The sequence below is a fragment of the Abramis brama genome, assembly GCF_963993115.1.
Source record: "Abramis brama genome assembly, chromosome: 7".
NCBI classification, from domain to species: Eukaryota; Metazoa; Chordata; class Actinopteri; order Cypriniformes; family Leuciscidae; genus Abramis; species Abramis brama.
Genome location: NC_139969.1, coordinates 6,223,435 through 6,367,613, shown reverse-complemented (window position 1 = coordinate 6,367,613; position 144,179 = coordinate 6,223,435). Strand labels below are relative to the sequence as shown.

The 144,179-nt window shown below is 37.7% G+C and overlaps 7 protein-coding genes across 11 annotated transcripts in view; 5 read left to right on the top strand and 2 right to left on the bottom strand.

The window, feature by feature from the left end:
• Nucleotides 1-38,529, top strand: part of sema6ba (sema domain, transmembrane domain (TM), and cytoplasmic domain, (semaphorin) 6Ba) — a 143,442-nt gene extending 104,913 nt beyond the window's left edge. The window contains exons 7-17 of the mRNA XM_084119738.1: nt 898-988; nt 1,307-1,426; nt 3,922-4,010; nt 11,265-11,482; nt 19,882-20,013; nt 21,549-21,698; nt 23,537-23,716; nt 27,294-27,434; nt 28,500-28,577; nt 29,152-29,210; nt 32,596-38,529. Of these exons, the coding sequence (XP_083975864.1) occupies nt 898-988; nt 1,307-1,426; nt 3,922-4,010; nt 11,265-11,482; nt 19,882-20,013; nt 21,549-21,698; nt 23,537-23,716; nt 27,294-27,434; nt 28,500-28,577; nt 29,152-29,210; nt 32,596-33,512 (2,175 nt within the window). The 3' untranslated portion in view covers nt 33,513-38,529. The remainder of the gene's footprint in view (nt 1-897; nt 989-1,306; nt 1,427-3,921; nt 4,011-11,264; nt 11,483-19,881; nt 20,014-21,548; nt 21,699-23,536; nt 23,717-27,293; nt 27,435-28,499; nt 28,578-29,151; nt 29,211-32,595) is intronic.
• A 2,485-nt stretch (nt 38,530-41,014) lies between these two features.
• On the bottom strand, nt 41,015-47,718 carry LOC311086726 (G-protein coupled receptor 55). The gene is made up of 2 exons (XM_084119739.1): nt 47,595-47,718; nt 41,015-46,226 (listed from the first exon to the last, which is right to left on the bottom strand). The coding sequence occupies exons 1-2, from the start codon at nt 47,595-47,597 to the stop codon at nt 45,345-45,347; spliced, it is 885 nt and encodes a 294-aa protein (XP_083975865.1). The 5' UTR covers nt 47,598-47,718; the 3' UTR covers nt 41,015-45,344.
• A 14,827-nt stretch (nt 47,719-62,545) lies between these two features.
• rorcb (RAR-related orphan receptor C b) lies at nt 62,546-81,004 on the top strand. 2 transcript variants are annotated; one of them, XM_084119633.1, is made up of 10 exons: nt 62,546-62,813; nt 69,215-69,300; nt 69,525-69,666; nt 70,210-70,677; nt 71,797-71,918; nt 72,009-72,141; nt 73,223-73,330; nt 74,633-74,743; nt 74,932-75,044; nt 77,848-81,004. In XM_084119633.1, the coding sequence occupies exons 1-10, from the start codon at nt 62,807-62,809 to the stop codon at nt 78,007-78,009; spliced, it is 1,452 nt and encodes a 483-aa protein (XP_083975759.1). In that variant the 5' UTR covers nt 62,546-62,806; the 3' UTR covers nt 78,010-81,004. The 2 variants fall into 2 exon arrangements, with proteins under 2 accessions (XP_083975759.1, XP_083975760.1); XM_084119634.1 differs by lacking the exon at nt 73,223-73,330 and having other exon boundaries at nt 77,848-78,910.
• A 973-nt stretch (nt 81,005-81,977) lies between these two features.
• Nucleotides 81,978-103,458, top strand: sh3gl1a (SH3-domain GRB2-like 1a). 2 transcript variants are annotated; one of them, XM_084119732.1, is made up of 10 exons: nt 81,978-82,179; nt 88,065-88,133; nt 89,756-89,828; nt 91,457-91,600; nt 91,900-92,033; nt 92,555-92,713; nt 94,822-94,925; nt 95,129-95,265; nt 98,359-98,403; nt 100,167-103,458. In XM_084119732.1, the coding sequence occupies exons 1-10, from the start codon at nt 82,135-82,137 to the stop codon at nt 100,358-100,360; spliced, it is 1,104 nt and encodes a 367-aa protein (XP_083975858.1). In that variant the 5' UTR covers nt 81,978-82,134; the 3' UTR covers nt 100,361-103,458. The 2 variants fall into 2 exon arrangements, with proteins under 2 accessions (XP_083975858.1, XP_083975859.1); XM_084119733.1 differs by lacking the exon at nt 98,359-98,403 and having other exon boundaries at nt 81,979-82,179.
• Nucleotides 103,459-104,520: 1,062 nt separating this feature from the next.
• stap2a (signal transducing adaptor family member 2a) lies at nt 104,521-117,293 on the top strand. Its single transcript, XM_084119734.1, has 11 exons — nt 104,521-105,025; nt 106,599-106,670; nt 107,819-107,938; nt 110,321-110,377; nt 111,701-111,852; nt 112,496-112,627; nt 113,789-113,858; nt 113,954-114,056; nt 114,149-114,244; nt 114,658-114,789; nt 115,725-117,293. The coding sequence occupies exons 1-11, from the start codon at nt 104,924-104,926 to the stop codon at nt 115,778-115,780; spliced, it is 1,092 nt and encodes a 363-aa protein (XP_083975860.1). The 5' UTR covers nt 104,521-104,923; the 3' UTR covers nt 115,781-117,293.
• A 1,521-nt stretch (nt 117,294-118,814) lies between these two features.
• On the top strand, nt 118,815-133,868 carry sema4e (semaphorin 4e). Of its 3 annotated transcripts, XM_084119722.1 has the most exons (16): nt 118,815-119,405; nt 119,721-119,942; nt 123,620-123,942; nt 125,961-126,106; nt 126,242-126,304; nt 126,913-127,011; nt 127,121-127,220; nt 127,374-127,484; nt 128,751-128,902; nt 129,019-129,191; nt 129,313-129,469; nt 129,562-129,784; nt 130,139-130,254; nt 131,105-131,262; nt 131,474-131,526; nt 131,605-133,868. In XM_084119722.1, exons 3-16 carry the CDS (start codon nt 123,828-123,830, stop codon nt 132,234-132,236), a joined length of 2,298 nt encoding a protein of 765 aa, XP_083975848.1. In that variant the 5' UTR covers nt 118,815-119,405; nt 119,721-119,942; nt 123,620-123,827; the 3' UTR covers nt 132,237-133,868. The 3 variants fall into 3 exon arrangements, with proteins under 3 accessions (XP_083975848.1, XP_083975847.1, XP_083975849.1); XM_084119721.1 differs by having other exon boundaries at nt 118,815-119,942; XM_084119723.1 differs by lacking the exons at nt 118,815-119,405; nt 119,721-119,942 and adding an exon at nt 123,335-123,495.
• A 662-nt stretch (nt 133,869-134,530) lies between these two features.
• cactin lies at nt 134,531-143,979 on the bottom strand. The gene is made up of 10 exons (XM_084119720.1): nt 143,674-143,979; nt 142,301-142,805; nt 140,957-141,052; nt 140,027-140,172; nt 139,787-139,949; nt 139,530-139,644; nt 137,779-137,971; nt 137,565-137,687; nt 136,174-136,532; nt 134,531-135,346 (listed from the first exon to the last, which is right to left on the bottom strand). Exons 1-10 carry the CDS (start codon nt 143,952-143,954, stop codon nt 134,856-134,858), a joined length of 2,472 nt encoding a protein of 823 aa, XP_083975846.1. The 5' UTR covers nt 143,955-143,979; the 3' UTR covers nt 134,531-134,855.
• Nucleotides 143,980-144,179: the final 200 nt, after the last annotated feature.

Sequence of the window (144,179 nt, the reverse complement as noted above, 5' to 3'; positions counted from 1 at the left end):
ATTAAAAATAATCAGTTCATTAGGACCCATGGATTAACACTAATGAAAGAGGATCAACATTGATGGAAGTGCAATTGACTTAATTATTAAAACTCAATAAATGGATGCACAAAATTACAGTGAAGAGTTTAGAGGAGATTATGTTCATTTTAAGCGTTGAATGGAAAGTGTGAGTGGTTTTGTGGCTGAATCTGTCAGGAACATGTCTGAATTATATGTCAAAATCGAATGTTAAAAAATAAGAAAATGAAACATTAATGACCAAATAATTTATTTTCTTTAGAGAGATAATGACTTTGGTCACCACTTTTGGTAACATTAATGTTATTTAAGATTATTAATATTATTTAATGAACCTCAGCTAACATTGAACTTTTTGAACTATTGAATTGTTAATTGTTAGTTAATGTTTTAACCAAAATTAACTAATAGGACCTTATTGTAAAGTGTTACCAAATATTCAGTTAGTCATTTGGTAATTAATGCAATATATTTTCTTTTCTTTTTTCTTTGGTTTTTGGGTTGAAATTTTCAGGCCACATCTCACATTTTATAGTTAAACCTTAAAGTCTTTGTTTTTACAGAATATTTCGAATGAAATGAAAGCCATACTGATTTATTGTTAAATATAAAATTGAGAAAACTCTTCTGGAGACAGTTTTTTGGGTTTGTTTTAGTTGTGAGATAAATGGACACACACTACAGTTGCGTTTGAAGGGTCCATCTCTCTCACACACGCACACGCTCACTCACACTCTCCGCTGTTGCTGGAAGCGTGTTGAAATGATAGCAGCACTTGTGAATGTGTTTGGAGATATGTGTGGTTTATAACAGCTATCATCCTCTCAGAGAGTGTCATACCCCGTCCTCACAAAGAGTGTGTGTGTGTTTGTTCAGAGAGACACTCTGGAATTGGTCGGCGAGCCCATCAGCGGAATGGCCCGATGTCCGTATGATCCCAAACACGCTAATGTGGCTCTGTTTGCAGGTAACAGCACACATTTCTGGCCATGTAACGACTCAAACCTATAACCTCACATTATTCACATAATGCACTGATTTTTTTTATCACCCTTTAATCTGTGATAATGACAGCCGTACACCCAGTAGATACACAACCTAATAATATATAATATCGCCTCATTTATATCTGTTTTAATTTGCCTCCATAAATGTGTTTAACCACCTTTTCCTAACATCGTAATGCTCAAGGACTTTTCGAACGCTTTGCCGCATATATCATCATGGCACAATGTCGATGCTCACTTCTGGTTATTGACCACTGACCTTTGCCCTTTGACCCCAGAGGGCAGCTTGTTCACAGGGACAGTTACTGACTTCCTGGCCATCGATGCTGTCATTTACCGCAGTCTTGGAGAGAGTCCGGCCCTGCGCACGATCAAACATGATTCCAAATGGTTCAGAGGTAAGGTTTCATATATATATATGTGTGTATATATATATAAAAAAAATCTTAGTTAAAAGATGACAACCCTCTGAATAGTTTTAGCATGTTATTGAATATGGCTGGTATTGCTGCTGCTGCAGAGCAATTATGGATATGCTACTGTCAATAGATACACAGACACGCTGCTGTGAGCATGTAAGATTTCCTACTGCTGCATAAATGAACATCCATAAATCCCAGAGCAGATCTAGGCAGGTGGAGCTGGAGGGTTACTCTGATACGCTACAGGACTAGCTTACAGCAAACAATGAACCAGACTATTTAAATGCAAGGAATCTCATTGGCTGCAGGATCAGCAGTGGCCAATCAGCTCGTGCCATGTGGTAGTGATGTGATTGCTTGCAGATTGTCAGCCTGCGCCCCTCTGGAGTTTTTTGACTGAACTATATATATATTCACCCCTCAGTTTTTTAAAAAAGAACAGAAATTATGTTTTATCATGCTTAATGCACTAACTTTTCAGTGCTTTTATCTGCCACAATAAAGAACACTCCCATTCAAAAGTTTTGGGGTCAGTAATATTTTTCTTTTAAAGTAATTAATACTTTTTATTCAACCTGAACTCACTGATCAAAAGTGACAGTAAGGACATGTTTAATGTTTGAAAGAAAAAATCTGTATAAAATAAATGCTGTTCTGAAATTTCTATTAATCAAAGAGCCTTGAAAAAATGTATCACGGCTTTCACACACAGAACAACTGCTTTCATCATTGATAATTATAAGAATTATAAAAATAAAAAAAAGGATCATGTGACACTGAAGACTGTAATAATGCTGAAAATTCAGTTTAAGTACATTTTAAAATATATTAAAATAGAAAATAGTTATTTTTCCATAATTGTAATAATATATATTTTTTAAATGAAATAAAACCAGTCTTGGTGAACATAAGATTAAAAATGTACTATAAATGATAGTGTAATTTTTCAAATGATCTTTATTTGGGGCCTTTTCTCAGCAAATATTGATGTATGCAATTAATTATAATTTTATTTTTTATATTTATTATTATTATTTTTTTAATAAAACTTTCTAAAATAATTCAAATAATTTGAGAAGAACCGGTAATTTTATTAAAATATTTTATTGGATGTCCCTTGGACTAATTGGACTAAATTGTCCCTTTTTAAGTTGCATGGACTTAAGTACTGTACAATTCCTGTTGGTTGAGATATAAAAGCTCAGCTCCATTTCAACAATGTTTTGTGGATGTGCAATACTACATATTTTCAAAATCACTAGTCTGTTTTAAAGAAACTCTGTATAATTAGGCTGTTTCATGTCTACCAACTAGACACGATGCATTTTAACATTGTGATATATGGACATTAAATATGGCCTTTCAATAGGACAACTGACAGATAATCAGCAAAGAAATAAGCTAAATAACTTTTTATTACAAAAAACTATCTACAAAAACCAGACACCTGTTATGCATTATAATAGGAACATTGGCATCTAGATGACTAGTTGACCATCTTGACCCATTCTTAGTTATATCACGTCCCACATGTCCCCTCCTGGTACCTTCACACGAATAAAGAGCTGCTTGGTAACTGGGTTGACTTGTTTAGTTGGTCATGACAGTGTTAACACTATATTTTTTTTAAAAATGTTAGTGATACAGCAAGTCAAACTGTTTTTCTGTTCAAATGCTCACATAAACTGTCAATGGAGCAGAAGCTGCACTTAACCTGGATTATTCCTTTGAAGTTGTTTCAGAAATTGTTTAATAAAAAGGATTGCTTCTTTGTCGCTCTGCAATACCTGTCGGTTTGAAGTGGGGTTTTGTTTTGTGGGTTTTAAAATAGTTTCTGGAAGCAGTTCACAACACTGAATTTTGAGTGTGATTTCACACCAGACACACAGAGAGTGCTAACAAAACCAAATGGGAATTATTTTTTATTTATTTATTTTTTTTACCTGGCTTGTTTTTCACAAATATGCGAGACCTTGTAAAAACAGGAAACTGCACGGTGCTTTCTCATTCAGGCGAGAATAGGTGGATGCGTGTATAATTTTGAGCTCTCTGTTTGAACTTTGAATGTTGGAGAGCTATGAGATGAATATATCTATAAAAGAATCATTCAGGGAGTGAGACCGACATCCCGTTTTGAGCCATAAAGACCTGCGTCTGCTTTATAAAACGCATTCTGCTCAAGGAGAGAGAGAGAGAGAGGAGAGGCCAAGACCTCCGAATGTCCTCTCTTCACTCTCTTTGCTTTATTTAAGAGGACATGCATGTTTTATGAAGACTATCTCTGCCTCATTCACTCTCTCGCTGTATATCTCTTTCTCTCCCTGCCTCCCTCTGGGACTGTGCATATGTTGTTTGTTCAGATTAAATGTCTTTATAATGACTGATGAGTGTTTACTTATTTGAGCTTCAATTTCTCCATAGGACACCCTCAGACTGTTAAATGAAAGCCTGCGTTTGTGTGTGTCTTGCAGAGCCTTATTTTGTGAGTGCCGTGGAATGGGGACCTCATATCTACTTCTTCTTCAGGGAGATGGCCATGGAGTTCAACTACCTGGAGAAGGTGAGAAAGAAATATACAGTTGGACATTTACGCATGTTGTTCAAAAGTTTGGGGTCGGTGAGATTTTTTTAATGATTTTGAAAGAAGTTAGCTTACTTTGATCAAAAAATACAGTATTAATACAGTATAATATTGTCAAATATTTTGAATATATATTAAATTTTCAGCATCATTACTCCAGTCTTCAGTGTCACATGATCCTTCAGAAATCATTCTAATATGCTGATTTGCTGCTCAAGAAAAATGTCTTATAATTATCAATGTTGAAAGCTGTTGTGCTGCTTAATTTTTAAACCATGATTTTTTTTCAGGATTCTTTGATTAATCATTTATTTAAAATGGAAATCTTTCGTAACAATGTAAATAGGGTTGTCAAATGTCCCGGTGCTACCGGTACCGGTCGGCACTAAAACGGTAGTATGTGTGTACAGTACCGGTAGTACAGAGTATTGGGCATATTCAGTGCCTGCTGATAGACGCTGATTTTAAACACCCTCGTTCGTGTTTGTTTGAGCACTCTCTGAGCATCAAAGGTTTATATTTACAGCGTGTTTTTACAAGCGTTGATCATTGTAGGAAAATCATGGCCTATCAGAGGTGCTAGTGAGTAAGTTAGTCAGAATCCACATAACACCCCTGAAAACACACAAGGTTTTGTTTGGTTCAATGCGAATCCTTTCATTATAACCAACAAAGTGTAAACACGATGTAAATAAGAGATTCATTGTACAATTAAGACAGGTTTTCCTTATTATAACGGGAGTGCAGAATTCAGTGAGCTTACACTTTCCAATAAGGTCCCATTAGTTAAGGTTAGTTAATGCATTTACTACTATGAACTAGTAATGAACAAACAATTACAGTGAGGAAAATAAGTATTTGAACACCCTGCTATTTTGCAAGTTCTCCCACTTAGAAATCATGGAGGGGTCTGAAATTGTCACCGTAGGTGCATGTCCACTGTGAGAGACATAATCTAAAAAAAAAATCCAGAAATCACAATGTATGATTTTTTAACTATTTATTTGTATGATACAGCTGCAAATAAGTATTTGAACACCTGAGAAAATCAATGTTAATATTTGGTACAGTAGCCTTTGTTTGCAATTACAGAGGTCAAACGTTTCCTGTAGTTTTTCACAAGGTTTGCACACACTGCAGGAGGGATTTTGGCCCACTCCTCCACACAGATCTTCTCTAGATCAGTCAGGTTTCTGGGCTGTCGCTGAGAAACACGGAGTTTGAGCTCCCTCCAAAGATTCTCTATTGGGTTTAGGTCTGGAGACTGGCTAGGCCACGCCAGAACCTTGATATGCTTCTTACAGAGCCACTCCTTGGTTATCCTGGCTGTGTGCTTCGGGTCATTGTCATGTTGGAAGACCCAGCCTCGACCCATCTTCAATGCAATTCTAATGATTGCTCCAACAGTGGACCTTTTTTCACCAAGCTGCTTGGCAATTTCCCCGTAGCCCTTTCCAGCCTTGTGGAGGTGTACAATTTTGTCTCTAGTGTCTTTGGACAGCTCTTTGGTCTTGGCCATGTTAGTAGTTGGATTCTTACTGATTGTATGGGGTGGACAGGTGTCTTTATGCAGCTAACGACCTCAAACAGGTGCATCTAATTTAGGATAATAAATGGAGTGGAGGTGGACATTTTAAAGGCAGACTAACAGGTCTTTGAGGGTCAGAATTCTAGCTGATAGACAGGTGTTCAAATACTTATTTGCAGCTGTATCATACAAATAGTTAACAAATCATATATTGTGATTTCTGGATTTTTTTTTTTTAGATTATGTCTCTCACAGTGGACATGCACCTACGATGACAATTTCAAACCCCTCCATGATTTCCAAGTGGGAGAACTTGCAAAATAGCAGGGTGTTCAAATACTTATTTTCCTCACTGTATTTACAATCTTTGTTAACATTAGCTAATAAAAATATTAATTAATATTAATAGTTTTTAATAGTTAAAAACTATTAATTGTTAGTTCATGTTAGCTCAGGTTCATTGAACAATATTACCAGATACAAATTCTGATTTTAATAATGTATTAGTAAATGTTGAAATTAACATTAACTAACCCCCCCTCAATCCCCAGTCCACCCTTACCATTTATTGAAACTAAGCTGATTAATTATTAATAATGCTTAATTAATCAAGGTTATAAGGTCATAACATGCAAATTAACATATGACTGCCCATGAAAAGCCAATGCTGTCAGGTTTGGCATAGACGAAGCAGACAGAATGGTAAGTTAAATGCTTTAATTTGCAGAATGGATCGGTACAGCGAAACAGGTGAGTAAACAGTAAGTTGAATTTCAGATGATAGCTTAACTGAAGTGTAACCAAGTCTCCCTCTCTTTCTCTTGCAGATGATGATGGAGTTCCTTAGAAGACGGAATGGTGACTGGCTGAGAAGATCGGGATCGAAGGTAGGTATACAGGTAAGTATGGCAGAGAGTCTGTGTCATGTATAGACGAGATCAGACAATGACTGAATGTTTGTAGCAGGTATATATGGGTGAACTGATGATGAGGTCCAGGTGACGGTGATTAGTAATCAGGTGACAATGAGCGTGTGAATGACTGAGTGGGCGGAGTGAGGGAATGAGTGGAAGGAGATGGTGATGGAATCCTGACAGTACCCCCCCCCTCCTGAGGCGGCTCTTGACGGCTGGGAAGAAGAGAGATGTTGCCGGCGGCGAGGTCGACCACGACCCCTGGGAGCTGGGCGGTCAGGATGGTCAGAATGGAACTGGGAGAGTAAGGCTGGATCTAGGATATCATCACGGAGCACCCAGGAACGCTCCTCTGGACCGTAGTCCTCCCAGTCCACCAGATACTCCAGACGGGGACCTCGCCGCCAGGAGTCCATGATGGATCGAACTCTGTAGATGGCCTCTTCTTCCACAGGAACGGGAGGAGGAGGCACGTCATCCGAGGTGGAATCTGAGGGAACAGAAGAGACTGGGTCAGTGAAGGGTTTGAGGAGAGAGACATGGAAGGAAGGAGAGATCTTGTACTGAGGTGGAAGGTTGAGTCTGTAGGTTACTTCGTTCAACTGGATAGTGAAAGGTCCAATGAATCGAGGACTCAGCTTACGGCAAGGCAGGCGGAGGCGAATGTCCCTCGTCGATAACCACACCTTCTGACCAGGTTGGTATTGGGGTGTATCGGCTCGTAGACGATCCACTTGATCCTTGTGCCTCCGCACTGCCTGTTGTAGATCCACATGAGCTGAGTCCCATACCCCCTCGCTCTGATGGAATCAAAAGTCGACAGCTGGAACCTCCGAGGGCTCACCCGACCAAGGGAAGAGAGGTGGCTGATATCCGAGGAAGCACTGAAAGGGGGTGAGCCCGGTGGTACGCTGAGTGAGGGAATTCTGAGCGTATTCCGCCCAGGGGAGGTATCGGTTCCAGCTGTCTTGGTACTGGTGGCAATAAGTTCACAGATAACGTCCTATCTCCTGAATCTTCCGCTCAGTCTGGCCGTTGGTCTGCGGATAATATCCTGAAGAGAGGCTGACAGTGACCCCGAGGAGCTTGAAGGCGTGCCACACCCGGGAGATGAATTGGGGTCCCCTGTCCGAAACGATGTCTTCTGGAATGCCGAAATTTCTGAATACATGATGAAACAATGCTTCAGCTGTTTCTAAAGCCGTGGGTAAACCAGGTAAAGGTATCAGCTTGCAGCCTTTGGAAAATCTATCCACAACGACGAGCACACAGGTAAATCCACCGGATCTAGGAAGGTCAGTCATGAAGTCCACTCCGATGTGTGACCAAGGGCGTCTGGGTATAGGTAGTGGCACAAGTTTACCCTCAGGTAGTTTCCTGGGAGTGTTGGTGATGGCGCAGACTGAGCAGCCACGGACGAACCTGGAGACATCTTCAGAGATGGACGGCCACCAGTACCGCTGACTGAGGAGCGAGAGGGTACGCTTGCTACCTGGATGTCCAGAGCCCAGAACTGTGTGAGCAGAGTCCAGAAGGGGAGTACGAAGATGTTGAGGTACGAAAGTACGCCCTTCTGGACCTCCCGGCGGAGCAGGATGGCGAGAATTTTCCTGAGAGATTTGCTGGTCGATGTCCCAGAGAATGGGACTGAGGATTAAGGCTGGAGGGAGGATGGTTTCAGTACTGAGGTCCTCTGAAGATGAATGATGGAGTCTGGAAAGAGCGTCTGCCTTGCAATTCTTACTTCCTGGACGGTAACAACAAAGTTGAATCGAGTGAAGAAGAGTGCCCAGCGGCCCTGGCGAGGATTCAATCTTCTTGCCTCACGAAGATATTCCAAGTTGCGATGGTCTGTAATTACTTCGAACTGGTGATTTGCTCCCTCCAGCCAATGTCTCCATTCTTCTAAAGCCAGTTTTATGGCTAGCAGTTCCCGGTTGCCGATGTCGTAGTTTTGCTCCGCCGGGGACAGCTTTTTGGAGAAGGCACATGGATGGAGTCTGGGAGGCTCACCCTGCCGCTGTGACAGCACCGCTCCAACCCCAGTGGAAGATGCATCGACCTCAACGATGAAAGGAAGTTCTGGATTGGGATGGATGAGGATTGGTGCTGTCGTGAAGACTTCTTTGAGGTGATGGAAGGCTTGGATAGCTGTGGGATTCAAGGACAGAGACTTGGGTCGATTCTTTAATGAAGATGTGAGAGGAGCACTGATGAGACTGTAGTTCTTGATGAATCTTCTGTAGAAGTTTGCAAAACCGAAGAATCTTTGAAGTTCTTTGACAGATGTGGGTAATGGCCAGTTGGGGTGACGAACGCTGTCTTCCACTCATCTCCATGCCGTATACGGATCAAGTTGTATGCACTCCGAAGGTCCAGTTTCGAAAATATGCGAGCCCCACACACCTGCTCCAAGGCAGCTGGGACCAGAGGAAGGGGATAACTGTATTTGACGGTTTGAGAGTTGAGATGACGATAATCGATGCAGGGCCTCAAGCCTCCGTCCTTCTTACCCACAAAGAAGAAACTTGAAGCGGCAGGGGAGGTCGATGTGCGGATGAACTGTTGTTGTAAAGCCTCCTCCACATACTCCTCCATGGCCTTCTGCTCCGGGATGGACAGTGGATAGATAAGACCTTTAGGTAGAGTGGCTCCAGGTAGCAAGTCGATTGCGCAGTCCCATGGCCGATGAGGTGGTAGTTTAGTAGCCAGTTTCTTGCTGAACACATCCTGGTACGCCTGGTACTCCACTGGAATCTCTACTTGATGCTCTACTTCAGGGCTCTCAACCGAGGTGGAACAAACAGGAACTTTGGACCTCTTCTGAGGCGTCGATGATGAAGGGATTTTCTTGATGGATGATAGACAGGACAAATGGCAGGACTCACCCCAACGTAATACTTCACCAGATTTCCAGTGGAGCGTCGGCTGATGTTGAACTAACCAGGGGCATCCCAGGATGAGCTCAGCGGTGGACTCCTCCAGCACCATAAAAGAAATCTCCTCTGAATGAAGACAACCAACACGCAGCGTCAGAGTAGGTGAACAGTGACGAATTCGACCTCGCAGTGGTGCGATTTAAAGCTTCAATTTTAGGTGAGACTTGAATTGTGCTTACCGCTGGGCATGGAGGTCGAACAGGGCAAGAGCTGAGAAGATGATTATCAGATGCACAAGAGAGACAGAGTTTATGAAGAATTCGTCGTTGACACTCTGAAGCTGGAAGATGGGCGGAGCCGAGATCCATAGGCTCTGGTGCTGGAGGAGTGACTGATGGAACCGTGGGCGGAGGACATACAGTGGGAGTCGAAGAATCACAGGCTGATAGTCTTTGCGAAACTCGAATGAATTTTTGAATTAATTTCTCAATTCCCAGACTGTCGTCGTAAACCACCATCAACTGACGAATGTTAGGGTTCAAACCATGACGAAAAGCTGTGATCAATGCTGCCTCATTCCAACCACTGGATGCCGCTAAAGTGCGGAATCGTAAAGAGAAAGTACTCACAGAAGATTGGCCTTGACGAAGATTGTAGAGTTGATCATGTACTGATAGATCGGCAGCTGTTTGACCGAAAACTTCTTTGAAGTGTTGTATGAAAGCGGAGAGGGATTTGACGACTTCCAAATTCCACAGAGACTGTGCCCACTGAAGTGCTTGCCCAGACAGAAGTGAAATGATGAAAGCAACACGAGCTGAATCGTTGATGAATTGATGTTCTTGCATGGAGAAATACAAAGATACCTGAAGTAGAAACCCACTGCAGTCCTCCGCCTCACCGCAGAATGTCGCTGGTCGGGCCATGGGACACGCTGAGGCAGTGAACGAAGCAATGGGCGCTTGAGGAAGTGAAGCTGAAGAGGTGTGTTGATGAATGGCGATCGGATTGACAGGTGAATTCGCTGTGGATTCCGAAGGATTCTGCATGGTGGTCTGATCTTCTGTCAGGTTTGGCATAGACGAAGCAGACAGAATGGTAAGTTAAATGCTTTAATTTGCAGAATGGATCGGTACAGCGAAACAGGTGAGTAAACAGTAAGTTGAATTTCAGATGATAGCTTAACTGAAGTGTAACCAAGTCTCTCTCTCTCTTTCTCTTGCAGATGATGATGAAGGAGTTCCTTAGAAGACGGAATGGTGACTGGCTGAGAAGATCGGGATCGAAGGTAGGTATACAGGTAAGTATGGCAGATAGTCTGTGTCATGTATAGACGAGATCAGACAATGACTGAATGTTTGTAGCAGGTATATATGGGTGAACTGATGATGAGGTACAGGTGACGGTGATTAGTAATCAGGTGACAATGAGCGTGTGAATGACTGAGTGGGCGGAGTGAGGGAATGAGTGGAAGGAGATGGTGATGGAATCCTGACAAATGCAGTATTCAGGAACTTGATAGTGCCCCGCCCTGTACTCAGAGCTCAGCCAATCATAACCTAGGTTATTTACATATTAAAGGTACAGTGTAGTTAAAGGTCCAGTTGCAAAGTGTCAGAGAGAGCTTGGAAAATGATTGAGTAAAACTAAATTTTGACTGCTTTTGGCACAAGACGCCTTTACTGACATATGAGTGGAATTCTGGGGGAGAAGAAAAATGCTACAATAGTGCAGAAAATGGCCCCTTTAAAGTTTTTACACTATTGTCAAAAGACTAAATTCTCAAGATTGAAGTGTTAGGTTGAAAAGCAGTTCTCCAGTGAATAGTCACTTTGATTCTGGCACTGAATCGAGGTTGTGTGGAGTAAAAACTGATCTGTTTTATTTTTGAATGTGTTTGTGTATGCGTTAGGTGATGGTGTCTCGCGTGGCACGTGTGTGTAAAGGTGATTTGGGCGGCTCTCAGCGTGTGTTAGAGCGCCAGTGGACGTCGTTTCTGAAAGCGCGTCTGAACTGCTCAATCCCTGGAGACTCGCACTTCTACTTCAACCTGCTGCAGTCCACCAGCCCCATCATACGCATGCAGGGCAGAGACGTCATACTGGGGGTCTTTTCAACACCCTCAAACAGGTACACACACTCATCATACAGGATGAATATTAAAGGGTATGGTGGGATCATTTGCAGTATAGTGGAACGATCTGTGTGTGTGAATGATGAATGCAGATGAGACAGTAATGTGATTCAACAGCCCTGATGCAAATAAGGACAAAAACCTTTGAGAAGGTTATTTCCTCAAATCATATTGGCACCATTTATTGTCTTATCAGTTTCCTTTCCAAGATGTTTCCGGTTATTTGTAAAGCACTGTAAAGGTGAATTTCTCAAGAACATGCCTGGGCCATACATTTTTTATTTCTTAATTATTATTATTTATTTGTATTTTTGTTTTTATTTATTTATTATTCATTCATTTGCATTTATTTATTTTTGTTTATTGTACTTTATTTTATTATTTTATTTGACATGACATTTAAGCACAAAAAAATTCCACCAAAATTCTCAGTAATTATACGGTTATGAGAATGAGATTTTTTCATTATGGTAACGAGGGTGAAAGTTCTTAACTGTAATTAAAAGAATGTCCTAAAATAGGCTTGTTTTCCTTTAAGCAAAATGTTATTTCTTTTGGTGGTGGTGAAATATGATCTGGACATGTTTTTGTGACATTCGCACCGTAAATGTGTAAAGATTAGGAAACAAAACTAAATTGAAGGGAAATGGAAAACGGTTCTACACGCGCACGTACGCTCGTTCCTCTGTGATTTAGCTTCTTATTAGTCTGTTTTGAACCCGAGCAGCACGAATGAATCCAATTTCAAGGCAATTTGGGTTTTGTTCTTTTGATAGTCTGCCTAAAAGGGCTTTTTTTTCTGCAGAAGAAAGACAAAGCGAAGAGTTGTGAGAGTTTGATTGTCTCAGGAAAAAGGCTGTCAAAAATTCAGTTAGCAGGGATGTTAATAATCGCCATAAACACATTTTAACAATGGGCAAAACACTGATCTGCTTTCCAGGGGGTTGGAAATGGCCAGATTACATTGTGCTGTAGAATACAGTAGCAGTTGTGACATCTGTCAAAATGTGCAAAGAGAGCGCGAGTCAGAGAAATTGAAGTGCTAGAAACAACCTTTTTGTGTGTCTGTATACATCTAGAGAAATGTGCACTTTCTCCCATTCAACCAAGTAATATGAGTGTACCGTCTTTCTATGTATAAAGTCTTGGTAGCACTTTATTTTACAGCCCTGTTCCTTGTGTACATACTATGTACGTATTATAGTAATTACAATAACTAGGTGCTAACCCTGAACCTACCTCTAAACCTAACCTTAACCCATGTAGTTAGCTTATATTACCAAGTACAGGTAAGTACACTGTAGGGAAGGACACATACAGTAAGTGTGCATACTGTAATATATAGAGCAACCAAAGTCTTTGTTCTAACTCTCATTTGCTGACAGGCAGGTTAATGACCACCAGAATTTGTTTATGATAATTATCTCACAAAGTACCATGGTATTACCATCTGATACCATGACCACGACCACAGGCTGAATTGCAAGAGAGGTGAGAGATGAAACACTCTCACTAGAGGTGTGTACACTTTGTGTGATATTTTATATCTCTGTGGAAACTGAAAGCCCTCCGAGCAAATGGTGGCATATCAATTCAAAAATCTAAAATGAGTATCTAATACTTTAAGAACTCCACGTGTGATTGAAACATACAGTAGATGTAAAATGTATCCTTGTCGTATCACAGAGCGGTTATACAGTTCCACAGCATGCCTGGAAATACCTCTGAATAAATGATCACTGGAACAAGCGAAAAACAAAAGATTTGACGTTGAATTCCACATTGACTTGAACACGCTGCTTTGGCACTGCATGCCTACTGAAACAACACAATTTTTCCCCCGCTTAAAATAACTCCCAATAGAGAATAGATATTTGCTGTACTGTAGACCCAAAATAAAGGGATAGAGAGAGACAAAGAGACAGAGAGATATGGCAGAAGATACTGTACAACAACCAGCCGATAATCTGAGTTTGTGGGTTTATGAAAGGGAATGAATTGGTCTGTTCTGAGCTAAATGGATAAACAGTCAAGTACATCATAAAACCAGCCCAAATGTTGTTCTATCAGCTCTTTGTGTCGCTCCCGAGAGCTCGCAACACACTGTAAGAGCTCTCACTAGTCTTCCAGGCTCCACGGGTAAGTGTGCGTTCAGTATGATATACTGCAGTCCATCAGGCAGATGATGAGGGCCGTTTTCAGTAGATTACCTCTCATTGTGTTCGTATGATTAGAATAAAAATGAGCTTCGTCATCAACTTCCAGTGGAATGTTGTTGGTGTTATATCTGCTCTGCTAGATGTGGTCATTTTTTAAAATAGGAAAGAGCAAATTCCAGGACAGCCGTTGAGAAAGGAAAGTGGTCAAGATTGAGAAGTTGGATGTTTGAGGAGAAAATGTCTTGAAATGGAAACGTTTTCATTCTTTTGTGCCTACATTTTCTGAAATATACAATTATTAATTTGTGTATTGTGGCTTGTGGCTGCTATTGTTTTTATTTGTTTTATTCCCTCCATGAGAATAAATAATTACACAATAAGCCACGAGAGGCTGTCCATTACAGTGTTTTTTTTACCTCAGGTAAATAATGGTACAAATCACTGTAACGCACAGCCTTGCCAACTTAAACTCCGCCTCTTACAGTAGTGGCCATTTTGAAAAGTACAGTATTTCATATTTTTCCTACTCCTCCTTCAAATTTTGCCCAATTCTTACGGAAATTGGCTCAGATGAACTTTGGACCGAGCTGCACAGAAATAGCTAAACCGATTTGGTCACACTTTAGTTTAGGATCCAATTCTCACTATTAACTAACTATTAACTACGACCATTGCCTCAATAAACTCTTAAATACTGCTTATTAATAGTTAATAAGGTAGTTGTTAAGTTTAGGTATTGGGTAGGAATAAGGGATGTAGAATAAGGTCATGTAGAATAAGGCATTAATATGTGCTTTATAAGTACTAATAAACAGCCAATATCCTAGTAATATGCATGCTAATAAGCAACTAGTTCGAAGTGAGAATTGGACCCTAAACTAAAGTGTTAACACCAATCTTTGTTCAAAAGTTGCGATGCCCTAAACGAGGTTGGTGCAAAATTGGTTCAGAGGCTGTGTCTTGGACAAACTTTGATCAATCGAAATGTAAATTTGTATGCTTTATCGGAACCATGATCTGAGGGTCCATGCCAAATTTGTGAACAGCGCCACCTATAGGTCATGAGATCTGAAAAATGGCTATTTTTGCTTAATAACTATTGAACAGTTTGTCAGAAAATCATGGTCCGTCATTTTGAAATTTGTTATAAACTGCAATATACTGTATTTTAAACGATCTGACATATTGGCACAAAATTTGGTATGGTTCATCAACATTATGTCCTGAAGGTACCTGAGAAGTTTGAACACAGCGCCACTTAGTTTTCCAGAGATATATGTTTTTTTGTGTTTTTTTTCAGTATGTTCCTTGGTTTATGCCAATCTTATTTGTCATTTTCCATCATTTTGTTTGCCCGCCATATTGAAGTAAAGGAAAAAACTTTTTTTCAAATTAAAATTTTGTCCAAAATCAGCTCAGATGATCATTGGACCGAGCCTCACAGAAATTACTAAACAGATTTTTGATATTTGCTACCTTTCCCGAGAAATAACTTTCTGAAGTCGACTTCCACTGCACTGCATCTGTTGTCCTACGTTAAATACTTATTAAACTTATTAAATATAACATGCAGTGCAATTATATAAAAAAATGTGAATAGTATTTTGTCCTCTTGTGATTCACATTGTAGAGCATTTGACTGTTCAGTGTGATGAGCTTTGATGTGCTTGCTGTGATTGTCATGCTTGCTGTGCATGCTGAATTTATTGTGCTTACAATGCTTGCTCTGCTTGGGTGCTTGCCCCCACATTGCTGCTTACGGCTATATTTATGATTATTATAATACACATAATAATAATCACAATACATAAATACTATTGTACAAAAAAAATGTCTTAATAAAATGGCACAATTCTAACTGTATTTTTTTAATACCTTAAATAAAATTTTCATTTCATTTTCATATTTTTTCACAGTAGTTTTGCATCATCTGAAAGGAGAGCTATTATGTACTCACTCTAGAGTTATGGCTGAGCTTCTATGCCAAAGTACAAACAGCATGAAGTCCCTACTGCTTTCTTCCGTGTCCATTTTTCTCATTTAGTCCTCATTTCTCAGACCCCCGTCGCGTCCTTTCTCGAATGAACGCGAGAGGCTTTGCTGCAGAGCTTTGTGTGATGAGGTGATCTTGGCCCGTTCACCTCAATCCCACTGGGCTGGTCAGTTACACAGGCACAGCGCCAGAAAGCTTTTAAAGTAGTGGACGATAGGCGACCAGGGCCGTAAGCCAGAGAGAACAGGGTGAAAGTAGAGCTCGTTTGTCTAGCTTGAGGTTTACAAGGCTGTAGTTCACTACATCTGACAGCTCATTGGCTGGATTAGAGTTGGAGGCCACAAACTTCTAACAGCTTATTGGCTTAAGTGGTGTACTCAAAATGGCTTCCACTCGGACCCCGTCTGCCTGTGTCAGGCAATAGCCGACGACGCATTTTTATACAAAAAAAGTTTGATTTTTATCAATTCACCACAGCTACATTTATTTGATGAAAAATACAGTAAAAAAAAAAAAAAGTGGAATATTATTACAATTTAAAGAAAGGTTTTTTTATTTGAAAAATGTCATTTATTCTTGTGATGCAAAGCTGAATTTTCAGCATCATTACTCCAGTCACATGATCCTTCAGAAATCATTCTAATATGCTGATTTGCTGCTCAATAAGCATTTTGTATTCAAAATATCTTAATATGCACTTTAATTTTGTGTTCTACAAAAGAAAGAAAGTCATACAGGTTTGGAACAACATGAGGGGTGAGTAAATGATGACAGAATTTTCATTTTTGGGTGAACTATACTTTTATTTATGAGAACTAATAATAGTGATGTTTGTCTTAGCAAGCACTACTAAAAAGTCACAGTGTGCCATCATTGTGTTATTCTTTAAATCACTTTAATTTTTACAGTGACCTTCTGAGATAAAATGAGTGAGCTGTCAGTGCACTAATGGCTCTTGCAGAACAGTGCTGTTTGTCCCTTTATTCTTTTAAATAGTTGAGGTAATTATAAGGTTGCGCCACTCAGGGAAGCACAGGAGAGGTGGTAAAGGAGACGGAGAGAAAGATGACATCCAGTGACATCTCTGTTAATTTGGTATAATCTTTGGCACAGATGTCCTCCATAAGGGTGGCAGGCGGCGGGCTCAGGCCGATCTCCAAATCAGTCCATTAACACCATGCCCACTGCGCCGTTTCTGTCCATCAATCTGCCTGCATTTTCCAAATTTTCCAAATGAGACCCTTCATTCCCAAAGCCCTTCAATTACCAGTAGCCCTAATTTAACAGATCAGACTCCATATTTTCCGTGTATCTATTAGTGGGGAATATTAGAGTGGAATTGAGCAGAAATGGAATGATTAGAACTGAATGAGAAGACCTCATCATATCCGAATGCGATGATTGCTCTGCAACTGTCTTATCTACTTCATTTTTATTTAGTCACTATGTGGAAGGTGGAAGGACTCTGTTCTGTCATTTGCGCTCTCATTGTGATCAGGATAATGTAGCTATTGTGTTAAACTCAAGCTTGTATCAAAATTATATTCCCTGAATGATTCTATTGGTTTTCTTTTCTGTGTATGATAATGATTATAAAAATGCAGCTTGGTAATCTATGTAATCATAAGCTCTAAACCTAGTAGGCTGCCATTGTCCACCCAAATATCATCATTTACTCAACCTCGTGTAGTTCCAAACCTGAATGACTTTCTTTCTTTCTTTTTATGCGGAACACAAAATAATTTATTTTTAAGAATGGTGGTAACCAAACAGTTTCTGTTCCCCTTTGACTTCCATCTATCATCTGTCTGTGTACAGTGCCATCTATCTGTCTATCTATCTATCTATCTATCTATCTATCTATCTATCTATCTATCTATCTATCTATCTATCTATCTATCTATCTATCTATCTATCTATCTATATTGATTTACTGTGTGTATGTAAACTTCCACAAGTCATGGGTCACAGGTTTTGAGGATGAATTATTTAATGGATTTACCAAAGTTTTCAGGGTTTGTATTATCAAGTCTATGTAAGACAGTTTGCTTTGTTTGAGGCACTCTTTGAGTTTTGTTGGAGGTGCAGGGAATTGGATTTGCCATGCACTACACTGTCATTTAAGATAAAGGACACTGAGGTTTAGATCATTTTCAGTCCAGCATTGGCCAAATGCTGTCCAGCGTTGGCTCAGCAGGTCTGGTGTCAGGTGAGTGGTGCAGACAAGCCCTCTCACTCCCGTTCCAGCGGGACACCAGACAGAACTCGCCAAATCTTTCACCGCGGTCCAAACACACACGTTCTCAGAGCAGCTGACGGGACCATGTGTGACCTCAAACCCAGCCCAACATCCTGTGATTTACAGTCTCATTCTGTTGCTTTTCCCCTTTTTCTTTTAACATGTTGTTATTATCACACTGATTTCTGTAATTAATCCCTTGTTGATTTGCACATGTTTGGGCTGTTGTTCTCCCTCCAAAAAATTCCTGGAAGAGAATGTCACTATGGATGTTTTCTTAGTTTTTGCAAAAGAAAAGTGAAATTGAGGACAAGTAAAAACCTATCCATTTATTAGTCAGACGAGTCAGAACAGTCTGAAGGCCTGGCCCAATTAGTGGTTGTAGCTTGAAAGCTCTAGGAAGAGTAATAGTCAGAAATTTGAGTAATAATATAATTAAAACAATACTCCCACATTATAATCTAATTATTGCCTTTTAGAAGGTAGCTGCACCAGAGGACACGGTTAAAATAGTAGCATCTGCTCAAAACAAAACAAAAAAAACAAATATGATTTCCATCTTTTAAAATGTATAAATCTAATATATTAAGAAATTTAAATCATTTAATTATTTTTTTTTAATTATTTTACAAGAGTTTGTTTAGATCATTTTACCTGTATAAAATACAATTGAAAATTGTTTTACATTACTATTCAAAAGTTCGGTAAGATCTTTAAAAAATAAAAAATAAACTGTTTTCTATTTTAATATATTTTAAAAAGTAATTTATTCCTGTGATGCAAAGCTGAATTTTCAGCATCATTACTCCAGTCTTCAGTGTCACATGATCCTTCAGAAATCATTCTAATATGATTTGCTGCTCAAGAAACATTTCTTAGTAATATCAATGCTTCTTTGATGAATAGAAAGCTGAAAAGCATTTATCACAATAGAAATCTTTTGTAAAATTATGAATGTCTTTATTGTCATATTCAATATATATACAATGTATATATACAATATAACAATTATTTAATGCATTTTAATGCAATTTAATGCATCCTTACTCAATAAACCTTATTAATTTCTTTCAAAATACTGATCCCAAACTTTTAAATGGCATAGTGTATAATTCTAAGTATTAATTTTACTAGAATTGATTATTTCATATTTTGTATAAAGTTGAATGCCATTCAGTTCACTACTAGCCTTTTGATAAGATTTGTTGTTTTGCCTGAAAGCTGAAATCTGGACAGATAAGAGGATCCAAGTTTCCTCAACAGTCCATCTGAACTCCCACTGTTTGGAGAAAGAGACAAGCTGCCCTGGAACACATGGTGAACACCTGCAGACCAGAACACACACACACACACACACACACACACACACCCACCATTAGGCTGTTCAGCCAGTGAGAACACTTGCCCATCCTGGCAGGTCATTTTACAGTTTTCTTCTGTGTTTGACTGATCTACGATTTCCTTTGTTTTTTTAATGCGCATCAAGCTATAATATTTTGCTGATATATGTTTTCTCTCAGTTTTTAGCTTTTAAAAGGAAGAATTCACCCCCCAAAAAAATACAACTGTCATCTTTTATTCACCCTCATGTCTTTCCCAAGATACGTATTTTTTCTTTCATAAAACTGAAAATATTCTGAAGAATATTTTGAAGAATCAAGCTCCAGTAGACTACAAAGCACCATGAAAGTGCCATAACGCAGTCCATGTGTGTATTGTTATATTTATACTATAGCCTGTGTGCTTTAAAATAGCTTGAATTTGCACTTGAGCTTTTATTAATCTGATGTGAGTGGCTGTCGAGACACTATAATGAGATGCTGTAGAGGCAGATTGGTCGATTAGTCTGTCAGCTGCAGTAAATCGAATAGTCCTGTTGTGACATGTCACTTTGACTTAGGGTAACAGCGTGTGTGTGCTTCTGTGGGACTGTATGTGTGTGTTTGAAGTGTGGTTTGGATCAGTGATGTGTCTTGACCCTCTTGGAACGCTGTGTCTACCCAGTATCCCCGGCTCGGCGGTGTGTGCGTTTGACATGCAGCAGCTGGCACGTGTGTTTGAGGGCAGATTCAAAGAGCAGAAATCTCCAGAATCCATATGGACACCTGTACCTGATGAACTGGTGCCGAAACCCAGGTATCAATCTTTCTATCTTTCTAGTATCTATCATGCTCTATTCATGTTCTGTCTGTCGGTCGTTCTGCCTGTCTGTTTATCTGTCTGTCTGTTGTTCTATCATTTATCTATCTATCTATAGTCTGTCGTTCTGTCTATCTCTCTCTCGTTCTTATTCTATCTGTCTGTCGTTCTGTCTGTCAGTCTATATATCTGTCGTTCTGTCAGTCGTTCTGTCCTGTTCTGTCTGGCTGTCGTTCTGTCTGTCAGTCTATGGGCCCTATCTTGCACCCAGCGCAATTGACTTTGTACAGCGACGCATGTATCATTCCTATTTTGCACCCGCGCAAAGCGCGTTTTTCCCTCCACAGAAGCACGTCGCTAAACTAGGGAATGAACTTGCGCTCATTGGGCGGTTCAGCGCAAAAAAGGAGGTGTGTTCCGGCGCAAACGTTCCTTCATGCTATTTTGTAGGTTTAGAAAACAATTGCGCCACTAACCAGGAAAAAATTGTTTAAAGTCAGTGGCGCGTTGCGCATGTTATTCATATGCTATTTTAAGGGCGCATGCTTGGCCATAATCAATGAAGCGTGTGCACAACGCGCATACACTTTGATTCTCTCATCTACACAGAAGCAGCAGTTTTCATTTTTGCAAATCATACATTATTACGATAGATAGATAGATAGATAGATAGATAGATAGATAGATAGATAGATAGATAGATAGATAGATAGATAGATAGATAGATAGACAGACAATTTATTATAAAAGCATACATCTAGCTTACACATTTACCCAAATTATCATACGCCTTTTTAACCAAAGTTAATTTGGGTGGGTTTCTCCATCCCCAACGTCCCTGACGAGAGCGTTGCTCTCCTCGGCTGTGAACCGCTCCTGGCGCGCGCCTGGCAAATCCGCCGTTTTGATAGGAATCCGCTTTAGAACAAACGCGCCTGCTCTTAAAGGGAATGTGAGATGACGCTCTGATTGGTTTATTTCACGTTACGCCCAAACCACACCTATGAATAATGAAGCTGCTTCAGACCAACCCATTTTAGATTTGCGCCTGGCGCAAGAGTCATTTATCCCGCCGGGAAACTAGCAACAGCGCCAAGACCCGCCCACAAAGTCACTTGCGCTTTGCGCTTTGACACTTGCGTTTCAGATCGTTAAAATAGGGCCCATTATGTCATTCTATCTATCTATCTATCTATCTATCTATCTGTCTGTCTGTCTGTCTGTCTGTCTGTCTGTCTATCTATCTCGTTCTGTCTGTCGTTCTGTCTGTCTATCTGTCTGTCGATCTATATATCTGATGTTCTGTCTGTCTGTCACTCTGTCTATCTATCTGTTCTGTCTGTCGTTCTGACTGTCGGTCTATATATACGTCGTTCTGTCTATCTATTTCTCTCGTTCTGTCTGTCGTTCTGTCTGTCTGTCGTTTTGTCTATCTATCTATCTATCTCGTTCTGTCTCTCTGTCTGTCTATCAAATAGTGAATGTTTGGTTTGGACATTTGAATCGTGAATGTGGTTCTTTTACTTTTCTAGGCCTGGAGGATGTGCTGTCCAGGGTTCGAGATTCAGCTCCTCCAACGCCCTCCCCGATGAAGTGCTGAACTTCATCAAAACTCATCCTCTGATGGACGAAGCAGTTCCTTTGCTCGGACACAGACCCTGGATAGTCAAGACCATGGTTCGGTACGATGCATAGACCTACAGAACACAGAAAAAACGATCAATAAACCCCAGGATGCTTGTTATATGAAGTGTGTTGCTGAGATTTGAAAAGGTGAAGCGAAATTCTCAAGGCCTCCTAAAAGCTGTGCTGCTTTAACTGAAATTGGTTGAAATCTCAGGAATCAAAGCCCAAGCTCTGCTGTAGTATGGCTAATGTTAGCAGCACTGATACTCAAAGGACATCATTCTGTCAACAATCCTGTTAAGAGCGCTGCTACAGTGTCTCAAGGTTAGTGGGGGAAAAACATTAGTTAAACTATAACTCCAGTAGTGCTTCTGCAAAGGGTAAATTGCCTGAGGCCTTCAAACTCAGTACTTGTGAGTAACCGAAGAAAAACTTCTCTGCAAGGAGAAAAAATCAAGCAATAAATTGTTTTTTGTATTGAAATGGCCACTGGGTCCTTTCACGATAACTAGAGGTAAATTGTCACAAAGGAGAGTGGTACTCTGGTGAGTGGAAAAAAGGTGGATATTTGATTGATATTCAATAACAGACCATTTTGACTTAAAGTGCCCGTATTATGCTATTTCAAAGGTTCCTAATTTTGCTTTGAAGGTCTTCTACAGGTTTAAGGTCTTTGTTTTGAAGTTTTACATGCATCCAGGGTCAAAAACCTTCATTTTCTCATAATATAGATTGCAGCGTCAATTTTCTCACAGAGTCTGAAACAGATAAAGGAATCTGTCTCTCTAAATCAGTCTCTGCTCTGATTGGTCATATGGCCCAGTCTGTTGTGACCGGTCTACCGGTTACAGCGCATGTCGGATGTACAGCGCTCATTACCAAATCTGAATTTCAGCTCCAGATCATTCTCAGCAGTAACACAAACAGTAACAATGGCGTCGGTTTTCCCATATTAATTCCAGTGCAAGTCCTCATCCTTTAAAAAAGTGCATGGATTTGCTTTCACAGCATGTCGAAAACACGAACTAAACTTTTCCAGGCCTGCATCTCAACTACAGTGTTAAAGGGCAGGTCATCAATGAACACCATAGGCTGTAATTATGCAAATTAGATTTGAATGGCATGAAGAAAAATAGTCAGCTCAGGTTTTTCAAGCTTACAACAAAGTAGTAAAAGTGCACATAAAGGAAAAGTTGGTGTGAGCTGTCATAAACTCCTCTGTGTTTGCTCTTTTTAATCCAAATTAAAGTCTCAACAGAGAGAGTATTTACAACTCTAATCTCTCATAACCCTTTTTAATTATTTCCTAAGCTGTATTAAGAATTATACACCAAGAATTGTTTAAAACAGATAGCATCAGTGCTAAAATCTGATTTGTTTGAAGCTATTGTACAATAAATGACAAACATATCTGTGACCATCAGCTAAGTTAAACACAAAATCAAAATAAGGGTTTATTTACTTTCTTAATACATGTTCACAATTCATGAATGTTATTGAAAAGAAAAAAAATGTCTTTGCAAGCTTTATTCAAAATGTAATAACTTGATTTTACCTCTGAAAGGACTCTCTTATTCCTCAGACTCGAAACTAGGCCATGTGGGTTGGGAAAATAATACAGGGTTAAATTATTTTTCTTATTCAATATTATGTTTCTCTTGGAAATATATCACTTTTTGGTTGCAAAATGGGTTGCAAATGCAATTTCATGTTGATTTTAATGCACTATTTTATTTGGCTACTGTAAACAGCTTACTGTTAGGATAATTAACTATATTATTGGCTGAAAATGTGTATTTTATTGTCTTTCATCATACTGATGTTGCAACTGTTTTATAAAAGCAATAAGCTTCTATAATGCTGTGCGTATTGCTTTATTTTCCTCACTTTTAAGGTACCAGTTGAACACTATGGTGGTGGACACTGAGGCAGGCCCCTACCGCAATCGAACTGTGGTGTTCCTTGGATCCACCAGGGGAACCGTTCTCAAGTTCCTTATCACACCCAGCCCAGAGAACCAGTACTCCAACACCAACACCTTTCTGGAAGAGCTGGAGGGCTACAACCCTGAAAGGTGATGAGATTTCTTTGCTTCAAAAACTATTGTTTTTTCAGGCACTGTTCAGTTTTGGTCTATTTTGCTTGCTATTGCTTGCATGCATTACTTTTCTTCTGTCAGACTAGCGGTAAGAAAACATCCAAAATACACATTTATACGGTGGCCGAGAGAACTCAACGCACTGCAACTGCAAATAGAAGAAACACAGGCAAATTAAGACAACGTTCTCATTAGTCTGACAACACATGCTGCAAATACTCACAACACAACCAAATACAGAAGCGCGCTGCAAATAGCACACCATAACACAAATGTTTCAAGGGCACCCCTACAAGTCACAAACCTGGCTGGCACATGCTTATTGTTCAGTGTCTACTCGTCAGTGGGGTTGTCGATGACCTGAAAGGTGAGTTTGTTGTTTAATTTAACGTCCTGATTGTATGTGCGTGGTGAGTATTTGCAGCATGTATTGTCAGACTAATGAGAACATTTTCTTAATTTGCTGGTGTTTTTTTCTATTTGCATGTGTCTTCATCAGTTACAGCACATTGAGCTCTCTCAGCCGCCATACAATTAAAGGGCTAGTTCACCCAAAAATGAAAATTCTGTCATTAATTACTCACCCTCATGTCATTTCAAACCCGTGAGACTTTCGTTCATCTTCGGATCAGAATGAAGATCTTTTTGATGAATTCTGAGAGATTTCTGTCCCTCCACTGACAGCTATACAACTACCACTTTTACGCTTCAAAAAGTTCATAACGAGATCGTAAAACTAATCCATATGAATTGAGCGGTTTAGTCCAAATTTTCAAAAAGAGACACGATCACTTTGAATTTAGGCTTTTATTCACCACACATCAGTTGTGGTAAACAGAAGCTCAAGCATATTCGCTTGACGTGTTACGCAGCACGTTTGAGCTTCAGCAAGAACCAATGAGGTTCATTCTCGTGTTACGCAGCATGTTTGAGCTTCAGCAAGGACCAATGAGGTTCATTCTCGTGTTACGCACACATTTGAGCTTCAGCAAGGACCAATGAGGTTCATTCTCGTGTTACGCAGCATGTTTGAGCTTCAGCAAGAGGTTTGTTCTCACGCGCCAAGCAGGTTTGGTTGAGCTTCAGTTTATGTTTGCTGATCAATGTTTATATGTGAATAAAAGACTAAATTCAATCTGTTCATCACATAAAGCGATTGAGTCTCTTCAGAAAATTTGGACTAAACCGCTCAATTTTAATGGATTAGTTTTGCGTTTTACTCTTTATGAACTTTTTGAAGCGTCAAAGTGGTAGTTGTATTGCTGTCAAAGGAGGGACAGAAAGCTCTCAGATTTTTATCAAAAAGATCTTCATTCTGATCCGAAGATAAATGAAAGTCTTTTGGGTTTGGAACAACATGAGGGTGAGTAATTAATGACAGAATTTTCATTTTTGGGTGGTCTATCCCTTTAGATGTTTCTTTTATTACACTTTATCTATGCCCACATGTAGATTTCAATTAAAATATATATTAAAGGCCGTTTTCTCGAAATGAGTTTTTCTCGTACACTGAGCCAGAAATCTCCACTTCAGCTGCACAAACTTTCCCGTTTTATTCCTGTCTAGGTTTTTACAGAGAGGTTTGTTAATATATAATTGCCTGATATTTATTTAACATTTAATAAAAAAATTAAAAAATTGTGAAAATTATGTGAACCTGGCTTTATGTTCTGATTTCTATTCTGGAAATGTATGCATATTTAATTAGATAATGCCTCATTTACATATTTAAACAGACAATTTTACAACAAAACTGCAGCACGCTCTTAGAATAACAGAACGATATCGTCCGCTGGTGCGGACGTTATTATAGTTATCGTTATAGGTATGAACGAAGAATACGACATCTATAGATGCATCTATACATCTCCTGCCTTCCTGATAAGACAAACTTGTTTCAGTTTTTGGACACGGACTTTAAAAAGTAAGGAAGGGAGATCAAGTTGTTTTTGTCCTTAGCGTCCTTTAATCTGCTTCCAGACTGAATTTATTTAGAAAAATCCATTTTTATCAAGCAGTTTCCCACAGTTGTTTACTGTTGTTGACGTTTAGCCCTGGATTAAAAACTTCCGCACAGTCAAAGAGAAAAAGATATTCAGTATCAAATGCAATGGAAGGAAGAAATCCATGATTTTTATCCACAAACAAACACACAGCACCTCTAAAAAATGTCCTCAAAAGCAAACGGAGGTAAAACGATTCAACAGGATTTCTGATTATTTTAGTGCGTGTGTGTGTGTGTGTGTGTGTTTGCGAGCGTGTGGCACTCTGATGGATGAAAACATAGCTGGGGTTTTGAAGATGAAAGGCAATACCTGTCTGGAGGAAGAACAGAGAGATGCATGCTGGGACATGAAGGCGAGTTGTGTGGCGGTTGAGATAAGGTTCTCAGTAGGATGCAGCGCTCGCTGAGAAACACACACACACACACACACACATACCTGAAACAAAGAGATCACTGTGTCTGCTTGACCTTCTGTCTTGCCTCAGGTGTTCTCTGGATGACATCCAAAACTCTCACACAACTTCCTGTAATGCGTCTCATTTGTCTTCGTGCTATTTATCAGTGTTTAGATTACATGCCTGATATCTGTGGACCAACTGTTGAGGAGTTTCTCTGAGATGCCGGTGTCCTAATTTAATCAAAGATGTTGCAGTAATTTAATGCTTTATTAGCAGACAGTTAATGTGTGTTGGAAACAAACCAACTTTGACTTAATCTCTTTTAGTGTGTATTTTTGGGCTGTTTGCCACTTTTTACAGTAAGTCACAGACAGTAGAAAAGAGGACAGGAGATTATTGAAGAGAAATGGGGAATTTGATCTGGAAAGTTGAACAAAAGTTGGACAGAACTCACAATTTAAGAATTTGCCCAATTTCAGTTCAGGAGTTGGAATTTGAATTGAAGTCATTCCTGTCTGGGTAGGTACCACATTTATGTTGTATATAGTATGAATATGGGCAGTATGAATGAAATTCGGACGTACTACATCCGCCATGTTGTTTCTAGGGGTGTGAATTATCACTGGTTTCATGATTAAATTCGATTCCGATTATCATGTCAACGATTCGATTCAATATCGCCAATGCGTTGCATCCTCACTTTTCAATATTACTGCACATGCCTACATTTTCGTCAAAGAATATAAGCAGTCAGATATGTGAACTCCCTTTTTATTTTATCTGCTCCAAGAAAGTATACTTCCTGAATGTAGCAAACATCAAACGCAAAAATACAGTACAAACAGTAATATTGTGAAATATTGCTGCTATTTTAAATAACTGTTTTCATATACAACATGTAAGTTCTATATGTAAATGACCTCTGTAATGATTGGCTAACCTCTTTGCGTGTGAAACGAGTTTGAACGTCTCCGCCAAGCTGCTGAGTACGGGTGGTCATACTGTTAATGACCTCGTGACTCATGGAGACGCTGATGTGAAGATGTTGGGTTTTAATGAGTGTGTGCATCCGTGTTCTAGGATGTGTTTAGTTGTAAAAGTACAGGAGTGGTTGTATTGATGGTTTTCTTGTGTGTGTGTGTGTGTGTAGGTGCGGCGATGACTCTGTACAGGCACGGCAGCCTCTCTCTCTGACCCTGGACAAACCCAGTCACACACTCCTGCTGGCCTTCCACTCCTGTGTGGTGAGAGTGCCTGTCGCACGCTGCCAACTGCACTCCAGATGCATGAAGTAAGAACACAGACACACACACACTCAATCTGTACACTGATCAAACACACTCACATTCACACACGCGCTGTCGTTTTCCATCTTAAAGTAAACTGTGCCACCCAAACGCACACTGCTTCATCAGCGGCTTTGAAATTACCGTGACCCAGCTTTTACAATTTCCTTCAGACAACACACACAGTTCTCCTGGCCCGTCTCCCGTACGGCACATTTGGAACGGTTTCTTCCTGTGTAGCAGTAAAGCTCTGGTGTAATTCAGCCGTGATTAATGGTAGAGGCTTTGATTGAGTCTGCTGATGCTCTCTCATCTTGCGGGACGTGGTACAGTGAGTGCACCCGTACCATCTGCACCAACTCAAGTCTTTCCAAACCACTTTGTACTTCTGCAGCACCATGTGCTCGTTTAAATGACTCCTGCACAAGCACATAATTTTACCATGGGTGGCACAAACCTCATTTCCCTCCATGCACAGACTCGCATAAATAAATGCATTGCGTTAAGAATGCATTGCGTTGTTTATTATAAAGTATCAAATCATAATTGTGAAATGAAAATTATGTGTATGTTTCTGTCGTTAAGTTTTTATTTCAATATTCATATGAAAAATTCATATTTTAGTAACAAGAATATTGAAGTAATAACTAAGAGTTGTCAAGGGTAAAACATCCACATGCATATGAGATTTTTTCATTACAGTAATGAGGGAGAAGTAATAGTTTTAATTTAATTTAAATTAAATTAAATAATTAAATAATAATTAATATAAATTAATTTAAAAAAAAATACAAACTAAAAGTCCTTGAACTGAATAAAACTCAACATAATGGTGATGACAATATAATTGCATATATATTTAGAGAAGTGAAACTGGAGAGCTGGAGAGACAGATATGACAATCAGAAAATGAGAATGCAGTCTTGTCTGTCTCTGTTCATTCAGTCTTTGTATGTCTCTATAAATCACGATTTATGTTTTCTGGTTTTGTTTTCTGTATTCATTATAGAGGAGGTCGGTATAGTCCTCTGTAATAACACTGACATAACATTGTGTGTGTGTTTGTGTAGAAACTGCATTGCGTCCAGAGACCCATACTGCGGCTGGACCAGAGGAAGTACGTGCTCACTCCTGCGGCCAGGCACCAGGTCAGATCCATGAACCATGAACATCCTCTACACAAATATAAATGCTTGGCAAAAGCGTCGCAAGCATGCTGGCTCATTGTACATACCTAACATGCATTCAAACCTCAACTCAAGGGGGCGATAGAGTTTCCCTCAAATTTCAGTACCACTCCCGTCAACAAACGCAAATGATTTTACACAGGTTTCTTGAACACTCATATAGCCAGTGCTGATGTGTTAATGTTTTGGTAGCGCCACAGTGTTTGCATGTTATATTGGGGTAGGAAGAAGTACTTTAATATAAAAAATACACTTTAAACCAGATGTGTTATTATTTAGGTAGCTATCTAATCATGACAAGTTTAGCTAACTTGCTCAGTAAAAAAGTCTGCCATGACAGTTGTTGACCTGAAAAAGAAAGCTGACAGTCAAATGTGTTTTGGATTGTGTTCGGACACATTTCTGAATGCAATGATGCATCAAATTGAGTTTGCATAATTAGAAGCGTTTACATTCACTTGCATAGAATGCATGTCATGTATCTAATCTGTGAATTTGCGGTTTATGTTCAAATCCGTTTTCTCCTGTTTTGCAGATTACCTTTCGTGCAGGACGTTGAATACGGAAACACCTCACATCTCGGAGACTGCGACGGTGAGTTTGTGAACCTGTTTAGGATGTGCCCTTTAGCTTCCCCGAGAGAATTCTCTAGAAACTCTTCAACAATACAGAGAAGATCCAGTCTGGTCTGGTTCGAAAGGTTTGCTTAAGCAGTCAAAGTCACAACAAAGTCACAGTTTGGAGATGGAGGGAAGATAATGAGAGAGAAAACCAGCCTTGAGTCTTTTCTTTTTAGAAATTAATTAATTCCTTTAAAGTGAGTTAGTGGCAGTGTATACATTGTTAAAAAGACAAAAGATGGTTTATATTTTCTAAACATTCAGAAGCTTAGATTCGCTGTAAATCCGCTCTAAATGGCATTTTGCAAGGCTGGCAGCATATGAAACACTCACTGTCATTATCTGATATATTCATGGCTCAGACCGCTTAAATATGTTCCAAAGTTCAGATTTAGCAGAACGTGGAACAGCAGTGAAGTTCTCAAGTCTCTTCCTCAAGAGCACTTGAACATAACAGACTGCTCAGACAGAAGAAGTTATATATTGCTGCAGCCGTATAGGTTCAGCTGAGTCATATACGAGAGCGAGAGAGAACAGAATAAAGTTCACTGGCTTAGTACGCTAGTGCTTTCAAGGAATCTGTCTCTGTGAGATAGTCCCAAGATAAAAATGGAGAACAGCAGCAGAATATGAGTGTCTTGTTTGGATTGCTAATGTCTACACACAGTTTAGTTAAGGAAAAGAATGACAGCCGTATTCTGTGACTTTTTGAAGTAACTTCCTGAAGATTTTAGGAGACACAACTGGATTTTGAGAGTGATTTCGGGTTGATATGTGATATGACCTCCTGTATGAGAACCAATGGCATAGAATCAATAGCGGGGCTACTGGGGCATGTTGTCACACTATATGTGGTAAGTTGTCACAATAGGAATCTGCCATTAAGAATCTATTTTAAGCTGTTTGGCTCATTTTTAACAGTTAAGAATTTAAACAAAACAACTTACAGTATGAATCAGTATCAGTATGGTTTGTATTACTATTATTTGAAATTGTAATTAGTAAATTACAGCATATAAATGTGACAACTTGACTAAAATTTAACAGGTATGAACAAGGTCTTTAAAATGTTTTGCGACTGGACTTTTGACTCAAACCCCTGAGATAACACGAGTTATGTGTTTGTGAAAAACGGAAAGGGAATGAACAGAATTAAATCAACCCTAGCATCAAGAGGCAAAAAAGGGAGCTAATTGAATTGATCATTGAAGAGAAATTTAGGCACGTTCATAATATAACTGAAAATCAACCCATAGTGTGAAATGATTTGGTTTTCAGATGTGACTCTGAGTCACAGGCTCATTAAACCCAGCACTCCTGTTAAAACAGCTCCAGTCTGCCGGTCATCTACATCAAACGGCTGTCTTCTTCTGTCCTCACTCTCTCCATCCATCGCATAGAAGTTCAGTCTTATTTTAAACATTCTGAGATGAGTGAGACACTGAATGCCTAAACAGATCAGAACAGAGATAAAGAACTGAGTTTGTTCAGAGCGTGTTTGAAATCACTGTTTGATGCTGCATGCTGTAGTTTGACAGAAGCCATATAGCCATATAGTTTATCCAACCATGAACAGTGAGTTATTTTCTCTTTGTTTTGTCAATATTGCTGAAATATACTTATTTGGTGTATATACGGTATCCAACTTTTTAAGTTTTTTAGTTCGAAAATACAAGGTCCAATCCAGCCCTTGACCTAAAAATGAGTTTGATACCCTTGGACGAAGACAATTATGATATACTATAAATTCAAAGAAGAGAAAGGTATTAGAGAAAATGGTCTATGGTCAGGAGATTTCTGTCTCTCTCTTTGAAATGATTGCTACACTCCTGAGAACACACACATTACAAGCAATCTTGTAGAAGTATTTTAGTCTTTAAGAATGTTCAAAGGAATGTTCAAGGAAACAAGATATTGAGAAAAGGGTTCAATTGTTGAGTGTGATGTGTGCAACAGACTCCTGCTGTTACAATGAACAAATGCGATGAGAGCTGAGATTCCCAGCTGAGAACATTCATAATGGCAGAAAACATAAAGGTAATGGGAGAGCGAGAGTACAAGAAGAGATCAGAAAATTGGGGTTTGTGTATGTATACATGTGTGTTTATATGCCTTTGTGTAAGTGTCATTATGCATGTGGGTGAATAGACATAGAAGAAATGTGCTCTGTCAAAGAGTGTATGTTGTGTATACTGTTGTGTATTTGTGGTAATGCCATGTTTTGGTGGCGGTACCATAGTATTCATAGAAGGGTTGCACACAATATTTGTTAATAAACTGAATGAGTGAGCCACCAACAATGAAAGGTTCCAGTACTCCCCTTCATGTCATTCCAAACATGTCCATCTTCTTTTGTCGCTTACAATAGAAAGGAAATCTTTTGGACTGATATGAGGGTGAGTAAATGATTACAGGATTTTCCTATTTGGGTGAACTTTTCTTTTAAAATTCCTATTACTGTCAAGCCATTTACTAGTTTGGATACTGAGGTATAGACGCAGATTCTGACAGCTTTTCATTTCTGAGACAGCTAACAGCCCACACATAAACGGCACTGCTAGAAGAGAGATAGTCAGCGAGAAGAAAGCCAAGAAAGGAGATAATAGAGGAAGAGAGGTAGACTGAGAAAATAGAGGTTAAAACCAAGGACATCTTACAGGGAACAGCAGAATAAAGAGTACAAGAAATGCTGTTAAAAGAGAGGAGAAAGGCCAGTGCTGTGCAAACGCCAATTCAAAGAGGAGCGATTAGATAGTAGGGTATTTAAAGCATGAGTCATCAACTCCAAAAATCGCTGTGTTCTTTGAATTTGTTGAACAATCTCTCTAGACCTATCTTGTTATATTTCTTACATCTACTCACGCTTTCAGAATAAAGGTGAAGTGCACTGGTTAGTTATGGCCGGTGTTTGACATGCAGTGTTTACATGTTCACTATTCTGACTTTTAAGTGTAAGGTTCATAAGGTCGTATTCCATCTCTTGTACAGAGCGACCCTGTCTGTCGGTGTCTACCTAAAACACACACTATATCTAGTCTACCGAAATAGGAGAGACTGTAGGCAACAGTCTCTTGTTTTTTGATCGATTGTTGGGGCTGTAATGTACAGAAACTCAATAGATCAATAGCACACAGCTTCATAAGTCAAGAGGAGCTACTTTGATGTTTTTGTAAGCCATTCAAGTGACAATTTTTAAATGGTTGACCCTCCAGAGCTTAATCATATCAATAGTTGTAGATGTTACTGTGGTTTTTTGAAGTCCTAAAGCTGATTCAGTCGCTAAAACGCATACAACTTGTGCAAATAAATTGGAAGTTAATATTTTTGAATTGCACTGTATTTTTCTGTCTTTCATGCAGGTCTGTTACGTGAGAGTTTTATGGATGAGCCTGAAAGTCTTGTTACTTTGAACCTGCTGGTTGTTGCTGCAGTCTCTGCATTCTCCACCGGGGCGGCACTCTCGGGTCTGGCAGTGTGCTGGATTATGGGTCAGAAACACCGTCACCGTTCGCATAGCAACACTCCGTCGTCCAGTAGTCAGCGGAAGAGCGAGAAAGAGCGTTGCATGATGGGACAAAGCAGGAGCGGCTCCGTGATGAGTGTATCCCGGCACAGCGGCGCAGACCGGCCGCGCTCACAAGGTGAGACTCTCTTCGTCATGCCCAATGGTTGGGTCAAAGCGGGCGACTTGGACCCAGGTCTACTTCCCACACCCGAGCAAACTCCCCTGCAGCAGAAACGTGGGCTACGCCTGTCTGATTCTGGATCCAGCTGGGACCAAAGTCAGACCTTCTTGAGCTCGGTTGGTACCCAGTGCCCACCTCCACCATCCACCTTGTTTCTCAGCTCTAAACTCCTGCAAGGAAATGGCCGACGCCACGAGGAAGCCATCGAAACCGGTATCGACCGCCAACGCTACGTCTCCCTCTCAAAGTATCGGGATCAGGGAATACGCCCAGGCACTCTTCTTCGCAAGTCAGCAGGTGAATATAACTACCCCATGACTCCCCAAGACTCCCCCGACCGGCGGAGAGTGGTGTCGGCCCCCAGCAACCAGATAGAATACAGCGGAGAGCCTCTTCGCTGGACCCACGAAGGCTACATCTTCAGCAGTCACGGCATACCTCCAACGGGCCACCACTACACCACGTCCTCGCAGCATCCCGCGGGACTGACGCGCTCCGTGCTTCATGGGTCCCGGGGGCTCATCGACCTGGCGGACTTCAGCCACCTGCTCGGGAAGGGAGGGAGCGATCGGACGCCGACAGGCCAGTGAATGAAGAGAAGCAAGGATGCGAGTAGCAGGAAATTGTAGAAACGTAAGCGGCTGAAACCTCACGTGGACTGCAGAGCGCAACCTGGCCAACCACAGTAGCTCACTGTAACTCTCTCTCTCTCTCTCTCTCTGTCTTTCTTTCTTTTCTCACCTGCTTGTCATCCTTTTCCTCATTTGTCTGGAACGGCTTGCATGAGGACGAGCCAAAACGGACCTCACTGACTACAAGAAGAGTGGCCATTTCAACTGGAAAGACCTCTTTCTCTTCTTCTCTCTCTTTATCACTCACAATTACACAAATATGTTGGCAGAGACATGCTTTTCCCAGTAGCTCTCATTCTTGCTGACTGACTGTGAGTGTGACTTACCAAACCTTATTCCCCCTTTATCAGATGGAGGAAAGAACCATAGCCATCTTGAAGACTATCTATCTCTGAATATGTTCACACCTAGACTCTCTTTAACAGGTTACCCTTTCAGCAAATTTGTAAGTTTGATATAACGGCAGCATTTCATTTGGGAATTGGGATAATTGTTCAATACAAATACAACCAAGAACCCAATATTTCTTTGGAGTAATGACTCGGTAAACAGTGGTCAGTCTCATCTGATTCTGGTCGATACCAAACTGAGGACATCTTATTTACATTAGTGTAAATTCTGTAGGAGCAGATTTGGACAGATCAACTGGTCAGAAGGAAATATTTGGAACAGCTCTTTCGCTTTGGAATCGCTTCTCTCCATTTTATGTTACTGATTTATTAAAAAATATAACTTGTTGTAGCCCATCAAATTTACACTTTATAAATAACATAAATAGCAGTGTTGTAGTACTCGAGTCTGGACAAGAGCAGACTCAGACTGAAGTCTGACTCAAGTCCGAGCCCAAGACCATATATTTATGACTAGTCAAGACCAGTTCATTTGAGGCGGAGTCCAAATGCTCCTGAAAATATGGGCTTGGACTTGGATATGGTGATGGTCTTGAAAATATTTTTTGCATATTAAATGGGAAAGTAAGGAGAAGCAGATTATATAGAGGGCCACATTGCCCAAAATAACATCAACTGTCTGTCTCCATCTGCAATACTTTTTCCATTACAAACGCTTGTGTGTGACATCACTTCTTGTGGGCGGGGCCCCGTTCGCTTTGCAAGATTTGCGTTACGCCATTTGCTCTGATGCATCACTTTGACCAAAATGTATGGATGTATGGATAGAAAAGATTTTTCTTTTTGTATGCTTGGAAATTGTGTTCCTTTGTTGAGTGAGGGATTTACCTCAGTATTACCTCAGCCCTGAATTCAGACTTTACAAGAGAGAGAGACGGAAAGAGAGAAAGCTTTGGTCGGATGAGTTTCATGGCCTCAACCACATGAATTTCTGTGTAGCTCTGTGAGTTTCATCAGAGGACCGTCTGAGAATTTATGAAGACGCTGGATTCCAAGTTTTTTGTCTTTTTGTTTGGTTTCTTCCTTTTTGTACAGTGAATTTTTTACACAATATGTAACACGTAACATGGAACACAGAACTGAGGTAAATACACCCGCTGTTTTCTAGAAAGACACGATTAGAGACAGAGAAAGAAAGACTCTGTCCTGAGGACTCTTGGACTTCATCTTGAAGATGCTGTTTCACCTTTTATTTCTCCTGAAGTCTGAAGGAGAGCAAGCGAAAATGCCAGAGAAGAGGAATCACATTACGTGAACTAAACGGTCTACAAAGTCAAGAAATGTCATGTGATTTGAAGCCAGTTATGTTATTGGGTGTGTGTCTGTGAAATAACCAATCATTTTGTTTATCATATCCATCATAATATATTTCCCTTCCTTTTTGTATTTATTTGTTTTGTTTTTTAGTCATGGAAGTCCTTTCACAAGTTCTAGATCATCAACACGGATAATGGATTACGGGTTTTAGTCATGTACCTGGTAACTGTCAGAGTGAAATCCCTATGTCCTTAAGTCATTGTGTCCCTATGTGAGAATACTAAAAGGGTAGCATAATCAAATCTACACCGAAAGACTCGCTGGCTCTGTTCCAAACCCTAGAGCTGCCTACCTAGACAGCATTGAAGGTTGTTAAAACAGTAGGCTGAAAAACTATTCTGCCTTGCCAAATTCAGACAAAAAAACAGTTTCATCCAAGATGACAGACAGAGTACATTGATGCATCTTGTAGAGATTTTTACCTGAAGCGACTCAAGCCCTATTCGGACGGGATTAGTTTTACATGGAGAGGTGTGGTAAAGTAATTATTACCAGAGCTTCTCAGTGATTTTAGTCCCGTCCAAATGTGCCATCTCAGTTATAATTTCGGACAATGTAAAGATTATTGCAACTTTTACCTTCTGTAAAATGGTCTGGAAAAAATTACCTCAGGTAATGCTAATCCCGTGCGAATAGACCAGCTATAAATATGAGCATAAATATTCCGTAATTTCTTGTTTAAATGTAGTTTTCCGTGGTTTTTCAAGTATGGAGGCGCTTGAAGAAGCATTCAGTTTCGTTTTAGGTGGTTTAGTCTGTGGCAAACTTCAAGTGTTTTCCGCATACCACTCAGATCAAACAGAAGGACGAAAGCACTTGTTAGAAAAACTTATTTTAGCTTTAGGTAAGTGCCTATTACCAACAGAATCCAATCAGTTAATTAATGAATCGTTTGACTGGACCAAACTGTTATATCAGGAAGCAACGTAATATGCACATCACTACAGGGAGGTGAAGACAATGCGTAAATTACATTACTCCATCTACCCTTGTAAAACTAATCCCGTCCGAATAGGGCTTTATATTTCATATATACATTTATCAGTTCATGCATTCTGTGGGAATCAAACCCATGACCTTGGTATTGCTGGCTCCATGTTCTGCTGTTTGAGCCAGAAGAATGCTTTACATCAGTCCTAAATTCAGACTTTATAAGACAGATGTATGCATCTGGCAGATGCTTTTATCCGAAGCAACTTACATTGCATGTATGGACTACATTTTATCAGTTCATGCATTCCCTGGGAATCTCTTAATGGCCCAATTAATGGAGTTTCTGTCCAAGAAGATTGTTTCAAAAACAGTAATTTTGGTTAAGATTCTGCCTTTAAAAGACAGTAGGAGGCTCACTAGGGTTTGGAAAAGAGCCTCTTCCTCACCAACTTCATCTTTCTGCATGACCCACGCACCCAAGTGTCCGTCTCCACATAGGCTAGCTTTGTTATTAAATGTCTAATAGCATCAGTCTGCGAGATATTGAAAGCAGATGTCTGATTAGATGAGTTGCCACACACACTTGAGTTCACTGGAATGCATTTAATAATGGTGCTCATGCACCTGCAAGATGTCTCTTATTAAAAGCACGTGCTACACGCATCACTTAAGCATACTCCCCATCCTTGAAACCATACGCGTTTGCTGATGCTCTCAGAAAACACACTCCTGCAGTTGTGTGTTACGGTCGGTTGAACATTGATTAGCTCATAAATCCAGCTGAAAGGAGAGTCATGGTTGATTGCGCTGTCTCTCTGTGTGTGTATATGTGTGTTTATGTGTTTAAATTACCGTGTGTATGTATTTCTGTCTCCTCTCTTCAGCACTAAAGATACACCCGGCAGGAAATAGGATCCAGAACACAGGAAATGTATCCCGGTAGGCAGGAAATGCAAGGATATAGCCGCTTACCTGTAGGTCAAGGACACAAAAGCAAGTAATCAAATGCAGGAAGTAGCAAATGCCGCTAATATTCTAATGTGAAAACCACATGTGGGGAAAGAAAGAAGATACTTTTAGCTAACATTTTCAACTAAGTTTCAACTAATTCTCAATCTTCAAAGAAATTGTGCCATATCCATCTTCAAAAGTGTTTGCCAACAGAAAATGAAATCGCTAAGTTTGCTAATAAGCTACAAAGATGCCAAAACAAGTGTTTCTTCAGAGTGTGACTTGTCACACGCCGTTCGTGCTACTAAATGAATTGATACCTCAAAATTTGCAGCTTATTGAGGTGTGCTTTTCCTTTTCTAAGTGCTCAAAGTTTAGTTTCTCGCCGTGTGGATATACAGTATAGCAACATGAAACCACATAGCTATCACATATTTTCTTTAAAAAAAAAAAAATATATATATATATATATATATAATTCCTAATTATCCTTTTTTCACACACAAACTGCCTTCAATTAAAATATACAAGTGTCCACACATTAACTTCAGTTCAGTGCCTAAAGCTTATTTCCTTTGTAGCAGGAATTCCCTCGGTGTAAATTAAAATGGTTTTCAATTTCCATGACTTTGTCCCTCACAATATTTTTCTTTTTGTTCGGATGCTTTCTGGTGTTTTTATGCCTTTATTGCTCTAAGTGATATTGAGTGACATTGACTTTTTCACACAGTGCCATTTGTGTTAATTCTGGTCTATTCTTCTCAAGGAAAGTGTTGAATGTGCTGTGAATGTATTCAAACGATTTTCCCCCGTACGCCTTCCTTTCATAATCTTTGATCATGCTGCAACAAGCACAATATTGTACAATAACCAAGGCCAATAATGTATGTTTGACTTTTTCCACAATGTTTAATTCACTTTTGTGTTCCACAAATGATCACATTTATTGGTTCTCACAGACTTTGCAAAGGATGAGGAAGGATCTGAAGGAACAGCATTTTGTAAGACAGTGTAAATGGCGATGCAGATTTGCCTTCGCCGTGAAGGGCTGTGTGTAAGACTGAATCAGTGTTACGTTGAGTTGTTTATTTGACTCAGCTGCTCTGTACATAGCTCAAATCCTGAGTTTCACCCCTCCGCTGGCGATGATGTAATGTCCCTGTGTATAGAAGTCGAGGGGCGGTATACAGTGATAATTGTTTTGTTCGTTGGTTGGTTTTTAAATAACCTCACCTGTATAGAAGTACACACTTATACATCCAGTTTCACACGAACACACACGACTCAGTACTGGAGCACACACTTATTTTCAAACGTCAATCAACATGGAGATTTTATCATTCTAATAAACACATTTGATTGTTTGACCTTTGTCTCTGTGAAATGTATCATGATTCCTGTGTCTCATTTTGCAGTGAGGCTTAAAGCTACACTGTGTAATTTTTTAAGTTGATTATTAGCAAAAAACACTTTGTTCTTTCAAAATGATATGTGCTTATTAATGTGTAATTACTTCTACCAACTAATCAAGTAGGCCTATTCCCGTAAGCGTAGAATCTGCCATTTAGAATACATACACAGGTGCCAGGAGCCATGTTGCGCCTCCATCTTGAAAATACATTAGCCAAAGAGGGACATACCTGGAAATTCAAGCTTCGCCTTTCACGTTTTTACACTCAGTGGCACCGTGACGAATGCGAGGGGGAGATTACTCGCGACTGCCGGCAGATTTGAAATAATACGGCCACCGTAGGAGTTAAAACGCCCTCGGAATGGGAGGGGCTAGAAAGTAATATTCAGTTCATAAACAATTTCACCGCTAGATGGGAGAAAATCCTACACAGTGTAGCTTTAAAGGAATAGTTCACTTAAAAATGAAAATGACAGAATTTTAATTTTTAAGTGAACTATTCCTTTAAGTGGTTGCCAGTTGCCTAAGATACTATGTTGTCAATTATGACAGACTTTTACAAGCTACTGTATATCAGTATTAAACACCCATAGAGGCCAATTAGAGACTATTTATTCCAGCAGAAGGTTGGCATGCAAATAAATATATATATATATATATACTTTTTAAAATATTTAATGTTTTATAAAAGCAATAGGCTCACATCACTTTGCAAAATGAAATATTTTTTTCATTGTCCTCATCATGTATGTCTTAATTAAAAATATATATATTAAATTCACAATTTTAAAAGATAGAAATCATATTAGTTTTAATCCACAATAATTCATAGAACATTGAATAATTTCACTGTTTGGTTTGAGCGGATGTTGCCATTTTTGTCATGTCTCAAGGTTCTAAATAAACACAGGCAATTTATTAAGCAATATTCAATTGTTTTCCAACAAAACATTTTTTAATTGGTAATAAATGTATTGGATTCTTGGAATTATTCTATAGGATATTCCATATTTTCACTTTCCATCCTGTTAGTCTTTTGTACAATCTCTTCAACAAAAGCAAGTTCCTCAGTGACATCATCCTTCAGGAAGTGGCATAATTTTGGAGGGAAAACAGCACAAACACTAGTAAGCATTAGCCATGGATTTGATTGCATTCAGTGATGCTTTGTGGTTTTAGTTGGTTTGTCTTATTCCATTCATTTGATAATATTATAGAAGTTGGTATCAACATTTAAAAAGATGATTCAATAGATATCAAAATGAATGTACCACTGTAAGCTAACTCTCAGTCCCTCACTGGTAATGGCTAACTTTAGCTGTTTATTATGCATCCTGTTAGTTTTAGTGTTTGTGCATAGTTCTGACTAATATATTCTGAGTAATGTTTACACATGACCATCAAGTGGAAAGGTTGTTGTTGCCTTCACTTGCACGGTACCGCCCAGAAGATGGCGTTTCACAGAATGCACATTGAAATTTCACAGAGCATCTCTCTGTTGCTATGGAGAACCATGTCACCATAGCAACATCTGTGCATCTGAAAGACTAGAGTGATGTTGTTTTGAAGGATCATTACTTGGAAGTTAATTAGACGCATCAACATATCAATTACATCAGGCATTTAGCATCAATGCAGTTTAATTTGACTTATTCATGTTCTTTGCCTCATAATGGATAGGCCAATTAATAATAAAAATAAGTCAAATGTGTAATATATGCCTACTATTTGATGTGCAGTAGCCTTTTTTTATTTAAAAAAATCAAATTCATCATCCCCTAAAATCCCCTTGCAATTTAAAATAAATAAATAAAAGGGGTAAAACAACAAATTGACAGGACAGACTGGTCTAAAAAGATGTCTCAAAACCTGCCTAAAATACTGTGGTGGTACCATGGTACAGTGATGCTATCAGATGGTAAAACCAAAATACTTTGATAGGCCTGATATACTATGATATACTATGATATACTATGGTTTTACTATGTTAGCCTACATGTTCAAAAACATTGTATTACCATGATAATATGTCCAAAACTTCAGTCCATGGTTGTACTAATGATATGAATTGTTTAGGTACTCTCTAGGGATGATGTGGCATTTAACACGGGGCTCTTTTCAGTTCAGATGATAATATAGAGTCGCTGGCTGTACACACTGCCACGTCCAGTAATACTGCATGTGTACGAGACTGCAGAGGCAACGCATGTGAAATACACTAGATGACCACTAGAGTGCAGTTTAACCTCACATAACATCTCGTGCAAACCGCCTGCTCAGAGTCGGAGCTTAAGGCCTGTTGAATGAAGGACCAACCCTACGAAAATTACAGAAGGGATGTTTTTTTATTTTTATTTTTTTATTTACAAACAACTAACATTAACATCAACATCAATGAGCAATATATTTTTTTACAGTATTTATTAAGCTTTGGTAACATTAGATTCTAGTAACAATACGATACCCTCATGTCACATTTCAATACTAACACATCACTGAGCTCACGATATGATATTATTGATATGATACTCCAAGACATGTGGTAAAAGGTAAACAAAAATGTACTGTTTTAAAATGCTAAATTTGGTACATTGTGGGTGTAAATGAATAGGCTTGGACTTGGTGAAACCCAAAGTACAGGACAATGGTGACACCAGAATAAAAATATTCATGATTCTGAAGCTGAAAATACAGAATTATTTAATATGCTTGCACTCTATCACTGATTATATATGTTTAAAATAATGTAGGCCACTTTTTATTGGTAACACATAGCCTAAGACATGGCATTATCAGGAGGACCCACAAATATTCCCCCATTGCATTATTATAGACATTATATTCAACATTATAAATAGTAGTTTAATGTAGGCTACTAATGACACTAAAACTCTGTAAACTTAAGTTTATTCTAACACAGTAAACTTTATTTTGGGTGAACTATACACAATACAGATTGTTACTATCCACGACACACATTTTTGCATTGCGATATATTGTGACATGATATGTTACACTGCATCTGCAATACTGAGTCAGACTGTTATGATTGATAATGTCATAATTGCATAGGAAACAGTGGCTGCATCTGAAAAAAGTTGAAATGCATCTGTGAAAAAGCTGACTTATTGCCTGGCAGGCTGCCTTGATGCAATGATGCAGGCAGCGTTTGTGCACGAAAGTACCTCAACTAATTTCTAAGGCAGCCTAATGGTTAAAACAGAGATAGCTTTGGTGACAACTAAGTGAATATTTAATTAGCAACAACAGTAATTTCTCATAAGAAAGGACATCAAAAGTGGAAAACGTTGGTCAAAAATGTACATTTTTACACAGAAACTGACCACCAACCGCGATGACATTTTTATTTTTCTTGCTCAACTATCAGAGAATAGTACGGAAAGCACAGGATTGTGGGATATCAGAGGCAGCGAAGAATAGCCTACATCTGTGGGCGAATTCCAAATGGCGTTTTTGCACCCTTGAAGGGCATTTCGGGACGGGGACGCTATTTGTAGGGGCCTTCCAAACGAAAATGAACAAGTGAACAACTTACACAAGTCTGTTAGCGAAAGGAACATGCGATTGTCACTTCAAGGAAGTAATTTATTCGTTTATGGTCATGTGACCCAAGGTGGCAAATCCTCACATAAAAAATATGGCGGGAGAGTTGGAGATAACGTATAAACAAAATAATATATTTATATACACATTTTCGTCATGCATTTCATATTTAGTTTAAGAAAGTTTCATAGGTAAGATATGTGTTTAACTTACGAAGTTAGAGCAGACCGGGAACACACACACACACACACACACACACACACAAAGCACTTTAAAAAGCTCATTATAGCCTAAATGTAGCCACATTTATTTATCATATTAATAGCGTTGTTTATGCTGCCTTCAAAAATCGCTCTGATAAAGGTATCCCAGGAGACAGGAAGTGAAGCTAACATTGGATTCGGATTTCAGACATATTGATGCCTTCCTACCTTGGAATGCATCCTCCGAAGGCAGCATTTATTGTACGAGAGTAAGTGCTTTGAAAACATTATCCATATATTAGGCTTAGCGTCCTTTACAAAGTAAAGTATTATTAAATCATTTACTTGTGATTTGTGATGCAGCTGCTGTCTAATCCAACTACAGTTGGCTGATTCATCTTTCAACAAAAATTTATTTGCAAAATCTCCATTACACTGTGTCTCGTTTAAAGGGGACCTATTATGCAAAATTCACTTTTACATGATGTTTGGACATAAATGTGTTTTTAAGCAGTGTCTCAGAACAAGGCCCCGCCCACGACTGCTGACGGACTCTGCCCTATTAGCATAGACCCGCCCTGAGTGAGCTGTACATAGTCTGCCATGTTTATCTCCTCGCCAGAGCATTTAACAGCAGCGTTCAAGTAAGAAATGTATTCTTATTAAAGCTACTAAGCTATTCAATCAAGAGCAGTGAGTGATTTTCTATTTTTCTTTTCTAGTTTGATTCATAATAATAGGTACTGTATTTTAAGCTGCTTTGTTACACACAGATTTAATATACACATGCGATTTCTTTACTTGCTGTTTACATTCACAGACATAACCGACTGTGTTTATGTGAACTTTGTGTGTTTTTGACATAACCGACTGTGTATCTGACAGTTTAAGCGCAATAAGACCTGAAATATAACTTAGTTTAATACTCACGGGACGCGCTGTCTGACAGAGTATCTGAGAAACTCGTGTTTCATTGTGATTCATCACTCCACACAACTTTCCATATTCTACCAAAAACTTAATTCTGCCTTTTCTGAGGCAGAAATTGCTTTTTAAGTAGCGCATTTGCTTTAATTCAGCCAATTTCCTGACCAATAATTTGTGGTTAAGACTGTTAAAAGCTTAGCCTAGTGTTTAGCCATTTTGGGCTTGGCCCATTTTTATTGAAATAACTATTTTAATTATTTTTGTCCAGGAGTTTAGACAGCATCAGTGATTAAGATTAATAAATACTTTAGATGTACTTTTCATCGATAGCTCATGTTAACTAATGTTAGCAAATGGAACACATTTCCTTTATTACTTTCCACTTCATCATGTTAGAACAAATAAAGCTAGAACAAGTGCAGAGGATAATCATTTAGACATTTTATTTAGCATTCATTTCATATTTTCACAAGAATGTAGGCTACTGTGGCTGTGCGAATATCTTCTAATTGCACCATATTAGGAAATGTGAGGTAGTTCCACTGATATAGTGGTAAATCGGTAACACTTTACAATAAGGTCAATTAGTTAACATTAGTTAACTACCTTAGTTAACATGAACTATGAACAATACTTCTTCAGCATTTATTAATCTTAGTTAATATTAATTTCAAAATGTACTAATACAATATTAAAATCAAAGGTTGTATTTGTTAACATTAGTTAATGCACTGTGAACTAACATGAACAAACAATAATAATATAATAATAATTCATTACATTTAAATAGCGCTTTTCTCTGCACTCAAAGCGCTATACATGGAAGGGGGGAAACTCCTCAACCACCACCAATGTGCAGCATCGCCCCGGATGATGCGACGGCAGCCATATTGTGCCAGAACGCCCACCACACACCAGCTTATTGGTGGAGAGGAGACAAACAGTATATATGGGGATTATTAGGAGGCCATGATGGACAGAGGCCAATGGGTAAATTTGGCCAGGATGCCGGGGTTACACCCCTACTCTTTCGAAGAACATCCTGGGATTTAACATCTCATCCGAAAGACGGTGTTTAGACAATATAGAGTCCCCATCGCTATACTGGGGCGTTGGGTCTCACACAAGATCACAGGGTGAGCGCCCCCTACTGGCCTCACTAACACCTCTTCCTGCAGAAACCTAGGCTGCATTTACACTGCAAGTCTAATGCACAGATCCGATCTTTTGGCCTGATCCGATTTTTGGGATTTTTTAATTACAGCGAAGTTATCACCTCATTGCTGAGAAATATAATGTAGCTTTCAGTAGTGAAGCTGTTTTATTTACAAAAGTCATGGGCAGAGGTTGAAAACCAGCTCTTGAATGTTTCTGTGTTCGCGCAATTTCTTTTCTTTACAAAGATAGTTCCCACCTCAATAAAAAAGCTGTGATCGAGCGCACACAGGCACGTCATAATACAACATTAAAAAGCTATCTTTGTGAATAAACGTGTCGTCCTCGCCTTGTGGTGGCTTGGAATTCAAAGGGGAATCGGATATGCGTGTTTAGACGTGGGTCGGATGTCCAGATATCGGATATGTATCTGATTTAAAACCACATTTGCAAGTGGCTCAGATGAGATCTGATGCGAAAAAATCAGATTTTATGCTTTATTTTTATGTTCACACGTGAGCAACCAATTCCAATCTGTGTCAGATGTGAGTAAAAGATCGGATTTGTTGTGCCAGTGTCAGGAGGTCTCCAATCCAGGTACTGACCAGGCTCAACCCTGCTTAGCTTCAGTGGGCAACCAGTCATAGGCTACAGGGTGATATGGCTGCTGACAAAAAATGAACAGGTGTATTTTTATTAACTAAAATACTGGAACAAATGTATTGCTCATTGTTAGTTCATGTTAGTTAATACAATAACTAATTTTAACTGATGAACCTAATTGTAAAGTTTTACCGGTAAATATTTTATCCGTTGTAGATAAACCTTTATTTTATTGGGTTTCTCACATAGGCCTGTGACGGACCTGCTTCAATCTATCCATAGATAAAGCAGACTTTACTTTGCTGACTTTTAAAAATCAGTATGAACTGTGCTCTCTTTTCTGAACTCTTTTTAGAAGAAAGTAATACCCAATAGAATCCAGACCGCAGTTGGTAGTAGCAATCCACTCTGCCACATCAAGAAACACATGCACAAATTCTTTGCCGTGTTCATCAGGAGTTAAATATTGCAGCAAAAGACCAATGTGGACAGGTGTGAAGCAAACTATGAATGTGAACATGTTTGCGGTGATAATAGCAGCTATTTTTTTCCTTTCCACTCTATCTCTTCTCTCAACATGCCGAAGCGATCTGACCAGGATGTAGATGGTTTGTGTGGAGCAAAATATGACGATGACTACTGGTATAAGATACCCTAAAATCTCCAAGAGCAAGAAAAAACTTGTTTTGAGCTTTTCATCCAGCTTTCGGTCATAACAGCTCTCTAATTTTTCTGGGACAAGGTCTTCATAGTTACAAGTGCAGATCACCGCTATGGTCATCCAGATGATAATGCACACTGTGGTGGCGATAATCCTACTTTTGGGGGCCAGTGCCTTGGTCAGAAACGGAAACCTGATGGCTATGAACCGGTGGATGCTGATAGCTGTAATGATGAAGATACTGCAGTACATGTTGGAGAATTGAGTGCACAGCAGGAACGAACACAATACACTCGGCTCTATTGGACAGAAGGCCTCCAGTATCCTGAAGGGAAGAAAAATAATGGCCAGGAAATCGGCAGCCAGCAGGTTGATCATGTAGATGTGCGTGTCTGTCCAGCACTTGATGTGACAGAACATGTATAGAGCCGTGATGTTGAAGGACAAGGCCACTATGAAGACAGGTATGTAGGCCACACGTTCAAAGAGATGGAGCGATGCTTCGTGGCTCATCGGTAAACTGCAGTTAAAGTCAATCTAGAAGACAACCAGTAATATTGTATGAAGGGTTCGTAGTTATTTCAGTGGGGAAACAGCTTGCAGAGGTTACACAAGTTTGTAGATGAGAAATCAAACCCCACATAAAATGTGAATGTCATTGCATTACACACCAAATATTTAAATACATAGAGCTCAAAGGATGCTGATACTTCACTTTTCTTCATAATTCCTGCTTGTTCTTGAGAACATGTCAAACTTTCTCTGAGAAAACCTTCTCTGTTTCTGTGGTTTTCACTGAAAGTGTGAAATAAGTTCTTCTCAAGTTCACATTGCTGTAGTGGAATAGTTTACTATTAAAGGGATAGTTCACCTAAAAAAATGTAATTCTGTCGACATTTATGGAAGTCAATGTGGCCCATCAATTAAGTTTGATTACCCATATTCTTTAAAATATCTTCTTTTCTGTTCAGCAGAAGAAAGAAATTCATACAGGTTTAAAAACTTGAGGGTGAGTCAACTATCCCTTTGAACATGTTCCACTAACATTTCACAACCAGAAAGTGTCCAAATACATGTTGATGAACACTTAATCTATTGTTTTATCATTTAAAGCCTAACGAACTTGTTTTTTGTGTAATAATATCTAACCTGAGAATGTGCTTTCTGCTAAATAAATACCACATGGTTTGATATTGATCTAATGCAATGCTTTTCACAAATTTGGCTTAAGCATCTAAATATTTTTAGGGTCCCTGTACTTCAGAGTATAGAGAGCAAAGTGCAGATAAGCATGGTAAAACGTTGAGCTTGCTGTAACAAACACTGTGGTTTGAAATCAGTCACGTAGGCCTATCTTTTTTACGTAGACGAGGACAGGAAGTGAAGAACAATGTGGTTAGACAAAACTTTAAAACAGCTAGCTCTAGGTTTGTAATTAATAATAAGTTGATTCACAAAAAAGTGCTTCAATTGTTTATGATATGATGTTCAAAATCATAGCATGTACAAAGTTTTTAATGATCTCACATTTATAATAATATGTTTTGCTAGTATATTTCTGTTACAGCGTGTATGATTACATTCATAGAGAATTGTTTTAAAATTTGATATATGATTTTAGTGTTTATTGTTATTTTTTATAGCTCTTTATTTTTATTGTTGTTGCTATATAAATATTAAAGGAATAACTATATTTATTTATATTTATATATAAGTATATAAATAAATTTGACATTGACATTGAAGTTATCATAATCAAAATAATTCTGTAAACTACTCTTGATCACTTAAACTCTTTCAAATAAAAATCTTCAGTTGTCATGTTAATGAAACAATTTCTTTTTTTCTTTTTTTTTACTTCCAATTATTCCTTCATTTCCATGATTAACAACAAGATCAACTTACCATGGTTTACTGCTTGTTCTTCTCTCAGCACCGCTGCTCTCAATGGTGTGATAAGTGCTGTGTTTTAAAGAACTGAAATGCGAAAGTCGGCCGTGTGCTGCGTGACCTGTTGCGTATCCTCTGCTGATGCTGAATGATATGGTGAGTTCTGATTGAACTTAAATGAACTGTAAGATGTCAGACAGATCACCTCACTGCTCTCACTGCTTGTTACAGTTTTCCATCGGAAGTTTTGGTTACATGCAATTCTTATATGGTTTGCCACATGGTGTTATGATGTTTATTGGAAGAAAAAAAAATTCCATTGTGAAATGCATATGCATGGAAAAAATGTGTGATGTTTTCTTTTTCAACACTCCACCATGACGCTTAAAGGCAGGGTAGGCGATTTGTTTCAGAATTTATTTTTGTTAGTCTGGTTGAAAGTCTACTTCAGCTTCTCACCACATCTTCAGTCCAATCAAAAGCTTTCTAGAATCTAAAGCATCCGCACCCTGTGCTATAAATACCACCTGGCCAAAGCGACCGTTGACTCGTCATGGAGCAATATGGGTTTGAGATGCTCAAATGATCGAGTTTTATTCTTTTTTCCAACTGTACTTTGGTTAAGAATGAAATGGCTAAAATTAATTCACACCTCTATTATTGAATCTAACGTATCATCAGTGCTCGGATTCGCTTAAATGGAGCTGTCAAGTAGGACTTGCAGTCTGTGAGGTAAACTAAATGCTGTTGGCTATTTGAAAAAGGGGAGGGGCCATTCAATATGTCCCGCCTTTCAGTGAAAATTACGTCATATAAATATGTTTTGTTGTTGTTGCTGTTTTATTTGCAAACCGCCCTAAAACCTTGTAGATTGTTAATAAAATGAGTTTATTTAGTGTCTAGTGAGTAAGTAATAGAGCCAGGAATACAATTATTTCTTAAAGTCGGCATGAAACTGAAGTTGCGATAGTCTTTTCTTCCTTATTGCGACGTATATCCGGGTGAAACGGCTTCTCGAACAAGAAAAAAAAAATGTAGGGTGGGACTTGACTTTGTTCATGGGGAATTGATTGGTTATTTGTGGTTTGCTTTTGGTCGGTCTCATGTGAGTGACAGGTTGCCTCGCCCTCATGCCAGTAAACACATCATCAGAGAAGAGATGTTGCTGCACAGATAAATCATTTATAATAAATACTGCAATATTGAATATTCAAAACAGTAACAAGAAACAAAAACAATTGTCCAATTTGATTTTATGGTGACTTTAAAGATATTGTGAGAATCAGGACACTGGCGCCAGCCGGCATGACAATCTGGTTTATTCATGTCAACCTCGTACACATGATTCAACATAATTTCTTTCTTTTCTCATTCTCTCTCTCTCTCTCTCTCTCTCTCTCTCTCTCTCTCTCTCTCTCTCTCTGTTTTCTTTCTTTATTTGTTTGTGTACCATATTGTAGTTTGAATGTAGTGAATCAGAACAGTTTTTTTCCAGACCACTCTTTTTATTCTTTCTCAAAATTGCTTTTCTTCGCATCTTTAGAAATCTCCAGAAATCTCCAGGGGACGAAAAATAGATAGATTGATGTGTATCTAAATACACATTCCAGGGTCAGAGTCTGGGGTCTCTGTGATTGAAAAAGGGTAAAAATGAATGACCGGTGTCTCTCTTGCTGGAATGGTCTGGACGGCATGTTTTTTCCTTGATGGAACATCTAAAGTAGGTCAGCTGGACACTTCTGTTGGAGACCCAGGTACATAAACCTGCTTGTATCAAATCAATCAAAACTTTCAATGAAGCTTTACCAATTTTTGCAGACAAATTTATTATATTAACTTGAATTAATGTATGAATTAGAAATGTGAAAAAATCTGAACCTGTTATAAAATAGGCGATATACACAAATTTGACCAACTTTGACTGCATTTGTCAGAAAAGGGTTGAGTGAAAGACAGAAATAAAAGGCTGAATCTATTTGCAAGCATACAGTAGCAACATCTCATACTTCCTGCACTGTTCTGTTTACAACATCCTCTTGTCTCACTATTTTATTATTTATAATAGCATTTGTTTCTCTCTGTTGCTGATGTTCTTGTGTTGACAACTGAATCAAATTCTTCTGTATCTCTACAGTGGTTCTTGGTTCCTTAGGGGAAGATCTATCTTGTATTCTTTTACTTTAATAAACACCGGAGCTCAATAGCGAAGGATTTTAGACATATAAAAAGGGTTGGTTAAAAGCGTGCCTATTCTGTGAGATAAGCATTTATAGTAAGTTCTGTTCAGCAAACTTTTTTCAGACCCTCTCTTGCTCTAGAGTTCCCTTTTTACATGTGTGTGTCATCTAGTCTGTTTTTGTGTTTCTTTCTTTGCATCTGATCTGCTGGTGTGTCCTTGATGTTATCTTTGAGGAACTTGCACATGTATTTTTAGCTGCTTTAGTTCTCTTGTGGCATTCTCATAGCGCTCTCACATAACGTCCTAATGTAGCTGTGAATATTAACTACTGTTTCATCAATGTTTACTCATCACCAAAAACAGACAAATTACTAGTTTTTGAAAATGAAAATGTGTGTGTGTGTGTGTGTGTGTGTGTGTGTCTGTCTGTCTGTCTGTCTGTCCATCCATTCTTTCACTCTCATATGTATGTGGGTTAATTTCCCGCTAATATGCTATAAATGTTTCTCTCTCTCTCTCTCTCTCTCTCTCTCTAGTGTGAAGTGCAGTGTGCTCACTGTCAGAAAGTTAGGAGATTACCATATATGATGTGGCTGTTGGTGTGTCCCTGCTGCATGCGCTGCTCGTTGTGAATACTGATTCTGAGTCTTACATCAGCTCAAGTGCTGTGTGAAAATGCTAAGCAAGCACTAACGCCGCAGAGTTGTTATGTAGCCCTGACCATCGAGACTCATTTAATCTCTCTGTTTCTCACCAATGATTAAATCTCTCTGTTTCTCACCAATGATTAAATCTCTCTCTCTCTCTCTCTCTCTCTCTCTCTCTCTCTAGAGAGAGAGAGAGAGAGAGAGAGAGAGAGAGAGAGAGAGAGAGAGGAACTGAACTGAACTGAACTTGTTTAACTGAAAGTGAGAATGATGGTATTAGAAGTAGAATAGCTGTAACCATGGACACCAGCTAAATGGAAAGATGATGTTTTTCTTTTCTTTTTTGAATGATGGGTTGGTATTGTGTGAACGAAGGACAGGAGTGAACAAACGTTGAGAGAGAGAGAAAGAGAGAGAGAGCAGCAAAATTATAGAAAATATAGTGTTTTAGAGTGTCAGTAACTAGATGTTTAATTGAGTTAAACAGGAAGAGAATGTGAGGTGAATTAGAACCCATTGTGGTCTTTGTAGAGGGTGAGACTGGGCCTGTGTGGGGTTACAGTAAAATTAGGTCACCAAACAGAGAGTTCTGTCATCTTTCTAGTTCATCTGTACATTGGTGTTGTTTTGTTGTGATTTCAAAGTATGTGGATGATATTAGATCCAGCTGCTTTCCTTCTTTCTTTCTTTCCTTCTTTACAGAGACTCCAAGGGGACATGGTAATAAAAACTAGGGTGTCCCACAGAAGGGTGCTCATGAGCGCCCCCTTTGCGGTTCATATGCACCCTCGATGCACACTTCAGCAGACTTCTTCTCGACAGTCAAAGTGGCGTTATGACTCGTAGGACGAACGTGAGTGTTTAGGGTGCCACTTGGGACAGGGCCAAATTGGACACCCTACGGTCTTATGGACTTAACTGACAACCATTGTAAGTCCACATGTAGTGTGCCATTTGGGACAGGGCCATGCTGGGTTTTGAGTAGGTCAGAGAAACATAAACAGCGAAACTGTAGGTTTATCTGCTTCAAGAACAGTGGCGTTATTACCTCGCTAGTGAGAAATGTCCTGTAGTTTTTAGGTTGCTAAACTATTTTACTGACAAAACCATCAGAGCAGCGCTCTGTGTCCGTACTGTATGTGTGTGCGTTTGAGTGGGAGAAAGAGAGTATGTGCTTTTCCATAATAAATAATACATGCATAATACATAATAAAACTTAATTTTGTGGCAAAAAACATGGAAATTATTTGTCGTTTTTATCCTATTGCTTACTATATTTATTTGCTTGGTCAGTGTCGGTGTGGGTTTTGATTGTTCTGCTGTTGTAATCTATAAAGACCTTTGAAATTACTGAAATCATTTGGCAAAGTGATATGGAACTGTAATGCGGTCAAGGCCTGCCTGGAATTACTTAGCTGTGCGTTTAATAATTGCACACCTAGGAACGTTCGTCAACCAATCAGATTCAAGCATTCAACAGCCCCTAGAATAAAGAGAAAAACAAAACAAAAAGAAAAGAAAGTAAATCATAACAAAATATGAGGATTAATATACAGCTGTAATTTTTCTTCAGTGGGGTTTAGGTGTTAGTCAACTCTATCTGTCTCTTTGAGCTCTTTAGTGTGCACTAACATGAAGGTGACATGTTGCTGCTAATCAGCCAATCCCTGCCGTTATATGGGTCAGTCTCACATGGCAAGGCATGCTGGCTGACTCAACGGCAGTAAACAGGCTCACTCGCTCACCCGTTTCCACAGCAACACCGTCCCTGCCCTTTCTACGTGTTCTCAATGGCTCCGCAAGCATCTGCTTCCTCACCAGCCGGAACATTTGCAGGGAAATTTGCCTCACAAATCAGAGACACATCACTCATGCGTGCTTTTGTCCATCTTGTTGGTGACGTGTGATTATGTTCTTTGCCAAATGGGTCAAAATTATATGATTGTACTTGTTTTTCTCTTTCAGATTCTCTAGATGGGTGTGACACATGCCCTAAATGTAGTATTTATAAAGCAGGCGTATTGTTCACTTTGAAAGGTACAGGTAGAAGGAATGTTTTTGTTGACCAAAGCCACACATGCCAGTCATACCACAGATATCCTACAACAACACAATCTCATTTAAATACTCCTTCTATTTGTATTATAACAATTTCTGTTGAAGGTTGCAATAGCCAGGTGGTGATAGAAATGTGTTTTCCCCTCTCATATCACTTTAAAATGGAAGGTCTTGGTGTTTTCTCACTTTTATGTTCATGTGGTGAAGGACAGATCATTCTAGGACAGTCAAACTAACTGTTGTGAGATGGGTTTGGCTATAGCTGGCAAATTGGTGCATGCCCGCAAATAACAATTACATAATGTTTCTGATATTGAACAAGAGTGAAGTAGGTGTAGTATTGTTTAAAGAGCTTTTCCCCAAAGGTGTGTCAAAGCTACTGTAAGAATTTAGAAATGCCGGGCAGTCTGGTTGAGGAACGACCACTCCCGAGAAGACAAAGGACCTTCCTGGAAATTAACATTTGACTCTTTCTTGAGAAACTAGCATCCCCGAGTCAGTCACCACCTCATGTTGTCTCTCTCTCACACTGAGATCACCAGATATACACCCAAAATGGTTTAGTGTGAATAATTATCATACAGTATTATACATGTTTGGTATCATTTGAAATGTCTCAGTGCGACTGGTACAGATGTCTCATTCCCAAAGAAGTAAAATGAAAAATGAAAAAAATGAAAATTCCCATTGTTAGCAAATGTTTCCATGTGAAAGAAGTTTCTGTCTATATAAGAAATGCAACAAGAGGCTCAGGGCGATTTGAAACTCAAATTAGCCTGTAATGCTGAGTGTATGCAAAACATCATCAACTTCAGCATCAGGTATTTTTGAATGTCAGGTTCGCATCTTCTCTCTTTATTCCAGAGCATTTGATGTTTTGTATTTATTATCTTTGAACTGATTATGAAATTGGCATGATACATTTACCTGACATAATAAATTGTTACATTTGATTTTATTACGACTGACTCTGAAATTGTTTTCCCAAGTAGATTAAACGGATTCGTATGTTACCGCAAGTTTTGTGTCAGATTATTGACGACTAATATTTGGCACTAATTCAAGTGCACTAGTTTTGCAAAGACAAGAAGTGAATTTCCGTTTAGGGCAGCAAAAGTTCTGCTTGCCAACCTACATCTGGGTGTGTCTTACCTCTGTTTTAATTTAATGTTACTTTAGATCAGTGTACGTGGGAAACTACGACATGGCCAATCCAAAGCTATTATAAGACAAGTAAAGTTGGTCAACTTATATCTGTAGTAGTGGCCATACCTCTACTGAAGTAAACGTTACTTTAATTTCAAGTGCAATTACGGGGGCTATACCAAAGTATCTTTGATTGTGTAAGTGTGAATGCGACCAATCTCAGGTATATAGCAATTAACTCTGTTTAGTGACCGAAGCTGGCGAGATTGTGATCATGAGACCTATGTTAAACAAGGTGTGAGGACCTCTGAGCGACATAGCTTCCTAATATGAATGGATAAAATATAAGTAAAGAGTTAAATAGAACAATCAAATGTATTGCTAAACTATTATATAATTGACTAATAACCAATTGGCAATCTAACTTAAATATGAGGTTGTGATAAAATGGAGTCAGATAGAAAATGGAGTCAGATAAAAGCTTAAATGGAATTAAATTACTTTGCCATGCAGAAAGACAGTAACACGCAAAGACCTTCACCCGTTCTGGCGGAAACCCCCATTTGGACTGATAAACGGGCTTACACTACATTGCTATGGCTTTGTGTATGGACCAGTCTTGTTATTGTTGACTAAAACTAAAACTATTAAAATGGTTTTCATTGAATAAATATAAATATTAGATAGCCCTTAAATATTAAAAGCCCTTAAACTTATAAAAACTTAAATGAAAATTAGAAATGTTGCTTTTGCAACAAAATGTAATAAATAAGTTTAAGTTTAATAGAAATATTTAAAGGGATGGTTGATTATGATTTCACTTTTCTAACTTTAGTTAGTGTGTAATGTTGCTGCAACATCTGCAAAGTTACAATGCCCAAAGTTAAACTAAAACACTAAAATAACACTGGTATTGCCACAATCCTCAGTGACCAGAGCAGTCACCTCAGCACACTATGTTTCCCATAGTCCCATAATCCTACCACCATTGCACACTCAACAATCACCACACCTGTCTGCCATCAGCCTCATCAGTTCTTCCATAAAGGCCAGCACCAAACACACATACTTGTCTGGTCTCGTCATTCAACCCTCAACGATACCTTCCAGTTACTCACCTGTTTACATCCCATATTTACATGTGTCTCAGATAAACTTTGTTTGGGATTTTACCGTTGTCTGCATTCTTCTGTTCCATGACAGAAGACCAGACCTAAGATGGATAATGCAACTTGATTTGCTGTTGTGCCTCGTGAGAGCCTGGAAATTCTGCCTTCTTGCCGTTACCAGCCCCTTTGACGATGAGACCCTGAAGTCACTGTTCTGGATCGCTAAATTACCATCACCCCATAGACCTCCCAGACATCTATGGTCGTTCCACCACCATCGACCACAGAGGAAACATGTGAGCCCCCACAGACAGAGAGCTACCACCCGCTGCGACACGGCAGCCAGTGCCCGAAGATAAGAGGTCAGCGCGGACCCTCGTCCTGGAAGAGGAGCCCCCCAGTGAGTCTGACCAGGGGTGTGAGCTCACGACATCAGTGGCCGAGGGTATTTTGATGGATTCTGATTGGGAGTATCATCTCTTACCCCATTTATGTTTTTTCATCGCTGTTCCTAGACAGAACCATGGACTGTATGAACTTTTTTCCTGTTTCCTCTGAACCTTCCTCACTGGTTCCTCACACAGTGTGTTGTTACCTTCAACCCTGTCTAGCCTTCATCTGCCTCCGTCACTGCCCTGCTCAGCCAGTCCTCCTGCCTCTGCTGGAGGTTGTCAGCCCTTTGCCATCTTCTGCAATGCCAAGAACTCACGTGAAGCCTCAGATCCTGCAACCACCATCAGTGCCTGAGCGGATAGATCCAGTGGCTCCGCCTCTGGCCTGAGATTGCTCCATCTCGGCCCGTCGACCTGTCGGCGCCAACAGACACCCTCGGCCTTTCGACTCTCCCGCGTTCCCTCATCCCACCGGCTCCCCCTTGGTCAGATCTCACACCACCTCTGCCGCGGACTTGCGGATCTTCCGCTACGCTCCGTTCCTCCAACCCAACGGCTGCAGTGGGCTCCTCTTTCCCTTCGGATACGCGTCAGTCCTCCGTCACACCGGCATCGCCTCAGTCCTCGGGCAGTCTGGCTCCTCCTCAGACGATCACCGCTGCGGCATTGCCTAGACCTCCTGTGTCACGCCTTCTTGGAGGGGGGAGTATTGTCACAATCCTTAGTCACCAGACCAGTCACCTCAGCACACTACATTTCCCATAATCCTCTCTGGCTACCACCTGTGCACACTCAACAATCACCACACCTGTCTGCCATCAGCCTCATCAGTTCCTCCATAAAGGCCAGCACCAAACACACGTTTGACTGGTCTCGTCGTTCAACCCTGAACGCTAACCTGACGACCAACTTGTGGATACTTACCTGTGTGCTTTCGTCTCAAACTGTCAAGTCTTCTGACTTCCTCAGGCTTCAGTGATCATCTCGTCTTCAAGCCAGCCTTCCAGTCACCTGTTATCTCTGCCTGCATACAGATAAGAACAGTCATTACCAAGCCAGTATCATCTCAACGATCTACCTTCCAGTTACTCACCTGTTTACATCATGTGTGTCTCAAACTCTCTTTATCTGCGCTCTTCTGTTCCATAACAGATATGGACAGAGATAGCCATTTTTGCTAGCAAATTAAAATTTCTTATGCCATTTTTCCTTTGCCATCTATAATAATAATAATAATAATAAGTAGTATTGTGGTTATTATAATTAATGTATTATTTTTTATTGGCCGGGATAGATACATTTTGGTTGGTTTTAACATCGCTCAGGTGCTAAAACATTATAACGTTTTTAAAGATAAATTAGAAGAATTAAATGGGGAAATATACGGGTCAAGACGCCATTTGTGGGCAGCCAATGAAGATCATAGGTTAGCATATGCAAATGTGTTATATTGTTATATGTAACAGGAAGTGAGACTTGAATTGCTGCCGACTCTTTTCAGTGGTTCAGAATCGTTTCTTTCTTTGAGACAATAAATTTACTGGTCAATCACTTTGATCTTTAAAACTTTGCAGACATTTCACATTCACAAACAAGCTATATTACACAATGCATGAAAGGTAATATTTGAAAAAGCATAATAGGGTCACTTTAAAGGGGTGGTTGAATATGATTTCACTTTTCTAACTTTAGTTAGTGTGTAATGTTGCTGTTTGAGCATAAACATTCACCCTCTGGGGACATCAGAGATTTATTTTACATCTTGTGAAAAGGGCATTATACCACCCCTTTAAATTAAAGAACAGATTCTGATAGTGATATCTAAAGGTGGCCCAAGAGACAAAGAGGGGGAGGGAAACAGGAATTATGGTGAGAGAGAGAATGGAAGGAGAGAACATAAGGTGAGAGAGTGTGTTTTCACTGACACACTGACCTGATAGTGTGTTGCCTGGAGTCACATCAGATAACCAGGCTCAAGCCAGTGGAGATTAGAAAGCTTTTGAAATGGTGGAAAAGCAAAGGATTAGAGTGAGCGATGGAGGGAGCGGGATTAGAGCACCATGCGAACACAGGATCAAACATAATCCCTGTGAATGCTGAAACCTCCATCTTGGTTAGGGAGAGCGAGAGTGAGGATTTTTGACCCATTGGACATCTCATCAGTCCATCATTCCCCAGTACAATGAGTTTATGATCCATCCGTTCACTCTATTCATCAACGCCTCTGTTGCAATGTGTGTGTGTGTGTGTGTTTTAATGCATTTATATTATTTGTTTTAGAATTACATTAATAAACTATAGATTTAAATGTGAGTGGTTGTAAAACTCGATAGCAGCGCATGTTGCTATATGGTTGCAATGGTTTTCTGGGTCATGGTTAGGTCATTGCTATGGTTTTCTGGATGGTTACTAGGTGATTGTTTACAGGCCCAAATCAAAAAAGCCCACCTCCGTGGTATTCTGGTTCCTAAATGTTGGGTCCCTCTTTCAATGCAAGTCCAGTGTTATCTTCCATCAGGCAGAAATTGTAAGTATGAATGCCTCGAAAAGTAATGACACACATAAGCTACATGATTTAATGTATCATTCATGTCCACAGCACAAATGGTTCTTCTGGAACAAACAGATCATTCCCTTTACATTTCTCCTTCCATCAAGCAGAACTGAAAGAGGTAGCATTTTCTTTAGAAAGAAAACAGCATGACTTTAATCAAAGAAGACAAATTGTTTTACAAGTCAAATAAGTATCAAACTTGTTTTAACAGATTATTTTAGGGGATCATTTTAATTTTAAATACTTTGTTGTGTGGGGATGATGTTGTGGTTGGTATAGATGTATTTTTAAAGTGATTTTTAAAATATTTTTATATTTATTCATCAATTTTGCATTGAAATTCTGTCTGATGTATTTACCTTGCCCTCGGATTGCAAGGCATAAAAAAAAAAAAATACTTAGAGTAAGGGGTTTGTTTAAATCAAAGCGTTAGCAAATAACTATTTATTATACACACAGTACAGTATATCTGTAAGGTGCCTAACTGTTCAAGAACAACCTGCTTTATTGACCTTTTGTAACCAAAATAGATTTTAATACATTGTTTGTTTGCAGCGTCACATCCTGATTCATGTTTTAGCCTACTAAATGTTTTTTTTTTTTTAAATGTGTCATCCCCTAAACATTTTATTATTCTTAATATCCATCTGTCATGATGAATCATAACTGCATTCTCTCTCACTGTTTATACAGATAAAACCTGATTCGCTCAGCCCTGCCCCCCAACGCTTTCGATAACTCTGCGTTTACGTAGGTTTAGGGTCAGAATGTCACGGCTGTTGCTATTAGTAACCGAACACGCATGAGGGAACACAGGAAAGGTTTCTATGTAGAGAATCGAACAAGCTCAACAACCAAACAAAAGATGTAACAGTGGCGTACACCTTTTAATCAGGAACAAAACTCTTGGATTTGTACTGAGAGTTTTCTGTTATGATATGGCTGGATTATCTTCTGCAACCATGATGTTTATTGAATGAAAGAGACAGACAGATGAGCAGATGAGTGGAGAGATGAAAGACAGAGAGTAGCAGGGGGCGCACCAGGCCAGTCTGGTGAACGAATAGAAATAAACAGATTGAATCAGAAAAAAGGCATCAAAAAGAAAAGGAGAAGAGCAGGTCCTCCAGGGCAGCAAGCCTTGAGATGGACGGGAGAAGCGGACATGGATGAAACAGTCATAGAGCGACAACAGCGACGGATGGGGGAGGAGGAGGACAAACAGAGAGCCGCTTTGAGCGGTTGTTCTACTAACCTACTTACTGTAATCTTTCTGTGTTTCATAAGAGCCCCTGCCAGAGAATTGCATCATCAAGCTTTAACACTTGCACTCGCTGCTCGTCATTGTCATTTAGGATTTTGAAAGGTGCATAAATCATATGCACATGGCACATGCATTTTTTTGTCTTGCATATTGGCTCATAATTTGGTGCCCAGACGCTTGAATTGTGTAGATGGAGCAAGGAACACAAAAACATGTTTGTTTGTTTTCCTGTCAGGAATGAGTCTGTGGTTGTCTGAAATGTTCAAATGATTAATATATTTTCTTTTGCAAGTATATAAGTGATTGATTTTATTTCTTAAACTATAGAGTTAATGCCCCCTCCCCTCCTCTAAATAAATAAATTAATAATTAATAATTAGCCTGTTCAAGCCTCCGGCAGGCCTTCAAGGATTACATAATAACCATCTGTCATAACTATGGGACCAGCTTGTATTTATTCCTTATGACTGAGGGATTTATTTTGCCTGGTTTGATTAATAAAAGAGCCATTTTGCAGAACAATCCTTCAAATGTCTCTGTTTAGTTTGTCTTCATTGGACTTATCCACCTGTCATCACATCAGGTGTCGTCTTCACTGTCTTAATCAGTTCATCCGTATCACCTGTGTTTAGTTTATCATCATTCTCATCTGTATCACCTGTGTTCTATTAATCAGTGTCATCTGTGTCTGTATTTAAGTTCCTTCTGTTCAGTCTGTCTTGATCTTCACGTCATGCCTGACAAACCTGTTCTTCACATCATGCCCGAGCCCTCGTCTTCAGCCAAGATGGCCGCCGCCTCACCGCTTGAGCCCTCAGCCAAGATGGCCGCCGCCTCGCCACCTGAGCCCTCAGCCAAGATGGCCGAAAGGCCAAGACCTGTTCCTGTTCCCCGTTCTGTGCATCGACCTGTTCCTGCCCCAAGGACTATCCAAATTCTGCCAAAGACCGCCCGTCCAGAGTCTCGTCTCGTTTTAAAGGGATGGTTCACCCAAAACTGAAAATTATGTCGTTAAGTTCCAAACATGTCAGACTTTTGTTCAACCAAAGAGGTTTGTTCTCACAGGTTCGGCAGAGCTTCTGTTTATGTTCACTGATCAATGTTTAAATGTGAATAAAAGTAAATTAAATAAATTAAATTAAATCTGTTCATCATATAAAGCGATCGAGTATCTTCAGAAAATTTGGACTAAACCGCTCGATTCATATGGATCGGTTTTATAATTTCTTTATAAACTTTTTGAAGCATCAAAATGGTAGTTTTGTCTATGGAGAGAACAGAAAACTCTCAGATTTCATTCTTCTCAATGACAAGCTCAAAAGATTTTCATTTGTGTTTCGAAGATGAACGAAAGTCTTACAGGTTTGGAACGCCATGAGGGTGAGTAGCTAATTGATGACAGAATTTTTTTTTCTGTCAGATCAAATAGTTAGATCAAACTATCCCTTTAACTGGATTAAATAAATAAAAACTTACAGTCCAGATGCCATTTGTCCTCCGGGACCTTCTTTACTTTAAATGAATGCAATTAATTAGTATGTAGTTCCGAATTCAATGTGAATTCTAGTCCTAACTTAAGAGCTGACTGGATGCGCGTCCCCTTGAGTAGTGTGCGCTGCTAGTGAGATCATGTGAGAGTCCACGCTTCTGAACATCTCAGTTATGTATGTAACCCTAGTTCCCTGAAGAGGGAACGAGACGCTGCGTCGAAACGCTGCGGGAAGCATATGGAATCAGTCCAATGGCGAGACGGAATGTCATAGGCGGGTGACGTCATCAACCAGGAAACTATAAAGCACCCCTGAATCACAACAGCGCTAGCTTCTGATAGGCTGAAGCAAGTCGATCACGGGCATGCCGGGAGTGTGGCAGGGTGACGCAGCATGTCGTTCCCTCTTCAGGGAACTAGGGTTACATATGTAACCCATTCCCTTTCAAGGGAACTCAAGCTGCGTTGAAATGCTGCGGGAACGCTAATACCCACGTCGCCATAAGAGCAAATGTCCGTCCGTGTGAAGTCAAAGCGCACATTTGGACAAAAGCGCCTGCGCCCCTGAAGTGGAGCTGAAGTCAAGATCATAGAACCTAACGAATGTGTGCGGTGAGGACCACCCTGCCACATCACAAACATCATGTATGGAAACTCCTGACAATAAAGCTTTAAAAGCAGCCATACTCCTAGTTGAGTGAGCTCGTACAGCCAAAGGTGAAGGTTGACCAGCCGACTCGTAAGCAAGTGAGATAGTCTCAACCACCCACTTGCACGTCCTCTGCTTAGATGCAGACCCCTTCTGGGTGACCCAAAACAAACAAACAGCTGTTCAGATTTCCTCCACAGGGCAGCTCTGTGGACATAAAAATCTAGGGCCCTCACAATAACGGTCCTCGGATCCGTCTTGCCCTTAGAAGACTTCGCCTGAGAGTGCCACGCCGCGTCCCATTCTTTTTGTGGGGGAGCGTGAGATGCGACACTCTGCTTTTGTCACGCCCGCTGTGAGGAGCTAGTGGACGGCCGGGGCTGCTCCCGCCCAGCAGCCCCTGAGACATGAGTGCGGAGTGGCAGGAATTTCTGGAAAGCCACTGCCTGCTTTTTTTCTTCTTGGAACCTCTCGATGACAGTGTTTACGGAGCGGGGCGTCCAGAAGGAACGTTTTTTCTCTCTCCTTCATTCCTGAGAGGTTCAGCCATAGGTGTCTCTCCGTGGCCACCAGGGCTGCCATAGAACGGCCCACTGACTTGGCCGTCTCCTTGGTGGCACGGAGAGACAAACCTACTTACTCTCATATCTTTTAGTAGGTCAGCCTGATATGCCTGCAGAATGGAAATTGTGAGCACCTCCACAAGCTCCTCACATGCAGAAGACTGAAATGACGAGTCTTCAGTATCTCATGTTCTGATACGAACAACATCCAGTTCCTCAGAATTGGATAGTTGCAGTACCGGGGCCTCAGCCTGGGCGGAAGTAAGCGCAGAGTGTGCTTCCAAACCAGGCACTGGATCTGACATGTGAAGGCTGGGCCCGTCTCAAACCCCTCTGTCAGATCCATTTGCGAACCCCACGTCTGAAGTCGACACTCTGCCTCGGCAGAAGCAGGACCCAAGCCGCGGGGAGTGCAAACCGAACCACCTTCCTCGAAGAGCAATCGGCGGGAGTGCAGCGTAATGGAACGCTGGTCGAGTGGTCGAGATGGTCGAGAGCTGACTGGGTGTGCTGCACTCCCAAACAAACAACACATAGTTGGTGTGTATCCCCACCCGTGAGATATTGAGTGCAGGGATGTATACACTTCCTATAATGTTGTTCGCTCGCCATGTTATAGTTTGTACACACACACACACACACACACACACACACACACACATATATATATATATATATGATATGTGATAAAACTCCTGCCTAGTTTTAACTAAGACAGACAAAAACACTTTTTCAGACAACGATTCAAACATAGCGCTTGCTGAAGGCACACAAGCTGTTGTGATTCAGGGATGCTTTATAGTTTCCTGGTCGATGAGGTCACCCGCCCATGCCGTTCCGTCTTGCCATTGGACTGATTCCATACGTGCTTTTCATGTCGCAATCACGCAGCTCGAGCTCCCTTGAAAGGGAAAGTAGGTTAGCAGGGTAGAGTGAGAGGAGAGGGAGGACGACGTTTCATACCGCGCCATAACACACGTCGAATGCGACTTGAATTTGTTGCTGAAAGTGAAGACCTTTAGACACGCGCATTTACTTCTATTTTCTTTTCTTAATAATGCTCACAGTCGGAGTTGAAAAGTTTAATTCGGGTAGCTGTCTCAAGTTAGCTAAGTTACTTAGTTCGAAAATATTTCTTCGCCAGTGAACTTTGGAGAATCAAGAAACTGCGATCAAAATGAGAGGTAAGATGTTTGTAGCACTGCATGGCATATAATTATTACATTGACAATTGCATATTACTTTTAAATGCTCTCTAAACATTTAGCCATATAATAATGCAGGAATGTTTTCATGCACAGATTTGTGTGTTGCTTCCCTGTGACATTTGCCACGCGGACACTTGTTACTTTGTAACGCGTTTAAATGTTCGTTGGCATTCCATTCTATGTCAAATGTTACAATGAATCATAGACAGATGTCAAACATTTGTTTGGAATTCTGACGCAGATGGATGAAGCTTTCAGCAGCAGGTCGTGATGCTGGCTTGTGTGACAGGTTTTATTACGTAATGAGTGTAAAATTATTATTTTTTTCTCCTGTATGAAGATAAGCTGTAATATATCCTCTAAAAAATATTGATACAACTTGCATTCGGTGAATAAAATGTCTCACACTATCGTGACGCATACAGTCTCTTAAAACAAAATATTTCTGCTGAACACTCTTTGTTTTTGTAATGTCAGTTAAATCCTCGCCTTTATTTGGTTCTCGTGATACTGTTGAGTGTAAATGTTGAGTTGCGTGTTGTTGTTTTCGCAGGGCAGCATGGCCGGCTGCCGGCTGTGTGAGCAGCGCTCAAACCTGCTGTTCCACTGACCTAGTTATGTCACTGAACATTACACAGCATTCACAGGAGGGAAAGAGGGAAAGAGGGAATGAGGGAGAGATAGAGCGCGAGAGAGGGGGAGGGGCTTTGCTGGAGTCGTGTAGACCCATGTGGTCTGTTAAGTGATATATGGCCACTGCGTCTTCATGAACTTGAGTTTGAACTTGAACTCCGTTCTTGATACAGACAATAACCATTTATTAGAGTAATCTCACCTATTCAGGATGAAATGCTGTTATTACTTATAGATCAACATCATTTTTATATAATAAAATTGTACAATTGTTTGGCAACAATGAAAACAACATGAAAAAATATACAAAAATTGTAATTGCTTTATTTATTATTATATGGAAATATGGGTACACTTTATTTTAAGGTGTCTGTGTTACAGTGTAATTATACATTTACGTACCTAGTAATAATAATTAACTACATGTACTTACTATAAGGTTTGGGTTAGGGTGAGGGTTTGGTTTAGTATACTATAAGTTTTAGTTTTAATATTATTCATAGTTATTACTAGAGTAACTACATGTAACACGTGTAACAAGGACACTGTAAAATAAAGAGTTACCGGAAAATATTTACATTATTATATATATTGTTTTGTAATGCAAAAATGATGGTTAGTGAGTGTCAAAACTGGCTAAATATCCCTATTTTATTTAGTTATTTAGTTATAATTAAGTGAAATATATTATAATATTAAATTATTATAAGCACTATTACATTCATTTACAATGACAAAGTTTCCAGCTTAATATCATTAAATTAATTAACGTTACTACTCTCATCTAAATTAGATGAGTAAATAGTCAAAATTCTCTTGATTTGTGCTTATAGATGAAAGTGCAAAAATTCGGATGAAATGTAAAAATAAATTTCTCAAATGACAACAATCATGAGTGGTAATCAAGATTACAGCAATTTGTTATTTCCTTCAAACAGTGTTTTTCACTGACTTTGAAAAAGTCTGAACAAAAAGAGTGGGTAACACTTTATTTTGACTGTGTCTTTGTTACATATGTTACATGTACTTACTAATAACAGCAAATTATGCATAATTACATGCAACTAACTGTCAACCAAATCCTAATCCTACCCTAACCCAATAGTTAGTACATGTAGTTAATTTTTATTACTCAGTAAATAATTACACTGTAACACAGACACCTTAAAATAAAGTGTAACCAAAGAGTGTTCTTTAGCTTGGCTTCTTAAAAAGAACGGTTTACCTTTTACCTGGAGTTGAGTAAATATTAAATCATTTCATTTACCTAGTGCCCCAACCTCCTTGTCTGTACGTACAAAGTGAGGATTTTGTCTCAACCATTTTGTTTGCTCTCTGGACAAATGTTAAAGCCAGTTGCAGGCGTACATGTCCGGACATACTGTCGTGAGGTGGGGCTGTGTTTAAATATACACACCGTGGCTCATGTTCAGAGGGTAGCGGAGGACAGGAGAGCCGTAGCGGATGATAGATACTGAAAAAGAGCAGATCTGCACTCTGTCAGGAATATTTTTTTAATGGAAATCCTGGAAGTTTTGTGTGGTCTGTCTTGTGTCATCGGTCTTAACGTACCTCTGATCCCCTCTGTTCTGATTCAAGTCTTTCACTAAAATTATGATAATTGATTCACATCAAAGAAAACGCACACAAACGAATGCATGCATAAATGAAGCTGTTTTCCCATTGAGAGCCATTTGAAAACCCATTGAGTGGGTTTAAATTTTAAGAGCGTGGCCATTTGCCAATGGCCTCTCCTACTGTTTGGTTTGGCATAAGTGCAGTCTTTAAAGGGACCTTTGCATGTATGACCTTTATTTTATGATGACCAGACAGCAGGAACATTTGGCAGGAGTCTCAAGAAAAGTGACTCACTGACACACTGACCGTTTCACACACTCATCAGTCTTATCAGAAACTACTGTGTAATTATGTTCTGTTTGCGTGAAGCCGTCTGGATTTCACATCGCTTGGGTGAAACTCAGAATTTATTATGTAAAATAGGTGGGGTGTTAAATCATTGTTCTTTACTCTGGCCTACATATGCCAACCATGACGGGAGACACACCATTGCGGAAACATTGTGATTAAAAACATGGCTACACCTCATGCGTTTGTCAAAATAAAAAATTACACGTTTGACTAAATTTTAAATTTTACCTTTTACTTTTTCCAAGGGTCAGTGGCTTGCATTATCCTTAACGCTTACGGTAAAAATCGGTTACGCACTCCTGCCTTATCTAATCTGCCTTCTTGTGTTATGTCACCACAATAGACTTTACTGCTTAACACAATGTTCTGTACTCAAACATGATTGCATTATGGCACCTGTCCGCAAACACAGATAACAGAGGCTGCTGCTCAAAGTAGATTTGAACCATTTTCCTTAATTGCTCTGCACGTAAATAATTAAATCTTCGTCTGTCTTTATTTTTTTATTTTTTGTCTATGCTATCACACACATTTAGAATATAAGGGACTGTGGAAAATTAAAGCATTATGATCCCTCAGTGATGCTAATATGAAACAGATGAGTAGGCCTATATTAGGTATTTTGGGGTCATATTATACTTCTGCAAATTTTCGGTACACAGGACTTGCTCTTGCTTTTGAAAACTGCTAAAAGAAGTGCAGAAGATCAGAATGGAAAAAATGCAGGTCTCTTGAGAAATTATGCTATTTTAAAGGTTCCTCATTTTGTTTAGGAGGTCTCCTACAACAGATTTACATGCATCAAAGCTCAAAAAACAAAATATACATTGCACATCACCTCATTTTTCTAAAGAGTCTGAAAACAGTTTGTCAGAAGTTTCAGTTTCTCTAAAACCCTCCTTTCCGAGAGCCTGCTCTGCTCTGATTGGTCAGTGGCCTAGTTTGTTGTGATTGACGCTTACAGTGCATGTCGGAAATGAAACGTCCATTACCATATCTGAATTTCAGCTTCAGAGGCTTCCTTGGCACTTGATACAATACGAACAGTAACGATGGCGTCGGTTTTACCGTATCAATTCTAGCGCAAGTCCTCGTCCTTTTGAAGAGCTGCAAAGTGGATTCAAAGCGACAACATGAACCAATCTCTTCCAGGCCTCAGCTACAACTACAGTGTAGTCCCTCCCTCCATTGACAGGCTACGCAACTAACACTTTGTCACTTCAAAAAGTTCATAAAGAGCGTAAATCTTATCCATATGAATAGAGCGATTTAGTCCAAATTTTCAGAAGCGACACAATAGCTTTATATGATGAACAGATTTAGGTTAGGCATTTATTCACATATAAACATTGTCAGCAAACATACACCGAAGCTCATTTACCTTATGGAAATGAAAACAGCTTCTGTTGATCTCAGTCTTCTTCCCTGAAGCACTTCTTCACCACTAGAGCTTCTTGGACAATCAGAGTAAACATGACAACAATACAAGTGACAACTTAAGACTAGTAAAATGATGGAAGGGAATTATTATTACATTGACAACAAGTTAATCATGAAGAAAAACACAGATTTTGCCTTATCAGCATCTATGCTAAATCTGGCACTCACCCTTTCTGATTGATTTTGCACTGCTCTCTCTGTCTCTTTATGGTCAGTTGAAGAGAGTTAAAGAGTTTCAGTGTGTGTCTGCTTGGGGTTGAAATCTTGTGGGAGACTCTAAGAGAGAAAAGCAAAACATTATTTTCATGTTGTCTTGTTTGTAAAGGCATTAAAGGCTACAGAGAAACATTTACACTACCATATTAAGGAGGCCTTGAAAGAATGTCTGAAGTGTTATATGTTTTTCCCTTAAGCATGCCAGCAGAAATAATTTCTTCCGGACATCTTACAGTTAAGCATAAATGTGTTCTGGAAAATGTTCTCTTCCACATTGGTGTCTGTGCCAAAGGCTTGAAGAGCTGCAGTTCTTGCAAACCTGAATTTGCTTTTAACAGAAAAGTCATTTAACAATAGCATGAATATAGACATCAGTTTTTTTTCATATTCAAGTAGAACCTAAATGACTATTTGCAAACAGCAAAGCCTTGAAAACTGAAAACATCCCCATTACTCACCCTCAAGACCTTCGTTCATCTTCAGAACACAAATACAAATATTTTCGGTGAAATCCTAGAGCTTTCTGACCCCACAATGGCTGCAACGTAACCACCACTTTCAAGCCCCAGAAAGGCATTGTGAAAAATAGTCCATGTGACTACAGTGGTTCAACCTTAATGTTATGAAGCGACGAAAATACTTTTTCTGAGGAATGAATCTTAAAAGCAAGGAAAGTGAAGCAAAAGAATAGCGGTACTAGTGGGTTAATTTTAATGTAAACAAACAAGTGCAGATGAAGCGTACATGTCAGACACGTCTCATGATGAGTGAACATGAACTGTTCTTTCCAATATCCAATATATAGCATATTATATAATATATATACCTTGTCTCTATGTAAAAAAAAAAAATCATTAATATCAAGATTTTAATTTAAACATTTATTATTAAATATATAAATAAAATAATCAAAAAAAATAGTAATGATAATGTAAATATTGATACAAAATTGTATTCATTACACAGAGTATTATCTGCCAAAAAAAATTTAAATTTAGTTTGTGCCTAAGTGTCAATTCTTATGTGTTCCTGTTGAGACCACCTTAACAGAGAGAAGGGAAAGGCCTATTCAAATGACATGCACAGGAGATCCGCCCACAGCCGCCCTCCCCTTTTCACTGAGAAAGTATGTCAGTAGGACAGCGAGTCCACATGGGCTTACAGCCAAGCCGAATTGAGCGACATTTAGAGCCGGCCAGTCGCAGACACATCTGCCCGAGCATCAACCAATAGGCAGTCAGAAGTACCAGGGAGGCGGAGCATCTGCATTATTAGACTGAGCAGCCCTGAATGGCGTGTTTGTGGAATGTTTGCAGACGAAGGTTATATAACACCACACAGAGAGCGGTGCGGGAGGGGCACCCGAGGGCTTACAGATTTTTCCATTGCATGCCACAGTGTATCTTGGTCATTGCTTTCAGCTGACAGAGCTAGAAAGACAAAATGGAGGATGTTTTTTTTCCTGCTGAGCATGTCGTTGCAAGCTTAGTTTTTTCCATGCCACCACTACATGCAACATTATGCTAGAAAATATAATTTTTTATTGCATAATTATTGTGTAACTGTACCACAAAGCATATTTATTCATTCATTTATTCATTATGCCCTTCATTTGTTATTTATTTATTTAATTAATGTAATTCAATGGATATATATGGGTAGTTGTCTATAATAAGATTTTAGGTTAAACCACTATTATTAAAAATGTACATTAATATAATACATTTTATTGCATAATAATTGTGCAACTGTTATCACACATTTATTTATTTGGTTTATTCTTTATTTCATTTATTAATGAATTCCCTTTTTAATTTAGTTTTTGTCAATAATTCAATATTTGTTTACATACTGTTCACTTTTAATTAGGAGGGATCTAGTTTCTAAAAGTCCCTACACTGTGTTCCACTGATCATATGAGTTGCATCAGAACCTCTTGTAAAAGCCGAGACACAATACACCCTTCAGTCGGAAAATCAATCCTCTGGCTATTTCTGTCCTTCATGCCATGCAGAGTGAGAGAGATCACTCTATCTGACTGTATTGGTTGATATTATTTGTGGTGTATTTCAAAAATGTATTTGTGCATATGTACTTTTCTATGTGTTCAGGTCACGTTTTTGCTTTTAATTCTTAAAATCATGTTGTTTTTATTCCAGCTCAAATTGAGGTTATACCGTGCAAGATCTGTGGCGACAAATCCTCCGGGATTCACTATGGCGTTATTACGTGTGAAGGGTGCAAGGTGAGAATTCAACTATAATTCCCTAATGATTTCTAAGTCATATTGTCTTCTTTTCTTACCGTAGATGTGCAATTTCCTGTTATTAAACTCACAGTAACAAAATGATCCTTTTGTGCTCTATCCCTCCTTTATGTTCGTCATTCGATGCCAGGTCACACCCATTCAAAGCCACATCTGATATTATCTGTCCTGTACACCGAGGTAACGACGTTTCTTTTTTGCAGGGTTTTTTCCGCCGCAGCCAGCAGAACAATGCCATGTACTCATGTTCACGGCAGAGGAACTGCCTGATCGACCGAACCAACCGGAACCGCTGCCAACACTGTCGTCTGCAGAAGTGCCTGGCGCTTGGCATGAGCCGTGATGGTGAGCGCGAGTCTTAACGTCAAACTACCCCACCAGCTGAATTTTAGGGATAGGGACTCAAATATAAGTACTGGACAAGGAGGGCAGGGTCAAAGGGCAGATGTTCTTATTTTTGTGACTACGACTATTTTTTGTACCAGATATAAACTCGCAATTGAGAAAAATAAAGTCAGAATGACGAGATATAAACTCGCAATTCTGACTTTATAACTCTAAACTGCAAATTTATATCTCGCCATTCTGACTTTATTTTTCTCAATTGCGAGTTTGTATCAGGCATTTCTGACTTTATAACACACAATTGTGAGTTTATATCACTCAATTCTGAAAAGAAAAGTCAGAATTGCAAGATGTAAACTGTAAAAAGTCACAATTATATTTTAAAATGTTTTATTCTGTGGCGGAAACAACCTTCCATGTCTTGCTGAATGAGTAAAAACAAAACAAATTTGGACCCCAAAATTTTGTATATAAATATAAATAAATCATATAAATGCTATTTAAATAATTAGTAAAAGTAAGTCTCACTTTGGCTTTCTGTAGCGGTGAAGTTTGGCCGAATGTCAAAGAAACAGCGGGACAGCCTGTATGCAGAGGTGCAGCGGCACCAGCAGCTGTCTCGAGACTGCCTGGCGGGTTTAGGTGGCGGTCTGGCATCACATGACTGTGAGGATACGGGCGAAGACAGCGCACACAGCCGACCGTACAGCAGTGGAGGATCCAGCTCCAACCTCAGCGACCTGGACGACATCGCCACGCTGCCCGACGGCTTGCTATTCGACCTGCCGCTCACCCCAGAGGAGGCGGGCGAGTACTGCGCTCTGGAGATGCTTGGCGGGTCTGGGAGCGCAGGAAGTGGAAGTTCATCCAATCAGAGCTCTCCGGGACCCAGCTCTGTAGATTTTGCAGAATCTGTGAGAGTCAAGCATGAGTACATCCTGCCTGAAAACAGCCTATTTACACACTCTCTCCTGAGCTCTTTACCAGACAACTGCTCTCTACACGACATAGGTGAGCTGCCATTATAGATTCACATTTTATGATCATAATTTTAATCAGTTTAGATTGATATTCTGAAATTATTTTAATAACAATTTTACCTTAAATTCTCATTACTGAAAATCCTCCTGTTCGGACAAAATAAAAAAATTTATTGCAATAAAATGAGCATAAATCACACTTTAGTTTAGGGTCCAATTCTCACTATTAACTTATTATTAACTATGACTTTTGCCCTAAAAAAATCCTAATTACTGTTTATTAATAGTTAGTAAGGTGGTTGTTACGTTTATGTATTGGGTTGGAATTGGATTAAGGGATGTAGAATATGGTCATGCAGAATAAGGCTTTAATATGTGCTTTATAAGTGCTAATAAACAGCCAAAATCCTAGTAATATGCATGCAAATAGGCAATTTTATTGGTTTGGACCCTAAACTAGTGTTACCATTAGATTTAATAAAAAATAAATTAAAATTTACTTTACAGCTCATGATATTTATTATTTTTGCATGAATTTATCGCACATCATATATCAGTGTATATAGCCTACCTATTTATTTATAACATTTTGTATTTTATAATATATATATATATATATATATCAATAAATAGATAACACTTTACACTAAAGTCTTATTTGTTAACCTTAATTAATGCATTAACTAACAATAAGCAATACAATTATTACAGTATTTATTCATCTTTGCTAATGTTCGTAATACACATTTTTGATTTTAAGTAAGTATTAGTAAATGTTGAAATTAACATTAACTAAGAATAAAAATGCTTTAGAAGTAATGCTATGTTTAACAAAGTAAACATTATTGTAGTGTTACTGATATATCTATATAATATATGGTTTGGTTCTACAAAAATGCTTACATTTTAAATACATTTTATTTATGTAGGTTATTTTTATAGATTATATAATCTGTCTGTATTTATGTCTATAGATGATTAATTATAATATATATTTTATAATCTATATTTGCATCTATAGATGGATATATCTATATAATATGTTCCTTATTTAGATATGTACATTATTTCTGATTCTGCTTATGTCTGTTTATATCTAGATAGACAGATACTAAAGGAAAATGTGCTAATGTGTTGAAATTATGTTCAGAGCGGATCACTCAAAACGTGGTGAAGTCTCACCTGGAGACGTGTCAGTACAGCCCAGAAGAGCTGAAGAAACTCACCTGGAACCTCTACACACCTGAAGAAACCTGCAGCTTTCAGCTCAAGGTACAGCATCATCATACTACATCTCTTTTGATTGTGCTTGCTGATTTGTCTCCTTGTTAACGGCTGTATTATCAATCTCTGTGCTTTCAGTCTGCAGAATGGATGTGGCAGCAGTGCGCCCTGCATATTACAAACGCCATCCAGTACGTTGTGGAGTTCGCCAAGCGCATCTCTGGATTCATGGACCTCTGCCAGAATGACCAGATCATCCTGCTCAAAGCAGGTCAGTGCTGCCTTAGTCCCACACGGATTACAGATTGCTAATCCCTGATTATACAACAGATTTCTCATCTGCAGCACTTTATCCATTTACTGCCATGATGTGGCATTTCTGATGTGGCCCTAAGCGGCCGTTCAATCTCATTATTAGTTCCATCACTATTACTATTGTTATGATAACACCATTAGATAATTCCAGAAAACTCTCAGTTTCTTGAGCATTGTCTTTCATACTACATTTAGAATACTCTGAGGCCAGGTATTGACATGTGGTAATGCTAAACGCTCAGTAAATTAGTCGCATTTCCACAGCACAGTTTTCAGTCTAGCAGAGTGCTTGGATGTGGATGATGCATTGTGATCCAAACACCTGAAATGACTCTTTAAAATGCGCAATTTGTGCTTGACTGCATTGTGTTTGGATATATGCCTGGATAAAATGCCATTCTGCATTATTATACTGTCAATTGGTAATTTTCTGCTGCCGATAAAAAAAAATACAGACACAGTACAAGAAGAACTATTTCAGTGCATTTAGTGGCTGGTTAAACTGGATTGTGGGTGGGGCACTTTTGTTTTCTTGGAATAACGACGTGGGGCAACTGTTTTGTGAATTCGCCCCACTGGATTCTGTTCTGTCCACGTTCTGCTTAAACTTGAAACTTGCATTAACGTTTGTCTCCTCTTGTGTTTGTTTCTCCAACATTCTATCTACTCTTTTACTCCTACCGTATGGAAAAAACCCTTCAATAAACAAAACTCTAAATGTCATTTTTAACAATCACAAACACAATGACATTTCATTTTGATGGTGTTTATTGTTCCCATATTTGGTAAAAAAAAAAAAAAAAAATCTGTGTGTATTTTTGCACGGAGGAGCATATTCCCGCTTTTCCTTCCCTCTCTCTTGCACTTTTTTATTTGTTTTCTCTCTATCTTTCTCTTTCTGTCTGTCTATCTTTTTGTCTCTGTCTCCGTCTCTCTCTCCCTCTCTCTCTCTCTTTCTCTCTCTCTCTGTTCCTTTTCTGCTTTTTTCCCCATCCCATTTTTTTTTGCCGCCCTCTTTCTCTCTATTACTATTCCAGGATGTCTGGAAGTCTTGCTGATCCGAATGTGTCGTGCTTACAACTCTTCCAACAACACAATGTTTTTTGATGGCAAGTTTGCCAGCCCTCAGCTCTTCAAAGCTCTCGGTGAGTGTCTGGAAATGTTCAGAATAGCATGCTACCATCTTAAGCATACTATTTCAGAGTACTGACCTGATATATATGAGAAAATGTGGAATAAACAACACATTCATACTGGGTTCTGCATCCTACAATGTAATGGACTAAATTTGAATTTCCATTTCCTATTTGATGAATAAACTAGATGCAATCACTGAATTCAGAATAGCATGTTAGGATACTACATACTATTTAATCTATATAGTAGTATGTTTTTCCATGTTCAGCCAATGTCAGCAACAGTTATTAACATATGTTTCTTGACTCTTTATTTAATCAGACTGTCAAGACGATCTTAGACTAATTGGATTGCAAATGCAAAATACAATTTTCAGTAGAATAACTGGATACCCTTGCAGAATTAAACATGCATATAAGATTGAGTTGAGAATCTGAGATTGTGACAAATGTAATCAGGTCATGTGATTACAATGTAGCAGAAAACTGCTGTTTGAAATGTGTATCTTTTCATAATGCAAAACTATATAAACAATATTCAGTGTATACTATGCAGTAAGCAGAACACAATTATTCAAAGTCAATTCAAACGCATCCTCTTTTACTTTATAATGCACAACACCAGCAGCCTTTTAAGAGCAAGAATGGAGGCGTCATGAATCAATAAGGCACAAGAGCTAATGGGTTTTTAACCCAGTTAGTAAATACAAGTGATGCTTGGGTGAGTAATAGCTCATCAACGTTAAAGGGAAGCATTGCAGAAAGCACTCACTGCAAAACATATTACATAAAGACTTTTATTCTTGAAATAAGTTATTCGAATGATTTGTAGATAATACCATTTCTTTTTTTTATTAGCTTTTTTCAAATTGGGTCAGCAATATAACAGCAATATTCAGCAAGTCAGCCTATTTATTTTTTAAATGCATGTTATAGATCTTCTCTTGATTAACTGGTGCATAGAGCCAAGTCAATGAGGAAGAACATTTCTGTCACTACTCTACTTCCGTTTCATTGCGACTTTAAATGCACAATACAGACACTACAAACTATTATACTCACGATAAAGACTGTTTTAAGTTATTGCTTAAGTCTGCATTACTCTCACAAATTACCTGAAGCTTTGTGCCCAGAACATCTAATAATTTCCTTTATAGTTCCTCTTTTACATTAATGGAACCCAACAGATCCATTAAATCATGTCATGTTAAACAAAAAGAGATTGGCTCTGGGCAAATTATGGACCTCAATGGAAATGTAATTTATTTCTTCATCTTCAACATGGTAACTAGCATGTGTATGTGTTTGTAGGGTGTGATGACCTGGTGAACACTGTCTTTGAATTGGCTAGAAGTCTGAGTCGTCTTCAGCTGAGCGAGGAGGAAATGGCTTTATTCAGCGCTGCGGTCTTGCTGGCTCCAGGTGAGACACTCACACCTATGTCTGCTACCAATTTAGCGACTTATTCCCAGAAGAAAAGGATTTTAAAGCTGGGTTTATGTGCTCTCAAGAAAAGGTAGCATGTGCCATGGTCAGACTTGCATACTTGCATAAAATGAGACACATTCTCACAGTTTGAAACCCCTGCTCTGTGTTTGTGTGCTGCTCAGATCGGCCATGGTTGACGGAGTCTCAGCAGGTTCAGAAGCTCCAAGAGAAGGTTTACGTGGCCCTTCAACACAGCATGCACATGAACGGAGCCACTTCTGAGAAACTGGACAAGGTGAGGAACAAGACACACACACACACACACACACACACACACACACACACATATACATACAGTGCAATGCATAAGTGAATACACCCATGCTAAAGTTGACTAAAAAGAGGAATAAAAAATCATATTTTGGAAATTGAACTTAAAGCCTTAATTTAAAAAATTAGGAAAAATCCAACCTTTAAGGACAGCAATTTTCTTTGTGAATGAATAATGTATCGTAAATAAATAAATGTTCTTCCTTAAAATACATGGTGCATAAGTGAGTACACCCCTATGTTAAATTCCCATAGAGGCAGGCAGATTTTTATTTTTAAGTATTTAAAAAAAAAAAAATTTAGGATACTATGCATCCTGATAAAGTTCCCTTGGCCTTTGGAATTAAAATAGCCCCACATCATCACATAGCCTTCACCATACCTAGAGATTGGCATGGGGTACTTTCCATAAGATCATCTCTCAATGCAAATCAAACTAGCTTTTAGGCTAACTGAAATAAAATCATGCCAATCTCTAGGTATGGTGAATGCTATGTGATGATGTGGGGCTATTTTAATTCCAAAGGCCAAGGGAACTTTATCAGGATGCATAGTATCCTAAAAAAAAAAAAAAAAAAAAATACTTAAAAATAAAAATCTGCCTGCCTCTATGGGAATTTAACATAGGGGTGTACTCACTTATGCACCATGTATTTTAAGAAAGAACATTTATTTATTTACGATACATTATTCATTCACAAAGAAAATTGGTGTCCTTAAAGGTTGGATTTTTCCTAATTTTTTAAATTAAGGCATTAAGTTCAATTTCCAAAATATGATTTTTTATTCCTCTTTTTAGTCAACTTTAGCATGGGTGTATTCACTTATGCATTGCACTGTATATATATATATATATATATATATATGAGCAATATCACACGAGTATGAGTGCGATATGGCTCTATATCAGTAGCATAGCTGTGAGTAGGCCATTGGCACGAGGCTGTAGGTAATCACACCTGTGCTGCTGATATAGAGCCATATCGCACGACAAGTGTGATATTGCTTTTACACAACAGTTTGACGGCACAAGTGTGTAAATAAATGGAGTGGAGACGATGGAGTATCTTCCTCTTTTGTGCGGAACTACTTCCTTCCGCCACATATAAAAAAAGAATGTATGAGAGAGATATCTACAAAGCGAGTGTATTGTCTGCATCTGATATAGCATTTAAAGTTAGTAAGTTGGTATGAAAATTAACAAAATAACAGAAACAACAGTTAACATGCTAAATACACAATACTAACATGAACTGTTAATGAAACATATGGAAGCTGCTCCTGATGAATAGAATAAACATCACATACTTGCATGCAAATCCTTCCCAACTTTATTGGTACTTTTTGGTAATTTCCTGACTTACTAATTGACAACGTAACGTCTAGGTTACTAATGTAACACCCGTTCCCTGAAGGAGGGCACAGAGACGTTAGGACCCCATGACGTCAGTTGAACGTGACTGACTGAATGAGGACTATGACGTTGCATGCACGTAATTTCTTTTGCTCTTTATATATAGTGAAGTGGTATACAGCACGTGCTGACAGGAAATGAAAGTTCTTTTTTCTGAGGTGAGATTTTTATTTTGTATCAAGTTACAAAAATAACGTTAGAATAATGACACTGACATATATAGCCTGACAACATCTCATCTGACAGCAGATACTGAATCAGGAAAACACAAACTCTTTACTTAAACTGCATCTAACAGAAGAGTAAACAGCTTTCCCACATGTCTTTCAAAATAAAACATTTTGAATCATGTTTTTTTATTGTTGTTTCTTTGACTACACACTCAGAATGGTCTTGCAACCCACATTTGGGTCACGACCCACCAGTTGAGAAAGACTTATCTAATTCTCGCCTAAAAACTCTTAAAACTACATTCCGTGACACGATAACAGTAGTATTTGTAAAATTGCTCCTCCACCATTGACGCTCGCTGTGAGAAATGCTCCCAGTATAGATACGGCAGAAACAAGCAGAGTGATACAAATTGTGAAATGGTTTCCATGTAATATTAGTAGAATATTGCATGGCTGGAAAAGGCTCTCAGCCAATGAGATTCGAAAACCAGAACTGAATGTTGTTATATATATATATATATATATATATATATATATATATATATATATATATATACAGTGCAATGCATAAGTGAATACACCCATGCTAAAGTTGACTAAAAAGAGGAATAAAAAATCATATTTTGGAAATTGAACTTAATGCCTTCATTTAAAAAATTAGGAAAAATCCAACCTTTTAGGACACCAATTTTCTTTGTGAATGAATAATGTATCGTAAATAAATAAATGTTCTTCCTTAAAATACATGGTGCATAAGTGAGTACACCCCTATGTTAAATTCCCATAGAGGCAGGCAGATTTTTATTTTTAAGTATTTTTTTATGCAGCAAATCAGCATATTAGAATGATTTCTGAAGGATAGTGTGACTGATAACTAGGAATAAATTATTTCATAATATAATATTTCACAATATTGCTGTTTTTACTGTATTCTTGATAGAATAAATGCAACCTTGGTGAGCATAAGAGACTTCTTTCAAAAAAATCTTACCAACGCCAAACTTTTGAATGGTAGTGTAGTTTCTGTTCCATGGGTTGGTTGATTTATGTACTGCTAAATATCCATGCAAAAAAAACATGTTTGTGCACTAATCCAAAGGTCAGACTTAAAACATCCAGTAGGTTTAGTTCTTGATTTTGGAATATCTGATCTAGACACTCTCGTTGTCTTGTGTTCGCAGATGGTGTCCAAACTACCGCAGATGAAGACGATCAGTAACCTGCATATTGACAAGCTGGATTTCTTCCGCCTGGTTCACCCGGAAACAGCCTACAGCTTCCCGCCTCTGTACAGGGAAGTGTTCGGCAGCGAGATCAACTTCCCTGACTCCACCAACAGTTAGAGAGAGGGAGATAGTGAGGGAGAGAATGAGAGAGAGAGTGCGAAGGGGAAATTATAGGCTTGTGTTGAAGAGTGGCCATTACCTGTTAAATGTCATTTTGTTTTAAAAACCTCCAGGGAGAATCCTCAGTCTATTGCAGCACTGTTAGCATACACACACAGTACACTACAAACCATGCAAAGTATTTCAGATTCGACATACAAACATACTCGTATATGAATTATTCCTGGAATTGTGCTCTCACGTCTGTTATTATTTTACGGAAACACTCCTAAATGATCTTTAATGTACAGATGTATGCTTGCAAGGGCCCTTTGTCCCAACATGTTGATGTCTAAGCATGCTACTATTCCTTCTGCATCTGCACACAAAGAGATTTAAATGATTTTTTTCAAAGGAGGTTTTTTTTTAAAAAAAAGGAGGTTTTATAAATATGATTTTAAGAATTTTACAGGATCAAACTCTCTTCCACATGAACATTCAGGAGAGCACAGCAACTTTTTAATGAAGTGCATCCTACGTACAAGGCGACGGTCACACGTCCTTCCCCACCGTAACACTCTTTAAGCGCTAACATCGCTTTTTTCCTCCCTCTCCCCCCTCGTTTTTCATCCTCAGACGAATCATGAATGTATCCCACGAAGCGAAGGCACTTATTCTGATTTGAGACCGAATGTACACAATGCACTTTTGGTCTTGCGTTACGCTTTATGAGACTTTGACAATCCACTTAAAGAAAAAAAAAGCCCTAATGTGCCCAGAATGTTCATTTAAAATGAAGGGACCAATATTACCAGTGCAACTTTAAATGAACATTCCATGTTAAATACAAATTTGTCATAATACTAATAAATAAAAGTTTAAAATAATACATTTAGAAAAATAATTTCAAAAGCTTTAGAAAATCATCTCTCAGTTTGTGAATACAAACACATGCATTGACAGAAATGCACTTATAGTGGAAGTCTATGGGGCAAAACAACTGTACAAAACAACTTGCCCTTCCAGTGCTTAACTTTATCTGTTAGCATCTGAGTTTAACGTGTATTTAACCTGGAATATTCCTTTAAAACTTACTTTTTAAACGAACCAGAAAACATAAGTGTGCTAAACTCTTTTCTAATGTGCAATAAAACACCCTGATAATCACTACAAACGTTCAGTCATGACCAAACGTTTGTGAATGCCTTGTTTTGTTACAATAAAGTAAAGAAAACCACACAATCCTCACTTCAACAGTTATTTACATAATCTCATACCTCATATTCAGCTGAACTTGACACTTTCAGCACAGTATTAGACTCAACTTCTGACTGCAACAGGACACATTATTAAATGCAGAACTGTTATTCAATAGAATAGTGATAGATAAGGAGTTTGCAAACTTGGGCATGACTGTAAAGGATTGGCGAACACAACTTTCGAAGCAGTGATTCCATCCACACATGCTCTTATTTGCTCAGGCACATTTTGACAGTGTTTGGTGCTGCACCTTATTTTTTTGTTGTCATTTTAAAGCAATGAGAAACCTCAGTCCCATGTCCCCTTCCCTTGTAAATGCCACTTTAGAATGAGAAACAATTAAATGTTCATTTCATTTATATGGACATTTCAAAAAGATTATTTTGAATAGGAATGTAAATAAATTAGTCTTTTTAGTCAAGAGAGTGAATGAGAGAGAGAGAGAGAGAGAGAGAGAGAGAGAAAGGTGGAGCAGGTTAAGGAAGAGAGATGGGAATGTTATTAAAGAAAAGCATGAGCCAGGACTTTCATCAGCCGGCTTTTGAATTCTTCCAGCGTGTGCATGGAAGTACCGGACCAGAGAAATTGAACTGGGTTTGAACTGACTTTTGCCCATTTTGTTCTGGAGCTGCTCCGGACAGGAGAGCCGAGCTGGATGGGATGCCGACTTTGACATTGTTCTGTTGATGCGTACAGATCTGGGAAAATCCTGATGTTGGGAGACCCTTCCTCCTGTCTAGTGGCTTTCAGATGCTTTCACAAACCAAAAGAAAAGGAGATTCCATTAATGCTCAGTCCTGTAGGTTTCGGGTACAGATTCACCACATGCATCGCATTTGCTTGTGGCCAGTGAGCATGGCTGTGGTTTCTGTTGTATTATTTTGTAAATTGTTGATCACCTCTCCTTTTGTCCATTTCTGTGGCCCGGATCGCATCCTTCCATTCTGTTTTTACTACTCCTGCACCACAGTACGACAAAAACAGTTTCAAAAGAGTTCTCAGCTACTCCTTTGATTCAAGGTTCACGGTATTGTTTATAGTCCTGCTATATATACTACACAACTGGTGTTCAGTGATTCAGATGAATGAATGATATTGTATTCTGTATGAAAGAGAAATGATATGGTTTTGTATCTCAGTTTTTAATGAACAAAAGGAAATCTGTATTCTTTTTGTGTGCCCAACATTACAAACCTCTCTCACGTCAAGGACTGTAGCCTGCCCTTGGATTAAGAAACAGAAGTATGGGAATTCTGTCAGTGTAATGTATTTTTAAATGTGTTGTTTTGACAATCCCCACCTCTAGGCCTTCGATGCATGCCTTCCTGTCAAGACAAGATTGTGTTTGTCTCATTCAGTCACCCATTCAATGTTTATTTTGTTTTTGTAGAAGAAATGTTTCTGCTCTGTGTGTTTCACACACAAAAAAAGATTTATTCTCAGGGAGATAGCTGGTGTCTGTCTCACCAGTATCCTCTGCCGACTACACACACACACACACACACACACACACACACACACACACACTTTGCACCGAATAGGAGACCCGTATTCTTGATCACTGTGTCCTGTAGCTATATTTAAATATATATATATATTTTTGTGAATGTCAATCACAAAGTGTCAAAAACCTTTCCTCTTTCTGCTGATGTACTATTACAGGTTCTTTCAGTCTGAATTATAAGACACAGAATATGACTAAATGAAAAAAAGCAAATAAAAACTAAAGATGGATCTTATTCTTTAAAAAGAATTGTTGTCCCTTGTAATTTGTCTACTTCACTGAATTATCAATTTATATATATATATATATATATATATATATATATATATATATATATATATATATACATACATATATATATATATATATATATATAGATATGCAATGGTTAAGATATTAAATATAGGGTGATATATAAATAGGGTGAATTCAGGTTGATTGGGACACTTTTCCCAAGTCATCTCAATGGCAAAAAGTGTATAAATATATAAACATTTTGTTTTTTTAATATGTGTAAATGTATGGATTTTTGTGAATTCATGCTGACTGCTGTTTTTAGTAAAAACATGTAGGCCTATAACAAACTTATGGCCGGTTTCACAGACAAGGCTTAATTAAGTTCCAGATTTAAATGGAAGTTTGAGCTGTTTTAAATGAAAGCAACTTGTCATTGTTTTGTCTCAAAAGATGTACACCAGTATGTTTTTTTCTTCTTCTAAGAAACGTTCATAAAAGCTACTTAAATGTCCTAATTGAATGAAGGCCTACTCACGGCGTAATCTGAGCCTTGTCTGTGAAACCGGTCCATAATATTAAGTGTGGTAACCATAAAGATAAACTTTTCACAGACGAAAGTTAAACCCGGAAGTTGGAGAGTTTCTATTTCTGGCTCTGAGATATAGTTATGCTTCCATAATAATTTGTTTCTATTGCCAGAGATACATAACAAAGTACATGTGCAGTAATATAAAACACGTAATAGTAATACATCACAAAATGAACTTAGAAGAAAGTCTGAAATGAATGAAAAAGAAATGTTTTAGAAAGATTTTTTTTCGTTTGTTTGTTTGTTTTTGTTTTTTTATGTTTCAGAAACGGTTCAATGCGAGCGATGGGAATCCTGACGTCGGCAACCAGTTGACAAATCAGAGCTCTCTTATTATACGCGACGCGTGTATGGGATCGTTCTAGTTGCGTGCGTCGCGTCGCAGTGTGACGTGCACTCACTATAGGTTCAAACTCTGGCCAAGCAGGAAGAAGAAGTTGTGATTCCGTGAAAGTTTTTTTTCACAGCTCTATACGCCTACAGTTTCATTTTTAAATATTGGGGGGATTAAATAACATCTATATTTGTCAAAGCGAAAGGATCCGACGCAAAGATGTCTGTTGCCGGACTGAAGAAACAGTTTTATAAAGCGAGTCAGGTGAGTGTTTCCACGTCAACTGGTGCACGAGCAGACACTTACAGATACAACAATAAACAAACAATATACCGTAAGTTATAAAGAAACATTTGCGGTGTCTGTTCAACTTGTTTGAACTGCTGTGGTGAAGTAAAAGTTAAAGCCTGATAGTGAGCCCCCTACATAGACAGCATATTTGGCGATCACAAGTGCGTTTTGAACGCGTCTGGGTAGGTAGGCAGCTAGTAGCCTACACTTTGAGAGACACTTCGTGGGAATTTAGTTGTATCTTGTATGTATGTATGTGTGTGTATATATATATATTATTATTTTTATTTTTTATTTTAATTGACTTTTATATTGAGTTATATTGAGTTGAAATGTTATAGCCATAGAAGCACTTTATGAATAAACAAAGCTCATATAATTCCAAATCAAGTCTATAAAGTTAGACCTTTAAATATTTTACTATATCTAGATTTTTATAGTTAAGTATTCATATGACACAATCAAAGAGTTAATAGGTTGCTGACTGTTAATGCACTGGAAGGATCATAATGATAATCATAATTTGATTTGATTTATTTGACAATAAAAGTTAAAACAAGTACAATCAAGCCCAAAAGACCAATTCATACACATTTTTAAAAAACTGTCGAGGATAAGATTCACAAAAAAAGCCACAGGCTTTAATTTTTTTCATTGCAACACACATTTTTGCATCACATGTATTCTTGATCAACATGTGGTTAACAGTTCAGATGAAATGGATATGCTGTGTATTTTGAGCAGGAAGCATGTGTACTTTACTGGCAGTTTAAGCTGATGTGCACTAAGGAGCTGTCTGCAGGTGATGCATACAATGTTTATCAGTAATGTGTGGAGAAAACATATTTATACTGTATGAAAAAATGTCCAGGTCACAGTCAAGAGGAAAAGTATAAGAAGTTCTGTTTTGCTTAAACAAAATTAAGGGTTTTTTAGGACTATTGCAATGTTTTCAATGTGATTCGCATGATGATTATGCATATTTTATCCTCTAATTCTCTTTACTGCAATGCAATGCAATGCAATGCAAAAAAAAAAACTAATCATCATTACCATGATGCACCTTTTACTTTTTTTGTGTGTGTTTTACTGCAATATGATGATTTATACGGTATACAAGAATAAATAATAGGCAGTAACAAATACTGCTATAATGTTTAAATGATTTTCAATATATCATTATATAATAACATAGATCCTTGTTTCTTTGCATTCCTGTTTCATTCTATTATTTCTTTGCCCACCATTTTCCCAAACATTTGCAATGTAAGTACCTCGTAGAAAGTTATGACTAAAGACGCAGTTGAATCAAATTACCTCAGTTATTTTCCATTCAGTGTTAATAATGCTGCTTTATTTCATTGTGTGATTGATAAAAAACCTTTTTCAGATACTTGTGAATCTAGTGGTTTAAGTCCACGCCAGGCAGATAAAGAAAGTGATTTTGAATGAGATTCTCAGATGATATCTTTTTTTTTGGCTGGATTAGTTTTTAATCCATGTACTCCAAAACAGACATGCATTCAATCAGAATGAAGCCTGTTTATAAAACACTTGCAATTTCAGACATTCGCTTGAAGTTTTTGGTCACAGCCAGTCTAACATTCCTTTACCCTTTTTGTTCAAGCAAAACAAGTCTAACATGCACCAACATGTTGCAAATCAGGTGAAAGCATCTTAATGTCAGACGGGATGTCTTACGGTCACTGAGCCTCATTATTACAATAAACACCCTAAAGCATGCAGGGTTGAAAATGCAGAATGTATTGATGTTCATACTTACTAAAGACTAAGTCATTAGTTAACTTTTTCCTTACTGGCTTGTGTCTGTCTTTACAGAAAGCACATTCCATCTTGATGTTATGTCACTGTTTGAAATTGATAAGAATGTAGTCTCAAAAGTTGATCAGATTTAACTTGACATGTTGTCTTAAAAATAAAACTGCAATATATGATGCACTGTAAACCCGAATAAGTAAAGAAATTGTGGTAATCAGTTATATAAAATGTTTAAGTAAGCAGAACTGGCAGATTTTTATTTTGTTCTCAAACATTTTAATTGCTCTTAACTTGAAATATTTTAATAGAAATAATAAATAATTAGCTTAAACTATAATCTAATTCATACAATTTAAAATTATCATGTAATCTCAATTTAAATATTTTTAGTAGTGGAACCATATCTAGCCATAATTAGCTAATTCAGTAAATGCTGATATATCTTGTTAAGTGGTAAACACCGTGCTTTGATAGCGTTAACATAGCATGGCAATATCTGAATGAGAATGGCAATATAAAACATTTAATACTTATCTGTTCTCAAACTAAGCTCATGCTCCACTCGTTACCCCCTCCCCCCCCCCCCAACAGAAACCCTTCTAAATTAGCATAGCTAAACATTAAACACTACTAAATCTCCCACTTAACATAATCTAGCACAAAAAAAACATTATATAACACTTAATTTTAGCATATACTCTCCCTTTTCGAGTGTCATGGCAAAGCATGCTGCGAATAGAAATCCCAGCCCATTTTCAGATAAATTTAAGTGTCTAAATTAAATGAAACAAGTTTATGAAACTCATAAAGATGAAACAATTCTGATTACTTAAAATGTGTCAGTTTTGTGAACTCGAATGAAAAAGATATTTCTAAATACTCATAAAACTGAATTTGATTGAACTAATTTGTTTAAGTTTACCTTACTCAAACCAATTCATTTTTAACCATTAGGGTTTACAGCTAGACGTCCATCATTTTAGACAATTAAAAACATTGCAGACTGAATGCTAGCATGCTGTCCTTTGTTTGCAGATACCAATATTGCCAGTTGTCCCACTGTTAACGATTTATAACTGTTTCTAGCGGCGAAGACGTTATCACATCCTCCGCAGACAGCAATTTTAAACTGGTGGATTAAATAATCAATCTCAGATGTAAAAATTGAGCATTTTGGTGTTGTGCAGTAGAGATCACTGCACACAAACTATATTTGTGTGTAAGATTTATAAGAGGTGTGTGAACTGATGAATTCAGCGTTTAGTTTAGTTGTCAGACTGGATTCTTGTTCACAGTAAGTACAGAACCTGCCCACTAAATAGAACAGGTGTTTTCTTTCAGACTTTTCCCTCCCTCTCTCTTTACTTTCTTTATCACCTGCTCTTTTTTTTGTTCTAGGTGGCACTTACATGTACAGGTTGACAAGAGAAGTGTTTATTGCTCCGACATCTCTTGTATTGTTGTACTGGAGAGTTTTTAACTAAATTGTGTTTTCATGTGGGCTAAGTTGTGTAGGCCATTTCCTATTGTATTGTCTACTGTGTAAAGCTGATGCCCGATGTTCCTGTACGCTAGAAACCAAGTTGTCAGATTTGCTTTAGGACAGAGATAATTATGCAAACCATATGACTTCCCTTTCATATCAAAGCATGCAGCATTATGACAATGTTTTTAAACCTAAACCTTACAGTGGATTGAATATTGGCGTGTAAATTTAGGGTGTTTATTTTAAATTGTCAGTGTCAATCTGATAAAGATGATGTTAGGAGAAGTACATTTTCCTGTTTAGATTTTGATCTAAACCTCTTTCGAAACCTTAAATGCCTGAAGTTAGTTTTACTGACAAATATAAATTGTGCTTGTATGTATGATTTTCTTCTTTAAATGGATTAGTTGCACCAGATAAAGTGAAGGATAATCAGTCAGCAGCAATATTATCAGCAGTCATAGTATAACTGTGTATGTTGATAACATTGATTTATCATATCAGTTTATCAGGATTTGTCAAAAATGTCAGTATTGGTGCATAACTATGCAACCATATTGATAATGTGTATCATAAGATCACCTCAGATTTGATTTCCTGACATGAATACAAGCACTTTAAGATGAGATTCATATGAAATGGATAGCTTTGTGCAACTGTATTTCATTTGTCATATTCTAGAAAAGTGATCTGTGTGGTCTGTGTCCACACCTACATCTGAATCATATTAGGCCACTAGCAGATCAGAGCCAAACAATAGAGCCACTGTATGAAGGGCTGTCAATAAAACACGCATGCACACGTGTTCCTTCTCTCTGAAGACTGGGTGTGTGTTTTACAAACTGATATGCTCAATATTTGATCAGCATGAGAATGAGATTCAAAGAGCCGTGAACATTTGTACAGCAGAAGGGAGAGAAGTTTTGAATGTTTTACTGTAATGTTTCTAAACTAATTAACTCCCAGGGATGTGTGCAACAATTAATTTAATATACGTTTAAATGGAAATTAATGGATAATCAAGCACTAAACTATGACAATAATTCACAAATTAAAGGTGCATTGCGCAAGTCTCTGAGTTTTTGCAGAACTATGCCCCCTCTGGCGACAAGCGAAACTGCAACCAGAGGTGTGCACGCTCATGGACCACACGCACGCTTGCACGAGCACGAGCTGTTCATAACCAAAGGAGCATCAGCCGCACAAATCTTTTGTTTACAGTCATAATGTCTTCAGAGGTAATAAAGACATTACCAGGTGAGCGTGAACGCGCATGACGTCACGCTCAGTCTCAAATTCTGTCCCGAATCCCTCTATTTTTAACATGAAATGTTGGGCAATGCACCTTTAATGGTGATGACTAAAAGCTGCAATACACTACAAAACTTCTGGTGCTGTTCGGTTATTTTTAACAGAATGATTTTACGTTTTTTTTTATTTTTATTTTTATTTTTTTGTTTCATCGGAATGGTTTGAAACTTGGTAAAAGTTTTGGCACTTGGTATGTGAAAAAAAAAAAAAACGTTTCCTCTTGTGGAAACGTTTGGTACTGCGCCCAAACAAAATATTACTGAAAGCTCATGTTTTGAGATCTCAAATTTTTTTATTCCCAGCTTTTATTATTGCCTAGCCCTACTCCGCTCCTCCCTGGACATGCACATGCCCCGCACTTTGGAAACCCCTGATCTAGACATATTTAGACTGACAATCGAGCAAAAAATATGCACAGAAGTAATGTAATGTATTCCAGCCTTAAGACATTTTTTTTTTTAGGGTAGGCCTAATTCTTAGCTTGGATTGCCACCCAGGCAGTGCTGTTTGGTTTGAATTTTTTTTCCTTTGGGATGATGTCAGTTCACAAAACGCTTCCTGTTTACTGGAATACAATACACCACACTTACTTTGTGTGTTTGTGTTTGGAGAGTTCAGCTCATTGAGGAGGAGTGCTTTTGTATGAAACAAGCGTTTGTGCCGCCCATACAGGAAGTATCATCGACGAACAACAGGAATAGTCCACAGGGGCCCTTAGAGTCCATTCCTGAAGTTCTTTCCTTCCCTTTTCTTTTCTCTCTTCCACACACAAGTGTTATTAGTAGTGTTTGGTAAGGCTGAGGAGGGTGTGCTATTACTGTGTCTTTAAATGATTGGACTTTCACCTTGTGGTCACTAAACCTGAGCCACTTTATTTGAGCTTTCACTTAGATGGATATTATTAGATGGATATACTATACATTAGATGATTATAATAATTCGATGGATATACAGTATACTCTTTCTTGCTCGTTCTGTAACGTGAACTGAATGTGCAGCAGGTATTTAGATGTAAGATCTAAGAGCTGATCTCTTTGTCTTTATATTTGCACACCAATGAATGCTTCTTGTATTTGAATACTTTATCATACAATCTCACAAATGTGTTTTGTTGCTCATGCATGTTTTCTGAAGGATCGTATTATCTATAAGCCCAATACCAAAATAAAGTTTTATCAAAAATGCTAAATGTTTTCTGTAATGGTTAGGGCAAGGGGATATAAAATATCATTAGTTTGGTAAAAAAAAAAAAATTGAAAGTACTTGTACCGATGTGTTTTAGATGGTGAGTGAGAAGGTGGGAGGTGCAGAAGGAACCAAACTGGATGAGGACTTCAAAGACCTTGAGAAGGTAACACATTTTTAACATTCATATTGTGATAGCAATGTTCAAGTTCTCTTAAATATGATCAAGACTTCCTTCTTCCTACTTACTGAAAGTTATTGTAATAAATTTAACAATAAAATTGGCCAGAAACATCCCCTACAGGTGCAATTCGCTGGTACACAAAACTTCTGGGGCCTAATGTATAAAACTTTCTGTAGATTTCATCCTAAAAGTGTGTATACACACAAAAGCTAGATTTTGTGTACGCACAACGTTTTCAGATTTATAAGTGTACATGCATCTCCACTCCATATCCTTTAAATAACCATATATGGAGCTTACAATGCCTAGATTTACTATGCATAACGTCATCTGCATATCATTTCCATATGTATATTCCCATCCACGTGATACCATTTTTAACAGTAGGCCTACAAGACATTAGAAAAAAAAGTGATATGGACTCTAAATGCCATTTGTGTATTAGACATAATATCAGAGTCAAGTCTGATCATTGTTCTCGCAAGAAATATTTTATCAGAACATGAGTTCTGCGATTTAGTTTAAAGAGGAATTATGATGCGCCTAGACTTTAAACGTTTAGGGGCAGAATTACTAAACAGACAAATTAGCATGAGAGGTACATAAAATAAAATAAAAAAAAACAACGAGGGGAGTGGAAAGTTAAAGCAGCGCAAATTAGCATCTGGTATAAGATGGGCTTTTTTGGCCGGAAAATAAGGGCGCAAACACCAGTAAATTGACGAGTGCAGACCTTAGTAAATCACCTTGCATGATTCATTTAATAATTCTCCTCCCATAAATGTTGCGTCTGAAAGGGAAACTCCTACAAATGCATATGCAATAAAGTCAGCCGCAAAAATAACCGTCCACGCCTTTTCAGTGCTAATTTTTCACTGCGTTTCTTTATTAAATCCTGACAGTAATTCAATGCCCTTTTTGTGTGTACACAACATTTATACTTCAGGGCCCTGAACTAAAAAAATTGTAGAATATGAACTATATCTACTTCCTGTCTATGATAAACAAACACAGAGGTTTTATAATTTATAATTTTTGTGATGGTGGCTTTCAAATATAATGTTAAATTCACATTATTATTGCCCATTTTATCCTCAGAAATCGCAAGTTTTTTGTTAAATGTTGACAGTACTGGCTTTAATAGTACTTGGCATTAGACTGAAACGAAAAAAGTTGTTAATGCCATTTCCGCCCACAGGAATTACGTCAGTAATGAATAACCAAAAGATCCTTCATCTAGAGACGTGGCCCTATCTCAAAATGACAAATTTACAGCTCATAACTCAAATTTTTACAGAGGAATTCCTGTAAGAGCTTTAACAAAAACACAAGCTTCACATTTCTGCTTTGAAACGCATCATTTGCATGATTTTCTGTGGTAAACCACAGCAGACCACAAATGCGGTCTGTCAAGCTCACACTGTAAAGTACGCGGAATATTCATTTGCCTCGGTATCAGTCAGCTTTCTGAATGTTTCAGTAGGTGTGACCGCTGCTGATTGTTTCAAGTCCGTCTCACTTCTTTGTCTGTGAGTGCTGTCGATGTGTGATCTCTGTTGACAGTGTGACGTAAAGACACACACCTGTACTTTTGTGCTTCACAGAGGGCTGACATCACCAGTAAAGCCATATCAGAAGTGCTCTGCAAAACTACTGAATACCTGCAGCCCAACCCAGGTGAGAAATGGACAAAATATTCCCCATGTGCTGAATTCAAAGAATACAGTTTTTAATAATCACGTTAAGTGTTTTTGTCATGCTTTTGCATATTCTGTATCTAAACATTCTTAAAGTGCCCCTATTATGCTATTTTAAAGGTTCTTTATTTTGTTTTGGAGGTCTCCTACAATAAGTTTACATGCATTCAAGGTCAAAATCCTATGCGGAAGTCTTTCTTGTCGAGAAACCTGACGCACGTACAAATTCTCCTCCCCCTTCACATCGGTCACAATCATTTTAATTTATGCTTTTCCTTTGCAGTTTAAATGAATCGTATATCACGCATATTTCAACAGGGCATCTTGCTTTATTATTATTATTTATGAATTTCTTAAATAATCAAACTTCACCAGCATAAGGGGCGCAGCTGATGAGGCTGTGAAGTGACTCTCGTGTGATCAAGAATATTCCGATATATACAATAAGATTTCCTTCGATTTCTCTGTCCTCATTTTCTTTCCTTGGAACTGAGACATGAGGAAAGGAAGTGAGGGAAGGAAACGAGGATGCACAAATAAGAATTGAGAAGCACCCAATGACACGAAAAGTAACGATGGCATCGGTTTTAGCGTATCAATTCCAGCGTGAGTCCTCATCCTGTTGAAGTGCAGTAAAGTGGATTTGCAGTGCTATAAACAGTGTCTTTTTGACATGTCGACAACATGAACCAAACTCTTCCAGTCTCAGCTACAGCTACAGTGTTTTAGGCTGGGTCAAAGTAGACTTTGTTCGCTGGCAGCCAATGAAGACCATAGGCTGGCATTATGCAAATGTGTTACAATGGAATTGCTGATCACTCGTTTTTTTGAGTCGATTCTTTCTTTTAGGAGACAATAACTTTATCGTACACTTTGCAGAACTTTTACATTCACAAATAGCTATATTACACGCTGCATGAAAGGTAATGTTCAAAAAAAAGCATAATAGTGGCACTCTCATTTTACATTTACTTGAGAAGCAAAACTATATAATATATAAAGACTTAAGTGACTTAAAAATTAAACTTGTTTTCCCTTTGAATTAAGTATATTTTTTTTACCCCACTGTTTTTTCTTGTTTTAAGTATAAATTAAGTATATTTTTTTGAAAAAACAAGACATATAGTATCTTGTGTCATTTGTTCAAGTACACTTCATCAACCCTTTTCAAACTATAACTGTCAGCGACCTGAAAGACATACAGGAGGAAAATGCAATCAATTGCTCTTTAAAATCAAAAAGTTTATTGATTTAATTAAGGTACATTTACTTGAGAAACAAAATGTCTTGTATTCTGAAAAAGTTTATTCTTAAAACAAGAAAAAAAAATCTGCCAGTAGTAGGGTAAGGAAAATATATTTTATTAACAAGAAAAACAAGTTTATTTTTTTTAAATCACTCAAGTTAGATATTTTATTTATTTATTTATTTTATTTTTTTGAAAATAAGACTTTATATCTGGTCATTTTACTTCTCATGTAAATGTAAATTTAAAAATATTTAGATATTTGTTGTGGAAAAAGACAAAAAGACAAAGTTAGGTTTTTTTTTGCAGTGTATGTTTCTTTGTATTCGTAAGCCTGCTTGTCTCTCTGTCTTGTACCTCAGCATCGAGAGCGAGACTGACCATGGTGAACACCGTGTCTAAGATGCGTGGACAGGTGAAGAGCCCAGGTTATCCACAGGCAGAGGGCCTTCTGGGAGAGTGTATGCTCAAATACGGCCGAGACTTGGGAGAGGACACCAACTTTGGTAAGAGGAATGTTCTTTCTCATAAGCATTTACAAAAAAAAACTGTAATGGAAACTGTACAGCATGTTTCATTCGTATTATTTGCCCCAGGTATGAATTATTATTTTTACAGTAAAATGTACCATCAGACAAAACAAAACAAAATCACACAGTGAAACATGAAACAAAAATCTATTCAGATTTTCGTGGTGTCTGCGTTTAAGCATATTGTATTTCTCTTTGGTTATTCAGCTATTATAGGATCTTTCTATTTATCTTTTGCATAATGTTTTTGTTCATGTTCTACACCCGATCTATAGGTGGTGCTTTAGTGGAGATGGGAGAGGCCATGAAGAGACTGGCAGAAGTGAAAGACTCTCTAGACATTGACGTCAAACAGAACTTCATTGACCCTTTCCAAACTATAGTCGACAAGGACCTTAAAGACATACAGGTGGAAAACTGCAATCAATTGCTCTCTGAAATCAATTCATAAGTCATTGGCTAAATGTTTGAGGACTTGTGTCGGATTGTAATTAATCTTTTTATTAAAAATACATATTATTATGAAAAATAAATGACAATTTTATAAAAAGACAAGTTCATAATAATAATAATAATAATAATAATTTAATGTATTATTTATTCACAGAAATATTTTGTAGAATTTTGGGTTAAGAAAGACAATAACATGATTTAAAGGGCACTTTTTTATCACTATATGTTAATTCTTAGTTAGTTAAGGAGGTTTCTGCACTGCAAAAAGCCTTACTTTAGTTTTCATGGTCATTTTCCACCCTTGTTGACCCATTGTTTTTACTGTACATTTAAGACATGTAAATTACCTCTGTTATGGTTGGCTAACCTCTGCATACTTTTGTATCACTAGCATTTTTCAGAAAGTATCAGTGTAAATGTAGCTCTTAAAACCTGTAGTTCTGTTAATAATAATAATATGCTCTGGTTTTACTTCAGCATCACCTGAAGAAACTGGAGGGCCGTCGACTGGATTATGACTACAAGAAGAAGCGTCAGGGGAAGATTCCGGATGAGGAGCTTAGGGCGGCGGTGGAGAAGTTCGAAGAGTCCAAAGAAATAGCTGGAACCAGCATGCAGAACCTTCTGGATACTGACGTAAGCTCACTTCAGCCTATTAGAGTCTCTGAACTCTTCGTTTTAAGGTGTTGAACGGTATAGATATATGGACCTTGCACTGTGATGACGATCTTGACACTATGTGGTTTATTTTTAGCTGTCTTTAAAAGTGCTGTATGTAATTTTTGCCTGTACTAAAGCATAAAAATACAATAATATGTTTGCAGACATTTAGGAAACATGCTAAGTTCAAATACTTGTTTCTCTAAAAAACAATGCTATAGCCAGCCCAGTTATTCTACTTTGACATGTGCGTTCTGTGTCGAAATGTCTGTTTTTGTTTTGATATATTTGATCCCATCTACTGCCAATTTACCCAATAATATTTCAACACCCTGGGTTGCCAGTTGGTGAAAAAAACAGTATTGCCATGGAAAGCAATAAAAACATAGCAAACGTATACATTAGCTGATTAACTTATAGTGTACGGCTTGTTGCTTTCCATTGTCAATTGTCCTCAATCTGGCAACCCACAACGTTCTCAAATATTTTGAATTTGGACTGTAGCCATTTCAACTGCTAGTCAATATTACATACTGTATATTTTATGGTGATCGGTCACAAATCAATTTAGTAAAATGTGCCTGCCAAAACAAAACAGCAATGTAAATATTGAGGTACTAATGTGTTAAAATTTGAAATGTTATCTTTCCGTTTTGGAAAACCATTAAAAACCATTAAAAATGTTCAAAAATAAAATTAAAAATACAATATAAAAAGGAATACAGTAGTTTCAGTTTTACCATCCAAAAACATAAGGGTAGCACTTTATTTTACAGTCCTGTTATGTACATATAATAGTAATTGCAATAACTGTGTAATAACTAGGTACTAACCCTGAACCTACCCTTAACCTTAACCCATGCAGTTACTTCATATTACCCAGTACTTTCTTAGGTAAGTACACTGTAAATACATGTAAGTGCACGTACTGTAAAATAAAGTGCAACCAACATAGGTTTTAAAGTAATGGCACATCTCTCCTAATAAGCCGCACGATTTGAGGAATCATTCATTGCACAAACAGTGCAGGGCGGGTTTCATGCTGAAATAAAATTTCACTAATCCCAAGTGATGCTTGCCTAAGAAAATACTACTAAAAATCAAATGATCCCCTATTGGAAAGCTTTTATAGTCCAGTACCATCCAGTGTCATATAGTTGTACTGTTGCTACAGTGATCCACATCAATGAGTGCTGGATATTTTCCACACAGTCTGCTGAGCTGACACATTTATCAGTCTGTTTTTATCGACACTGGACTGCAGCCCAGAGAAAACTTCGGGATATTTCTGATTCTTTGCCACATCGATCTTAAGCACGGGCCTGTAATTAAACAGTTATTGATGTCAGCTAACGAAAAGCTTCTCAGTGTGCCATGCAAGTACCATCCAATTACAATGGTACATGAATATACAGTCATGCAGTCCAATGATATTTGACATTTTAATATGATTTTTTTTTTTTTAAGACTGGTCATAAATGTAAGTCGGTTACAAAAAAAGTTGATCAGACAAGTTCTTAAGACACAGTCTTAACTTAGCGACTATGATTATTCAACTGGCCCGGATGTATGACATTAAACTTATCTATGAATCAATTAGGTCATCATAGGATTGTTCACAGTCACATCTTCATTTCATAAAACTCAATTTTATGATTTGATTTGTATATAAAGCTCTTTCCAGGTGTTTCTATGTGCATATATTATGATTGTTTTTCTTGTAGTTTAATTTGACGCAAGGTTAGTTTTAACATTAATTTTAGTTGAGTGAAGCACGCTGTGAAATGCCCGATTTGTTTTTTCATAAAAAATTCTAAAACTTTAGGTTCATGCTAAAAACAAGAAAAAAATTGTTTACCAATGCTGTAAAGAAAAATAAACTTGGTAATTGAGATATTTTACCTGAAAACCTCTTTATCACATGTAATTTTGCTTCTGAAGAAATTTAATTTTGTTTCAAGGATGTTTAGGTATTTCTAGAAGACTGAATACTGAATGGTTTTTTATTTAGCTTACAGATTGCAGCTCTTTTTTCTAAAGCAATAACATCTTTTCATGCTTTGTGTGTGTCTGTGTGTTTGTAGGTGGAGCAGGTGAGTCAGCTCGCAGCTCTGGTCGAATCTCAGCTGCAGTTTCACAAACAGTCTATGGAGGTCCTGGAGGAGCTGGCAGGGAGGATGAGAGAAAGGTTAGAGATGAACATCCATCATTCCACCACATCTTTCTTCATCACATAAATTAAAATTCGTTCCAAACCCATTTGATATGTACCATGTACCCATTTGACCCAAGTGTTTCAGTCCCTGGCCCTGATACATGGTCTACCTGGTTGCAACCTGTGTGTGTTTGTGTTTGCATGAATTTATGTTCATGTTTGCTTGTGTTCTGTAGAGTAAACAAGGCCCAGTCTCAGCCGCGCCAGAAACGGATGCCTGTGTCCAGACCCAGTTTTGATTATGCAGAGTCAGAAGACTCTAACGGAGGCTGGAGTCCGTCCGCTGCGTCGTCCTCCTCGTACCCATCCGCAGGTGAGCATGTCCTGTTTTTTATTTTTGAGGTGGACTAGATTTGATTTAAATTTGATTTCTTCAGTGAGTCACAATCTGAATTATAATGGTTGAAATGAAACATGGAAAGCCATTATGTGTGCAAAAGACAGACCTATCTTCAGGAAAGGTTAATCATGCAATTTCCTATATCAAAGTGGCGTTTGCTCACACATACAGCTTTTGAAAAATCTTCCGAAAATCATTTTAACCAAGACCGATGGTTCATTGAAATCAGTCTAATTGGTTAAAGGTGCCTTGTGTAATGTCCGCCAAAAAAAATAAATTAATACTCCACATTCCATACCAGATGGGGGCAGTATACCTCCAGAAAGTGAGTTGGTCTACTCTAGAGTAACAACCGAGAAACGGCATAGTCTCTGTGCTCCGCCCCTACCTTCACAGTGATTTTGAAATATTCAATTCAATTCAATTCAATTCAAATTTATTTGTATAGCGCTTTTCACAATACATATTGTTTCAAAGCAGCTTTACAGAAAGTGCATTTCAGAAATGTACATAGAAAAATACAGTTAGTTAATCATGTATTAATTTAGGGCATAAACATATCGCCAGCGTCGAGTCGTCTCTTCACAGGCTTCGAGTCGTCTCTTCACAGGCGTCGAGTCGTCTCTGCACGGGTGTTGGGGCATCTGTAGTTTCCATGGGAGGCTGGATACAAACTGGAGCTGACGATCTGTATTTACCTTGGGACTAGCGTCCCGAGATAACAACAGAAAAGCAGATGGGAAATAATTAGCGTAGCTGCTGTTCATAATATTAATGCATTCAATCTGATTCAACTGTAGTAGGCTATAAAAGGTAAAATATGACATCTTCAAGCTACTTCACCTTACCAGTGAATATGTTCATATTCGTTTTGTTCATATTACATTTTTATTGTTAGTTTGAGTTGCATTAATTTGACAGACAGCATTCGCTGATGTTGACCAAGCTAGCGCCAACATAACCAGAGCTGCCAACTCTCACGCATTCACCGTGAGACACACGCAATTGACACTTCACACGCTCTCACGCCACACATCAATTTTCTCACGCACAGAAAAATCGCGAAGCAAAGAGGACACGGAGACCGACAGACTAGACAGAGCAGGTTAGTTATGATATAAAAAAATCTCAGCTCTCAGATTCTGTCAATTTTATTACATTTTGGCGCTTGTAAATATTACACGACAGATCCCTAGCGCACGTGAACCGATCATCTCTACTAATAGTAAAAAAACACGAACACTGTTGAAAGATACAGTAGGCTACGACTTACCAAAATGTATTCCTCATACATAATATCGACCAATCAGTGTTTTTTATCAGCGTGAAGAGGTCAATAACATAGCTGGAGAACAATTATGTCAGATTTACCTCAGGAAAGCCATTTAATAAACATAATATAGGTCACGTAGTTGGCAAGAAAAAAAGAGCTATAGAGATTGTGCTATATATGTGTACTATATTACAATACTATATTTATGTACGTTATATATACGTTTATCGAACAGCCTTCGATACATTTCTATGTTATAACTTCCCGAAAAAACTACACAAACATATAAAACAAAATTCTAACGAAATACTAACAGCATCTTACTTACCAATCCAAAAGAAATGTTGCAAGTTCGGAGTCGAACCTCATTTCTTTCATGTCCATTAGTTGTCTCCAGCGATGGAAAGCAGTGCCAATGTTTACTCTGGTTCTGTTCCTTTTTTTTATCAGATTTTATTTGAATGTAGTAGTGGGCTGTGGGCTACTTTCCACACGATTGACATCAGGTTCAAGTACGCCCACAAGCCGTGCGAGTTATTCGTGTATTGCAGTTTGGCTGGTGGTTATGTTGTCGCCCCGCATACCGCCTCCCATGGCCGAAACGGGTATTACGACACCTGTCGGGCCGTGGCTAGTAATGCTAATGCTAATTCAGGTTGATATCTCTGCAGCACTATAACTTGTCATTTTTTTAATGACATCATCGCCCTTATTTCTTCTCATTCTTTTGATGCGTGTAGCTCATTTTTTGGATATTTTTACCTCAATTCTGACACATGGCACCTTTAAATTCATCGATTCATGTAACCAAAAGCTCCACATACTGCACAAGATGGAACACTACATGCTGTACAGAGTCCTCGTAATAGTTAGTATTTTAAAATGTTGGCTGTCCAAAACCTACACCAGCCTGGCTGCCCAGACAGTCAATAACTTGCTTTTGTGTATAATGGAACCTTCTAAGGAAACAGACTGTCTGAGGTTTCAAGCTGCCTCCCAAGGCACTATAAAGTCATGTCTCAAGATCTAGAAAACATTTAAATGAGATTTAGTCATAGCCAAGCAAATATTTATTGACTACAATGCTTATTTCTCATAAACATTGAGTCATATGCTGAAAAAAAATAATGAAAACTACTTACAATTGCTCAATCAGACACCATATTATAGTATTTATTAATATTTTGAATTATATTTTCTGCTTTAATTTTAATTTGAGTTTGTTTTAGTAATTTTATGTGCTTTTGTAATTTTTTTTGTTTTGTTTTAATATTTCTATTTAGATTTAATTTATTTGTATTTCAGTTTTAGTAATTGTAGTACTTCAACTTATTTATTTCAGTTAGTTGCCAAATCGACATTTCTATTGTTTGAGTATTTTAAGTTTAGGATTTTATTTTTATTTTTATTTCAGTTTTATGTTTAGTAATTGTAGTACTTCAACTTAGTCATTTCTAATAATTATAATATAATTTTAGATTTTCATCATATATTTTTTATTTTAATTCGGCTTTATTTCAGTAACTGAAAATGATTTTTGTTTTGGCTAACAACAACTCTGGAATTGTGGGATACAGTATGTCTCTCAGTGCTCTGTTGTATTCAGCATATTTTAGCAAATGTCACAATGTGCAGAAGGTCATCTAGGAATTCTCTGCATAAAATAAAATCACAGTTATCATGCTTTGTGTTCGTGTGGATGGATGTGAGTATTTGATGCCTGTGCCAGTTGGTTTTGTGTGTGTGTGTGTGTAGCCACACAGAGACTGACTATTGTTTTTCTTTTACGTCAGCGGCCCCCTCCTTTAACAGGACATCTTCACGCCAAAAACGTAATTGTGAGTCACACGCAAGCACACACTTGACACGGTGAAGGGCTTTTATTCTATGCCAGACTTTTCCCAGCCTCAATTCCTATTAAAAACGAGCGGTGTGAATCACCCTCCTGCTAAATACACTCCCACATATAACAAACCCGTGATGAGCACAGACAGTTCACTCGTGTGAATGAGATGCTCTGTTTGTGTGACACATTTATTTTCCCTTCATAAGATGAATCAAAAGCGTGATCAATCTGCCACATGTTGAATTGTCCACCGGGGAGCTTTTTAGCTCAACAATGAGTTATTTATTAAAATCTGCATCAACAGTTTTTGAACATCTCACACATTCACAAACAAGCTGTTGTTAAACATCGTGATCTGCCTCACTGTCCACTGTCTACATAGGGTCTCTTCTAAGGCAGCATCCAAACCTAAATGGAACTTATAAGTGATTGATTTGTAACGCACTACATACAGCACACGCGCCACAATTCGCAGTGATTCCAATAGAGTTTGGCATAATGTGTAATGAGTGTATTCTTGCGCGTGGTGGGTTTGGATTGCTTGAGAACTACTATTGATCCTTTTGTGACCTGCATGTTTGGAGGTGGCAGAACTGTCCTTTTTCTTTGATAAATCTATCTATTCATTTCACTTTCTTGAGGCACACCTTCACATGAAGGTTGTTGTGCATGTGCCTAAAATGCTAAATATGTTGGTGTATGTCAGTTTTCATTAAAAAAAGTTTTTATTTATTTTTCTTTAGCACTTTCCACAAGTTGAGTACAAATTGCTGTCTCTCCATTTTCTTCTTTGATAAAGATCCAATCCCTGGTTTGTTGAAGAGAGAACTATTATTTATGTTAGATAACCTTTTAACTAACATAAAATTAACAGTTTGGAAAGAAGCTAGTTTAAAACGAGCCATTTTTACACAAATTTTAGTGTTGACTGCATTAGTCAAGCATTCAACTCTAATGCCTAGATTAGTGTAAGAAAAATCAAGCAAAAACATTCTATAATATAGGAAATATAGGTTTATTAATAATTACAAACCAGGCATTCAACCTTGATACCGTTTTAGTTTTTTTTATTATATTTATTAGCATTTATAATTTATATATAATTATTATATATTTATAATTATTATTAATGTTGTGTATGTATATATACACTATACACTGTGTACAGATAGATGGATGGATGGATGGATGGATGGATAGATTGATTTATTTATTTTTATTAATTTGATTATATTTTATTACAATCTATTATTATTATTATTAACCTAGAATTTCATTATTATGGTAATTCTGTTGTTAAGATTACATGATGTTTACTGCTTGAATTAAGAAAATGACACGAGTTTTTCAAAAATTAATTTATTGTTTATTATTTATTTATTACTATCTATTATTATTTAACCTTTTATTTAACGTAGAATTAAGATTACTTAATGTTTATTGCTAGAATTAACAATGCACAAAGCTGTGTTTTAAAAATATTATGTAACGGGTGCAAAACTTCATAAAATAAAGAGTTTTGCTAATAATTTATTTTTAAAAATAGCATTCGTTTTATTTCTTCTTTTTTTAAATCCCTAATTTGTACCATACACTCTCAAAAATAGCAGTTCTTACCGCTACATCTGTTCTTACAAAAATCAGTCCACTGTTTGTTTTTTCTCTGTAATTTTTTGAATCTTTCCATTGACTTTTCCTCTTTTTTTCTCTCTCTGTGTGTATCTTCACCTTTTATCCTCTCTGTGGTCTCCATAGCGACAGATCAGCCGTGCTGCAAGGCTCTGTACGACTTTGATCCTGAGAACGAAGGAGAGCTTGGCTTCAGCGAGGGCGACGTCATCACGCTGACCAATCAGATCGACGAGAACTGGTACGAGGGAAGCCTGCGCGGACAGGCGGGACTGTTCCCCTGTAACTATGTGGAGGTGATGGTGCCCCTGCGGCACTGATCACACACACACACACACACACACACATACAACAGCACGAGAAAGTGCAATGTCAGGTACAGACAGACAAGGGAAAAAAAGGGGAAAATTTATGACTTGTATTTCACTGTGAGCACTTTGACCTCCTGAAAGAGTTACTGTGTGTGTCTGGGTATTTGTTACTAAGGGTTGAGGTCCAGCTTTGTAGTTCATCTTCGTATAACACTACCATTCCCTAAAGTACAATAAACATCATTAAGAAGTATGTTAAAGATAAATCCGTTTTGGGAGTGTTCATTCTAGAGTCAAATGGATATTATTTTCATATCAGTTTCCTATAATGATGTTACTTGCTTACAAATGCACTCAGCTGCATCTTTAGTGTATAAGAAATGTCTCTTGTTGGTAATCACTGACCTCTAGTGGCCACGTCTGAGCTGACGGTCAATCAGGGAACAGCTCTTTCTGACCGGCGAAAAGCTCAGCTATAAGAATAGAACTTATTTTATACTTCATAATGCAATTGTTATGGTCATGGTAATTCATTTGATTCACATGAAAGCTGAACTAACCCTTTCCCATTGGCTTTAGTTGTACTGGGTTTATTTTATTTATCTTAAAGGGATAGTTCACCCAGAAAATTTAAGTCTGTCATTTACTCACCCTCAAGTTGTTCCAAACCTGTGAATGTCTTTCATCTGCTGAACCTTAAACCAGATACTATGATACAAAATACTCTGGAAGTCAGTGGGGTCCATCAACGGATTATTTCTTCAAAATATCATCTTTTGTGTTCAGCAGGAGAAAGAAACTCATACAGGTTTGAAACAACATGAGGGTGAGTAAATGATGACAGAATTTTCATTTTTGGGTGAACTATCCCTTTAAATGCTGTGTTCATTTGAGCTGTGCATTAATGAGTTTAATGTTATGTTATGTTCATGCGAAACAAAAAGAGGTCATTAGTAAATTCAGAAAAACCAAACTATCTTTGTGTGAGCATTAACAGAGATGGGTTCAGCTAAAATAGAAATTAAGTTTCACCCTCACCCTCCAAACACATTCAGTTTCATTATATTGAAAGGTCATAAAACTTTGCAAGGACATGAGGGTGAGTAAATAATTATAGAAAACTTTTCCTATAAATCCTCACTTCCCGCTTCCAAATTCTATTTTTAAACGAGTATGTAAATGAGGTTAATCCAGCTGTTTGATGAACTAGAAGTACCGGTTTGTGCTTATGTAGACATTAGACAACAATCACTTTTTGCTTTTTATTACTTTTCTTTTCTTCTTTTTACACATGATTCCACCTCTTTATCTTTTCTATGGAAAAAGGAACCTTTACAAATCATCTTCCGCACTGTTCTGGTGTTTTCACACAACTAAACCTCGTAGCGTCACTGCTGTGGTTTATGAAATCCCTCTGATTGCAGATATTACAGCTCCACGGGGATGACGGCTTCTTGGAAAGGGAAATTAATTGTGTGAAGCACTTTTTGTGATTCTGTTTTTAAGCCCAGATTGTTTGTCTTCTGGGTTTATATAGCTTTAATTTCATTTCCCTTTCTCGAAGAGGGAATTCAGAAGTTCCCTCTAACTAACCCTGGTTCAGTTTCTGTCTCTCAGGGAAAGGTATGTTTGCTTTAGGCCTACCGTACAGCTGAACTCATAGGGACTTGTTCATATTATTCAACATGCGCAGAGCAAATTTCTCGGTAAAAACATTCTTGCACAAAGTGTTGACTTAAGAATGGATTTACTGTACGGCGTGGATAAACTCTACCAAGCAAATGTTTACATGATATATCTTTGTATTTAAAGTCTTTGTGGATTTTGTGTTAGTCTTTTCATTACAATAATGATATTATTAAACCGTTTGTAGAATACTTTATGATTTTGAAGATATAGTCTATAATCACTGCAAATGTCAAGTCGTAGTTAGACGGCTACGGAGGCCTTAAAGGGACATGGTGGTGGAAAAAAATAGATTTCCCTCGCAAAACTTGTGCATTCCCCCAAGACACAGCGAACACAGTCTCTCTGAGGAACGCAAAACCTTCGCGAGAGAACGCAAAAGCATTGACGTATGATCTTTCCTCCCATCTCGTATCGTTTTCCATCACCATGTCCCTTCAGGGCCTCTGTAGAACAAATGCAATTAAATACCACCACTTTATTTAAAGGACATTCTTAGGATGACAATGATGTTCAGTAGAGTCTTAGATTGTATCTTTCAACAACATGCCAAATGGAGAGACTGGACCGGTTTAGATTATCCAGCATTTTCAGGGAATATTCTTACTGATCATATTTTAGATTTCTTTTTAACCCCAAACGGACTCTGGAATCACGACGAGAGGGACTGTAAACTGGAGTCTGTGTCCATTGAAAACTGATTCCAGATCTGTCCAGAGTTACTGTAGTAAAAGTAGTAAATCAGAACTGATTCAGAGCATAATGTTCATTGTTTTGCATCATAATGCAGTAATATGTCAGTGCGTGAACGTACCACCGTGTGTTCAGAAACAAATAGAAGGCAAAATAAAAGATTTGAGCTGCTAAAGATCCCGTCAGCACCTCTTTCTCTTTTACGTGTGCGATTACATTTGAATTAGTCAGCGAATCTGATTTCATGCAAGTCAGGTAACCCCGAAACAATTATTGTGACCATCTTTTGTAAAGTACTGAATAAACACATTACTTTGCTTGCGTCTTTGTGTCTGGGGTGAGAGATTCTAGTCCTAGACCACATTTGTATCAGGTTCAGTCTTGCTCTTAGTTAACCCTATATTAGCTTGCACGTTTCTCAACGCTGCTTCCTACTCAGCATATTACATGCTTTCTGATGTTGCTCAGACTGCATTTAGAAGTAATATTGTATTATGGGTAGCATGTATTATATGTAATGGAAAACCTTGCTTGTGCCTCTTATTGTCCCTGGTAAACATCGTTAGGCCTCAAGTTTTGCGAGAGTCATGTGTTTGAGAAAGTGTTTCAGAAAGAATGCTTCTTTGAATCAGTATTTCCTGCGTAATCCATTTGTGATTTATGTTTTGTTATAAAAATGTGCAGGGAACATTGTATATTTTTCATTTTAAATAAAGGTGGAAACTATAGCTGTCTGTGTTTTCTTTAGGTTAGTAAAAATACAGTAAAAACAGTAATATTGTCTAATGTTATTACATTTTAAAATAACCATTTTCTATTTGAATATATTTTAAAATGTAATTTATTCCTGTGATTAAAGCTGAATTTTCAGCATCATTACTCCAGTCTTCAGTGTCACATGATCCTTCAGAAATCATTTTAATATTACTGCTCAAGAAACATTTCTTATTATTATCAATGTTGAAAACAGCTGTGTTTTTTTTTTTTCAGGATTCTTTGATGAATGGAAAGTTCAACAAGAACAGCATTCTACTATTAAAAATGTTTACTTTTATTCAGCAAGGATGCATTAAATTGATAAAAAGTGACAGTTAAGACATTTATAATTTTACCAAAAAAATTAATATATATTTCAAATAAACGCTGTTCTTTTGAACTTTCTATTTATCGAAGAATCACGAAAATTAGAGTAATGATGCTGAAAATTCAGCTTTGATTACAGGAATAAATTACATTTTAAAATATATCAGTTACATAATTATATAATAATATATAGTTATATAACAATGTACAATTATTTTTTAATTGTAATAATATTTCACAATATTCCAGTATTTTTGATCAAATAAATGCAATAAATCTTACATATCCCAAACTTTTGAACGGTATGTATTCGTATTAAAAATGCAATGAATTAAATTAAATATGAAATAATTTAAGCTATAAAATTAAAATGGTAATAATAATAATAAATATGGTTTATTAAATAATTTGGTGTTCATTTGATAACTGAGTAGATCAAAGAACATATTTGCTAGAAGGCACTACTTTATTTCATACTGTTTTAATAGTAATGTATGGCATATATTTTTGAATTGTGTGTATCATAAAATGTAACACCTGAAAAAAAATATTAAAAAATGTTTTCATTAATAGAGTGTTATTCATAATATAAAAATAGGTTGTTTATTCAATGTTTATATTATACATATTTTTATAATTATATTTGAATGCTTTTTTAATATGTATATATTGATCATATTTATTCTTTTTATGTACATTCATAATATAATATAGGCTACTAGCCTACTACAGGCTACAGTACCAACTGAATCACAGTAGAAGTGAACTCTTCTCTTCGATATAAACATCAATAAATGAACAGTAGGCTATTATAACCTCACATACTTTACATAAAATAGGATAGTCCAGCCTACGGGTGCCTGCGGGTCATAATGTAATCCCAGATGCCATATTGACTCTCTCGGGTGTGTGTGTGTGTGTGTGTGTGTGTATTGAGCCCCTGAATGCGTGTCAGTGACGAGATTAATCACGCATATCCAGTGTGCCATCCATCTCTCACCCAAAGAAGGCGTGTCGTTTCCCAGGCAGTAACATCATCCAGCGGCTCTTTGTCCCTCTTTAGTGTGTGTGTGTGTATGTGTGTCAGTACCGGGCTGAGCTGCTCGAGTCATGGCGGCTGCGCCCGCGAACCCGCGCACCGGGAACCCGAAAGCGCAGCTGCCGCCCTGCTATTACGAGGGATTCCTGGAGAAAAGAGGAGCGAAAGAGAAGGTGAGCGGTCATTTTGACATGTCAAATACTTTATTTGATCATATCATCTCGCGCAGCGGAATATGAGACGCATGGCACAGGCATTATTACGCGCGTATTGTGTGGATATGGGCGAGGTTTGCATGGATCAGCTGTCTAAATATTATCAGTTTGCCATGTCACCACTCAAATGTTGATTCTGCATTTTAATTGAACATAAATAGATGAATGAGCTGACGCTGCTGCTGTGTGCCATGCGTTATGCCGCTGTCTGACAGCTCTAGAAATGCCATAACTCATATTTGAGCTCTTATTTTGCCTGTTGGGTGCTTTAAATTCTCGGCAGCTGCTGTGGTAGTGATGGTGGACACACCTTAATGCGGACCACATGCAGTCTAAAGTGTGGGATTAATATGATACAGCGTCATTTTAATATGAATCATCAAGCATTCGTTCCCAGACACTAGCATCTCTCCGAATCACGTTATTATAATGGAGTTCAGTGTTTTCTGCTGCTGACAGCTTAACGATGTCAATTGTCATTTGATTATTGAACATTCCAGTGTTTTGAGAGTCTTCATCAGTGGTGCATGACTCTTGCAGTGCACAGTTGTGGACTCTGTTTTCATGCAACTTTGACACACTAAAGTTACTAATCTGGTTAATACATATTGCAGATTAGAAATGATTTACAAGCCAGCCTTATTGTCAGTGCATAATGCACGGTTTTAGTAAACCAAGTAGGCTAAATACTTTACAAAACAAGCGTTTGTTTAATTTCAGTGATTTACAAAATATGCTTTCTAGATGTAATTATTTTCCATTGGTCGTTATTTTTATATAAGTATGTTTCATTTATTATATGTTGATGTCAAAAAAAAATGTTGATGTCTAAAAATGAAGGGATAACATTTTATTATAAGGTTCATTAGTTAACATTAGTTATGTGTGTGTGTGTGTGTGTGTGTGTGTGTGTATATATATATATATATATATATATACACACACACACATGTATACACACACATACACATATGTGCGTGCATATGTGTATATGTATACACACAAATAAAATATTTGTTGAACTAAAATATCATACATTAGCGCTAAACTAAAATATTAAAAGTAAAAAATTCTTTAAAAAAAAAGGTGACAAAGAGGGCCACATACACCATGCGTATATTCAGGAGGGAATATTCAGTGGGGTTCAGGTGCACAGTGTATGACGGGGGTGTGGAGGGGGGTGGGTCTCAGATTTAGGACAGCTGTGCTCCGGGCCGGTGTGTGGGTGTGTGTGTGTGTGTGTGTGTGTGTGTGTGTATGTGTGTGTGTGTGTGTGAAACCCGTGCCCTGGGGAGCCATGAGCTGCCACTGAGATCAGGATTGAGCCAGACAGAGCAGAGAATTACAGACAGAAGAGTGGTAATCTATGCAGACATGACTGCCATTTGCTTCACTGCCAGAGCATTACCACGTCAACATTGTGTGTCCAGAGAGAGATGATTTAGTGTCACTTTTGTGTCTTTATATATAGTGCAATAAAGTCAAACTATTATGCATGTTGAGTAATTGCTGTTGTTTTCTCTCGGTGCAGGTGGCTCGTCGTTTATGGACCTGTTTATGTGGAAACACGTTATACTTCTTCAACAACTCTAAGGACACACATGTGAGTGACACATTCAGGGGTTTGCTACCCATACAGATGTATACAATCCTCTATCAATCTGTGACGCATTAGGAGAGATCTAGAAGGACATTTTCTGCAAATCCCCTTCGAGTCTAAAGTCCATCGTAACCTTATCATCTCCATAAGCGCTCCCAGCCTTGAGAGAGCAGATGGCAGGGAGGCAGACGAGTTTGATCAGACTCGACTTAATTGTGGTTTCTGTATTGATTTTCGCTCTGAACCCATCAGGATAGCAGTTTCAACCTAACCTCAGGCAGGGATGGGAAGGTTAATCTAGAGGGAAAAAAGAGAAAGTGACATCCAAAGTATGCTGAAGGATCACACTGTGTGGGAACTTGTGCTCATGGAACGTGATCATGAACTCGTGTGTTTATTCTTTGTGTGAAGAACAGACCCAAATTTAAGCCTTCATCTACTGATCATTCTTTTGGCAGACTCTTTTATTCAAAGATTCTGTTGTGTTATTCTGAGTTGTGTTTTTAATTTTAAAGGGATAGTTCACCTCAAAACAAAAATGTTATTACTATTTCCTTGTTTCCTTGATACCTTCATTCCATTCCAAACATGTATATCATTCTTCTTTGAAACACAAAATGAGATGTTAGGCAGAATTTCCAAGCTGGTGTTTTCCAGTAAACAGTAACTAAAATTTGGGTCTGTTCTTCTCAGATGGATTCATACACCGCTCTCTTATGGTTTCAGAAGCAGGGATGTGATTTTTAAGTATTTTTATCATTTTTATTTTATTTTTATTTTTTCAACCTGAAAAGTGTGACCCATATGGGGTAAAAAATGCAGCATTTTTAAAAATATTTATTTAAAATAATTTCCTCTACAATTAAAGCGCTATAGTTTAACATTTAAAAGCAAAGAAATAAAGACAGACATAAATATTAGTATGGCAATTTACTGTTGTTCTGTTAAATAAGTTATTATTGTTTTATTATTATTATTATTGTTAAATACTCATTTTTTTATTGTTTAAAATGATAATTAAATCATTGACGTTAGGCATTCTACAAAAATCATCTTTTTGTGTTTCACAGAAGTCAGTCTGGTTTGAAAAGGCGTTTCTAGTTGAATTGTTCCTTTAAATGTCGCTCTGTATGTGTGTGTTTTCTAAATAGTATGTAGAGAAGTTGGATCTGAGTGGGTTTGTGTCTCTGATCGATGACCCAAGTCGTGATAGGAATCTCGAAGCAGCCAGATTGAACCTCCGCATGAAGGATGGAGAAATCAAGCTCACTGTGAGTATCAAATGTCTGTCAGTACACACACATCTCACTCCCCTCATGCTCTTAATCTCGGCTCACACCCACAGATCGCTCACAGATCGCTCTCACACCGCCTGATGTATATTCTACACTGTGTTGGGGGTGTAACGCATTACAATAAATGCAAGTTATGTAATCAGATTACTTTTTTTAAGTAACTAGAAAAGTAACGCATTACTTTTTAAAAAATTTACAACAAAATATCTGAGTTACTTTTTCAAATAAGTAATGCATGATACTTCACATTTATTGACTGACAGCTCTTCTGTCCCCATGTTGAGAGAAATCTGGAGTAAGTGCAGAGGTGTTGTGTGCGCTGTGTAAACATGATGGTTATAGTAGTTCTAGACTAAATGTAAACTTGCATTTACTCATCTCACTTGCACAAATACAGATTCAGTGTTCCTCAAAATAAAATAAAAAACAAACAATGAAATGCAAACTTAGAATATAATGCAAGCCTGCAATAATTTAATGTTAAATTACACATATACTTTGTATTTAATATCACTTTATTAACCAATGTCCAATGATCCAATTCAACCATACTGAGCAAAAGTGACTTCAGATAAACATCACATTTGTGTTTTTTTTTTTTTTGTTTTTTTAATTGCGTAAGTAAGAGTGTTGAACTTTTTATCTTGTTTTTTCTCTTTTCTTCTGCAATTCAGAATGACAGCAGACATGAATTTGCATTTCCTTCAGCCTGAGGCTTATTCATTTTTACTTTTGTTTTGAAAAGGCCTTTACATTTGCCAAAAATAGAATCTTTGTTGTTGTTGTTGTTGTTTTATTAAAAAAACAAATATGCAAGCCAAGGCGAGATGAGAAAATGTAACGCAAAAATTATGTAAAACATTACTTTCCATAAAAAGTAACTAATTAGTTACTTTTTAGTTAACTACTTTTAACGAATTAGTTACTTTTTAGGGAGTAACGCAATATTATAATGCATTACTGTTAAAAGTATCTTTCCCCAACACTGATCATACACTAAGGGTGTGTTCACACTTATAGTTCGGTTCTCTTGGTTGTATTGGTCTGGACCAAAAAATGAAATTATATATTTATTCCTGATTAGCTTAGCGAAATCTACACGAATCTTAACGAACCTAAAGATACGAAACAAAAAACACCCGGCTTTTATAACATATTTTGCGTCGGAACTTACCGAACGTCCAAAACAATGCTGTGTGATGCGTATGATGGTATTTTTACCAGTTGAGAACTCATGAAGAGCTTATAAAATGTGTGGAGTCAAAACAGTGCCAGGAATTTTTTAGTTACACACACACACACACACACACAAACACTGATATGTGTTTCCGACACCTTGACTGAACTGTAATAGGCACCGTATCCTGATGATGAGATGAACCAGGTATGTTGTTTGAGCATTCTTTCCATTTGAAGGTCTTGTGACACCACGTCCTGTTTTTGGTTTGTTTAGATGCTTTTGGTCCGTGTTGCTATCATATTTCAGCCGGGTCTCTGTCCACTTGTTCGGTGTGCACCAGGGATCGGATGGTCACACTTATTCACATGAACCACACTAACAGAGCAATCGCTCCAGGGTTCGTTTTAATCCAACCAAAACCTGTCAAGTGTGAACACACTCTAAAATGACAAGCGCTTTCTTTAAATAAAAAGCTTGGACTCTCAATGAGACAGTCACGCACGTCTCAATCCCATCACACTCTCCTAAATGAGCAAATGTGGGGTTTTCACTCTTTACAAACTTCTCCATACAGAATTTACCTTTCGACACGCTATAGAGAGTTTTGGTTTCATGGACCATTATTGTATTCTTGTTTATGCTCAGCACATCTGATGCCAGTAATAACACTTCCAGGCAGATCCGGGTCATATAATGGTCAGATCAAGACTGAACAGCACTTACTGTACAGTGTAGGATCACTATCAGACGTTGAATGTACTATAGTCTTTGCTCAGGAAACTCTTGGTTTACTTTGCGTTGGGAATGAGGGTTGATCAGAGGTCTGCTAGAGAGATTGTTAAGAGATTACCAACAGAAAGAGGCAGAAAAACACTTTCCCCGACATTGACTGTCACTGTACTTTGATACTTCCTCTTACAAAGCCAATACGCAGCCCTTCCATACCTCAAAGAAATGCATAAATAAAAGTTCTGTGAAAATGTAATTCACAAATACTAATGTGTTGTAGTTTTCCTCATTTGTAAGTCATCTTGGATAATCAATAAATGTAATGGAGATCTAATTGTCTGTGAGATACTATATGACTGTAATGTAATGCAGTAGTGTAAGGAAATATTTGCATTGATTTATAGTTAATAATATAATTAATGCCAATATGTCTCTCTCTTTCCTCCTAGGCACCAAATCTCGAGGCGCGTGAGCTGTGGAAAGGATTTCTCTACTCTGTCGTAGATGTGAGTTCAATCAAATGAGTAGCCTATTTGTTTTTTTTTAAAACACGTTAACATGTATTCTTTCCTGGGAATGCTGGCTTAAAGGATTAGTTCACCTCAAAATGAAAATTTCCTGATAATTTACTCACCCCAATGCCAATACTCTTTCTTCAGTGGAAAAGAAATTAGGTTTTTTGAGGAAAACATTTCAGGATTTTTCTCCACACAATGGACTTAAACGGTAACCAAATTGTTGAAGTCCAAATCAATGCAGTTTCAAAGGGCTTTGAAGTGCTTCAAAGGCTCTGCACAATCCCAGCTGAGGAATAGGGTCTTATCTAGCGAAACGATCGGTCATTTTGATCAGACTTTCTTTCTTTTTTTTGCACGCAGTCTTGAATAATATTGCTGTTCTGAGCTGGTTAAGATCTGAGACCTTTGAACTGCAGGAGGCTTTGAGATTTATGACCAGTTTCCAAGAATGCAGCTGATAATGTTGTTTCTTTCAGTTTGGGAAGAATTTGGTCGACCATTATGTATTTTTTAATGGCTGAATATCTGATATCTAGCTCGTTTATTACATGTTTAGGGTTGGTGAAAAAATTAATTTTTTTTTTAGAAAGAAATTAATACTTTTATTCAGCAGGGATGCATTCAGTTGGACAAAAGTGACAATAAAGACATTTTTAATGTTACAAAAATTAAGAAAATGTATCAAGGTTTTCACAAAAATGTTAAGCAGCACAAATGCATGTGTCAACATTGATAATAATAATAATACATGTTTCTTGAGCATTAAATCAGCATTTTAGAATGATTTCTGAAAGATCATGTGACAATTGACACTAGACAAAATGTTCTGTTAATCAGATAGTTGGACACTAATAGCAATAATCTTGAAATGGCCAAACATGAATTGTCTTGATTTAGTGTTCTTTCATCATTAATAATAATTAAACCACTTTATTTGGACTTTAGACATTTAAGAGAGTTGATGTAACAAAAGATGAATCAGAATGTATCACTTTCTTTTTTGGACTAAAATAACCAAGAGAATCGAACTACTAGTGTGAACACATCCTCGAACAGTTTTAGTTGGATGTTAGTAATGCAATAAAGTAAATGTGCCATGATCAGGTCTTATAAAAAGTATGTATCACCGTCAAATCCACTGGCTTTACATCAGTCCCGTCTAATACAACACCCTGAAACATCTCCCACTCGTTTCTTTAGTGATTCTGCTCACATGTTTTCATAGATAAAGGGATCAGAGTCCCCGTGCACTATGGCCGGTGTATTTAACCGTGCAAATTAGAGTGTCACATGCTGTGCGTTTGATTCCAGCTGGCCGTGCCCACGACTCTCACCCTCCTGCCCGGGCAGCTGCACATGCTGAAGGAAGTCGTGGAGAAAGAAAAAATGCGCCGAAAGGCACGTGCGTCTTCCAGAGCCCCCTCATCCCCCCTCTCGCTCCCGCTGGTGGGGGAAATACCTGCGTGAGTCTCTGTTTATCTGAGCGAGTGTGTTTGTGGAGAGGGTCTGAGATGACATTCTTGAACGTCTCTGTGTTTATCCATTGCTAAAACATCAGTTATTGCCCTTATAGTGTTACTTTTCTTAATGATTTTTGCCTACGTGATAAAAACCGGCTAAAATATTTAATAGATTTAACACTGTGACCTAGCCAGCTATAAAAATAAACAATAAAAACGATCTCTTCCGTGTGATTCTTATTTTACATGGCATTACTCAGAACTATAAAATGCAGCCAAACTAGACGTGTTAGTGTTTATACAGTGTTTTATATCATTATTTGTATGTTTTATGAGGTATATGCGGTGTGGTTGATTTGTTATTCATAACTTCTCATTCTGTATTTGCTACTGCCGTTAACATGTTCTTGTTAGAAGTGACACTAAGGTTACTAAGGTTTCAGTTCTTATTATGCGTTACAAAAATCTTTTTTATTTTTGTACTTTATTTTTAGCCTTTCTAGGCATTTTTAGACTTGATATTGTTGACAGGAATTGGATTAAAAGCACAAACCTTTAGCAAAATCTACTTATTTAACCGATGTGAATAATGTCATTCTTAGTGGATACTTGAGACAAATATGTTCTTGTGTGTGTTATTTGGTAGGTGTTTCAGGCCTGTCTCTCGAACTGAAGCTGAGGTGCTGTTAGAAAGACATCCGGACTGTGGGAACATGCTACTCAGACCGGGCCGGGACGGATCTTCACTCGCTGTCACCACACGACAAGACCTGAACGGGTAAAAACACTGAAACTCTCTCTCTTTTTATTTATTACTGAGAGCAACCTACAAAAATACACTTGTTCTAAGCTCTGTTCTGAAACTTAATAAGCCTCCTTGCTGTCTAGTGTTTACATTGGCCTGTGACTTATAAAGCAGCATCCTAAACCAGATGGAACATCGTAAGTGAATTATTAGAGATATTTATAAACAGCAGCTCTGCACACTACACAAATAGTGCTCATGAAGTGTAGCGCACAGGAGACGGGATGCTTGATTCCAGTGGAGCATAAAATATACAAAGCATTTCCACATATCAGTGGAAAAACATTCACTACTGAATTAATTATAGTTGACATTATTTGACCCAATATGGCATCTTGAATTTGTTCTCGAAAAGCCTGTAGTGCAATGTGTTCTTGAGACCATTTCATTATAAGTGGCCATTGTGACATCATCACTGGATTTCATTATGACGTCCTAAATAGACATGACTGAATTTTCCCTGTGTTTATTTATTTTGATATCATCACTGGATTTTATGATGTCCTCATACTCATAGGACTGCACATACTGTATACGTCAATGTGTGCTTGTTATTTAGTGAATGCTTTTATCCAGATCAATATACAGTACAACCGGCCTATTTTCACTCCAGTTTCTCTAGACTAAGCAAGCAAGTGTGTGTGTGTGTGTGTGTGACAATCACTGGAATTCCAATTAAATTCAATGGATTCATTCACTATGACACTGGATCACTGGATCAGTGTAACTTCAGTATCATTTATTTAATAATATAGTATTTAATAATATTTAGATTTAGCTTTTATTTTTCAGTTTTCAGTTTTCATTTTAAATTTAGTTTTAGTAATTTTGTTATGGGCTTTTGTCGTTTTTAGAATGAATTATGTTTCAGTTTTAGTCATTTTAGTACTACAACTTATTTTAGATTTTGCCAAGACAAATGCTTTTGATAGCATTTCTAAGTTTTTCATTTAATTAACTATATTTTATTTTAGTTCAGCTTTTTTTTTTTTTTATTAACGAAAATGTTATTTACTTGTAGTGTCAGACTCAGTTAACAAACACACTGCACTGTGTCATTATAAACGGCCTAATAGAATTGAAGTCGGCTCACTAGTGTTTACAACAGAGCCGTTGTGTTGTTTTGTTTTTCAGATCAGTGTTCAGGCATTACAGAGTGACACAGAAGCAGCAGGGTGGTTACATAATCGACGTGGAAAACCCAGTACGTGCAAAAGACTTTCTTAATTAAGGGAAAACATCAACCTTGTCCTTGGGGAAATCTCACTCCTCCTCTTATTTTTTGGCCTCTTCCTCCAGATCCCCTGTCCCACACTGCATGATGTCATCAATGCACTCGTGGAAAAAACGGCCGGGACTCTTCAGCCCTTCATATTAGAGGAGCCTTATGAGGAGAACATCAGTACGTCACAAACATGATGTTAAACTGGGCCATAAAATGACACTTAGTTTGCTTGGCACTGAACTCATCATCTGAATTTCCTTTTCCTGTAGCGTTTGTGTCATCCAACGATGAGAATGGAGAGCGAACCCTGCACTGCGCTCCCGCTGGACCTCTCTCTCGAGCTCCGTCACTGCCCCGTAAACAAGGTACCACACATCTCATGCTTCACACGACGGCATCTGCTGCTGTTTTGGTCATAGGCCACAGGTTCAAACCCAACGTGTTATTATACAGATATTTTTTATATTCAATGCCCCTGCCAAATAACATGCAGGAACAGTTGCACTTGGATGCTGTGGTGAATCTTGCTGCACAAGTATGAAACAAGTCTCAATCTGTGTTTGAGCAATTTGTGGCTTGTAGGAATTGCATTACACTGTGAAAAGATTGAGAAAATGCTGGCTATGTTTGAACACTAGATCTAGGACTGCACATACTTTATACGTCAATGTGTGCTAGTCATTTAGCGAATGCTTTTATCCAGATCAATATACAGTACAGCCGGCCTATTTTCACTCCAGATTCTCTTGACTAAGTGAGAGTATGTGTGTTCGTTCAGTAGGTACAGACAGATGGACGCTGCGGCCACAGACGAGATCTCCCAGTCCCTCACAACGATCCTTTTCCCCTTCTGGCTCTCCGTCCAACTCCATGAGAAGACTGGTTCTGTCTCCCTCACCTCTCTCTCAGAGTAAGAGCCCAAGGCACTTTTAACCCCTCCAATGAACTTGTTTTTGGTTCTGAATTTTATTGTATTTTTTTATAAATTGACTTAGTAAGAAACAATATCAATAATATGAAATAATCTCAATAATATAATTATTAATTATAACAATTAGTATTAGTATTATTATTTAGGTATTTTGGTTTTTTTTAAATATTTGTATATGTATATATATTTTATTTAAGTTATATATATGAGATATCGCCGTCATATATATAACTTATTTAATTACACGCTACAGTTCAAAAGTTTGAGGATGATGAGATTTTTTTTCTTTTATTCAACAAGGATACATTAAATTGATCAGAAATGACAGTAAAGAGATTTATTAACACAACATTTCTATTTCAAATAAATGTCGTCTTTTGAACTTTTTGAACAGTAATATTGTGAAAAATGATTACAATTTAAAAGAACTGTTTTCTGTTTCAATTGTAATATATTTGATGGTTTCCAAAAAAACGTTTTTCAACATAATAACAAGAAATGTTTCTTTAGAAAGAAATTTCTGAAGGATCATGTGACACTGAAGACTGGAGTAATGATGCTGAACATTCAGCTTTGATCACTAAATTATATTTGAAAACATATTGAAACAGAAAACAGTTCTTTTAAATTGTAATCATTTTTCACAATATTACTGTTTTACTGTATTTTGATCAATAAAAATGCAGCCTCTGTGAGCTTAAGAGACTTCTTAAAGCATTAAAAAAAATCTTCATCAGCATTTTAAAAAAACAGACATCAAACTTTTGAACAGTAGTGTATATTTTTTTCCCCTATGTGCATTAGATTCTCTGGGACCCCAAACATACAGAAAGTAAAATCAGTCTTAACAGAACATGACGGTTAAAATATGACTGGATATTTAATATATGACTAGGAAATTCTCTTCCCTTCAGGCCTCACAGACGAGCTTAAACAGAAGCTGGAGAAGAGACGGACTAGTCAAGATTGATTCCCTCCTCGTTTCTGCCCACCCTTCGCCGTCTCAATCTTCCAGTGCCTTCCAATAAAGACTGACGTCCTGTTGAAGGAACAAGGACTCCCTGTAATCGACATTCTTCCCTCAGCGTGACTTAAACAATGCCACTTTATTTGACTTTATTAATAACACGAGAGCCGAAGTCCACCAGCTTGTCCTGCCTCATGATAAGGCCGTCACACAATGTCGCATGTTCCTTTGAGATTACAGAAAATTAAAAGGGGAAAATCTGAGCCAATATCTTTATATCTTTCTCTCTCTGTTTAATTAATGAGACCTTTACACTCAGGTTTGTAATGACAAAACCATGAGTTAAGAGGACATTGCCACACATTTAGGAAAGAAGCACATCAAACTGGTCTTACTAAATGACTTAATGTATCTGGTTTCAATCAAGCACTAACTGTGAACTGGATCTATATGCTCAGATGAATGTGAATATGGTGTTGTTCGGGGCAGGGTCCAAAATTAACATGTCCCATTACCAAATGCACATATAAATTGGGCAAATATGCATTCATGCATTCCCTGGGAATCAAACTCATGACATTGGCATTGCTAGCACTGTTTGAGCTTTAGTAATGGAAATAAAAACAGAAATATGAACATAATACATTTTTTAAATCGAATTGTAAAACTGACCCACACTGACTTGACATGCAGTGCTGAAAATAATAATAAAAAAATGTCATGGACAGTAAGAAATATGGCCTTAGAATTTGAGAGGAGTGGCAAAAGTTAATGTTTGACCCTGCTTCCGAGTGTCTCTGTGTAGTGTCATGTTTTGAAATTTGAATGACGCTTTTTTTGGACACTATTGCTGGAGAAGCACCCCGTATGAGGCAGGGTTTTGCTAAAAAAAAAAAAGGTATTTGAATATAAAGGACAATTCAGCCTTCTAGAAGTGAGTATGGTTTGTAAGCGTTTAGGGATAGGTTGTGAAATGGTTGCATTTGTGTTCCTGATTAACTAAATGTCATTATCGGTTTTATGAACATGCATGGTGCTACTGTGACTTTGTAGATATCTGTTTTCATGTGCTGTTAAAATCATTTCTTGTTATTTATAACTGTGATATTTATGGGAATTAAAGGGACGGTTTTATAGAATTCATCCGCTGTTATAGTTTTACATTCGACTAACGTTAGGTGCGTGTTCTTTGTCTGCGGCATTATTTAATTTCAACGCCGGTTAAAAGAACAGCTCAATGCCGCCATCTTGCCACTGAAAACGGTACTAACAGTTTTGACAAAAAAGAGGACTTAAGGCGTTCAGTGGTGGTGAGGATAAACCTACAGTCTATGGGATAAACCTTTCGATGTATTACTAGAATTTCAAGAGCGTCTACTTAACCAAGCACGAGGAAAAACATTTGCAAAATAACTTGATCAAAAGAAAGCGTTGTTCCTGGGATAAATGTTTCTAATGGGCTACTTTTAGACGACACTTAACTACTACATACAAGTAAATGATAAAACACCTTAAACCCAGATTAATATCTCATGTCCGTGTATTTATTTACAGGGCTCTCTAGTGTCTCCATTAGACAGCTCCATTAGACAGTCACTTATTTCGGTCTTTTGTCACGCACTCCCGCCGCCACACATTGTATTTCTCAATCAAAAAAAGGGGCTACACAATAGCCAATCAGAAAATAGCACTATTGTATCTGGGTAAGATTTAACGCAACAACTAATTTTAAAAAAGCATATCCTGGAAGTTTCGTTCACAGAGGAAACCACTCCGAGCATCACTTTGAGCACAGATAAGTCATGATCTCCTGTTTTAATGTTGACAACAAATTCACAACTTGTTTGACACAAACAGTGACATTGACGGCTGTTAGAAAATGTTTCCCAGATAATTAGCGGCATCAGTTTTTCATGAGTGTCTGTAACTTAGCCAATAGTTTTACAGACTATTATGCAACTATTATTGCATAGTCGATGTTATAGGTCACTTTTAAAATCATGTCATATTTTATAATTATATCCTGGCCAGTGGCCATGGATGCATTAATCATTGCATCTATCTTTCAAAGATGTCAGGTAAAAAGCAATTAAGCAATTAAGTCCCCTTTGCCAGTCTTCAAAACTTGATAGCCCTGAATTATTTATTTGGTATATCCGGTTATTTACGAAACCTGATCGCCCAGTTAGGGTTTATGACTGACCAACAGGAGGCGTCATTAACTAACTTCGTTCCCTTCAAAGTTTCTAACACTCAAATGTGTTCACACACACCCAAAACCAAAATGGTTTTAAGGCAGTTATTTATATCTTTTGCTGTAGTGTGTCAGTAGGAAATATCAGTTTACATTTCCAAACATTCTTTTTGCCATTAATTGTAATAATCCAGTGAGATTTGTGTATGCACAAGGAGTCTGACAACAGCCGGTATGATCTGATCTCACCATCATCGAGTCCGTCTGTGATTACATGAAGAAACAGAAAAAAACTGAGACAGACTAAATCCAGAAGAACTGCGGGAACGTCTCCGAGATGCTTGAAGAAACCTTCCTGCAAAGCTACCTGAAAAACTATGTGCAAGTGTACCTGGACAAAAGCCGTTTTAAACGCAAAGGGTCGTTGCACCATATATTGATTTGAATTAAGCTAAATCATAAATAAATTCAATTTGTGATTTTATTTTTAAAAGCATTCTCACTTTACAGCATTTTAACACAAGTGCCAGTACTTTTCACAGTACTGTAGCTTTGCAGGAAGGTTTCTTCAAGCATCTCGGAGACGTTCCCGCAGTTCTTCTGGATTTAGTTTGTCTCAGTTTTTTCTGTTTCTTCATGTAATCACAGACGGACTCGATGATGGTGAGATCAGATCATCCTGGCTGTTGTCAGACTCCTTGTGCAGAAATCTCACTGGATTATTACAGTTAATGGCAAAAAGAATGTTTGGAAATGTAAACTGAAATTTCCTACTGACACACTACAGCAAAAGATATAAATAACTGACTTAAAACCTTTTTTGGGGCTTTTGCACAGTACTGTATATTTAACACTGAACATGCCAAGCACCGCAGGCGCTTCAATGTTCAAATGGGGATTTAAATGATGTCAGTTGTTAAAAGGTTGACAAAATACTTATAAATCAGTTTTAAAATTGAATTCAATCATGTTGGAAAAGACGTTGAAACGACAATATCAGGGTTGATTCGATTTGCAAAATGGACACAACATTCAACGATTCAGCTTTGATGTTGATTCACCCGTGAGTAAACGTTGAAATGACTGCTGGATAATCATGTAGCCCTATTTGTGTGTGTACAGGTTTTACTTGTGAGGGCCAGATTTTAAAATGTCCACCCCTAATACCACCCCTAAAACTGACATCACCAGGTTGCTGTATGGTTTAGCAGGTATAATGACCTCCATATTAAAATAATTTTGTCTGTGAGATGTTAGTGAGATAATGAATGCAAGCTAAAAAACCTGATCCAACATACAGTGCCAACAGAACAAGTTCATCCGGATTATGTCAAGTTATTGTGAACATTCAAATTGAAACAAGTTGTCATTACGAACATTAAAAACAGTTTGGATTAAAGCACAAGTTCCGATGACTCTTGCAAAGATGCTGAGGTGAGACCATACGTCTTGTTTTTTCTTCAGTATGAATGAAAAAATGTGTTTTGAAACTGTTGTATATCTGAGAAAATCAAAACATTGGTTTTCCTTTTGTTTTCTACAGCAGCAAACTTGGTTTTCTTGAAAATCATATCTTTGAAAGCACAATACAGGCTCTCCTACAATCCTCTTTTTTTAACACACACACACACACACACACACACACACACACACACACACACACACACACTCACGCTGACACTTGTAGTGACTTGTTGAGATTGAAGAGCTTCTAAAAGCATGTTTTTCTCGCTCTTTTCTCTCCAGCAGAAGAATGCCTTTGACTCCACACTGCAGGATCTGAGCAGTTTAATGCTCTTTCACACAGAGCAGCAGACACCATGAGCTCCATTCACTGCAGAACCACGACTCGCAACACACTTTCTGCTGTCTGCTGTATGGGAGGACTGGAGCAGTGTTTGTGTGTGTGAAGAGGAGCCACTCATGCGAGCACAGGAGAAGTGAGAGAATAACAGAGAATTTGGTTGCATGGTGAGTTGATGCTATACACATTTCTCAGTAATTGCCACAAAACTTATTTTCAGAGGAACTAAAGGAGGAGACCAAAACTGTTATGTAAGGGAAACTGCTGATTTGTTTACACTTGTGTAAGAGGGAACAGGCTATAGCTTTATTTAAAGTTTTAGTTCTAGTTAACAACAATAATATGAATAGCTCTGTACAGTACTTAAAATAATACCATGATATTACCATCATGGTATTGTCCAAAAATGGTATTTGAATGGAAATACTATGATGCACTTTGCTAGGTTTTTCTACATTCTGCTCATAAAGAAGCTTTATATAATTGTAAAGTATACAAATTTTAAAATATTTAAATTTAATTTGCAGATTCAAATCAACTGCATTTATAGGCCAATTCCCAAAAGGTGTGAACACTGTGGGTCTGCCATGCTATCAAAGCATTGCTGCGTTGTCTCAACCATTGGTGTGAGTTTTGGGGCGGGCCACCTTTGTTTGTTTGAACAATGGCAGAGACGGGGAAATACTTGGGGAAACCTGTTTGAAATGGGTTAGGGTTAAAAGCCCATAGATATCGCCGTCATGTTGTTAACACTAGCGGATACGATGAGGCCCTTTTCTCTGTTTTTTCATGTGACATTCAACAAAGCCTATTGGCATATTTGGAACAGAATGAAAATCTTTTTGATGAAATCTGAGAGATTTCTGTCCCTCCATATACAGCTACTCAACTACTACTTTGACGCTTAGAGAGAGATCATAAAACGTATCCATAAGAATTGAGCGGTTTAGTCCAAATTTTCTCAAGGGACAATCGCTTTATACGATGATCAGATTTAATTTAGGCTTTTATTCACATATGAACAATCATCAACACACCACAGTTGTGGTAAACGGAAGCTCAAGCATGTTCGCTTGATGTGCAGGAACCATTGAGGTTCATTCTCGTGTTATGCAGCACGTTTGAGCTTCTGCAGGAACCAATGAGGTTTGTTCTCGCGCATAAAGCAGGTTCGGTTGAGCTTCTGTTTATGTTTACTGATCAATGTTTAAATGTGAATAAAAGTCTAAATTAAATCTGATCATCATATAAAGTGATCAAGTCTCTTCAGAAAATTTTCAATCTCTTTTTGAAGCATCGAAATGGTAGTCTCGTAGCTGTCAATGGAGAAACAGAAAGCCCTCGAATTTCTTTAAAAAGATCTTCATTTGTGTTCCGAAGATGAACAAAAATCGGTAACACTTTAAAATAAGGTTAATGTATAAACTAACATGAACTAACAATGAGCAATACATTTGTTACAGTATTTATTAATGTTAGATTATAAAAATACAGCTGTTCATTTTTAGTTCATGTTAACTAATGAACCTTACTGTAAAGTGTTATCCGAAAATCTTACAGGTTTGGAACGAGGGTGAGTAATTAATGACAGAATTTAAATTTTTGGGTGAACTATCCCTCTAATGTCCCCAACAACCTCTTTTTAGACTTTTATGTCCTGGGGCCGGTTTCACAAAGATAGACTTTGACTATGGCTTAGATATAGTAGATAGTCAGACTTCAGATAGACATCTAAATTAGACCGTTGCACAAAGCACTTAAGACTCTGACTATCTTAAGTAGGACTACACTGCAATGCATTTTGGGTAAAATAAGACACTTTTTAAAACAAAAAACATGGCGGATCGAGTAAGCGCATTCAACCGCCCAGTGCAGTTTACCCCAGCGGAAAATATGTGTTTGTTGGAGGAGTATAACAGTTACAAGGACATTTTACTTAGGAAATGTAGCGGAGAATGTAGTAACAAGAAGAAATGTTTAAATTATGAGCCATTTTCCCTTTTCTTTTGGCTGTTTGTAATGTAACTGATTGTTACTGCTGGTTGCCAAGGTAACATAGAATCTTAGACCTAAGTTAGCCTGGGGGTAAGGTGTCTAATTTTTTTGGTCTAAATTAAGTCAGTCTTTATTTTTGTGAAACAGTCTAACTTGCATTAGACTAGTCTATGAGCAAATTTTAGACTTGTCTAACACTATAGACCGGTCTAAAATAGCTTTGTGAAACCGGCCCTTGAAGTCAATTTTGGTTCAGACTGATTTGCTGCTCAAGAAACATTTCTTATTACTAATGTTTTAAACAGTTGTGCTGATCAATTTAATGCATCCTTGATGAATAAAAGTTGTTTCTTTAAAAAAAAAACTATACATACCCATAATGCCTCTCTTGTTCCTCTTCATGATGTTTTGATGTAAGAAGTGACACTGTTTGGGGTCAGGTTGAGCTAACCTGCACACTTTCTGAGAATGTTAAGTAGCACTTCCTTATGTGGGTGTTCATAGACAAAAAACAACAACAAAAGATTCATTTAAGGGATTAAATAATGTTTGACTCATACTTTATCTAAAATTCCCCAAAAGGTGTAATTTTGGGCTTGTAGACTGTTAGGCGGTGGTAACTATGATTAGCCTTTTTTAGAAGCTAGTAGGGTAGGAAGTTCCCACAATGATTTAGAAGTAAGCATGTGTTTACATGTACATGTCGTGTTGAAATAGGAGTGCTATCTGATCAGATCTATCAGATAGCACATGCTACAGCTCATCACGGCATGAATGCTAATCATGCTTGCAGTCAGCGATGTTGTAAACATATGCTGTTGTAACCAGATAGTAAAATGCACCAATGAGCTCTTGTGTTTCCAGATGTTGGAGGCTTCCAAAGGCTGTGTTTTGAGGGTGCATTCAAACATGTGCAGTCATTTCCCCATGGTTTCACGGACAAGGCTTAAGCCTACTAGCCTTGTCTCAGACTAAAATAGATGTTTGAGCTGTCTTAACTGAAAGCAACTTGCACTGAGATATCTTAAAATATACCGGGACCATTGTTTTGTCAAATATTGTTTTATAAAAGCTACTTAAATGCCCTAATTGATCTAAGGACTAATCCTGTCTTAATCTAAGCCTTGTCTGTGAAACTGGGCCTCTGTGGTTTTGGTTTCATTGGTTTTGTTGACAATGCTGGTTGAAACCCAAAACTTGTCACGCATTTACATTTTCTCTAGCACATAACTCACCCTGGACCTAGAAAATGAGATTTCTAGTAAATTTAACAAATATTTACAAAGAAACGTCAAGTAACACATAATGTGAAATTCTAAAGTAGAAAGACGCAGTTTGAAGTACTATTTTCTTGTAAAATGTACCCCAATATACTTTGAAATATATATTTTTACAGTGTAGTTAGTAGTTAACAACTACCTAACATGGGTTACAAAATGGTTTCTGTTTTTTGATTCTTCCTGTTTCTTCATATGTCTGTTAGGTAACACCAGCTTAATGACAATAAACACGTCTTGAGGTTTTTTATCAGTGTATTGCCTTGAACAAGACTTTTTAACTTTTCAGATTGTGCATTCGTGAGCGTGTCACTTATGAAGCTAGATCTTGGGTTTTTTTAGGGGGGGTTTCTAAGACATATATCAGGATGTGGGTGTCTTTTGGTGAGCTGTTCTGGCTTTGTGTCATTTGGTTGCACGAAAAGCAGAACCGTGTGTCTCTGTCAAGGTCTTAAAGAAAAAGCTTTCATCCTCCTCATTAGCATCACTATAGCAGTGACAGAAATACTGCTGCCAGCACCCCTGCCTGTTCACACTTTCCCCCTCTCTCTCTCTCTCTCTCTCTCTTTCAGATGGCCTCACAGCGTTCTTTGCTGCTTCTCTGAAGATCCCTCTTTGCAGCTAAAGTCATATATCTAAGTATGGAAGAGCTCTGGACTGAAGCAGGGGAGAAGCAAGGATGAGAAGACTCTGACAGACAGACGACAGAGGAATATAGCATTCGCACAGTCTTTTAGACCAAAATCACGGACTATTTTTTAATTTTTACTGGAACGCTGAATGATGTTTCTGCTGGCTGTTCTGTGCGTGTTGTATGTCTGGAGTCCAGCAACACTGATCGGTGGACAGGGACCGACATCGAATATCATACCTCGGAAAACAGTGCCAATTAAAAGTAAGTGTAATTTATGACAATTATGTTTGGACATCAAAATACCATGTACTTTGATGTAAGGTAGTCTCAGAAAATATTTGTGCATGTAAAATGTTTGAATTATGTGCATTAGATACAAAATATCAAATCAAAATCTGCAAGCAAATTATGTTAAAGCCATTGTATGCCCACATTCATATATCAAGACTCTTAAAGGTAGTTTTTCCAATATATATTTTCATGGTAAAAGATGGGTATATAAATTGAAAGTTAGCGTTTCTCTAAACATTCTTTTGATTTATTTATTTATTAAAAAACTGTTGTAATTATAAGTCGTCACATTTATTTATATAGCGCTTTATACAATACATACTTTTCAAAGCTGCTTCACATTAATAAACAAAAAAATAACAGTGTTAAATTAATCAATTATGAAATTAACTCAATTGCAGCTGTAAAGAAGCTCTACAGAAGATAATAGTTTAATTATTCAGCTCAAATCAATTCAGTTCGATAACAGTGTTGATGTTGCAGAGTTAGTGGCATTATCCAGCTTAATTCAGTTAAAAAAAATTCTCATTGGATAGTGTCAGTGCAGTAAAATGTAGTTACAATAATACAGTCAATATTCTGATCAAATATTTTTTGCCCAAGCATATTTTACCAATTTTAAACCACATCAATCTTAATAATTAGTGATTTTGTATATAATCATTTACAAGTGATATATAATTGTTAACGAGGACAGGAAGTTCAGATGTGCATAATTATTAAGCAGGTTTTCTTTTACATGTGAAATGGGCCAAAAAAGAGATTTAACTCACAATGAAGAGTCAATATTAAATGCCAATGAGATGGATGCTTTACTATGGAAACTGTAAAATTAAGGTGTGACCCTTGGTCAAGCATTGCTCATTAGTGCAGCAGGGTCACCAAAAACAGGTTTAGACGCATGTTAACTGCAAAAGAGTTTCTGTTGGTTTCACGCTCCAGAGCTTCAGTGTCTCCAGAGACACCATTTTTCAGAACGGCAAACTACCTGGAGTCTCTAGAAGTACAAGGTGTCAGGTTCTCATGACTTTGCCAAGGCAAGGAATCCTGAAACATGACCCACACTTGATAAAAATGACAAGTGTTGTGAAATAGTTTTATGGACAGATAGGTTAACTCATGAGGTACCAGCACAAGTACTGGAGATCAACTCCCAAATCCTACTTCCAGATTCTGGAAGATAAATTCTTCAAACTGTGGTGCAAGAGGAAGAGGTTCTGCTCTATCAAGAGTCACTCTCAACCTATCTGTCTATAAAGCCATTCAGTCTTCATGTATTTCACAACTCTTCAGCTAGTGATTCTTATTAAGTGTAGGTCATGTTTCAGGATTCTTTACCTTAGTAAAGTCTCTGAGAACCTTGTGCTTCTGGAGACTCTTAAGTAGGTTGCAGTTCTGGAAAATGGTGGCACTTGAGACTAAAGGGTTTCTGATGGTTTCACACCTAATTATTAGTCTTTTGCAGTTAATATCTTTTCTTCACAACCTGTTTTTTTGTGACCCTGCTGTCCAAAGGAGCGTTTCTTGTCCAATGGTCACATCTTAATTTTTCATTTCTATAGTATCACATCAGTTCTCATTGGCTTTTAATAATTTCTCTTAAGTTAAGTCGCTCTCTTTTTTTTTTTTTTTTTCATTCTACCTGTGAAAGAAAACCTGAATATGAATATAAGGTGTTGTTCACTTCCAGCCCTCATTAACAATTATATATCACTTATAAAATATTATATAAAAAATTAAGATTGATGTGGTGTGGAAATGTGCTTGAAATAAAATCATGATCAGAATATCGACTTGCATAATAATTATGCACGCACCGTATTTCTGTATATTTAAATTCCAACTGAGCAAGCCAAAGGTGACAGATGAGATACAGGACTACGTTTCTTTGTTTTCAAACAACATTTAGTTGTTCTGTGTGTGACTTTTCCATTTTTGGCAAATGTTTGCAACTCCTACCCTTGACTGTGGCTTTCATTTGTTGCTAGGTAATGGAAGACGTTTGTTTCGCGAGGAGGGTATTTGGAACTACACCACTATGCTTCTGCGGGAAGACCTCAATATGCTTATCCTGGGTGCCAGGGATGCCATTTTTGCCCTCGATCTAGATGACATTACAGTAAAGAAGGCCATGGTGAGGTCTTAAATGCATAGTTTCAAAAGCTTCTTATGCTGTGATAGTTCACCAAGTCATTAAATATCATCCGCAGTGATTTTTTTTGTGTAGTATACAGGGATGATGATGATAAGTTGTGTTGTTTTTCCTCAGGTAAATTGGCCAGTCACAGCACAGCAGCAAAAAGACTGTGTCTATAAAGGAAAAGATGCTACGGTGAGTTTTCACATTTGAAATTCAATAAAACAGGTGCATTTTTTGGCTCACATATATTTATATAAATGTTTGGACAAATAATACCTTGCACCAGCTTTTATTGTGTCTTATTATCTGTCTTGCTATATATTAGCAGATATGTACACTTTGATCTCCTGAAGTGTATTAATTTATTGTGAATGCAGAGTATTCAGTTTATTAAAGTTTTACAACATTCTTAACATGTCATTTATGGAATGATCTTTATTTTTTATAAATACAAAATGTGTCATTGCATAGATGCTGCATGAATTTTATATTTTATGCAAATATCAATGTGACAAGATGTTTAAGGATGTTTTAAGACTGTTTATCCAAAGCAACATGCAAGAAAGTACAACTTGCCTGTATTGATCATTCCAGCAGATATCGACAGATATATATAAAGTACTAAGTAAAAGCCAAAAACACCCACATGAACGTATATATTCTAAGAACACACAGGAAAGGGAAGCGTTTGGTTCTGCTTGGTTAGACATCGTGGTCAGAATTGAGAATAGGTCTTTTTTTACACAAAGATCACATCATTTATTTGTTTCCCATGACCACGTTGTTGTTTTTTTCTTTAGAATGACTGCAAAAACTATATCAGAATTCTTCATAAAAATAAAGATGGCAGTATGTATGTTTGTGGAACCAAAGCATTCAACCCATCCTGTGGCAATATGGTGAGTCTCATCTGTTGTAATCAGTGTTAGAGATAGACACTACAAACATAGAATGTGCAGTATACAGTGTTTAAGGTTTTTTTTTTTTTTTTTTGCATGTTATTCTTAGTCCTATGCAAATGGTCAGCTGAATTTAGAGAACAAGCAAGAAGAGGGGAAGGGGAAATGTCCGTTTGATCCTTTTCAACGATACACGTCTGAGATGGTTGGTACGTACTGACTTTTGCCAGTTAAAAACAGATTAAGCACAATTGACAGTTCTACTGACAAGATCATATGGACTCATATGCAACTATCAACAAGAGTTAATTTAGTGCCAATAGTTTCCACATCATCTTTTTCTTGTTTTTTGTCTCTTGCAGATGGAGCGTTATACACCGCCACTGTAACGAACTTCCGGGGCTTAGATCCAGTTATGATGCGCAGCACAGATGAAATCATACGGACTGAGTCTACAAGCGCCTGGCTTATTGGTGAGAGCATGGGGATGTCTAAACAAACCTTCAACCGCAGTGTGCTAAAGACAGTTAGAACACATTAGAAATCTTGTTGCAATACCTTGCAACACCCTGGCAACACCACTCGCATTCATATTTTTTCATGTGGCTTTTTCATCCAAAAGACTATAATAATTTTGCAATTTTTATTAGCCAAAGAGTGTTAATAAGCTTGGATATAGTTATTTGTTAGCATGCCCGTTCATTTCAATTGCAGAAAGTAGACATCCTGAATGCTGAAATCTTTGCTTCATGGGCATTCATTCCCTGAAATATTTTTGTGCCAATTCATAGTTTTCAATCACGAAGAACTGGAGTGCAAAACATCCATAGAACTGCAGCATAGGCCTGTCAGTTTTTCCATCTGTTTCAAGCCATTAATATTTAGATCACCTCTTAAGAGAAGAAAAACAAAGATATGTGAACAAACTGCAAGTTTCGGGAACTTGGAATCAATTTACAGAACCTGTTGCAGTATTTCAATCAGTATAAACAGCGGAACCTTCAAAAACACTTAATGTTAAAAATGAAAATGAAAAACACATAGCCCTAAGGCACTTAAAACTAAGGCATGTTTATAAAAGCTACTAAAAACTAAGGCCTAATCCTGGCTTAATCTAAACCCTGTCTGTGAAACCAGACCTTAAAGGAGAACTCCGGTCAATTTTAACATTGAGCTCATTTTTTTGTACATTTGGAGTGCTGTCAATACAGAGAACAACGACAAAAATCGGTGTTGCCTACACCATGTTATCCTCTTTTTAAAATGTGCACCCTGTTGACTTCAATAGGGCAAGTTTTAAACCTGCTTTTAGCCTCTTAACATCCTTGATGTGTCATTACAAGTGCACAGCCAATGTGAGTGATTCCTTCAGAGTGAACACGGGTCAATCTGACTGCAGTAGATGTGAAAGATATGAATAAAAATGATAATAATTCAGCCAGCGCTCATACTTGTATTTACATCCTGTTTTCGGTCGAAGTCCATAGTAATCGATTGTCGAGTTCACGCGCATAGGTTTAGTACCTATGATCACGCGCGTGAACTCGACAATTGATTACTTTGGACTTCAATCGAAAACAGGATATAAATACAGGTATGAGCGCTGGCTGAATAAACATCATTTTTATTCATATCTTTCACATCTACTGCAGTCAGATTGACCCGTGCGGGTAAAAATGCATTAAAAGTTGACAGGAAGTTTATTGTGACTGAAATATGTTATTAATTTGTCATTTAAGAACCAAAATTTGTCTACATGGCCCACATCCCGGAGGGAGAATCGAACCCAGAGGGGGACGACGACAAGATCTATCTGTTCTTCAGTGAGACCGCAGTGGAATATGATTCATACACCAAGGTGGACGTCTCTCGGGTGGCTCGTGTCTGCAAGGTAAACTCCCTTGGAGTCATTTCTATATGCTTAACCCATGTCAAGAAACATTACAGCATTTCCTGTCTATACCACATATGACATCTATGCAAAATGATAGAATTTTTCCTACGCAGGGAGACTTGGGTGGGCAGAGGACGTTGCAAAAGAAATGGACATCATTTCTAAAAGCGAGGCTTGACTGTCCCGTTCAAAACATTAACCTGCCTCTTCTGGTCCAGGACATGTTCCACTTGTGCCAAGGTGACTGGACCACCTGCGTCTTTTATGGTGTTTTTACTCTACAATTGTAAGTTTGAGCTCTTTGATTTTGTTTAAAGCATATCTCAATTACTTGCACTCTCAAACCAAACTTTCAAAGATTTGATGCTACAAACCACTGAAACTGATGTGTCGTGTCTGATCGACAGAGACTCCTCTCAGTACTCTGCAGTATGTGCATACAAAATTGAAGACATCAAGAGGGTGTTCTCAGAGAGCAAGTTTAAGGCTCCTTTTACCGTCGAGACGTCGTTTGTGAAGTGGGCGATGTACTCGACCGACCTACCTGACCCTCGACCTGGAGCAGTGAGTCTTCTAGTTCAATAATTGTGTTCGGCACTCGTTCAATAATATTGGATGCCAAAGTTCAGTAACTTTCTCTTTTCTTCTCACTAAAGTGCATTGATAATCATGCCAGAGAAAAGGGCTTCACCAAAACCCTGGATCTGCCGGACAAAACGCTGCAGTTCATTAAAGATAAGCCTCTGCTGGACCAGGCCGTCTCGCCCATTGGAAAGCGAGCCCTGCTGGTGAAGAGCAGCATTGCTTTCACTCGAATTGTGGTGGCCACAGCGACTGCCTTGGACGGGAGCAGCCATCACGTCATGCTCATTGGCACAAGTAAAGATGCCTTTATGTTAATCTATAGGTTGTTTTTTTAAAATTAGTAAACCCTCAAAATAAATATATAAAAATATATTAAAATATGTTATACAAAATATGTTTAATTGTCAGAAAAATGAATGCACAAATATTTTCTTTATGCAAAATTATTCTTAATTAATAATTTATATTTTTGTGATGTTCACCCAATGATTTTTCTATCTACACCATTACTAATACAGATAATATAATTAATATGATATGATGAATAATATATTCAAGCCATTTAAAGGCATCTTCAGCTGTGTAAGTGTGTTTAACTGAGATTGTTGTCTTGTCTTCAGCATTGTTTTCTGTTCTGTTTCGTATCAGAGAGCGGTTCAGTGCTGAAAGCTGTGAATTATGAGGGAGAGATGGTTATTATGGAAGAGATTCAGGTCTTTGAGCCCTCAGAGCCCATCAAGATACTGCGACTTTCCAACACCACGGTAAAAAGCAGATCGATGTGTTTATTTCTCACTTAGCAACGTCATGAGCTGTGTTTGTCGTGCAATTTTATACTCTCTCTGTTTCTGTCAGCAAAGCTCGTTTTAATCCTGTAACTCATTTGGTAAAACAACAATGCCAAAGTCATGGGTTGAATAGCATTCCAAGTCAAATCTTAAATAGCAGTTAACAATTATTTTCTGTATACACTAATGTTCAAAAGTTTTAAGTTAAGTTTAAAAATTAAAAAAAAATCTTTTAAAAGAGGTCACTAATGTTCGCCAAGGCTGCATATTTTTATTAGAAATATATATTAGAAAAATATATTATATAACAGTAATATTGTGAAATATTATTATAAACAAAAATAAATGTTTTCTATTTGAATATATTGTAAAATGTAATTTATTCCTGTGATTCAAAACTGAATTTTCAGCATCATTACTCCAGTCTTCAGTGTCACATGATCCTTCAGAAATCATTCTAATATGCTGATTTGCTGGTCAAATAACATTTATTATTATTATTATCAATGTTGAAAACAGTGGTGCTTCATATTTTTGTGAAAACTGTGATGCATTATTTGATGAACAGAACGTTCAAAATAACAATTAACAAAATTAAACAAAATAACAATATCAATTTAATGCATCCTTGTTGAATAAAAGTTAATTTCTTTAAAAAATATATATTACTGACCTTAAACTTTTAAATGGTGCTGTGTCGGCCATGTGTTGTTCTAAAGGATTATTTTGGGTTATGTAAGTTCAGTTGGGACAAATCAAACTAATTGTAATCTCTATTATTGTCTATAGAGATGTTAAGTTATGTGTGATGTCATCCCAACAACAGCTGTACGTGGGTTCGGAGGTGGGCGTGGCGCAGCTGTCCATTAGTGAATGTGGGCGGTACCACGCGTGTCTGGACTGCATTCTGGCCAGGGATCCGTACTGTGGCTGGGACCTCAACACTGGCCACTGCTCTACCATAGACAGCACACACAGAACCAGGTCAAAAAACAAATATAATAAATATAATGCAATATGGTGATGGAAATTTCATAGGAAAATGTTTAAATGTCAGAAAAATGTATGTAAAAATTTGTTCATGCAAAATGTATGTATATATTTTTAAGTGATATTTTCGCACACCATTGTCTACACCATTACAAATATTGATATTGGCATATTACTGATTGCTGTAATATTTTTTCATCCACAGCACCATGATTCAGAGTTTGAGTGACGGTGACGCCAGTCAATGTCCACCAATAGGTAATTGTAATACAGTATATCCCAAAATCTTTATACTGTATGTTTTGGTAGAATCTACATCTAGACCTTGTATTACAGGTGGCAGTAAACCAGACAACATCTCGGTTTTCCACGGCAATACCGTGAAGCTGCCGTGCCAGCCTTATTCCAACCTGGCAAAGGTTCACTGGCATCTGAACGGACAACCGATCAGACCGTCAGACACCTTCCAGATCCTCTCGGACAGCCTAATGATCATCAGCGCCTCCGCAGAAGCCAGCGGCCACTACACCTGCAGTTCTGTCGAGGGGAAATACGAGGTCCAGCACAAAGCATATGATCTAAAAATGTGGTCAGGACCCGGCACTACAGCATCCCTCAGTGACGTTAAGGAAAAAGAGAACACCCTAGTGGCTATGGTGGTGATATTGTCTTTAATTCTAGCTATGCTAGTAATCTGGAACCTGTACAAAGGGCATTTACCTTTGCCGTGTTGCCACAGTAGGGTAAAGGACACGACGAACAGGTGCGGAGATGAGAGGTTCTCTGCAAACCAGGCTCAACAACATCATCATCAAGTAGCACCATCAACAGTGAACATGAACAGCAACAACAACTATGCAAACATCCAGAGGTGTTCCACAGAAACAGACAGACTCTCAACCACGGTTGGTTCCTCAGGTCAGACTCAGATCTCATTCAAATATATAGATGATGAATCAGAGATCTGAGATCGTTTTTATGCAGACTTGCTAATTCAGCTAATGTGACGGTTCAACATTTAAATGCAGAACAAGCCCACAGGTGCTGGTTCCTCTTTTGCACCTGCTAACTCTTGACTAAACTGCTGTTTTGACCCACTTTGTGTCTTTGATGAATTGCCTTTCATTCTAAATGCCTTCGTTCAACCACCATATGCCAAATGTCCAACGGACAAAAAAGACACTGAACCAGACTTTTTAGCATAAAGCCTGTCCACATTGCAGCTTATACTGGCAAAGAACTGCCAAAGTCCCTTCAAAGTCAAATCACTTGGTGGTCATTTTTGTAACGCCACTAGGCAGCTATTTCAGTCATGCAAAACCAGCTTTAGTGTCTGTCAAACTGCTTGGCAATATTTCAAATCATATTTGTCGAGCTGCCTCATGAATGTTGTTGCTTGCGTTTAAAATAGCATTTAAAAAGCTAATTGTTTTTGGTTTAATAGCCTAAAAGTATTTTGTTTTTGACTTTTTTCGTCAAGAGAAATTGCGCCAATCATTGATGCTTATATGGTCATGGCTTGCATCATGTAAGAGGAATTACAAGCTGAGCCAAGTATCTTACAAGCACCTCCCGAGCTCCAGAACATTTGTGGAGTCGGTTTATAGGCTCTCTCCTATTCCCAAATCATACACAACTACATCACATAGGCTACTAGCAGCCATACAGCATGCACATATACTCATACACACAAATACACTCTCTAGTGGTTTTTGTTGAACCGAATGGCCCTGCTGTTTCCTCACTATACACCAAATTATTTGCACAGCCGACTTTTTTTTATCTGAAACTATAGCAGTGAATACCAATACCCACACTTGTGATCTTAATCACTTGAGAATGCATATACGTGATAGGAAATAAGTGTGCAAGACTGACCTTAAAGCACACTAAATCCATCTCTAATACTGCTTCAGAACGGTATTTAAAGCTAAGTGTATCCCATCATTTTCAAGAACTCATGTGCCCTAAAGATTGTGAGGAAAACTTTCCAGTGCAAGTTAAATTAATTGTATATAACATTTCATTCTTGCAGTCTTCATGCCGCTTGAACACTTACAGGAAATATGTCATCGTAGTAAACAAGTCATCAAGTGCAAAGACCACAAGTGTGGGTATTTGGACAGGCCCATTATAATACTTTTGGAACAACCCACTTAGACAGGAAATGATCATCTTATCACGCACCTACACAAGCGACCAAACGTGTGGTTTATAAAATAGATTATAAATAACGCAGAAGGAGTATCCACAAACAGTTTCTCAGAAATCAGTAAAGCCATGTAAAGAGTTAGGGGTCGTTCACACAGAACGCATTATGCATTACACTGCACTTTTTTATTGTTTTTTTTTTTTTTCTCTGTTAACATGCACTAGAAGGATGTCTTTGAACGTAGCGCTAACATCTTTTGCTGCGTCTTGCGCATGACAAATGCAGTACTCGAGTTAAAAGAAAACACATTCTGTGTGAATGGCCTCAGTGATAAGAATTGCATCCTGTCCAAAATGAATAAATACTGATTATTTCACTGGCCTAAAGGGCCATTCACACAGAACGCATTTTTGCAAGGACTGTGCATGGATAAAAAAAAAAAAAACAAGCACAATGGTAAAACACGTCAGTCTAGCACAAGTTTAAATAGAAAAACATTGGAAAAGGAGTGCGGTGGAATAAAAAGTATTTTGTTGTGAACGGCCCCTAACAAGGCTAAAAATACTGTTCTGCTAATAAATACGTACTTTACTTGCTAGTAAGTGCCGCAAACAAACTGAATCAAATCCAGTGATTAGTTCTCCCTCATAAGTGATCATTTATTTACTCTGAATCTTGTAAACATGATTGGATCGGCTGATAAAAAACATGAGCCCTTAAGTCTAAGGCAAGAGACTATTTTGATTCTATTTCAGGACTATTGTATTGGTTGTTTTCCTGTTTTAAGGGAACCCTTCGGGGTTAAAAAAAATGATGTCTTGTTAAAACCTGTGGTGGGTGTTGCAACAATCCCATGTATGTTGCCTTTAAAGGAAATTCCACATGGACAAGAATGAACTTCCTGTATCTTCAGGATGCCAAGACAAGTGTCAAATGACTGCATCTTAGTCAAAGTTTAATGCAGCTCATGTTACATGTTTAATATATATGAATGTACAGCAGAAACTTGTTTTAGATGCTAACAATATTTTTAACTTTAATACAATTTTTGTACTTTAAATGCCTTTTGCCAATGAAAAACAAATGAATAAAAAATGAGCACCAAAAAAGTTAGCAAACAACCTTTAATGTATCATCTCAAAGACAAATAGAAAAAGAATAACAATTTTAAGGTACAAACAACTAACATGTTTTAAAAAGGAATCAAATTCAAGCAAAGTGCCTGCAAAACTGAAAATGTCAAGGTCAAGTACACGTATTTAGGTCCTATCCCATCGAAAACCAGTTTTTCCACTGACGGGGGATGTGTGTGGCATCAATAAACAGAGTTTGTACTAGATTTACACCAATTTTACAGCATTTGAAAATAAACGTTCAGTGTTCTCTATAGTCAACACTTGGCTTATATAAATCAAACGCTAGCAGATCCTCCTCTTCACCGTCTGTAGCGGTACCGCTTAAAGTGGAACCACAGCTGAAAGATCCCATTGGCGAACTGGCAGCGGAAGCCATGCCGATGGGAATACTCCCATTCACGGTTCACGATCTTGAAGGCGATGTCCTCGTACGGCGGTCCGGCGTGGAAGCGCAGAATTCCAAAGTCTTTGTTGTCGCTTGAGGGCTCGAGGAAGTACTGTGGAGTTGAGCGTTTGTCGATGAGATCGGGGTAGAAGATGTTGAACTTGTAGCCCTGGACGATCTTGGGCGGCGGGTTGTCGAAGTCGTAATGCGTCTGGTTGTATTTGTTCCACTCGAAGCCGGTGTGAACGCGGTTGAAGAAGCGGGGCTTGCGCGGGCGGTATTTGTCGGCCCACAGGTACATTTTTCCAGTCAAAGGCATTTCGACACTGAACTGGGCCTCGTCGCCACTCATTCCCTCTTTAGCGCGACGCACAAATGCATCCTCCGCACTTTCATTTGCATCACCTGTTCAAGAAAAAGACAAACGTTTTAGCATGAGTAAATCTTAACAGAAGGCAAATGTGAACTCTTAATAAGCTAGTTTAATGCTCCTATCAGTTAAAGATCTTTACGGTCCCTTATACTACAAGACTGTTAAATTCTGGTGACACATGGTGATTCATTTTCTGTAATTACAGGTCTACAAAATAACTCAAGGGTTGATTTTTCAGATTGAATTTACGCTTTTGTTCATATTTAAACACTGATCAGCAAACATAAACAGAAGCTCAACCGAACCTGCTTGACAAGTGAGAGCCATGCATGCATACCATGGATCAAAGAGCCATGCATGATACTTTGGGATGACAACCTGAAGATATCAAGTCAAGACATGTTCTGTAACCATCAGCCCATTAGTGAAGCTCATTAAGTGCCTCCCTGAGTCTATTTCCTGCTTTTCTGCGGTTTGTAACCTCAAATAAAATGTAAACAGTTTGCTACATATTTTTTTTTACCACCCTCACAAATTCAAAGTGGCCTGTACAGAGGCGGGGTGGGACGGGACATAATGCGCCTCCCAGTGGCAGAAGTTGAAATTACGTGCAGAAAACCTTTTTTTTTGCCCTTTTTTGTTGGAAAAAGCAACAAAAAAAACAGTGAGGAGATAGAATAGGAAGCCAATTTAAAAAAGAAATAACCTTCAATACACTGACCATAAGTTCTTTCAAACAATGTAAGTGCATGCTTATTTTCAACTTTAAACGTTCACATTTGACTTTTTTTTCCTGATACAATTCTGGTAGTGAACGTGGTGTGTGTAATGTCAGTACGGTCTATGATGCGATACGCACCTGTCACCTGCAGCTGTCTCCGGGCCAGCAGGAGTCTCTGCAGGTCCTCCTCCACTTTCATGATGTGTGTGTCCAGCGGTAACTCGGAGGGCTGAAGGAGTGTGGGACTGTAGCGGCCGGAGTCGTACTCAGCCTGACTCTGCTGGATCAGATCCTCCTCTGTTAACACAGACTCCGCTGCTTCATCTTTCTCTCCCTCCTCTCCATCTCCCTTCTTCTCCTCAGGACTGCTTCTTCCTGACCGCTCACCCTCTTCTCCATCCTTCCTCTTGGTCTGTCTCCCCTCCTCTTTCTCCAAGTTGGCACCTTGCTGAGAGCTGCCCGCTTCTTCATCTGCAGACTCCGCCTCTCTAGGGCTACTGGGTAACAGAATGGACAAATCAAACGTTTTATTGAATTTTTCTGACTTTTTTTTAATATAGTTTCTTTTATTTGTGATTAGATCATATATATCATATATATATATAAAGCATTTTATAGTGCAATTTCAGGTTGACATATTTTAGAGTTATTTTAGAACTATAATTTTCAGTTATTTAGAGCTGAGTAACTAGATAATTGTGTCCATGATATTTTCAGGCCCAAATTTAATAATTATAATACAAATTCCCTGATATTTCCAGGTTTTCTATCATCATGGAAACCCAGGAATATTAGCATACTACTAGTAAGAAGTACATAATGTATAATGCATACCATTTAAAAAATAATAATAAATGAAATAGAATTCAGAATGCAATAATAATCATTTAAAATTGTAGTAAACTACTTAGTTGTGACCTCACAAAGTTGCATGTTTAATGTTTCCATCTTAAAAAATACAGTTATATAGTATTTTTCTCCAGTTCAAATTAGTCTAAAAATAACATTCAGATTCGAAAGTCGGAAGACATCAGTGTTTATATGTGAAATATAAACTTTAATCCCAGTACTTCTGTTATAAGATGAATATTTGTAACACAGAAATAATGACACTGTGTGGTTGAAAAGACTGTGTGTGAAGCTGTTTCATCCCAGTACATGACAACTGCTCTCTCTGGATCAGAACCCAGATCTGAATGTTCACTGTGATCGTACTCGTCAAAGGGTTATCATTGTCTTTTAGGAATAAGAGATTGTAATCTTTTCACACTTAATCATGCAGCTTTAGTATATACTGTATAATGCATATCATTTTTTTTTAATTATATGTGAAACAGTGTGCAGAATGACAACATAGCGTACTACATAGTCACATGGCCTTTCTGTTGCATATTTAAATCAGCAGGTTCCAATTTATTTAATTTTTCCATCTTGGAAGCATAGCTATTTTGAATTTTCAATCCAAACGTCTCTTTAAATAAATTAGCACTTGTAAGTCTGAACGTTCAGGTAGAAATGAAATCACTCACATGGGCCGCTCATTCTCCGGCTCCTCTTTGATGATGGGGAAAAGCGGTTCACTCTCCACACCCTGTTCCTGCTTGAGTTTATACAGCTTCTGCCGCAGGACGTCCTGATGGCGCTCTCTCAGCCTTCACAAACACACACAGGCCCTTATTTTAAGACATTGCTGAACGCTAAATACTGGCAAAATCCCCAGGACAGTTCTGCTGGGATACGCACCTGGCCCGTGCCATGTAGACCCGCACCTGCTGCAGGAGACTCTCCCAGTAGCCGATGTCCAGGTTGGAGCCTCCGGCCTGGATCTTACTCTCGATGTTCATATAAAGAGCCTGAAGCTGACTGTAAGTCTTCCCTTTAAACACGCTCTGCACATCTGTGCTGACAGATGTGTTTATGCCCTCACGCCGGTCACCTGAATCAAAAACCCAAATCAGAGATGGATGACTTTCATTACTAAATGTACTAAATTATGAGAAGTGTTGTAGAAAGCTATATAACCTCACAGGTTTCATTTAACATATTTAATTTGAGTTCACTGCAGTTATTTAGAGAGAACTGTAGATAGTAGCCAAAAGTGACGGCTGGACTAGGAAAATTGACATCTTCACACTTTATTCAAATATTATTCAAAAAGTGTTCAAGAGTTGTGCTTGGAGTTAATCATTTTATTTGTGATATGAAACGTGACAATTTTTGGCCAGGCTGACATACAAAGAAATTATGAACACATGCAAAAGCAAGCGAGAACCAATGAATATTAATAACTGATTGTTTTAGTCAACATATGCTTTTTCCTGTGAGCTTTTTGTTTTTGCATAGTAAAATAAAACCTGTAGTTGTAGTACACCTTTTTTGCCAAATAATTTTGTCAGATAAATACCTTAACTACTTTAGTGTTATTAAAATAATTTAAAATATAAATTTTGATGGTTTAATCGAACTTGCAGGGTCATTAAAAATATTTGTCCACTACTGTATGAAAAACTATAATAATAATAATAATAATAATAATAATAATGACAAATAAATAATGAATAAACTACAATACAATAAAAATATACCCTACAATTCAAAAGTTTGGGATTGGTATGTTTTTTGAAATAAGTCTCTTTTGCTCACCAAGGCTGCATTTTATTTGATCAAAAATACTGTAATGTTGTTAAATATTATTATAATTTAAAATACCTTTTCTATTTGAACAGAAAATGTAATTTATTCTTGTGATCAAAGCTGAATTTTCAGCATCGTTACTCACGTCATCAGTGTCACATGATCCTTCAGAAATCATTCTAATACAGTATGATGATTTGATGCTCAAGAAATATTTCTGATTATTATCAATGTTTAAAACAGTTGTGCTGCTTAATACTTTGATGAATAGAAAGGTCAAAAGAACAGCATTTATTTGAAATAGAAATCTTTTGTAACATTATAAATGTTTTATTTATTGCTTTATTGCTACTTTTGATCAATTTAATTTAAACTTTTGAATAGTAGCGTAAATACAATCTTGAACAAAAACTATACAAATTTATTGATAGCATAAATTAAAGTTACTAACATAGTGAACATTTATTTGGACAATATGTGGCTGAGATACAACTATTTGAAAATCTGGAATCTGAGGATGCAAAAAAATCGAAACATTGAGAAAATCGCCTTTAAAGTTGTCCATTTATGTTGGCGATTGTGCTGCATTCACTCACAAAAATAAATGTTTTATATATTTACGGTAGGAAATTTACAAAATATCTTCATGGAACATGATCTTCACTTAATATCCTAATGATTTTTGGCTTTAAAGAAAAATCGATAATTTTGACCAATACAATGTTTTGTTGGCTATTGCCACAAATATACCCGTGCGACATGTGACTGGTTTTGTGATCCAGGGTCACATATTTACTCTGAAACGAATCAACTGTAAAGTAAACAGGATGTAAATATGATAGCGAAGGTCATCACATCACCTGGCCCTTTCCCTGACGTCTCCATTTTGCGCAGTTTGCTGATTTCGTCTTCAGTAATGGTGGTCATGTCCCTCCAGAAATCCACGTTCTTGCCCTGTTCCAGCTCCATGTACACCTGCAGCCAGTAACACAGCAGTTAAAACCACGACTATGACCAAAATCACCATGAAGTGATGTAAGAAGTACGGTTACTTTACATTTTAATGTAATGTCTGAACCAGTCAAGTGTTAAACGATTGTTTCTCTCTCTTACACACCTTGATGTCCTCCAGCAGGTCCTCCATGTCTGTGGCGGTGAGTCCGTTGAGGAAGGTGTACGGCTCATGCATCTCCACCGACAGATCATCATCTTCGGCGCTGATGTATTTCGCCAACAGGTCGATGGGTTTCGCTCGGCCGTCACGGATACGAATCTTAGACCTGCATCACATCACAGAAACACGTTACAAATGATCCAATCACATGTATCGAAAGATCAGCCATCTGAAGAGCGTGACCTCAGTTTGGCCTGGTGCAGATGAAAGTTGTCCTCCTGTTCCGCCCATGTTTTGAAATGTTCCGCCTCTTTCTCCCTCTGCAGCATCTCCAGCTCCTGCTCCCGCATGGATTTCTCCCGCTCTCGCTCCAGGCGCAGCTGCTTCACCTGAACACACAAGTCTCGAACATTTACTTCAGTTTTTATTTCATTTTAGCAATCTGGATGCACATATAGACATAAAGGTAGTACAAAAATACAGTACAATTTATTATGAGAACATTTCATTAGGGAAATTAATCAGTAGTTATGAATGTCATGAAAGTTTGATTCAAATGTTGCAGGGTTATTATAGTTGACTAAAACTAAAACAGTAAAGCAAAAAAAACTTCAGTTACTTGAAATAAACTAAAATTAAATAAATATTTTTTAAATTAAACTTATTTTATTTTAGCTAGTTGCCAAAACAACATTTCTAATTTCCATTTAGTTTAACTTGATGGACTAAAATAACTCAAACTGAAATAAAAATGAATACAAAACATATTAAAAAAAACAATTATTATATATAATATATGTAATTATATATGTTTTATTATATGTTTTTTTATATGTTATATATATAAAACTAATAAAAATGACAAACTAAATGCACAACAAAATACTAAACTATTTTTAGAAAATATTAAAATAAAAACTAATTCAAAAATATGAATAAAAAAAATAACACTGATATGTTGTCGCATTATGAAAATTAATTAACTACTGACCTTTTGAACATGATGTTATATTTGATTCTGACTAATTAAACTATTTTAAAATATGATCACATATTTGTTTATGGTGCCTCCAGTCATGTTAAATAAAAATACTTTTTCAATTTAGAAATCAAAATTCCCTAAAAAATTCCCAATTCTATAACATGATGTCAGTGTTCAGAAGCGTTTGGCACCTTCTGTAGTTCCCTGCGGTTTTCCTCCTGGATGTGTTTATTTCTCTCCTTCAGATTTTTTTCTGACAAGTGCCCGATGCCTTTCTTCTCCAGAGCCTGAAAACACACACACACACACACACACACACACACACACACACACACACACACACACACACACACACACACACACACACAGCAGAAAAATGAACTTGATTTCTTTAGTCCTAACCAGACTTTCTCAAGCAACATCACTGCAATATCAAGATGCATTTAGTGGTGTAACGGTACATCGATATCAATCTATGCACCAATCAAATGACTAACAATATCATGTATCAATCAATATACATTTGAGACTGTCTTAATCGTTTTCATTATACAAATCAATGATGAGCTGTCATCAACAGATGACTGATAAACTCATTAGTAATTAGATTTTTTCTATAATTAATTATTCTACATACGTGTATTTTTTGTTGTAGATGTCCCAATTGGGATACAAGATTTGCAGGATTTTCAGAGAGGAGTTCAATTAAATGTTTAATGTTACATTTTGGTTGCATTTGTGAGTAAAAAATGCTGGCTGTATAAAATAGGCACATAATATGGCTGGGTAAAAAAAATATTGATTCTAATTTTTATGAACTGATTTTAATTCTTAAATCCCAAGAATCTATATTTTAGTCGATCCTGTTTTTAGCTGATGAATGAACAGAACATTGTAGCTCGCCTCCCATCCAATAACTCGCAATAAGCTTTTTAAATTTGATATGAAACGAAGTCTCAGATTTCAAATTCTGTCAATTTTATGTAAAAATTCTAACAATACCGTTTTGGTGCTCTTTAATGTGGCGTAACAGATCGCTGTTGCCTCCTCAGATCAAGCAAAGAGTTTTTAGGACAATCACTTAAAAGTTTATATTTAAGAAAACGAATTGGAGTCAAAACGTAATTGTGTAATTATAAAGTTAGTATTATAACTTTGTTATACTAAAAATGTCCTTCATTTAAGTGTTTGTACACAAATCAGTCAATTTTAACCTTCATTATTATAGTCATGTAGTACCAACTAGTTCACAGCAGTTTTTTTTTTGTAAGAAAATTTGCTATGTAATGTACCTGAAATATCCAAAATAATCTGTATCGAATCACAAGCTTGTGAATCGAAATAGAATCAAATTGTGAAATTTCTGTCAATAACCAGTCCTAACGCGTAATATCATAACTGATATCTATCACAGGCCCTTGAATCGTATCATGGCATGTTTTGAGGTAAATATTGTTTTGTTTCGCCGTAACGTGATCAAAAGGTCACGTTTCCACCCTCAGCATTTGACCTCTGCTCTCAAGCATCTCCCTCACCTTCTGCCATTTGAACGTGCCGAGCAGGTTGTTGTCTCCAAACGGATTGTCGGCGTTGGTGTAGCCCATGTACTCTTCACTCCAGCCCATCTTCTCTCTCTTCTTCCTCTCTTTGGCCTCTTTCTTGGCCAGACGCCTGGCTCTCTTCTCCTCTGGGGTCTCCAGCGCTTTCATCATCTCCTTCTTCTTCTTGGTCTCTTCTTTGGCATTGGATGGACCCTGTGCCGTCTTTCCCCCCTGATCGGAGTCGACGGAGGAGCAAGAGGAACTCGAGGATCTGGATTCCGAGCGTCTACGTCTGTCTCGTTCCCTCTCTTTACTCTTTCTCCTCCCTCTCTCCCGGCTGGGACTCCTGCTCTGTCGTCTCCTCCTCTCTCGTTCGCGCTCCACGCTGGAGTCTGTGCTGGAGCGCGACGAGCTTCTCCTCCTCCTGCTGCCCTTTTCATCATTGTGTTTCATCTTCATCTTATGTTTCTTATGGTCATTGTGATTATCACCTGAAGAGCTAAAACAATAAATAATAATAATAAAAACTGTTAGAACACTTGCAATCACAATCACGAGTTTTCAGTTTTTTGGATATGATCATCCTTGTATGAAGGACACCCATTATAAAGTCACCATGAAATCAAAATTCACTATTTATTTATTTATAAAATCACTATTAATTTCTCAGTGCACACTGCACATCATTATTTGTTTTATAATTCATGTGGCCTCATAATATTTAATCAAAGTAACGTCCCCTCTCTCTTGCATCGGCATCTCTGATGATGTTTATCCACCAATAGCAAACCACAACCATCAAATCAACCGACAGACTAAATTAAGTCCATATTCAATAAGCCATTTCACTCAGATATACATCGCAATGAAAAAGAAAAAGTATATTACAACTTCCGTTGCATGCCGACTTTGAAATTTAAAAGGTTTATACCTGGTTTATTGTATAAAGACTCAATTTACACTGTTAAAAAAAATTGTATTATAAATGTCTAAAATATTATTTGGAAAATATTTAGTTTCTATTATCCCTCATATTCCTTTTAAGTATACCATTTTAATTAATTTATTATTTTCTTCAACTTCTTACTTTATAGCTATTGTATTTTTTTTAGTAGCCTTTGTATTATTACTTTTTCCTTTTAAAAACAATTGAATTACCATGGTGAATGAAACGTGCTATATAAATAAACTCGCATTGGCTTGCCTATTACGTTACATTATTACGTGTTTCCACTCGTTATTATAGTACTAACGTTATACTGTTTGATATCATTTAAACTGTTTTTTTTACACCCCTCCTAACAGACAAACTGAAATTCCTACAGAATAACGTTAGTTTGATTATTTGTGTCTATGTTTTTAAGTACCTGTCTCTGTCTTTTGATCTTCCGTGTGATCGAGCTCTTCTGTCTCTATGATCGCGGTCAGAGTCGCTGGAGTGGCCGGACTCCCTGCCTCTGTGTCGGCTCGGGCCTGCGGAACCTCCGCTGCTCCTGGAGCCGCCGCTTTCAGACCGCCCTCGTCTGCGAGAACCCTTCACAGGAGAGCGGTTCCGACTTTGTCTGTCCTCTGGCGAACGGACATGTCTGCGGGATCTTTCTTGAGAGCAAGACCGCGATCGGCTCCTACGATGCTTCTTCGATCCCATGTTTTCAGGTCCTGACCGCGCCGCGTCGCGTAAATAGGTAACGTTACTGTTAGATAGATAATGTTGGTAATACTTGTATATACGATGTGATAATCGTTCAGATGAAATAATAAATCTTATTTATATAAATATATTGGGAAATATGCATGTTTATTATTGTTCAAGCTTTATACAAATATTCGTATAATTTCAAGCAGGCGATATATAGAGCTCCTCATCTGAGGT

What these genes read in the sequence shown, in the direction of transcription:
- sh3gl1a (XM_084119732.1), top strand. Translation starts at nt 82,135, where the DNA reads ATGTCTGTTGCCGGACTGAAGAAACAGTTTTATAAAGCGAGTCAG. An exon ending in AGGACCTTAAAGACATACAG is followed by an intron (nt 92,034 to 92,554) that starts GTGGAAAACTGC and finishes GTTTTACTTCAG; the next exon opens with CATCACCTGAAGAAACTGGA. An exon ending in GCAGGGAGGATGAGAGAAAG is followed by an intron (nt 94,926 to 95,128) that starts GTTAGAGATGAA and finishes TGTGTTCTGTAG; the next exon opens with AGTAAACAAGGCCCAGTCTC.
- cactin (XM_084119720.1), bottom strand. Translation starts at nt 143,954, where the DNA reads ATGGGATCGAAGAAGCATCGTAGGAGCCGATCGCGGTCTTGCTCTCAA. An exon ending in GACGTCAGGGAAAGGGCCAG is followed by an intron (nt 137,972 to 139,529) that starts GTGATGTGATGA and finishes TTTTTGATTCAG; the next exon opens with GTGACCGGCGTGAGGGCATA. An exon ending in CCGGAGAATGAGCGGCCCAT is followed by an intron (nt 136,533 to 137,564) that starts GTGAGTGATTTC and finishes TCTGTTACCCAG; the next exon opens with TAGCCCTAGAGAGGCGGAGT.
- rorcb (XM_084119633.1), top strand. An exon ending in CCTGCAGCTTTCAGCTCAAG is followed by an intron (nt 71,919 to 72,008) that starts GTACAGCATCAT and finishes CTGTGCTTTCAG; the next exon opens with TCTGCAGAATGGATGTGGCA. An exon ending in CTTCTGAGAAACTGGACAAG is followed by an intron (nt 75,045 to 77,847) that starts GTGAGGAACAAG and finishes TTGTGTTCGCAG; the next exon opens with ATGGTGTCCAAACTACCGCA.
- sema4e (XM_084119722.1), top strand. Translation starts at nt 123,828, where the DNA reads ATGATGTTTCTGCTGGCTGTTCTGTGCGTGTTGTATGTCTGGAGTCCA. An exon ending in TTACAGTAAAGAAGGCCATG is followed by an intron (nt 126,107 to 126,241) that starts GTGAGGTCTTAA and finishes GTTTTTCCTCAG; the next exon opens with GTAAATTGGCCAGTCACAGC. An exon ending in ATACACGTCTGAGATGGTTG is followed by an intron (nt 127,221 to 127,373) that starts GTACGTACTGAC and finishes TGTCTCTTGCAG; the next exon opens with ATGGAGCGTTATACACCGCC.
- stap2a (XM_084119734.1), top strand. Translation starts at nt 104,924, where the DNA reads ATGGCGGCTGCGCCCGCGAACCCGCGCACCGGGAACCCGAAAGCGCAG. An exon ending in TTCTCTACTCTGTCGTAGAT is followed by an intron (nt 110,378 to 111,700) that starts GTGAGTTCAATC and finishes GTTTGATTCCAG; the next exon opens with CTGGCCGTGCCCACGACTCT. An exon ending in TAATCGACGTGGAAAACCCA is followed by an intron (nt 113,859 to 113,953) that starts GTACGTGCAAAA and finishes CTCTTCCTCCAG; the next exon opens with ATCCCCTGTCCCACACTGCA.